The sequence below is a fragment of the Anopheles moucheti genome, chromosome 3 (genome assembly GCF_943734755.1).
Source record: "Anopheles moucheti chromosome 3, idAnoMoucSN_F20_07, whole genome shotgun sequence".
Taxonomy (NCBI): domain Eukaryota; kingdom Metazoa; phylum Arthropoda; class Insecta; order Diptera; family Culicidae; genus Anopheles; species Anopheles moucheti.
Genome location: NC_069141.1, coordinates 57,585,506 through 57,708,889, shown reverse-complemented (window position 1 = coordinate 57,708,889; position 123,384 = coordinate 57,585,506). Strand labels below are relative to the sequence as shown.

The 123,384-nt window shown below is 42.3% G+C and overlaps 3 protein-coding genes across 3 annotated transcripts; 1 reads left to right on the top strand and 2 right to left on the bottom strand.

The window, feature by feature from the left end:
* Positions 1 to 3,932: 3,932 nt before the first annotated feature.
* On the bottom strand, positions 3,933 to 80,403 carry LOC128300619 (tyrosine-protein kinase Src64B). Its single transcript, XM_053036744.1, has 5 exons — positions 80,235 to 80,403; positions 9,247 to 10,822; positions 7,759 to 7,972; positions 7,427 to 7,680; positions 3,933 to 7,353 (listed from the first exon to the last, which is right to left on the bottom strand). The coding sequence occupies exons 2-5, from the start codon at positions 9,467 to 9,469 to the stop codon at positions 6,431 to 6,433; spliced, it is 1,614 nt and encodes a 537-aa protein (XP_052892704.1). The 5' UTR covers positions 9,470 to 10,822; positions 80,235 to 80,403; the 3' UTR covers positions 3,933 to 6,430.
* Positions 80,404 to 94,383: 13,980 nt separating this feature from the next.
* Positions 94,384 to 98,632, top strand: LOC128305514 (histone deacetylase HDAC1). The gene is made up of 5 exons (XM_053042995.1): positions 94,384 to 94,511; positions 94,918 to 95,030; positions 95,094 to 95,211; positions 95,295 to 96,422; positions 96,690 to 98,632. Exons 1-5 carry the CDS (start codon positions 94,469 to 94,471, stop codon positions 96,764 to 96,766), a joined length of 1,479 nt encoding a protein of 492 aa, XP_052898955.1. The 5' UTR covers positions 94,384 to 94,468; the 3' UTR covers positions 96,767 to 98,632.
* A 143-nt stretch (positions 98,633 to 98,775) lies between these two features.
* LOC128301049 (axotactin) lies at positions 98,776 to 119,938 on the bottom strand. The gene is made up of 19 exons (XM_053037351.1): positions 119,803 to 119,938; positions 119,517 to 119,690; positions 119,048 to 119,291; positions 116,804 to 117,023; positions 113,661 to 113,796; positions 109,335 to 109,619; positions 108,543 to 109,267; positions 106,730 to 107,595; positions 106,439 to 106,653; positions 105,969 to 106,368; positions 105,650 to 105,897; positions 105,153 to 105,584; positions 104,886 to 105,086; positions 102,854 to 103,465; positions 102,549 to 102,733; positions 102,080 to 102,367; positions 101,874 to 102,012; positions 101,576 to 101,802; positions 98,776 to 99,283 (listed from the first exon to the last, which is right to left on the bottom strand). The coding sequence occupies exons 1-19, from the start codon at positions 119,936 to 119,938 to the stop codon at positions 98,852 to 98,854; spliced, it is 6,165 nt and encodes a 2,054-aa protein (XP_052893311.1). The 3' UTR covers positions 98,776 to 98,851.
* Positions 119,939 to 123,384: the final 3,446 nt, after the last annotated feature.

Below are 123,384 nucleotides of genomic sequence, written 5' to 3'. Positions count from 1 at the left end.
TCTTCGAGTAGTTGTACCAGGAACCAAAATGCAGTGTATGTTGCACCTTGATAGTCCGGTAGTTCCTTATGGCCTGATAGTCCGGTAGTCCCTTATGATTCTGACAGATCGATAGTCCCTTATATTTTTGATAATCCGTTAGTGCCTTATGGCGCTGATAGGCCGGTAGTCCCATTGGTCCTTATAACCAGGTAGTGCCTTATGTCCCTGATAGTTCGGTAGCCCCTTATGGTTCCGATAGTCCCTTTGGTCCTGATAATCAGGTAGTCCCATATGACCCTGATACTTCGGTAGCCCCTTATGGCTCCGATAGTCCGATAGTCCCTAATGCCCTTCATAAACGGGTAGTCCCTTATACCCCTGATAGTCCCGAAGTCCCTAATGACCCTGATAATACGGTAATGTCCTACGGGCCTGATAGTCCGGTAATCCATCATGGCTCCGATAGTCCTGTAGTATCTTATGGCTCCGATAGTCCAGAAGTCCCTTATGCCTCTGATAGTCCGGTAGCCCCTTATGGCCCTGATAGTCCGGTAGTCTCTTATGACCATGCAAGTCCGGTAGTCCCTTATGCCTCTGATAGTCCGGTAGCCCCTTATGGCCCTGATAGTCCCTTATGACCATGCAAGTCCGGTGGTCCCTTATGGGAAAACATACTAGGGAGAGCAGACATCCTGATAATAGTAATAGTAAATGAATTAAATGTAAGAAAGAACGATGGTAGCAAAAAAGTGCTTGTCAGCGACCCGCGGCGTAAAGAAGCATAGTCAATCTGTTGTCTGAATCAAGTGGAGCGTGACCTATCGGAGATTGGATGCAACCGGTTGTGGAGGAGAACCCAGGTTTCTGCTGGAAACGGATTAGTGAGTCGTTCATAAGACAATAGATATATTAACTTTTATCATGCCTATAGAGCAGTACAATGGCCGATATTGTCGATATTGTATTGATAGCTGTCTGACCAAAACGCATTCAAAATACTATTATTTTTTAGTCTTCAATTTTCACTTTAATTTCCATTTTTTATTTCATTTCCCACCACGGTTTTGTTTTTCTCCTTGTGTCGTCCTTCTATATGTACGAATTAATGCTGGCTATCTTGCGAGAGAAAAAAACAAAAATACACACACACATACCAACAACATCCTCTCGTTACTACGTTTGTTTTTGTGCAAGAGGCAGGCATGTTTTGTTGCTATGGGGTTCCCATATTTTTGCCGGGCGTTTTTGTAACCGATCGATCGTGCTCTGCTTTCTAGTACATAATCGGGTACAGGATAAGAAAACCACTAAAACATTGAATTTAAACACTCCGATACGCACGCTTGCATCCGATTTTTTTTTTTGCCGGCTGGCCTCTGTGCGTTTGGTTGGTTTTGGTTTGCTGTTTGCGGGAAAATTGGGAATCCACATTTTTACAAAGTCACCTAGGCGCCATCCTCTTCCCCATTTACTGCTGGGTGGTGGTGGTGGTGGTAGTGAGTGATCTTCAAAAAGACGCACAACTTTTTGTGCCCAGGCATTGTTACAAGCTTGTTTTCTTTTCCACAGACAGCGTTCACCTACTTTCCCTACTACACTTAGCTACTATTTCTTCGTCTGCTTCATCTTCCTACATGTGGTTCGGATCTGCGGATTTGCGCACCACGATTAATTGTGTAGAACCGAATAGGACAATGAACCTTCTGCTTCTGCTCTGCTTTACTCTCGGAACCACCATTCGTATATGTACTTAAAACAAAATCAAGAGAACATGCTAATTTATACTGCTGGCTGGCATGGCATGGCGGAAATAGATACTTGTAGGATTGACTGTAAAGTGTGGCATTTGCATTTGAATGTTGTGTGCGTATGGCTGTCAAGGAATCCTTCACCCTTTGTTTAGTTATAGTTGCGTGTTTTGGCTCCTCACTTTGCTTATGGTTTATGGGATGAGTTAATCCCGAGTTCGAGGATTTTTTGTTCGCATTTTGCTCTTGCAATTCTGTTAACCCATTTGAATGTTCTTTTTCTCTTTCTTTGCTGATTTACTTTTACTGATTTTTTTTGTTTGTATAAAATGCTCCACCCCTGCTGCACACAGCGTTCGTTTATAATATTTTGCTTCAGTAAAAAATCCTTCCTCTTTTTTCCGATTGTTCTATTATTAGTATATATATATATGCTACAAGTGTTGTTTTGTTTTCTTTCGATTTACTTTACGCTTATTGATTTGGGTTTGTTTGTTTTGTTGTTTTTTGGTAGTTTGATAACTGTGACGATCCACTTTTCTTTTTGTTCCTTCCCAAAGGAACTTCGATCCTTTAACTTCTTCGGTAAAACACGTTTCGTATTAGTAGTATTAACTGTAGTTTACTGGTTTTTGTTTCATTTTCTTGTTCTTTCTCTGTTTTATAGTATTCACTTATTTGTTTTTTTTTCTTGTTTTTCTCATGTTGTTGTATCTTTACCATTGCTTTCTGTGTGAAAATGAGTAAAAGTAGCTAAAGTTGTGGGTGTGTATTTTTCTTTTGTAGGTGTTTGTGATAAGGTAATGGGCTTTTTTATAGTTTAAATCTTTCAAACATTTTCTCCCGTTTGTTCTGCTTCATTCACTTTCTCGTTTTCTTTCTCTTTAGTGTAAAGGTAAGTGTCACATTAGTGCTGCTGCTTTTTAGCTGGTTTAGTGGCTGGTTTTGTTGATTGGAAACGTTTCATTATGAAATACCATTTTGTTCCTAAAAAAAACCCCGATTTCTTCACTGTACCTTTGGTCGGAATAGTTTTGCTCGCTAGAGTAAATGGTTTGGGTGCAGAGTTATTTGTGTGTGTGTGTGGGTGTTTATGCAAGGAGTTCCTTTGTTTTATAGTGGGGGTTATAGTGTTGAGGTTCCAAAAAAACGATACAAGACTTCGCGCGTACACACGTGTCCAGTTGGTGGCTGCACAACGAGCCAGGCATTGGGCATAAATGGCCTTCTTCTAATATCCTGTTTGTGTGTTTGCTATTTTTCCACTACATAAATGCAACAAAAATCCTTTATAGTTGATAGATTGTTTCTGTTAAACTGTGGGCCAGACGGATACTTGCTTTCGTACACATGTTCTTCGCAGCCCAAAAATGGATCAAAACCACACGCACATCAAGCAACGATCGTGGCAAGGAAGGACAGAAACACACGCGCACAGGAGGTACTTGTAAAAAGGTTATCCCCCCTGTCTTTCTTCCTACAAATCGTCATCATATCATACTAAAGATCGCGGAGCTATCAAATTTTCTCGATCGACCGAATTCCCCCGCCTTGCCGCACGATCGCGACAATCGATCATTGAAAAAAACGGCGTCCCGCGAGTAGTGAGACACACAGATGTGCGTATGGTCAATGTTGATGCTGTTCTTTTGGGGAAGGGGGGAAGGAGGTTTGGCGTTTCAAGTGTTTTTTTGTATTTATTTTCGTTTTCACCACTTTTTTACCTCACTGCATCTTAACACAATCATCTCGATACGATCCTAGTTCTGCTTTGATTAATGGTACTGTGTTCCTTCCACTCTTTTCGATCCATTTTCACTTACATATGCTCGAATATATCTAATTTAATTTAGAGTTTACTTTATGCTTTAGTTACGCGTACCATGTAATGTCTCTAGCTTCGTATATTGGATGTTTTTCTCTCTCTCTCGCTATTATATATAGCTGTAATAGTAGCAGCTGTGACGTTTTGGGTGGTGTGTGCGCGACGCTTCTTGATCCTGTTGTGTATGTTTTTATCTTCATTCCTAAGTTCATTTCGTTATTGATAAAATTGACATCCCGGCCTGGATGCCTTCTTGCGTGTATGTGTGTTGTGGATGGGTTGTGATCGAAACCTGTCGAAATGCACATGTTCATTATTGTATCCGGTTCGGTTTTATGCTCTTGTTGTGGTATATCATCGAGGAAATAACTACTACTTTTGTTTTTTGTTTTTTTTTCATGTATATAAGTTTCGACTTTGCGCTTTTTCCGTACTTCGCTAATTCGCACAACACTACAAAACAGACTTACAAAACACGTATCAAAAAACAACCGACTGAAGTAACAGGAAGAAGAAGTTTGGAGGAATTGTAAATTAGTAGCAGAGTTCACCAGAGTGCGCGTGTGTGTACCTTTTTCCCTCTCTATGGCAGTTTGAAGACACTTATGATTCTCAAAGGATTGTGGCGCCACTATTTCATAATGGGGAGCCGTTTGAATTCCTCCCATGTTCCCGCACCGAAAAGGCTCAATCTGCGTTTTGTCAACCCATAAAAGTATGTGTGTATAGCTAAAATAATAAAAAGGAGCAAAATGGAGCAAATACAAGCCACCATTGGCAGAGCTTTTTTTGGTAGGGAGGACAACAACCCCCAACCCCAGTGGCTTCATATCACGCACAGTAAAGGACTAGAGATTTGCCTTCGATTAGTTACAGTTTACTTACAGGAGAGAGAAAAAAACGTAGCGTAAAAATGTCTTTCTTTGTGCAGTTCAATTCTAAATAAATGAAACAACCGCTCAAAAACGGTGCCGATGCCGACAAATAGGAACTACAGCACACACACAAAAGAAAAACCAGTTCCTTAAGAAATGTTCCCCTAGCGGATGATTATCCAGTTGTTGTAAACCTTTTATGTTTAATCCATTCACTTGTTTGGCGTTTTCATTATGTTGTGAGAATGATTTAGTTCGTTTTCTTTGAACGCTGTCTAGTCCTACATATTCAAGAGTAATCGAGTTGACCACACATAGTATGAAAATGTGCAGTGCGCGCAGCTGAAAGGAAACGAAAGCTGTGTAGAAGAGACAGAACAAAACAAGCAAAAACCTATCCATATTAATTACATAAATAGCGCTCCTACACTGCACAATCATAACTAGCCCAACGCATACGGCCGATGTGCGGATGCTTGTAATACGCGCATATTACTTCCTTGGACTTTTCTTCCGTTTATAAAATAAATCTCAAAACCTACGTTTACACAAGTTTAGAATTAGAAGAATAACATTTTGAACTTTGGTTTTTTTTTTCTTTCATTTTTCTCTTTTCTCCCGCTTCTCTCTGTGTCTGCGCTTCTTTTGTCACTCTTATCTCACGAAAGTTCCGTGACGTCACACACACACACATACGTTGTGGGTTGGACGAGAAAGGGCGGGAAAGATGGACTACAGAGAGCGGGTGGGAGAAAGCGAGAGTTCCGACACGTGTGTATTTATGGATCTTCCCATTCACAAAAGCGATACCTATCGTCGATCCTTGGCTCTAGTTAACTGCTAATCGATCTTCGGATCAATTCGTCTCATATCTATCTGCAAATTTTCATCGTCTTTTACCATGCTCCTTCACCATTTCCCCCTTTATCTCTCGTCATCGATTAGCGTGTGGAGAAAAAGTTCCCGAATATTCTGTTTTCATTACTACTACTGTTCTTTTTTGTTTACCTTCTTAAGCAATACGATCATTTTAAAAACTAATAACGTTCAGGAAAAGCCTGTACCTCACTGTACTCCTGGATTCTTCTTTCTGCGCGACGCACGCGCGCTAGAGCTTTCTTAACGTTCCTTATTTATTTTCTTTTTACTTTTTCAATATTTCGCGCGGAAAGATAAATTTCACGTGCCATCTCATTTCCTGCCTTTCGCACTAGAAGCTACAAGGGATCGGTTCATTGTCATGCGGGCGCTGTTACGATTGATTGTGTTCGTGTGCCACACAGCAGCGGTCGTCTCTGGTGCTCTAAAAACACCTCCCCCCCGGTTGAATATGTTACTAAAATATTTGTCATACCTAAGAGTACTTGTAATTTCCCACATCGATAAATGCGCGCACACAGTTGTGAATAATAGAGACGTGGTGGTTTGTGCGGTCACACACAAGCACATCATCATCATCAGCGGCCATCCACACCACTGAGGGGGATGTTTCCCTTTAGTGTAGACAGCATTTCAATGTATTGGCAACTGGAGCTGAACGATATTGCAGCTACTAATTATGCTATTGGGAGTGTGTGTGTGTGTGGTGTGTGTTTGCCTCAATCGTTATCGCTAGTGGAAATGAGCAAATAGGATCTAAAAAAAAAACATAATATTGCAGCATCTAACTAATTAGATGAAATTGTGCGCACCCTTTTGCTTCGGTAACATTCTGCTGTTGTAGCAATTTGCAACAGCTGCATATCCTCTTCCTCCTGTACACACACACACCTCTATCTACCTTCGATCAGGAACTAGAAGCGAACTGGAGAGATGGTGGAGGGAGCAAGGCGAAAACAAAACATAAAAGCTCGATCGTGAAACTAGTGCGTGCGTGCTGGCGAAAGAAGAACACAGGAAAACGGTACGTATGTATGTTTCTGATGCCGCGGATGTGCACATAACGCGCGTCCATATGATTCTTAACCTAAAGCGACTCGTCTCTCACGCTGCTGCCCACTTTAATCTTGTACCTCTCGGTACGGCACCTCCGAGGTGATGGTAAAGTTCTGGAAATAGTGGTTCAAAAACTCGAACGTTGGCCGCTTGTCCGGTATCGCGTCCCAGCACTTCAACATTAAGCTGTAAATGTCGTCCGGCAGATGGTGCGCCGTCGGTTTCGGCATCCGGTAGCCGCGCTCGATCTGCTCGATCACCTCGCGACTGTGCATGCCCGGGTACGGCACCTGACCGTAGGTGAACAGCTCCATCAGCAGTATACCGTACGACCAAACATCCGATTTGATCGAGAACTTGCCGTACACGATCGCTTCCGGTGCGGTCCATTTGACCGGGAAACGGGAACCCTGCTTCGGGCAGTACTCATCGTCCGCTATCACGCGTGCCAGCCCGAAATCACAGATCTTTGCCACGTTGTTCTCACCGATCAGCACATTCCGTGCGGCAAGATCCCGATGGATCAGTTGCTTCAGCTCGAGATACTCCATGCCGGACGCTACCTGGGCGGCAATGTAGATCAGATCCTCAAACTGCAGGAACTGACCATCGCCGGTGCGCAGAAAGTCGAGCAAGCTACCCTTGGACATGTACTCCTGCACGATGTAGATCGGTTCCTCTTTGGAGCAAACGGCGTACAGCGCTACCAGCCGGCTGTGGCGGAACTTTTTCATGATGGCCGCTTCCTGCAGGAAGGCTTGCGTGGACATGGTACCTTCGCGTAGCGTCTTTACCGCCACCTCGATGTTGTTTCGCCATTTGCCGTAGTACACCTCGCCGAAATTGCCGTGACCGAGCTTGCGAATGAGCTGGATCTCATTGCGATTGATTTCCCACTTGTCGCGCAGTTCCGGCCCGAGGTCCCACACCTGGGGCTGTGGTTTTGGACAAGGACTAGACAGTACGTGACACAGTCCGAGGGCATTCTCTGCAAAGTTTGAAACATAAGGTGATAGATTAGCGTTGAGCAATCGGAAAGATGTATCGTGGTCACTACTCACTTGAATATGCCATCACCAGTGCCGGTAGCGATGGGAACGTTTGATTCGTTGCAATATAGTAGCCTCCATTGTCCAGTGGTTTGATCTTGTAGTGTTTCACGTGATAGCCCCGGCTTTCTTCCCAATCTTTGACCGAGAGTGAGAAACCGTTCGGATTGTGTTCGGACGGTCGCACCAGGAAGGTGCCGCGGGGATTCTCATTAGCCAGCAGCAATTTGTCCGCCTCTTTTCGTGACACATTCTCAAAGAACCAGCTGTAGGGAATGGGGATGATTTTGCATTAGTACAACATTTGGAACAGGACACCACATCTGAAGGGGATAGATACATACTCTTCACTGTTGACGCTGCGATCTTCAGCGACAAAATTCCATGGAATTAGCCCCTCCTGGCGGGTCTTTAGATGTACTACACGCCACCAGTCTGATTCCGTATCGTCCAGGACCTCCATGCGGTCCCCTTTAACGAAACTGACATCCGTTTCCTCGCGGGCATTGTAGTTGTACAGCGCGACCACTATCCTTCTCGTGTTATGACCGGGCAGAACTAGAGGGAAATTAAAAATTAAACAATTATTAATAGAAACAGGAAGCCATCGAGAATTTGATAATTAAAATTTATAAACACGTCCATCGCCAATATGAGACGCCGCACAATGTACTCCATATGATGCTGATAAGACTGATAATAGTGCTCTCAGTCTCATAAAAGCAAAACAATATTGCATCCCTAACCATATGCCAAGCATCTCATATTAGTTGACCCCCGAGGTGATGTATGGTATCAGGGAACATAAGTGCGCGATAAGAAGAAGACCCGTGGTGCTGGTGCTGATCCGAAACCGTAGCTAACGTAGCGATTTGGTTCGTAAGCACAGCTGATGTAATCAACATCATACACAAACCACAGTAGAGACTGTGTGCTGCGCTTCACAGCATGAGAAGTATAGACAGGTCCAACTAGACCACAATAGATAAGACCGTTCGACTTGATGCACAAACGGCACACGCATTGAACTAAGAAGAAAGCACAACGAGGAGGATTGGACGTTAAGGCTTTGGTAATTCCACTTAAAACAGTTAAACAAAAAAAAAGATCGTCTAACATCTAAAAAAATAGAGCTCTAAAGAGCTGTAACAGATCTAAAGAGCTGTAACAGATCTAAAGAGCTGTAACAAATCTAAAGAGCTGTAACAGATCTAAAGAGCTGAAACAGATCTATAGAGTTGAAACAGATCTAAAGAGCTGTAATAGATCTAAAGAGCTGTAACAGATCTAAAGAGCTGTAACAGATCTAAAGAGCTGTAACAAATCTAAAGAGCTATAACAGATCTAAAGAGCTGTAACAAATCTAAATAACTGTAACAGATCTAAAGAGCTGTAACAGATCTAAAGAGCTGTAACAGATCTAAATAGCTATAACAGATCTAAATAGCTATAACAGATCTAAAGAGCTGTAACAGATCTAAAGAGCTGTAACAAATCTAAAGAGCTGTAACAGATCTAAATAACTGTAACAGATCTAAAGAGCTGTAACAGATCTAAAGAGCTGTAACAGATCTAAAAAGCTGTAACAGATCTAAAGAGCTGTAACAGTCGTAGGTTTGCGTCCTATTGCAAACAAAACGTATAAAACAAGTGTTAGTCTTAAGCTTTGAGTCTCTAAAGCGAATCTTAAAGTTGAATTTGAAACTAATGAGTAACAAAAACTTGAACATTTTGTCACTCAAATTGTACTAAGTTTGGTTTGATTATAGTTCCTGTTTGAGATTATAATTTCATAATTTTCATGCCCGAATTTACGTGAAGAAACTACTCACGTGGTGTTGTCCGTGGTCGAATGATGTCTACACCACCTTTCGGGTGTTTTATAAGCTGGCCCCGGTTCGGATCGGGTGTGTACCGGGAATCGATCGAACCACCATTATTGTGCTTCGGTCCGGAGAGGTTTGAGTTGAAGCTGCTGTCACCCTTCTTGTAGCCGCCGGGATAGGTAAGCGCTAGTTCCTGATCCTGTCGCTTGCTGCAACATTTATTGCCCATCGTTGAGCACCAACAGGAACGGGAGACGGCAAAAGAGATGAAACGATACTAAGCAAAACGCGCCCGGCACTTCTGCTGGGGGAGGAATGTGTGTTGCTGCTGCTTCTGTGACCGGTGGGGGGAAATAAATCTTCACACCGCACACGCGTACCGGCTCTTTTTTTTTGTTGTTGCTATATATTCACGGAATAAAAAGCTATTTGGTGCTCCGCCTTGCTCTATCAGCTATCGATGCTGGTTGGTGGTGTTGCTGCTGATGTTGTGGCTGCTACTACTGCTTGCTTTCACGTCCGGCTATCGGATCGAGCCCACGGATAGCCCGGTATCGGTGCAAATAATGCTGCCGGACAGGATGAGGATGGTGGCGATGGTAGCGAACTAACCGAAAATGACGATGACAGCAACCGTGAACGACGTGTGATGCTCGTTGAAGGAATCCTCATTTGGGGAGATAATCAACCGGCACGTCGTCGTGTGTATCTGGGTGCTGGAGGTCAGTTGAAAGTGGACTTTGCGCTTTTCTTTTTCGTTACTCCTCGCGCTGCGAGCTAATGAATGGATTCTAATTGCTTCAAGACCCACAAGTACTTTGGCTAACCAGGTATGGGGACGCTGAAACGAGACTAGTTCTCGTAACGTCTCGCAAAACTATTAGCCGCTTCACATGGTACTACCAACAGTAGTGTGTATCGTTTTTGTGTGTATGTCCGCTCTGTCCTAAATTGTGTCCCGACTCCACTCCAGCTATATCACTGTCAGGCGTGCTGCTGCTGCTGCTGCAGGCAGTGGTAGTAGTAATCGTGGTTGGTAACTTTTTTCATTAGCCAACCCTGCTTCAAACGCTAAACTTTGCGCGAGTAACAACATTCGCTATCTTCCGTGGTGCGGTGTTGTGTGTGTGGCTGGTTCTTTGCTGTGGGCTGTGGGAATGTGTTTTGCTACACTTTGGTGCTGTTGTGTCGGCCGAACACGGAACAGAATGTCCTTCTCGTCATGCAGCGCGCGTAGTCTATCTTCGGTTCTGGGCTCGAGCAGTGTGTGCTTTCTACTGATTCGATGCGATGATGATGATGCCACCACCGATTCTCCCCCTGTATACGCGAGAACTGCACAGAATTCCTTTGGGAAACTTTGTGCTACAACTATGCAAATCGAACAACGACAAATTGCAATGATTCTTTGGACGTCGTTGCTGTCGCTGTTGCTCGTTTCGCTTCCACGACCGGTGCAATCATAGTGTTTGGGAAAGTTTTTTCGGCCCGGTTTGCTCTAGAACTTTCGGTGGAGTGTTGTATCCGGGGTCCTTGGGGATGGACATCCGTTTTTTTTTACCGCTAACGATGATGGAAAGATCTGTGCGGAAGGGAAAAGGAAGAAAGAACAAAAATCATTAATTTAGTACAACTTTCACTAGCTTGTAGATGTGAAAAGGAAGAATATTTAATTGTTTTGAAGGAAATTCGTTAGCAAACGTTATAATTTATTAATTTACAAGCTTCCTACAATGTTTTTCCACATCTTTTTTTTCGCATGACCCTATCATTCAAATGAGTAAGAAACGCGCTGCTGATGCTAAAGTTCAACCAACAGCAACACTAACGCGAACCATAGCAGAAATAAAAATTGTAATGCCGTCTGCTGCCAAAACGCCCCCTTAAAAATGAACTCACGTCTGGACGATGCCAGGGGGGAGCGCATCAGCAACAGTAGCAGCAGTAGTAGTAGCAGTACCGCCATATACACAGAGCACGGATATTTGCGATCGTAAGATGGTGACCCTGGGCGGTGTAACGAATAACAACAACTCTGCGTGTGTAACAAAAAGCACGGTGACGCGCGAAGCGAAGATATCACCGCACCACGAAATAATGCGTGGCAATTCTCGCGCCAATGTGTGGTCTATTACACCTCGCCGAAAACACAGCGCTACTACTACGCAACACCACAGTGTGAAGAACAACCGCAAAAGCAGACGGGAGCAACATTTTGTGGGGCATCATGTACGTAGTACTAAAGGAATTACCACCATCATCGGCGGGATAGACGACCGAACAAAACCAGAACATTTTCGGGGTTTAGAGCGTATGCAAACAAAACGACAACTGATGCTTTTGGCCCAAAACCACCAGACAACCACCTTTATGTGTGAAAAGGATTTAAACACACGCTTCTTTAACTTGGAAAATGGTTTGCTTCACTTTCTTTTACGTAAGGAGGTGAGTATTTTTTATTGTTAATAAACGAATGTTACATTGTTGTACATTAGGGACCTAAAATTCATTTAAAACAATATAAATAACGACCCGTACATCTTGTTTATATTCTAGCGTCAATTTACATTTAGAAATATCAGCTTAAAGTTGGAATCATAATAACTTATTTAAAAGTTACCAGTACTCACGAAATCTTTGAAGATCTCCAAAAAAAATCGTACCAAGATCGAGAAAAGATCAAGGAATCTTTTCAGCTACATCATTCTATTCAAGTATGCTAAATTCACACACTTGCAAAGCATTCCAACACGACAGATGTATATTCGATCGAGAAAACTATTTATCTAATGTGTAAGAATCTATATCTATCTCAATACATTCCAAATGAATGAGAATTTCAGTTAAATCGCCCCACGACAAGTATTAGCTAATTTTCCGAAGATTTAAATCTTTTCTATGGGTATAGTCAAGAGTCACTTAGTTTTGAGTAAGTAAGCTTGATTGGGATTAAATTCTTAAGTTAAGATTCCAGAAATGATTCTAAATTTACTACTTGCAGACGAAGCCTCCGTTTGATGTTAACTGAGTCAGAAATGAATCTCACTTAAACCTACTCACTCTGGACTGATTCAAAAGCTCTTCATGGAGGATTTATTTTACTTATTCACTAATTGGTTACTCACATCTTACACTCAGAGAAAGGATTTAAATCTATGAAACCTTAGCTGTCAAAGTTTTTGACACAACCTGCCAATTTAGAGGATCGGAGTTCAGAACGAATGACGAAAGAGGGCGCCACCGTCAGTGGGTATAAAAAGGGTTGCATTTCGAGGATCGATCCCTATTCTTGTTGCAGGCTTGTAATCGAGGCTGTTAAAGATTTTACTGGCCACATTAGCTAAGACTTGTCGGCGAGATTTAACTGAAATAACTCATTCAATCGGATTCAAATATGTTCGAACCAGTAGTTTGAATAATTCTGTTACATACTATATTATCCCTAAGATCACAAACTGTATGATCTTTTTTATCATTAAGAAAAACTATCTAAAGTAATTCATGATATTTGTAAATACGGCACTGCCGTCATACTATAAATTAAATAAATTCATGATATTTATTTTAAATTTATTTCACATGTTCCCGGCAACTATTTATACTTTCCACAGAATATCTCTTCGAAACGTTTCGAAAACAAATATCCTCCAGTGTGTTGCACCAACTGAGGACCGTGAATGGAGAAACCCAGGACATTAAAACGGCCACATAGCGCCACCCTTGAAACAAACGAGTGTGTGTTTGTGTGTTTACTTCCGATACATGCATGCCATATGGTTTTTAATGGGCTCACTACTCGGCTGAAGGGATTCCCCGTGTGCAGTGGGGCATGGTCACATAACGCACATCATCTTCCACAAACACATTTTGTGTCATTCGATTCTCCCGTTGTTCCAAAGACCATGGAAAGGGAACCCGAGCCCTCAAAAATGCCCGGGCGAGGCCAATGCATCCGCGGCCATATGTGTCGCGCGTGCATACGAGCGTTTATAAAATCTTTTCCCAACCGGCGGTACACGAGCGACAAAACCCACGGCGGCGGGGTGCCATTGCACCTCCTGGCTCTTCGGCGAGTGTAAAGCGAAGCCGGGAGAGCAATAATAATGTGCAGTGCAGAGTGCAACAACTGCAACTGCAGGGAAACAACACACAGATGCATTTTAATTATTGATAAATCCTACAAATGTTGCACGCTAGACGTGTTTCATGACCATCATGAAAAGCGTTAAATTCCTTTTCGTTTTGAGATCCACACAGCAGGATTAGGGCCGTGGGCCGGAGAAATTGTAATATAAATTTTTAAATTTGTGTTTACAAAATAATTGTAACGGGAGAAAATAATTGCCAAGCACCATTTTCCACCTTTCCGTGGGTATAAGCAGAAGGGAAAACGTGAATTTGATTTACCCAACCTAATCATAACCTTTAGCTATTTTGAATTGCAGGGTACCCACCACCAGCAGTGGAGTCCTTGAACAAGATCTTAATGATCATGAGGGGGGACCCTTGCGGGCTGGTGTATGCTCCAATTACAGAGCTCCTTAGGGTATTGACAAAGCCGACAGAGACCTCCCCGCTCTTCCTACTTCCCTGAAGAAAATGGAAAACGACCAATCCAATTCTCCTCCAACACGTGTCTCGCTTCCTCCTCACCACGAAGTTAGTGGAAAGAGGAAAAAAGTGATACCAAAAGCAGCTCCAGTTAGATCTACGAAATGACACGCTCCATTACTCGTCATAATTGAATGAGAGAAAATTTTGAAGTGCTGCAGTACCGATTCCTTCTGACAATCTTCTCCAAGTTGTCTTCGGGTGAGACGAGAGGATAGAGAAGTTGGCGGCATTTGGAAGGGCCAACCATTTCCCCCAGGGAAGGTTGTGCATAGAACATGTACACACAAACACACATATTTTACATTCGACCAGTAAAAGTTAATTATTAAATTACACTTTCGCGCCAGCGGTACAAAACTTTACTAACTGCTCGCGCGCTTCGCTTCTTCTTGCGCGAACTAATAATGTTGTTGCTGACGCGGGTGATTGTAGAGCTGCAACGTGGGCAAAAGAGCACTTAAATTGCAACTCCAGATTGCCTTTTGGCAATCATTGAGAAAAGGAAGAAGAAATATACACATAGTACACACACACACCGAAAGAAGCTGAACGCTTGTTAATTTTTGCTGATTCGTTACCTTTTTGGCTCCGCTTCCGCACAGCAAATCAAAATGGAAGAATATGCTAATGTAGCAATGGTGAATAAATGAGATAAATTACTTAACATCGCTGCTGGCGATACTAATAGACCTCATTATGTTCTATTAAAGGTCCGGCGGAGAGTGATGCAATAAGTGAAGTGAAGTGAATGAATAAAAGAGAGAGAGAGAGGAAAATGGCTTTTGTACGATCGAGCTATTTTGATCAAACGAGAATGCATCATTATCAGAAAAAAAAGCTTTCAGACACCATAGTGAGATATTATGATGCGTTCTTAAACGTTATTTTTCATGAATCAATTGGATTTGGAGGTGTTTTATTGCGAATTACTCTCTTTCATGTGAATACTGTATGTACACTTGTAATTGGATTTGCTATTTCGCATTTGATAAATTAATTAATTAATGATACTTTCTTGAAGACAAAACTACGGATTTATCCTTCAACTTAAGGTCTTGTTTTATACATTAAACACTACGAATAGCTAGTTTCCCAATAGACATAGCAAGTTCAGCAAGAATAAAAACTTGATTAAAAAAGAATCTTTACAATAAAAATGACAAGAAGAGGGCGACAGCCACATCGGAAGATGTTATAAACATAAAAAAAATAATCTGATGAATTCTGCTGAATTCACTGCTCAATGAATAAAACCAAAACAGTACACCAAACCAAAGGAAAAGCTTAATGAGCTTTTCCAACAGCCATAAAATACACATCAATCATGTCCGTTGGAAATTGACTTGAAAATGCACTATCATCAGGAAAATTCGCAATCGAACGTAAAAGCGATACACTTCGATGCGAAATAGAATGTTTTCCTTTTGAATGGTCCCGGGGTCCTTCCCACCCCCTCACCGGGATAAGAAATTCTACTAGTCAGAGAGACTCGGATATCCTTTTATGTTTATGCAACGAAATAAAAAAAATAAACAATAATAGCGCCTTACCACACGCCTCTGTCCTTCTTTTGCATGCTTCAAAGTGATAAAGAACACTCTCCGGTGCTCTACCGGATATCAACAAACTGTGTAAACGGAAACGGTTCAAGCGCGCCGCCGGGGAGTGTAAAACCGGAACAACACACCGATGTTTGGGGGAGGTATAAATGTACGACTGTCTAAATATTCTTGGCAACGGCAATAACAACACACAATTCTTCCTTATGGCAACAGGTTCTACGACGACAAAACCACTGTGTCCTGGGTCCCCACACAGTTGAACTCTCGATACCTATGCGACACAATGAAAACACCAGCGGGTGGAATCAACAGACGACAATCTTCCAATTAGAAGCGAAAAATCGAAAAGTGTGAGGAATGACAAGGTGATTATAAATATTTTTGCTCATTAAGTTCTACAGCCCGTCAGGTCATAAACACACACACACATACACCCACCTAAAGGAAAATATCCTTTCCCCGGTGTCGTTTGTTTTCCGGAAGTAGAACCAAAACCACCCACCCACACACACACACTAATATACAGAAACACAGCTTGAAACTTCTTCCATTCGCCACTAATTATCGGTGTGTCAATATAAAATTCCGTGGGGTAAGCTATCCGGACATGAAACTGGGATCGCGACGAGAGAGGGGTTGTCGACAACTGCGGATCTTGACAAACACTGACGCAACAGATGGCGGAAATTGCACACCGGACGTAATCATCTTTCTCCCACACACATACTCACCCACCCGTCCTTCTCGTCTTATCAACGGAACGCCTTTCCTCGGCAGCTAGACGTTTACCCCAAAAGCGTCAGTATTTACAAGGATATTGGACAGGACAACAGATACGATAACCACGATAACAAGGTCGTGATGCCGGGACGCTCCACCACAACACGCAACAACGATGGAAGGTTCTGGGGGGTTTTGGTGTGTGTGTGTGTGTGCGTTTTGTAAACTCGAATGAATGATTGAATATTTTAAGCGGATTAGCGGATGAAGCTGAAGAAGGACGATCAAGAAACAGATTATCCTAGCCTGGTGTCTTCCTTTGCACCGTTGGGCGTTGTGATAGTATGTTGCGCCACCGTGCGTTATTATTTTTTGCGGGCCTCTCCCCGGAAGCGGATTACACGTTTCCTGTTAGTTTGTTTTTGTCGAATCGTGATTCTATTCTTGAGCGATCATCATCACTAGGAATTTCATCGACTAGGAACAGTCATCATTAGGAATGCTAAAGGGAAGTTATGATGCTTCTCTCTAGTAGTGGATTTATATCATAGATTTATACAACAGTTCTTTTTGATACAAAGTCATCATACGATCCCTATTGTATATCAAAGGTAGCTTAAAGGATTTATTTTTACCACCAAATTTAATAAAACAGACGAGAATTATACCACATTTTGAGGCACTACTGCCATACAGGGGTTTTGGGATGACAGAACAACGCAAGCGCCTATCAGTACTAGCGGAGCACATGACATTTCAACAGCCTTTACTAGACACCACAATCGCAGTAGGCATAGTATAATGGAAGCACATGATATCATCACAATCGTGAAGTGGAGTACGATCCGTGGAGTATAAACGAGTCGCAGGATGGATTTTCACAGCCAGACGATGATTGTTAGTGAAGTTTAATGTACTTTTTCATGAAATAAAACATATTTAATTCGATAAATGCAGTAAAAATTTCTTCGGAACAAAACAAACATCGTTTGTTTGTCAAAAACCTTCCCAGAGAGTGTTTATACTGCTCCGATCGTACTTTACTTTTACCGTCCTAAAAGTTTTGTGGTAAGCGGTGCTGCGATTGTGATATCATGTGCTTTCATTGAACTATGCCTGCTAGGGTTGTGGTGTCATCTTTTCAAAAACCTTGTAACACCGGTCTCAAACGGTCGCGACTATTACTAGGGTTAGATCTCATTAAACTCGAAAAAAGTTTATCGAAGAGGTACGGATGTAACGTAAACCAGGAAGTTTTGATTGCTGCGAATTCTAAGTGGAGACATTGAATTCATGGAGACACTTAAATTTAAATTTGCAACACTCTCACTGTAAGAAGATACCATCTCTTCGTTGTGTGTGTTCTTTTTTTTTTGCTTCACCAATATCATATACACCATCGTCTACGGTTCTTCTCCATCGTTTATCAATATCGATCGTAGCCCCTCTCTTATGGAAGGGCCATTAAAAGTATCGCTCGTCTAAATGAGACATCCGAGATGGAAGGTAATTGTGCTGCCAGCCAGAGCGAGCGCAACACCAGAAATCTGGCGAACGACGCAAATTTATGACAGCGTGCAAGAAAAATGATCATCTGCTAAGAATCCCGCACCATCATCATCATCAAGGTGTACGTGTGCACGTATGTCTGGAATACTGATTCTTGAATTTTTGTTTTTTCGTTTTTTTTTTGGAGGTTCGTTTGATACTCATTGCCATTTTTAATGGTCCTTTCGCCAGACATGATGGTAATTTGTCAAACGTATCCCTCCTCTTTGTCCGCCCACCACCTTACCATCGGGGTTTTAAGCGTTTGGGGAATGTATCGATATCTGTCAGACACCGGCAGCAGTTGTATCCGAAGGGGGCAGCGATAGGGAAGTCAGTAATCGTCGCCAGCGTGATTGTTACTCGCCCTGCGACATTCCACCTCCCAAAAAAACGATGGCAAATAAATAAACATATTCCCACCGTTCGTTATCGATCGATCGAAATATGGAGAGGACACCACCGTCGTAACGGCACTAGGGTATCGTCCCCCAACGCCAACCCCAAACTAGTAACGCGTCTATACACACACACGCGGAACAGCAAACGCGCGGTGACAAATGGTAATATTTCATTTCCCAACTGCGCCGCCATCCATCCATCCATCTCTATTCATCTATCCCTCACACATTCGTTCCGTCCGTTTTTTCGTTGTACATGTACACTACCTTCACTTCTAATCGTCGTTTTTACTACGACTCTACCGGAACGGAACTAACCGATCATTAGGCACCGAACCTAACCATTGTAAGGGGAAGCGTGTCCGATTGCATTACACAACGGTCAATGGGACGTTAGAACACTGTGTTTTGTTACCAAAACACAGTGGTAAATGCAGCGAAAATGTTCCAAATCCATCACACGCAAGATGTACCCTGATGCGATAAAGCCAACTCAGTGTTAAAGCAGTGTGTTGCATGTGAGGTAATGAAGTAGGTTACATGGCCGGTTGGCAGATAGAAAATAGAGATATAAAATTATACACAAAAAACCCGGCACTTGATTACACCTGACAGAGGCCCCCCATCAGTGGGGTCCACACCAAACAGACGCTCTCCCTGGATGGAGAACACCCAACAGAAGTGGAAGTTTTTTCCAGCTTTTGTAATGTCACGTTCACACTTTCACATCCTGCGGACAACAGCAGCGCAATAAAAGCCGGATGGGTCGAAACCTTCAACTCGCGCGAGTATTTGTCGTCCATGTCTGGGGCTTGATGATGACAATGGGAGGGCGAAGCATAAAGTTCAAGGTTGCAGTTATCCACCGAGACTGACTCCGTAGTACTTAGTGACGCGTTAAGGCGCGTTACACATTGACACAATTTAACGGCAAGCAAAGGAAGAAGTAGTGATGGGAAAGTTTCACTTTTTTCGGAACGGAACGGAACAAAGTTCTTTATTTTTTAAGGAACGAAATGAACTTAATAGGTTCGTTGAACCTACTACCACGAATTGCCAAATTTAAATAATCCTGTATTATATGATTCTTATATATTCGTCGCCATTATTAAACAATTTAGTTTAATTGATTTACAGTAGACTGACCGAGACTGACTCCGTAGTACTTAGTGACGCGTTAAGGCGCGTTACACAATGACACAATTTAACGGCAAGCAAAGGAAGAAGTAGTGATGGGAAAGTTTCATTTTTTTTCGGAACGGAACGGAACGGAACGGAACAAAACAAGATTCTTTTTTTAAATGGGAACTAAATGATCCGGATCGGTTCGATGAATCTACTGCCACGATAGAATTTAAGTAATACTGTATGATACGATTTTTACATATTTTTACATACATAAGTTTAATACTAAGAATTCTTTGAAAATTTCAATGACAATTTTTTATCAGAGCTCTGAAAACATCATTAAACAGCGGAAACAATTTTTAACAAACTATCTTAAGAAATAAGGAAATGATTGTCAGGATGGTATGTCAGGATTGTTAAAAATGTAAAAAATACGACGTACATTAAACGATGTAATGTTCGAACCGATCGCAACTACAACCATTAACGACCATGAAATTTCTTATGAACGTATTTTTTAAAAGTTTCTTAAACAATGATCTACTCCGTCGTTCAATCGGCATTTGATCTGCTTTAGAGAAAAATCGTCCTAACCTTCTTAGCCTACCTAACAGTATTATGGCACTTGGACCGTTGTCACCCATGAGAATGGAATACAACATTGACCGAAAAACTAATCTAGTTTTTTGTATGCGTATTGACGTTTCCAGGTTTATATGCTTACAGCTCCCCATACGAATGACAAACCAAGTTAAGCCTAGGAAAAAAGGAATAGATTGATTTCCTAATGAAAGTTTCGGTCAGCTGTTCGACAAATGTCAAAACAAACCATTTTGCTTGCCGGTCTGAACCAGGATAGGTCATGTTTCCCGTGTGCTAAAAATGTAAACAAACATTTTATAATGAAAACAACAAAATACGGATTATTATAATCACCAGAATTATTCATTAATTAAAATGAAGTAAAATTAAAGTTCTATTTCTAAACTATTATTAATTTTTCTCTCACTGTGGTTCCCCAAAGCTGATCCCTTATGTCATTCTTTATGTCAAAATACTAATACTATGTACTTTACGAAGCTTTAGTTTTAGTATTTTAGCAAGCTTTACAACTTGCAGCTTATTACAGCTTTTAGCAAGAGTAACAGAAGGAAACTAGTGATGGGAATTGATCTCAAAGTTGGGTCGGATCGTGCACATTTACAACATTGATCCCGAATCATTTGATCCCATATCATAGGATTGGATCAGATTTTTCAAGCTGGGATCGAAGGAACGGAACGAACCTAGTACGTTCGGAACAGAAATGTCCATCACTAGGAACTAGGAGATGAAGTTCCATGAGCATGCGAATTATATCCTAAACGGTGTTCGCTATGTTAACTATTTACGATTAATTACATATCATACCACCGGAATTGACTTCATTTTAAATAGTTTCTGTATCACATTTCTTATGAAACGTTGGCTTATTAAACACACGAATGAAATTCTTTAATGAACTTCATGCATCTGAAACAACACAACATCCAAAGCTGAAGCGATATAGTGGATCGAAACAAGTGGGGAAAAATAGGTATGATAATTGTGATGGCCATTACTGTTGGCTTAATAATTCAACAAACAATTGCCCAAGTACACACCACATGGCGAGGCACTTCACACAATCACAATATAAACACCTCTCTCTCTCCACTCCACGGTCAATCATAATCGACTCACGGTGCTTTTATGTGCTTTGCTTTAAACTTACCGCACTGCTTGCTGGGAAGGTAGAGGAACAGCTGTCCGGGGTCCATCCACCAAAAGGACCGTGCGCACCAACGATAATCGGCATGGGGGTGGCAATTCATCCACCATTCCCCGGGAGGATCATATGGTACACGTCCGTCCCACCGTTAAGATTGTTCACCCGGGTGGATGTTTGAACACTGACACGCAACAAAACAAAGGTGAGAGTCTCGTACGCATGGCAATCGCAGGCGGCTGGCGCAATCTCCGAATCAACAGTCAAAAACCGGCTGCACCTGTCTGTGCGTGGCCAGATCAATTTAAACGGGCACTAACCGGGGCGCCTCGGGAAGGAATAAGCATGATATAAGTCGGTACCGCAGGGAAAGTGCCAAGATGCCTTCTTGCCGGGTGTGTGCATGCGAGTAGGAGGATCGAAAGGAAAAATAGGTTTCTTATCTTATGAGATGTCTGCTTTTTTCTCTCTCTCGATCCATTCCTCTTTAAGAGCACTTCAAGATGCAAGAAGCGTGTTTTTACTTTGTTTTATTTTCACCTTCTGTGTGTGCTGGTCAAACAGGACGCAACAGTAGCAGGGGGAATGTAGATTGTGGATTAAGAATAACGATGCAAGCATACGCGGGATCGGCGGCTGTAGGCGTGTGTTGGACACCAGGCTGGCGGCGGCTGCTAGTTGCAAGACCAATTCCATTAATGCAAATACACACACACACACACGCAGATGGATAGGAAGATGCCCTACAGGGCGGGGCCCCCAGCTGATAGGAGGATGCGTGTGTGCCTTCCTCGGTGCTATTTCGGGTGGCGTCTTCCAAAAGGCAGAAGCCACAAACCGCAGTGGCGAGAAGTTGCATTGAGAAGTCGAGTGGGAATTTATTGCTCATACCCCCCAGGGTGGGTCTGACTGATTTCATGGAGATGGAGAACTCAAGAACTCCAGAGGGCAATAGACTTTTAAAACCCGTTGCACCTGTGTATGCATTGTGGAAATTAGGATTTAATAAAATATTACCAACTCTTCGTCATTTGAACATGATTTAACTACAAAAATTTTCATTTTAATTATGTCTAAACAGTTTAATTTTAGTGTATCTATTTCAATAAATGATTGAGGGTTTTTCAATAAACATTTTGAACTCTTAATTAGTATTAATCAACACTAATTGTTTGGCGGAACTATCTAGAAATCTTATACTACGAGATGAAGTTAATTACTGGTTCTATAATGACAAATAATTAAATGTCCTTTTGTTTCATTGTGTGTTGTACACCTTTCCGGAGAAATTCAACATCATCGAAAGGTCAATTGATTGTGTTACTCTAATTTTGCTCCAAATTAATCCTCGATTTAAAACAGAAACAAAAGAAAACTAAAAGCCGGCCAACCGTCGTGTGCACCTTTTAAGCTCGCTCTTTCCTGGTGCTTCGTTGTCATTCCTGTTCAAACAACAACTTTCTTAAAACATGGCACCGGCTGAACGTTAATCACCTTAATGAACGGACAATATCGCACCGACATTCTCGATGGCATCAAGCAATCGGCAGTAGGAAAAATCACTATTGGAAACGCGGGACCATCCTCTCAACCTCCCGCAGAGGAACGAACGAACGCGGTTCTTCCTTAATCCAATTTCGTAAAGACACCACACGCGGAACACAAACGACGCGACGATCATTGCAGTCGAGAACATCAGAGCTGATGTCTAGAAACCATACGATGTCGCCGCCGATGTGTCTTAAACCATGACCGGCCGTCTCTCTCACACGAGTTTAATGAAAGTGAGACGAATTTGAAACACAAAACAAAAGCATTTCGGGATTTGAAAGAATCGTCTGTACCAGAAATCATTAGCGCCTCAGTCGAAGATTGCAGAGCCTGGATTATCGCATGCCTCGACTCCACCACAGCCGTGTGATCTTTTGGAGATTAATATAGCGACAAAGCGTCAACGGTGGAAGGAATTCAGTTTTTAAGATAACTTTGGAAAACATTCGCCATTTAAGAGTTTTTGTTGAACAATTCAGGATTGACATCCACCACTACAACCATCCAGAACAGATCAGAAAACCACACAAAAATACTCTCAGCTTGAAAACAGCTGTTAAAGCTTAGGTTATTTTATGTTTCTAAAGAGACGATCATGGCTTTTGCTTTCTATTGCGGTTGAGTTGAGTGGAGGAGCAAGCATCTCTTCAATAATCATACCGTATGCGAGGACCCCATCGTGTCGTTAATCGACCCAAACAGCCGACCGGCCATACTACTAGCACTTTGCTGTGTTTGGCTCATTTTCGGTTGACACATTTAACCCTCGCCCTTGTCGCTGGCAACGCCATAATGCTGCTCCGCGTATTATCTTGTCGGCGGATTAACCATAAGGGGTTGGTGGTACACATTCCGCTCCAGAGTCCAGGCTGTATATGTCTTTATATCAATACCATTAAGAGGGGCCAGCCATGATGTCGTGTGCAGGAAATAGTATTGCATCAAAAGCTCACATTTCCCCACTTGACCCGAGCGCGCATCATCATTTTCGTCGCACACACACACGATGGAGGAAAAACCTCGACTTTTTCCCCCGGGTGGGGCATTTAGATAGCGAAGCGCAAATAAAAACACGCACGTTCCACGCGAATCCCACCAAACTTCCCCTCACCCGAACACGCTTATGTTTTAACAGTTGGCCAATGGGTTTCGTGTCTACTGGCAACAAGAACAACAAAACTGTGTCTACCCGTGTCCTGCACAGTCGACCCGGAATCGATAAAAGACAAACAGGGGGCACGACGTGGTGGTGGTTTTTCTTCCTGACTCGCTCTGCTGATCGGTGGTGTTACGAATTTTTCCGAAACATAAAACCCGTCTGTCGCTGATTATAACGATGGTACATTCATTCGACACCCACGCAGCGGAACGCAATGAAGGTTCCCTCGAACAGATCGCGCGAAACGCATTGTGCGTGGTGGTGGTTTGTGCCTATTTGGATTGATAATGACTAACGCAGACAGGCGGGGCATATCGAACATTTTTTTGGCAAATTCTGGCGAAAAAACAACAAAAATCACGTCACGCTTTCTTTGAGAGCGACAGACAGTGAGTCTCCGTCTTCTGTTCGAGCATTCTTTAGGTCACGATGTTCTATGCTGATTGATTTATTCTTCGATTGTTCGAATTCGAATTAGAATGGTTAGATCAGATTGGTCGCTTTTTAAATTGAAGCTAATTTTCGATTTATCGTTTAATACCTCTTGCCGTAGTGTGATATAGCCATTAATGATTCGTGTATGTATTACAGGGTTTCGCATCATATAAGGAAACATTTTCAACCGTTAGGGGGTAAATTTGCAATTCATTGGGAGATATTTTTTTCAGTCAATGAAGAGAAATGTGCAAACATACATGGGGAAATATTGCCAAAAACCAGTTTGTTTAAATTTCGGCAATGTTTTATTATATAAATTAGTTTGGTTAAATAGTTAAACGACAGCACTTCATTACCATCTAATTGTTGATGAGTTGAGTTGATAGTGATTTTTTATGTTTTATAAGCGGAATAAACAACATCGATTGCCTCGTTGGTGTAAAACCCATACCAACAGCTCATTATACACAACTTCTAGCTGGTCCCACCAAGCATCTAAACGTCAAAGTGTTTCGATAAACATATCCTTTTCGATGTTCTCTAATTTATTCATTAAATCTAATAGAATATAGTTGTTCCTGCTACATCATTTGTTAACTTCACTTAACGAGTATCTATTGGCAAATATCCGTTTAGAACGAACATAATGCAAGATCGATACCTTAATTAGACAACAAAAATCAACTCTACAAAGCGGGACATTCGTACTTCACAAATACTTTCTAAAACTTCTTTACCATCCTTTAACGCATTTCAATTCATTCTATGTAGCTACATACTAGCTACATAGTTTTAGTTTTCATCAGCAAAAAAAAAGCATATCCACATCAAAGGCTTCTACTAAAATGATCTTGTCCCTAGATATACGTTTTATCCGCCCGTAAAACAACCACTAATCGAACACATACTTTCTACCGAAACGTTTTTTTCTCAAAGCTGCCCCTCTGAGGCAAGTTTTAAACGATTAAACGATTAAATCTTCATCCATAGGCAGCAAAAGAGAGGGACCAAATTCTAACCACGCTCGGAATGGACCCCTTGTGGTGCGCGCGCCACAGCTGCAGCAACTCGTCGCCATTACCCGAACAGGGTTTTCCGAACCACATTCCAGCCGTAGCAACATTTGGCAGCTGACCGTCCGCGTACGACCACAGCTGGCACGTGTGTGCTGTGTACCAAAAGCGCACATGGAGAGCTCGGGGACCGCTCGATGATAACAGTTATTTGCATTTCGGCCAGAGCTCCGTGTCCGAACAGCTACAGTTAGGCGCACAGGACGGACCCCTCTTAGATGTCTACCCGGCGGGTTTGGAAGTTAAAATTAACAGAGTGAAACAATCATGATAATAAATACATTCCGACCAGTTTGGGTGGTCAAACTATTGCACTATGCGCAGCGGTTGATGTCGATTCTTCGAAGCAAGCGAAGATCCATGTTAAAACAAAAAAAACTTCATCTCACGACCACTTCTCCCCGGGTAGGTGATTAGTACAGCCGATAAGAATACACTTTCGTAGTCGAAATACTGTCGATGATAGCTTCAACCATACGCCCCATCGATTTGTTTGGACTTGAGATAATCTGCTTCGTGACCGTCATCTTACTTCTTCTCGATTGGTGAAACGCATCCTCCTGGGAGATCCGATCGACAACTGCGCCAGCAGCTGGGAGATGCAGTATATATACGGGGGTGATGTAGTAAAGATATCACCACTTCAAGATCTGGTGGTGAAACAGAGAGTTCCTGAAATTTACCTCAAACATCCATCTACTGACCTACATCTTCCACACGGAGGGCGTGATCGCTAACGCGTGTCGAAAGCGCAACATACATCAGGGCGCATATACATATGCATGCGCTCACGAAAGGGCAGCCCGAGATATCAATCAGAGATATATGCTTCAAAACATTTACGAGACACCCGGGCACCTCCGTGGTCCACATGTGGGTCTCAGTGATGCGCAAGCACGCGAAAAAAAAATCATTCCTGCGAAAGTATACGCGCGCGGGATGCCACGACGGATTGAGCCTGAGCGTGAACGCTTGGTGGTCAGCGTTTCCGTTCGAGTGCGTTTTGGTTTTCAATTATAGTGCGGATCTTCACTGATGGGAATGGGGATTCCATCCAGCCCTGCAAACATTACTCGCGCATCGAACAGCGGCATTAGGGGGTGCACTTTCGTGTAGGAGGATCGCATGATGTGCTCATCATTTTTTCCACCAAATCGTTACGGACCACTTCCTTTGCGAATCTCCCGAAAGGGGTCTCTCTCTCTCTCCCTGGTTGATGGTGGTGGTCATTGTTTACTGGTTTACCTACTTCGACACACACACACTTCTCCTTTCGCCGGGTATCTGTTCGTGCCGGATGAGATCGAATAAGTGTAGTTCGCAAAAGCGGACGAAGAACCTGAGCAAAGGCGAGCTGGACGGGAGGAGACCCGGTTTCCGGTTGAGGAGGTAAGCGCCGTAACTTAACCTACTAACCAACGGCCTTTTGCAAGGTCTACAACCATCGTCGTGTCCGCCCGGTTGGAAGAGAAATGTGCAACATGATAAGCGATGGATTAAGAAAGCGAACAACCTTGAAGTGTTGTTGTCCATTAGGAATCTCCATATGGATATCTCGTTTTCGGTAGCTTCCACGCACCGAAAGAACGTGGAAGAGCATTGGGACATTGGAAGATAAACCATTCCCCCCCGTCTATTGGGAAAATGTTGAGTGCCTCTACGTACGTGGACATCGAAAGTTTCGAAATTGAATAAACAAACACATATTCGATCACGTGATATATGGGGAGGAGGAACAAATGAGAATTATTCACTTGGTACTATTCCGCCTACTTAAACAACACCTCTCACACCACCCAATACACGATCGTCTGACCCTTTTTTTGGTGAAGATCAACCAATATCACCGATCCCTCGCTGCAAGATGCGAGCGGAGTAAAAGTAGCTCAAATAGCAGAACATAGCTGCTGCTGACCGGTTTCAACCGAACCAGGTTTTGCGGGACCGTTCCACACAACTGTGCGCAATTGCTGCTCCGTTACATTACACTCCCGTTCCGACAGCCCGTTCGGGCACATTTTCGAAACAGGGTAACCTCTATTTGGTACAACAATTTAAATATTACCTCACGGGACACACGCCGATGCTTCGCATGCTTGAGAGAGGAGCGTGCGCGCGCGGCCACAGACCGAAACGATCGTTAGACCGGAGGACACATTGATGTCGATGACGATCATGACCCCGTTTTTTTTATGGGGATAGTACCTTCTCCACCAAGCTTGGATCATTTCCGATCCGTTTCTTATGGTAATGGGATATTGGACATCGGCAAAAGGAAAAGATAAGTGGCATAAAGATATGAGATTCTTGAGAAGCTATTTCCTGAAGTATTGAAGTCGTTCGATCGGCGGTTTAGTCTACATTAGACATGCTTGATCATGTTTGAGTTTAAATTTGTTAATTTATTTATTCAATGAGCGTCACATGGCCCCTTTGAAGCTCGGGTTTAATAGTACATTTAACACGTAGTTGGTCGCACAGAACGAATACAATTTAAGAATAATAAACGCGACATGTCAGGTTTAAAACGATCACAAACAGCGTTAAACTCTCGGCACATGGACAATAACGGATCAGAGGAACCAAAACGACTATGACGTTCCTCCACGTCAAGTAATAGTCTGGCACGGAGCGAGATTTTGAATAATGTCCGGGAACTCCAAACCTTCTTCGCCAATTATTTGAATCTCCCTCAGTTAACGCTGCTAATAAAAAGAAAGTCATTTACCAATCTCTCTTCCAATTCCTTAATAGATCTCGATCTCGTAATCCAAACATTGCGCTTTACCTGAAACAGAGATAAAAAGGAAATGATTAGTATAAAAAAAAACTCCGCAGCATAAAATTAATTAGGAAATGCCTAATCAGTTGATCTTTCTTTTATCTTTTTTCTTCAAAAATTGTGGCAATTAGATTGCATCATTTCAGTCTTCTGATGAGTTCATTATTATGTGAGTAATTAACGCTTTAACGACGAAATAAATTATTGATACTAAACAGCACACTACTGCAAGCAATTGCTTTCTTCCGACGGTGCTGTTATTTTCCGACATACTGTAGCGATCGTTCGTAGCGATCTCCAATGGCAGCGACACAAGCAACATAATTTAATGTTTAACCAAACCACACCCGAAACTCGCACCTTTGATGACGATCCGGCGGGATCCCGCCCTCTTCTTTAATGTCTTCGTGTGACATACGATTGACAAAAGTCGCCGAACATAGCCGAACACCTCCAAACCGACCTCCCCCCCCCCCCGCCCCTTAATGAATGTCATTATGCAATTTGAATTCAAAATCTACCATCGGGAAAGTGTTCCAAACGCGTCGTGTGACGATAATCATGTTGTTGTTGATGATGGCAATAGGAAGTCGGGGGCCTCTCAAGTGTACTACAGGGGAGGGGTGTCGAATGCGGGCCATTTCAATGGCAGAAAATTTATGCTGTTAAACCACACACGTGTGTAGGTGGGTGTGTGCGTCCGGGGGTTTTGTTCGTGTGTAGGTGTACGTGACCTCTGGTGGAACCCTTTTAGGGCGGAGGAACGGCATGCATCATTTTGTGCCGACCGAAAAGGTGTCAAACCGTTCAACGCACGCTCGGCGGCCACACTACAATTTATGCGCCTTATACACCTCTCTCCCGTCACAACATTATGGGGAGCTCGGGAGCACTAGGCAAGATGCATCATGAAACATCATATCGTCCGCTATGCAGTGCAACTTCAATAAACATAAAAACAGCAAGCTACAATATCAAAACACACACACACATGCTGTGAGCCGCGGCATAACATAACAAAAACGATGCAAGCGTGATAAATGCAACTGCAATTGCAGGGTTTAAAATCGTGATTTTTACAGCTGTCCCATTTCCGTTTCCGGAGAGAGGTTTCGAGATGCAAAAACGTTGGGGAGAAGTTGCCGGATAAAATACGATCAGTTGCCGGTCACGCGCACCTGTAATGTTTGTCTACCGTTCATCTGGCGGCGTCTGGTGGTAATGCTTTATGCCGGAAATATGCATAAATGTGTGCGTGCAATAACACACAACGAAGTTATGTACGTTTGAGTGCAAATTATACGAAAAATGAAAAAGAATAATGATTCTGTTTCACATTTTCCATTTTGCGCTAATTCTATGGGTGTGCGCTGTCCAGCAGGGATGTCAAACACATAAGAATATTCTTATTTTTTTGCATGAAATCATCAAAATTCTAAACAAATAGTTACAAATGGAAATATGGAAAGAAAAAAATAAAAAAGTAAAAGTAAAGTAGAAAAAAAATTTTTGAAGCACAAATTTCTAACAATTTCTAATTTGCACATATATTATAAATTTGATGTGTCAAATGGAATGTCAAAACGATGGAACGTGAATTAATTCTTCATTTCTACCCAATACTTTTGAACAGATTTCGCACTTAAAAACTGTGTGAGAACAATGTATTGAAGAACTTTTATGAAAATATTCAAATACAGTATTACTTTTAAGCACTCAGTTATTAATTAATTCTATCAACAAAAAATAATTAATCTTTAGAAGAAAAAAAAATTGTAAAATTTAATATAACCTAAAAACTAAAAATTATTTTAAAATATTAATAGAAATTATAAAAAATTGTAATATAAAGCAACATAATCAGTTCAATAATTAAAATAACAACCACAACAATTTTCCTCTTAAATGGTATTCTTTACAGCACACGTTTGACACTACTGTCTTACGTATTTATTACCAACTGATACATAAGCCCCAGAACGAGTCAAGAAAAAACTATGCAATGACCACAGGGTTCCAAATAAAACATATGTTCTGTTTCGCATCAGAGTTTGAACCCAAATGGAAATAATCGCCCATATGGTAGACTGCAAAATGATTAACAGCAGCCGAATGAAGGTTGAAAGTAGATTACATATTTGCATAAAATTGTTCCAAAAAAAGACTACACCACTTTAAGGCCTAAGGAATTCGTTCAGTGTTATGCTGGCCTGTCAAAACATAGCGCACCCCCATTGACCCAGTGGTTAAGTGGAAAGGTCTTGATAAGATGTTTGCCGTTAAAGCGCTTTAAAGTTTCTTCACCTTGTCAAAGACAGTTTCCATCCATTCCACACTGATTGTTTGGGGAAGTGCAACTTAAGGGGAGTCATATTTCTTCGCTTGCATACGCCAAACCCATTCGGGATGTCTAGAAGCATAGTGACGCATCACGCCTACATCCTTTTTACCACCTCCACACGCGTTCCATTTACTTCTTCTACGGCGGAACCACAACCAGTGATATCATTGACACGCGGGAAACAGTCGACGGAAGGGGTATCTCTAATTTACTTAAAAAAGCAAAAGGGTCCGGTGTTGTGGTGCCCTACATTCAAAACCATTGTACAGAGTAATTGGCTCAATACACAAAGGGAAGCAGTATCAACACAACTTTGTGCCTCTCTCTCCGGTGTGCTCCAAAACTCTACACTTTGTCAGTGAGGAACTTTTGACACGAAGCTCTTATCAGTGCTAACAACGTTTTGCATTCACTGACTAGCCTCCTGGCCCTCTTCCTATGCTTGTCTATGCAGCAAAGAAGACCTACCATACGACACAACACCAGGGCAGGTAAGACCCACATACACACACACGTGTGATACCTTGCGGGAGGCAGTGAAAAGACTGCTGCTAATAGCATAGACCGGCCCATTCAACACCTATCTGCCTGTCTTCATTCAATAGTGCACACACGAACGATCCATGATATGTCATCATCATCATCATTTACACAGAAGGTGCATCAAGCCGAGGCAGATGAAGTTCTGTATCGCTCACAAAGCAGCACAAAGACTTCCTTTATCCAAAAACGGTGCTGCGCTAAGCTAAGCAGCTTTACAACGGGGGCGAAAGCCCTTTTTGTGAGGAAGTTGTTAAAGAAATCGCCTATTAGCTTTCTTCGTGAGCACGATGACGATGTTCTATAAATTGCATCTTGTTTTTAGTTGATACTGTACATAATTCGGCTTTGTAAGGTATAGACAGATTAAAGAATATTACTACTTTGTCCAAGTTCATTCGATACTATGTGGGGAGTTGGCACTTTTGTAATCAATCGCTCAAAAGTCTAAACATGAGCATCAAAGTTACGATCCGTCGTCACATTAAAAGGAAAGGCGTGACACGACTTCAAGCATCCAAATCGTTTGCCATACTTCTTCCCCCGGACACGTATTAACTCTCTGAAACGAGAGGAGTCACTGTAACTACATTTACTACACCGTTGTAAAATGATGCCGTTCTGACGGGCGTCAAAATGGTTGATGAAAGTTTAATTAAATTCCCATTGTTATCGGTAATGACACCTGCGGCTTGATGACAAGACAGAAAAGTTTCGGAAAAGCAACCAAGACACAGGAGACCGTCGGAGACCGTTTCAGTGGCTCAAGTGAAAACGTTAAGATTTAACCCGCTCCCCATCGCAAAGATCATGTTCTTAGTCGGATTTACTAAGCGCCACCACCATCACTGGGTTCTATATAGCTGTCACGCTTTGTACGCTGCTCTCTGGGAGGTTAAAACACGTCCTCCGTGCTGTTAGTATCCTGCGTTCAGTAGACGTTGCTGACAGGCAGAAATCGGGTCGCAAAAATTGGATTAAAATTATACAAATCTCGCTAGTGCCGCCGCCCGTACGAACCTACCACAGCCCCCCACGGGAACGATGAAAAGTGTCAAAGGAAGCAAAACTATTTTGCTGTAATGGCACGTGTTTGCAGAGACCTTAAATAACGTAGACAGACAGCGGTAAGCGTCACCACCACCATTTGATGAACCGCACATTTCACTGAATTGAAGTTATTTAGGACGTGATAAGAGAGCAGAGCAAAACCACATGTCCTCTCACTCAACTTGCATATAAAATTATGCTTGATTTGCTCAAAATTTGCGGTGCACAGAAAAAGAAGCGCTCAAAAAAAAGAATATCACACAATGAGACACAATGAGTTAAAAAGAATCATTTCAAATTAACAAACGTCACCCATTCTCTCGAAGTTCCCCATTCAGCTTTAGTCTACCATTTTTTCAATTTTTCTAAAGTTTTCACAAAAAAAAGAATTCTTACAACACTCGAAAAGCAACACCTTTATTCACACTACTCTCGGTTCGTTCGTTCGCGCATAGTGCATAACGTGAATGGATATATGAAAACATTAGGAAAAAAAACCCATCAACCATTACCAAAATATGCATCTATTGCAGCATAATGGTAGAGAGCGCTCCCCGGTAGGCGCAGCAGCTGCACCGCTAACAGCCGGTTTCAACGACACGACACACACGGCGAAACGGCTGAGATTGCCGAAAGAACAAACAAAAAAAACACATACACAAAACACGCGAAAGATATTTATGGCAGCGAAGAAAAGAGTCATGTTGAAATTTAAAGTAGAACAAATCGGTAGGTCAAAAACCGAGCATCGGTGCAATGGGCGCCAACAACGAGAGAAAAAGGGCGGTAGCAGCATCGCGAACGAGGGAATGGAAGTTAAAACCAGAAAATAGCATACAATTTGTATGTCTCGTCCGGAAGTCAGGCTTTTTCTGGCTTGGCTTGGTTGAATCGTTTTCAGACGGCAGAAGGGAGTCACTTTATCATTACTGGGCTACACGTACCTACCCCTTCCCGGGCCGTCACGCGAATGATGGCAAAAAGTGCACCATTGCCAGGTGAATAAATATTACCATCAATATTTTACTGTGCTTTGTTCGGGTCTTGATGAGGATAAAGTACATTCTACAACACACAATAAATCAGACCGAAATGCAGCGGCCAGCGGCTATTTTAGGTGTTTTGTAGGGCGTCGCGTACACAACAAACGAGAGAAAGTGTTGAAAGTGTAAGCAAGCAGAAGGTAAGTTTTTTTGCGAACATTAAAAATACTTCTGATGGGAGATAATAATACAAGTAGTACTAATAAAAGTTAAAAAATATGCTCCATGCATAAAAAAAAAAAAACAAATATAACAATAATAGTATAACAAGCAAATATTCCAACACATATCGAAGTAAGGATGATCTATATAAAAGAGGAAATAAATAATTAAACTATTGAAAATGGATTGAAATTTAAAGAAATATGTAAAGAAGCTAGAAAATTGACAAATTGAAACAAGTGATGTTGAAATGTTGAAGTCAAGTTAAGTTCAAGCTAACAACTCAAAATAAAATAATTAATACAGGGTTTCTGAGATGACAACACATAAATCACACTTCTGGCTGTGAAAATCCATCCTGGGACTCGTTTATACTCCACGGATCGTACTTCACTTCACGATTGTGATATCATGTGCTTGCATTGAACTATGCCTGCTGCGATTGTGGTGTCTCTAGTAAGGCTGTTGAAATGTCATGTGCTGCGCTAGTACTGACAGGTGCTTGCGTTGTTTTACATCATCATCTCAGAATTTTTGTATTAATTATTTTATTATTATGTTCTAACTTCTCAAAAAACCCTGTGAAGAAAAATATTAAATCATTTTCGACAAACAAATTGGGGGTATAAGATTGTGGAATAATAATCGAAAGTGTCCTCCCATCTTGCTAGTTTCATTAACATCCTCCGGATGTAATTGTTACATGGGAAGTGGTTATCTCATATATAAAAATGTCAAAGAACAGTGAATATGTTTTGATGCATTATACAAACATTCATAAAATACTCAAAGGACGAATTCATTAGATTTGACTTTCGGGCAAAAAACCCTCCCCACAGTATATAATCCATGTGCTTCAAATTCCACAAACGCATTTTCGCATCTCTTCCCCAATAAAAATACGAAAACTGTCATAAAAATACAATGCAGTCACATGGGGATGTCACTCAAATAATCCGTCGACACAACAATCAGGCACCGTGACACTTTACAGCGTTTCCCCAAAAAGCAGGGGAAGGACACATTGAGTAACACCACAGCCAGGGGGGAATTGAACAAATCCCGAACGGAGGACAACAATCAAAAGTCACTTCCGAGAGCGATTAAAGCAATTGACACACCACCCTGTGTGTGTGTGAGTCAGTTCCGTTTTCTTAGCCCTTTGCAATGGGAAGAAGGGTTCTCTTCCCTCTTTTCTAGGCGAAGATAATGAAAAGATGACAAGAGTGGGGATGTGGCGGAGGACGTGCCTCATTGCCGATTGACGATGAAGACACGCGTCACAAGACGCGAGCGAGGACGACGTCGAATGGGCTGTCGACCTCCGTCAGGAAAAGGAAGTCGAATAAATTTATTTGGAATACTAAAAACCCCCCAGTCCCCCCTCCTGTCGGGGATCTAACCACCCCCTCCAATGCCGAAAGGGTGCGTAAGGGGTAGCAATACTGGCAGAGGATGCGCGTTCTTGTCGCCCGATCGTGAGTTGAGACCGCTTCGGATGAGTATTCTGATCGTGTATTTATCTTCCGTGCCATTCCGTGTGCCGTTTGATGAAGGCAAGAACAAGCCGGTCGGTGTTTCAAGGGGGGGGGGGGGGGGGGGTTCTCGCATTTCTCGATTTCCATCCGTAAATAAGACAAGATGCAAAATGCCACATTGCGTACAAATACTCCCCGGCGGGGTGATGTATGCGCATTCGGTGGGAAGGCGCAAGTGTATAAGTATCGTACACGCATGGAATACGCAACGACGTACGTCATGTCGTACGCAAGCGGAACACAGAAACAACAAACACACACACACACACACACACACACACACACACACACACACACAGAGAGGGCAATTGGTGCTCTGCTTTATAGCTTTGCCGACGTCGAAAAAGACTATTCCCGGTCAGTTCGCATATAGGAAAAGATCGATTCGTTAGGAATACTTATTGGCGCGCACATAAAAAAGGGTATCGGCAGCAGCGACACACATTTCCTGTACGATTTTACAAACAAATATCAATGGCACGGCTTCGGAAATGCGTGAAAAAACGGAAATCGTAAGCAATGGGGAGGTGGTTGGGTGCTATTAAACTGAACAACAAAGCGCCATATCTCGCTGTTACTAAACTTCAACCCTATGCCCTCCCCACCATGGCGTAATCATACACCCCACTTGAGACGACATCAACTCACTCTCTTTTCAATAATCCATTTCTAAGCTGTTTAAATGAGCCGTCTTCCCGTTCCCCATAGCCACTCGGGGAAGAAAGAAAGAACGCCGTTCTTTCCTTGGTTCCTTCTGCGTATACGCACAAGGAACCAGTACGGCACACATCGCGCGATCATGCCCCTGAGGGAGCTACTGTTGGGGATAGGGTGGTGTAGATTTCGTAGTAATTGCACATCTCATTACTTAAGATTTAATGCCTCTTTAAATTGCATCAACAGTGCGAAACACTTGAAGGAACACTGCGGTCAAGAGGGGGCTAGGCTAGAGAATGCGGGAGTCAAACTGGATTGAGATGGATTGTTCAGCTTTTCCATGAACGAACGCACGCGGGGTTCGGGCTTTATTTAGACTACTCATTCAGAATCTCACTCAGAAGACTCAGAATCTATCTTTAAAGCCGGAGTTTTTATTGTGAAGACAAAAAGAACTCTGAAGATTGCAAATGAATTTCCAAAGTTGTAGTAGAAGTAGTCGAATTAAGTTTAAATTTATTTTTCAATAACACGAATTTTATACTGAAACAGTTGTTGTTCTAGAATGTTCCAAATTTCTGGAGCAATCATTGAAATGTATTGGAATCTTCAGAAATGCATTAATCTTTAATGATTCATGAACCTTCGGATAATCTTTTGAAGAGTCACCTTGGGAGAACTCTTCACAGAAGACGCTAATGGATGGTTCTTCTCAAAATATTTATCAAGCCGCAACAACACAAATGTGCAGTACATTTAATTTCCCTTCAATTGGTTTTGTAATACGCAAAAGGGGAAAAGAATACTTCACTTTGCCTGATCGTGTGCGCTTTATAGATAATATTGTTAAACCCTACTCAGATAACAAATTAACCAATAGCCCCTATTATATTGAGTTCTCTTAATCAGTTTTTTTTTAATTTTGCCTTTTTGTGCTCCGTCTCTTTATCTATCCCTCGGGGTTTGTCTTCGCTCCTTGCATTCCGGAGGTAGTATCCCAAGCTCAACCCCCTCGAGGAGCGATAATTATTACCACGATGTGCGCGTTTTAATCAAGCCACACACTATCCAAACACGTTTCATGCACCATTTGTTGTCTTCGGTTTCTCTTTTGTGGGCAAAAAAAAAGAAACAAACTGTAACATCATTTCTTCCTGAAAGCATGGAAACCCCCTCATGGAATGTGAAATCGGTGAAGAGGGTGTGTGCGCGCTGGTTGCAATCTCGCTTGTAGCATTAAATTTATAGCGAATGATTAATATAAATGCGAACGATTAATCTTCCCTCAAACCATAGAACACGGGCCCTCAAGATGGTGCCTTCTCGCTTGGATCGTGTCGTCCCTTCTTTTCGGTAGTGAGAGATGTCGAAAGCTACGTCGCCTTTAATTTTGGAATTTCATCTACTTTTTCGCTTAATCTTTCCAATGAAACACATTCCAGCAGTACGCAATTGTTTTGTTTCGCATATTTTTCTACTCGCTATGCACTGCACTAGCAGCAGTATGCAATTAACTTCTAATCTTAAATACACTTAATATTTCTCGTCTGACAGCAATCAATTTGTTTCCATCAAATAACCGTCGAGTAATGCGTGCATTACTCCATGCTGCAAAAGCATTGCTCCACAATATCTTAATGGTTTTAAAAAATTAAGAACTAAAAATAAAACCAAACGGCAAAACGCGAATTACAACAGCGGAAGCGCATCGTAATGCACTGTTTTGTTTCCACTTCTACACACTCACACGGTATAAGAGTGTCGATGATGAAGAAGATTCCATTTTAAGCCTTCTCACATGGGCCAATGGCAGCTTCCTCTGAGGGCAAAAGGAAGGAATCAAAACCAAAAGGAGCCGCCGCCGCCGCTCGGTGGAAAAACTGACTGGGATGAATCATGCCATCAGTAAAAATAGTAAATGCACGCTTTTCCCCTCCGCTTTTCAGGCGGACATTGACACTTGAAACACGTTCGAAAGGGATGATTCATCGATCGAAGAGATGGCTGGAGAGGCTGGCGGTAGAAAATTAACTTACTCATCATACACGGGGCCGCGGCGGCTCCTGATTCCAAAAGAAAAGCGGAAACAAAAAAAGGAATAAAATGTAATGATAAACGGACAAGAAAAATGTTTAATTTTTTGTTTTGCCTCGCCAGTCAAGTTGGAGTTGGATATAATGCCGGTGGAAAATTGTATTACCGAACGTAGAACGAACAGCTGGATGGTGGTGGTGGAAAAATGGTGGCAAAAAGAAGCGAATAAAGGTACGACGAGATACAAATTAAAAACAAAAAAGCGCAACAACAATCACTACTACCCCAAAAGCAGAAATGTTGCATATTTCTTCACCTTTCTTCGCTAGTGAAAGGTGAAACGAAACAACAACAAGCGCCGCAATGCAGAAAACGAATAAAGAGAGCACACAAATTTTGTACCACCACCACCACAGTGGATAATTGGTTTCCCGTCTGTTTAATATACCGGAAAATTCAATTATAACGGGGCTACACACCACACCGATGAGCTAAACGGTTTTTATTTTCGGTTTGTGGCACACCTCTCATTCTGCTGCCGCTCTGAGCCGGTGAGAAACGGTGTTTTGTTTCCATGACCATAGTTTTTGGCAAAGTGCGAATAAAATAAAGCTAAATATTGCCAATCAACGTTTCCCACAAATAATTCATTTCCAGTGCTTTGACGGGACCCACGGGGAATTGAGAGGGTTCCTAACCACCGAAAGGTGGTGTGGCAACGGAACAAAATCCATCCGTTCCTTGGTGAAGGATAAAGCTTTTTAAAGCTTTTCCCCCATTTTATTCTACGGGTGTACAACCACCCCCATGGCGGTCAGGTCTCGCGTTGTTAATTATCCAACCCGAACAACTCCCTGAAAGTCCCTGTTACGCGCTTGCTTAAGGTCACGTCCTATTGACCCATTTTGTCCGTCAACAACGCAAACCCCCTTTGGTCCCGCAGGGCTAGAGCTTTTCCGACACGAGGTCATCACGAGGGAGGGCGAGAAAAAAACACATCCTTTTCCTATCAGCAAAAGAAAGTGTAAAGGAAACAACTGTTACTTTCATTCTCACACGTGCTGCCAACAAACACGAAGCGCCACTCGAAACTGTTGGCGCGGCCCCTTTTACACTGGGCTGTGAGTTAAGGGAATACCGTTTTGTTTTTCCTTCCCATTCCTCTTTCCACGGCGAAGTGGCCGAAGGGCCAAACACAACGGGGTAAGAAAAGGCAAAGCCATGACCTGGCCGAGATGTCTTTCGCCATGTTTCAAGAATCGCATACATCTTGAAGAGGCGCACTGCACAGTTTCCAGCATATGTTGCAACAAAGCGGGCACACCACCACCGGAGAGAGTAGGGTTTTTTCGCTGGCCTACAAAACATTCTTCAGTGTGACACACTCGTCTAACTTACACACACGGCCCGCCGTTTTGCATCCTTAACCCCCCTCTAAAATGGAATCCCCCAAATGGATGGTTTCTGTTGTTAGACATACACAACAGCCACAGAGAAAGGTGTAATATCAACCGCTGCTTGAGGTTATGTTTTTCGAGCAGCACTTACCTTACACCCTGGGTGAATGAAGCCGAGAGCTCTGGTAAACCTTAGGTTTATTCTAAGTAATTAATATTCATTCGCTGAAATCAGCAGCAGAAGAAGAAGGCTGGAACCACGCTGGAAAGGTTGCAAAAATCTTTGCTTCACATAATGTCAGTGACATACATTTGTTCTGCTTACGTTACATGGTTTGTAATTGAACTAATTCACCAGACAAAAGGACATAATATTTGGGGGAGGCCCGGATGGGTGAAAGCGTCGTAGAATCGCGGACAAAGACACAAAGACAAGGACCCATGTTGGTTATGCCGATTTACAGGTGCAAGGAACATGAATACAGCTGTTGATAACATTCCAGTATACAGAACACATAGGTCATGACCTTTGTTTAAACTTATCATCAACTACATAAACACAATATGAAGGAAGTTATACTCAAATACAGGCAGTACCCGCGATACGCTATTATAGCGAACCGCTTGAACCTGGGAAAAATCCTCGTAAGTCTAATCCTGGTTCAAATTCGTTTATACTCCAAAGTCACAGAGTCGACTTCCTTCTCTGGACTTAATTTATTCTACAAATTAGGAGACATTTTGATAGAATACATTAAAATCAAATAAAAACAAACGTTTTATATGACAACGGAAGGTATTTTCGACCAACTTTTCACCTTTTTGCTTAGATTTTGTGCTATAAACTAACTCTGCTGTTAAATTTCCAAAATATCGCGTATCTCGAGAACTGCCTGTACATTGTATTGTATTGTATCTGTCAATTTTGTACTATTCCACTGATCTGTCACCGGGATTTCGGTTTAATGATGTGCGTACTAAGCACGTACGATCTTCACAAAAAGTTGTTATTGTTCTTGTATTTATTTAAGTAAATTTTCTAGCTAACCTTATACTACTACATTAACAAAAATTTCGAACTTCAAATATTATTATCGCAAATTAAAACATCGAAAAACGAATACAATTCTCATTAAACTAAGTCTTCTTTAGCTCATTCAATAGTGTTATAACTCCCTTTTTTGATCGAATTGATATTCGTCGCAAGGAATCAGGACAAGTGACAAACCTTTAACTTTGCTATCAATGAATAAACTCTTCAGAGATCTGATTCAATTGACTTCAATGAATTGATATTATCATTTCCAACAAAACAAGACTGAAATTGATGACTATTTTCCTCAACATGTCAGATATGTAGTGAAAAGAGAGAAAATATATATAAAACTGCAGTAATAAGTTTACGCGATAGTCAACAATAATTTAATGTTTATACCAGAAACGATACAAATCAGTTAATAATGTTACTTTTCGCTTGTATTCGGTTTGTGCTCGCTTGAATTAAAATGTTGACTAGTGAAGATCAAAATTCACACTAACGGATAGGTGATCGAGTATTGTTGCAAATTCGGATTTTATAAGTAGATTTTTACCAGCCTCGTTATAATTAGAGACGCTCAAAATTTATTACTCTTCTTTATGGATTGCAACAGGAATAGGGCGCGATCCTCGGAATGCAGCCCTTTTTACTGCCTTGCTGGTGGCGCCCTCTCCCGTCATTTGTTTCAAGCTCCGATCCTCCAGATGAGCAGGTTATGTCAAAAACTTTGACAAGTATAAATCTGAAGACATAATTATGTTACCAAAGCCCTGAGTACCTTATTTGTAGTGCGAGTCACTGAAATTTTTAAACAGTTTATGGAGTCCACCGTTATGCTTATTATCCTACAAAAAATACTAGTACACTTCAATACTAATGTTAGCACCGATTAGCACTGACAAGTGTTTTTTTCTCCCCTGAACGAAATTATGCCCCAACCACCAAGAATATGACCACATCATAAACGAACAGAATTTATTTCCTTACAATTACGAACGTTTTCACACTCTTTAATGGTCAACACACTCAGTAAAGCAGGTCAACTACACCACATAAACGTCACGATAATACGAGACTCTCCAAAAGGAACCTCACATATATCCCAGACAGACCTCTTCCCAAAGAAAGGTCTATTTCTCCGTCAAAAACATGTACACTCTAACAACAACGCTTTACCATCGCCGGTGCCGATGTGATTTTTGTAGAATTTTCCTGCTCCTGCACACCCTTAACCGAACATGACGCTTTGGGCCATCTTTCGCACACACATGCTTTTCCTGTGGTGTCTTGACGAAAAAATCCCTTCCAAATCCCATTAACTTCTGCCCGAATTCTGGGGGTTCCACTCCCACTGTGTGTGTCGTCTGTTCAATGACCCAACGGGGGTGATCATTCCACAACTGTGATTCTCGTGGCTCTCTCATGCCACTCTATGCTACCGGAAGCAATTTTACCTTACCTAGAGGAGCTCCGTTACAAGTCAACGATAATGTTGTAGGGGCAGGAGAGGCACAAAAAAACACAGCCACGTAACTCGAGCAGCTAGAAATAAAGATGCCGCGCGGCAACTTCATTAGAAACGGTCCGATGCATTTACCGAGTGCCGGCGGTCACTGGAGGTCGCAGTTGAAACCGGATCCGAAAACTGGAGACCCACGACGCGCTTTCGGCAACACTACACACCGGGGACACGTCGTTGACCTCTTCTCCCCGTCGTGGTGGTGGTGGTGGTGGGGTCGTTCTCCATCGAAAAAAAAAAAGGGCAGAATTAAAGCTGAGCCAATTTGATGGAGAAAAGGCCACACACACCCAAACCGCCTGTGGGAAGACGACACTTGGGAGCACCTTTTTTTCGAATGCATTTTAAATGTTTCTTTTGGGCTGTGGTTGAGGTGGTGTTGGAGTGGCCCTAGCGTCTTGCTTACCCGGTGCCTAGTAGCCCTAATAGCCCTTTCGGTGTCTGATTTCACAGGTAAGTTGTAACCCTAGAATTGACTCCACTACAATTATATTGCCTAATTGCTCTCAATCCTCCCTTCGGATGACTTTCTTTAGCTTAGTTTTTTTTGTATTCAAGTAGAGACATTAAGACTAAAACCAGGTCTGACATTAAACCATTCTGAAAGGGAATCTATTGATCGACCTATGAGTCTACCTACAGAATTCAGGCGTGGATTGATCGAAATAAAAACAAAAAAAAACCTGCTCCAAATCGTTTGCCTTCAAAACCGTCTCGAATCAAATCGAACGAACGAACGGCGGTACGACTTCTGTGTGACCTTTTTCTTGCTCCACAACCGAGAGTCCGGTTTTTGAGCGCGTGCGGGGAGCAAAGAAGACGACTCTCGGGCCCCATCATCTCGAACGGTGGGCCGAACACCTCCGGACCGGTTTTTTAGTTTTCGATGTCAAGTGTACGGGAAGGATGGCCGCAAGTCTACCTACACGTCACGCCCTTCCCCCGCTCGCCTTCCTAAGAGACATCATCGACCGGTACACTATGACGGTCAATTAGACTAGTAATAGACCGCCCGGCACAGCAAATAGCGGACAGATAACGGGAAAACATGCCAAGGAAACTTACCATACCAGAGCCATCGATTGGAAAAATGGAGTGCCCGACCACACACACGGTACAACACGGGCAAGAAGAATGCAAACGGATTGAGAACAACAAGCCGTAATAAATAAATCCCCCAAAACAAAAGCTCCTTTTTCCCGAATACCGAATCGATTTTTCATCGCATCATTTTCTAACGATTTTTCATGGGAGAGAGACAACAAAAAAAAACCCTCAACCGGCTTCGGTTTGGAGAGCACCGGTGGTAACGGTGCAACAACATCCCGGTAGTGTTCCGATTTTCCAAATCTCCCGCACCGAAAGCACAGCCCCCTCCTCTGGTCTGAGAGCCTGAGATTCGATAAGAAAGCTGCAAAGAAAATCGGACAAGATGGTCGGATTTATACGTCACGAGGTGATGATACCACCCACCCGGTTGGGAAAGATCAGCGGGAAAAAGGAAAAACAACACTAAAAAAAGGGGCCAAAATAATTAAATTATGCATGCCGGGAGTGCGCTTATCGGTCTTTTTGCTTTCTTCTACGCGCCGAACGCGCATCCCGAACGGAAAAAGCTCTGACGTGGTTTAACACCGCCCGCAAAAGGAAAGAAAAAAACAGTCACAAACCGAAGAAAATCGTGTTATTGAATTTTTGCTACTGATTTTATCATTTTGATTCCTGGTGAGGAGGAGCATTGTCTCGCCAAACCGGGGGGGGAGGAGAAAGGGCTGAACGGGGGGGAGTGGTGGGGGATAGAAAAGTTGAAGAAGCGAAAATAACATTACGTTTACAGAACCCATTGCACATATTAATTTGTGTGTGCCGGGCATTCCTGGCTGGTTGGCTGGCTGGGGGGTTGGTGCAAATTAAATTCTTTGCAAATTGTTGATGTTTGTGCCAACGACGTTTGACTGGATTGAATGTTACACGCAAATAATGTTACTTTGCAAAAAGGGATCAATATTCAATTATTTAAGAGCGATATATTAACTTTTAGCTTGTATTAATTAATATTTGTAGATTAATTTACACAAACTTATAAATTTTTAAGAAATTTTAGTATGTCAGTGAGGCTAGATCTTATGATATTTTTAAAACCAACAGCCATAGATCATGCACAATAATGAGCACAATAAATGTTTGAGTTTAGTACATAAAGTATAACGGACTAAAAAAGGACTGATTTTGGTGATATTTCAAAAAAGTTTTACTGCACCTAGTGGTGGTTTCAGAACTCTTTTATCTTTGGTAGTTAGTTATGGGACAACTCTTAAATCATTGATCGAAGTACAAGAGCCACATTGGAAGGAAAAAGTTTTACAAGGTGAGGTACTTTAAATCTACCAGCCATCACTTTAAAATGCAGAGAAAATTTAAGATGAAGTTCGATGGCCAAATCATCGTTTTGTTCCCCTTGGAGGTTTAATAAGCAATCGTACAAATAGTGAGTAGTAGTAGTAGTTTTCTTTATTGAATAGAGATATCAGTATACATTGAAATTAGTTGATAAGTTTACAATGGGTTCGCCAACGCTTTCCTCATTATATTGGAATTTTGTATTCTACTAAGCTTTGCTGAACAGATTTTATGTTTTCCTTTAGAGGAGACTGGAATTCGGGTGGGAAAATATTGCAAAACCCACCTCAGGACAAGAAAAAAAAAATATATATATTATTATTTTTAGAAAGACAATAGCTTACAAAGAAAGAAGAGAAATAAAAAAGATTGAAACCTAGACCTAATCTTAATAATCTATACAGTGATAAAGGTGGGCTTTGGGATATGATAGAAGTTTGTGGGTAGGGTGGGAGAATGTTGGAGAATTAGTAATATCAGAAGAACATATGGGTTGAGGATGTCAAAAATGTGGTTTTTGGGTTGTTATTGGTTTTTGAAATGTATTTGGAGTTCAATTTCAATATAAATGTTTCAAGGACTTCAATATTACAAATTTTATGTATCTGAGTAGTTCTACTCCAGGGTGGTTGGTTTAAAAATGCTTTTAAGAATTTATTTTGGATTCTTTGCACTTTTATTTTGTGAGATTTAGCACACGAGCTCCAAACTGGTGATCCATAGGTTATTACGGGTCGGATTAGGGAAGTATATAAAAGAAGTTTATTTTTTAGGTTTAATTTTGAATTTCTATTTAAAAAACAGTAGAGGCTTCGGTATAGTTTTTCGCATCTTATTATAAGGTTTTCAATATGTGGCTTGAAGGTGAGTCTTTTGTCTATGGTCATACCTAAGTACTTGACTTCGGTGCGCCAGGGTATGTTTATTCCATTTAATTGAAGATTTTTATTGGGTAATTTACGATTACTAGTACAACGAGTGAAAAATATTGCTTCAGACTTGTTTGGGTTGATTTTTAATTTCCATTTGTTGCAATATTTCTGGTAGATAAGTAAGGAATTATTTAATGAGTTAACTATTGTTTTCGATATTTTGCTACAAGTGCCGATTGCTAAGTCATCTGCATACTGATATTGTGTACATTTTGTCATTTTGGGTATGTCAGATGTGAAAATGTTGAATAGTAAGGGAGAAAGTACACTCCCCTGTGGTACACCAGCCATAGGTGTGTAATTATTGGATATGGAGTTAGTGATGTGTACGGCATTAGTTCTATTTGTTAGGAAACTTTTAATTAAATGGACTATATAGTTTGGATATCCGTGTTTAATTAATTTGTAGGTTAAAGCGTCGTGCCAAATGGTGTCAAAGGCTTTTTCCATGTCTAGTAGTATTAACCCAGTTGATTTTTTGGAATCTCGATTGTGTATTATATCGTTTTTGAGTCGGTGTAGTTGGTGTGTTGTGGAGAGACCGGGTTGGAAACCAAACTGTGAATTTGGAATGATTTTATGCATTTCTGAGTGTGTTCTTAGTCTCAACGCAATTATTTTTTCAAATATTTTGCTGAGGCAATTTAGCAGGCTAATAGGTCTATAGTTGCAAGCTTGACTCAAATCTTTACCAGATTTTGGAATGGGTACAACCTTAGCGTGTTTCCAGTTTTTTGGAAAATATCCTAGTTTCAAACATGCGTTGAAAATTATGGAGATGTAGACAATAACGGTTCGTGGAAGCTGCTTTATGGTTCTGTAATTTATATTATCTGGTCCTGAAGAGGATTTGTTTTTAGTTGACTTTATAATTTTAATTATGTCTTTAGGTTTAATTAAATCGGTGGGAATTATTCTCGGAGTGGGGTTAGATTGGAAAAACTTTAAAACAGTTGAGTTTATTTTATTTTCTATAGGACTTGTACTATTTGATGTGGTGTTGTGCGCTTCTTGAAAATGTGTTTTAATTGCTTCGCTTTTTTCTTTAGGGGTCAAAAGCGTGTTGTTATTATGTTTCAGAACTGGAATACTTTTGGGTTGTTTTTTTATTATTTTCACGAACTTCCATAACTTACTGTTGTTGTTGTGTTGAGGGTTAATAGACTCAAGATTTTTAGACCATGCGGAATTTCTCAGTAAACACAGTCTGGCTTCAATTTCTCGCTTCAGGGAATAGTAGGTGTTTTTATAATTGTTATTTAGTCTGTGTCTTTGCCATTTTTTCCTGTATATATTTCTTTGTTTAATTAAGGAAATAATTGATTGCGGTATGAAAATATTATAATCACCCGGAGTGGAACGAGGAACGGCTATATCATGAGCTTGTGTTAAATTAGCTGTTAGTGTGTTTATCATGGTATCAATTGTAGATGGATGTGTGATCAGATTAAAGTCAATTCCATTGTGATTTATACTGTTTTTAAGTTGAGATCTGAACAGAGGCCAGTTTGCATTTTTGTAGTCAAAGATTTGTTTTTTCGGAATTTTAGTCAAGTGCGTGTCGTTGATGGTAAACAAGACTGGTAGATGATCTGAGGTTAGATCGGTCTTAGTCTTTGGTTGGGAGAAGTCTTGGTTATTTGTAAGGATCAGATCTAATGTGGAGGGATTATTGTTGGGATTAGATGGAATATAGGTTGGTGAATCAGGATGGTTTATAGAAAATTGACCTATTTGCAATAGATCAAATAGGATTTTTCCTGCTTGGTTATTAGAAGCGCAATTCCACAGTCTATGACGAGCATTAAAGTCTCCACATATGAAGAATTTGTGCTTAAGGTTGGTTAAGGTTTTTATATCGGCTCTGAATTTAGACATATTTTTATTTGCACCTGGATGATAAGCTGCCACAAATGAAATTGGGGACCGACTGGTGTGAATTTTGATTCCAATAGCCTCTACGGTTTTGAGGTTAAATGATGGTAGTAATGAATGTTTGAGATTTTTTTTAATTAGTATTAAAATACCACCTTTCGGACCAGATGTTCTGTCAAGACGGTATGAGAAATAGTTTGCAATATTGAAGCTTTGATCACTTTTGAGGAAAGTTTCTGTCACTGCGGCAACGTCAATAGAATGAAGGTTTAGAAATCTGGCTAATTCTATTTTTTTATTGGTAATGCTATTTGCATTCCAGTAGGCGACTTTGATATTATTTAATTGCACCATTTACGTGTAGCAATATTTTTGAACAATTGTAAAGACTACCTTGATTTGGTCCTCTTTACTTTTACATCCACGAAGACTGTGGAATGTGTCAGATATGATTTGCACTAGTTCTTCCGTGTTAAAAAGTTCATTAGTATTAGTAACGTCTGCAAATGATCGGTTTGACTGACCGTTCACTCGGGATGGAATAGTGGGCGCATTTGGGAAGGAGTTTTGGTAACGGGGGGGAAGTGGGGGGAAATCACTGCTAGATAAATGTACCTGGCTTTGCTGTGCTGAGAACATTTGTCCGTTTTGGCTTTTTGGTTTTGTCTTCACTAATCGTTTAGGACAACCGCTATAGTTGGCCGTATGATTTCCGTCACAGTTTGCACATTTCAATTTGTGCGTCGGGATCTTTTCCTCACCTGCCGATGCAGTTAATGGGCACGCTGAAGACTTGTGCCCCAAGGAACATTTTATACAAACTGGTGCTCTAAAACAATTTTCTGCACCGTGTCCAAACCGTTGGCAATTTTTGCATTGCATTGGGCCAGGCTGCCCGGAGAAATAGCGCCATGTGACCATTTGATGGTTAAGGTCTTTGATTGATTTTAGTACATTTATGTCGATTGTACCTTTGGTGAAGTGTAGTAGGTACACCGCCTGCTGATCAAACCGTTTCTGTTTGATAGGCAATTTTTTTATTGCCACTGGATTGATTTTCTCCTGTTGTAGAAGTTCTTGTAGTTCAGCCGTGGGCATATCGGTTAATCCATTTAAAACGATTTTGGTCGTTTTATCCTCGTGCAATTGGTAGGAGTGGAACTCTGTGTTCGTAGATTTCAGCTGCTGACAAACAGCCTTAAAATCTGCTGTGGTTGTAGTGCGGACTACAATGCCTTTGAACGTAGCTGCTGTCGTGTAACGCATGACTCCAGATGCCATAACCTTTTTGTGGATGTCCAGAACGTTAGAACTGGCGACCGTTATTGGTGGTGGTGCGTGCTCCGGCTTAACATTGCCGGACGGTTTGGGAGCTGTATGCGTGATATCGATCTCGTTGTCCGCTATCGATAGCAAAGGTGCGAATGGGTTAGCTGCACACGCTTGCACTAGGTTAGGCACAATTCTGCGTTTTGGTTTGCTTCCCGTTGCCATGGGGAACGGCCGCTTCGTGGTCTTTTTGGAGCGTTGACCCATCTTGGGTACGCTCGATGTTGTATGTATTCACTATCTGTGTACGCACTTACTAAGCTTCGATTTTTACGTCTGTACTCTACGGAGGTCAGATAGTGACTGGTACAAATAGTGAAGAAACCGTTGATCGATGAGCCAAAAATCAACATTTATGTGTCAGTCGAAGTCATAAGGAACTTTCGGTTACTATCAGTAATATCCAAAAAACGGGTACTGATATTATATTTCTTTTTGTGATTAGTAAAAGACAACGTTATACCGAAAGCTGGAATCACTTTCGACAGCTCTCCGCGATGCGATGAATAGTACTTTATAGTGCTAACCTCAAGCGGAGGATCTTCCAAAAAATCCAATAGTCTAAAATGATTAATATTAGAAAATTTTAACGTAAATTTATTATTAAATTTAAACTCAAAATGGCGGAGCAATCGCACAGTATTGTTGTGCCTCTACGATCGGTCTTGTTCCCGATGCTCAAGGATCGAATCTTATACGAGTCGACTTTTTGTAGCTACTTGATATTATTCGTACACGTGAAGGAGACAAGTAGTAAGTTATTATTTGGCAGACACGCCAAATGAGGTAACAATCCTAATACTCAAAATGTTTAATACTGTGGAGCGCCGATTATCCGGGTGTCTTATTATCCGTACAGCTTGGAAATGACAGTTCCAAAGGAAATTTGACATATTCCGGCAACACCGTTGTCGGAAGAATTGCATATGATCAAATGAGCTCAAATTCTTAAAGCAAACAATTACAATTTCTTTTGCAACAATAAAGCACACAGAGAAAATAAATGATACCCAAAAAAAAGCTGTGCACATGATTTAATATATGCGTATTTTGATCAAAAAAAGAAATGTGAGTATTATCCGTGTTATCTCGATTATCCGGCAAACGTCGAGCCCCGATCAGCACGAATAATCGGCGCTCCACTGTACTTGAAACATAGTGTATATAAATAATAAATAGACAAATTAATTAATGAATGATTAATGTAAATAAAATTTAAATACGGAAAAATTGTATTCCGAAGGTATGAATTTTAGTAATTGAGAAGCCTATTTTGCCACGATCGTCAACGATAGATGAAATTACACAATAAATATCTTGCGAAATTTAACCCCAGACTTAATAAGGCCAGCCCTTATGCTCTGTCTCCAACGAAGCTTAGACAACCTTCAGTTTCTGGTTCCTATAAACATCGGGGCACCAGCTTCCCATCGTTATAAACAATCTTACGAATCTAATTCCCAATACTTAAAACCCATACGGATTAATTTCCATTTCACCATCATGAACCGGTGCGGATGTTTCCATCTGGTGTCGTCGGCCAGCCGCAGTGAGAGAGACTAAACATCCAAAAATACGATTCTCACGAAACATTGTGATTAACCGTACAAACTGATGGATGATGATGGCATCCCGCCGTTCAACGGTATTATTAAAATGCTAAATATCACAATCGCACCTCCCTCCACCCTGGTCGGTCGCCGCCATTCGAGATGGAGGGAAGGAATCCTTTTACTCATCCATATTTATTTTCCATTTTCACCCATCGGCCAATCTCTGTCCCTCTGTTCGTTCGTTTGGTGATTCTCCCATTGCATCGGCGGTTGATTGCAACTTCACTATTCGGGGTGCGCACTCACTGTGCGGAATATAAAGTCTGGGCCACGAATCAAAACGCAACTGCACAGACCCACACACACATAAAGGTGTACGCAACATTACCTTCCCTTTTGAAAAACAAAATAAAGCATGCGTTCAAACAGACTGCCGATTCTTTTGCCGGTTGTTGCCACCAACAGTGCAACCCCCCCGCCCCGGGATCGATCAGAGAGAGAGAGAGAGAGAAGCGGAAAGCAAACCAAAACCAAATCGCGCAGAAAACGCGCGACACATCGACGCACGCAATAATACGCCGCGGCGCGGTGCCATTTCCAAGTGCACTCAACGGGAAAGGAAGCCGAAAATGAATAATGCATGTTTTATGCTGCACAAGCCACACACCAGACACACACACACACACACACACAGCAAACAAAAATACTGCAACGAAGTGCAACGCGCGGTGGGAGTTTTGCTTTTTGGGCTTCCGATAGATTTCCCCCAACTGATTTCGACTGGGAACTGGTGAATTGAACGATGGCCACCCTCCCAGCTCCGAACAGATTCCCATATTTGGAAGGACCGGATTTTTGTGCATTAAATACCCAATGTGACAGGGCTAGCATAAAACACACACACAGAGAGAGAGTGAGACTTGCATTAATTTTCGATCATGTGGCCGGCGGTTAGATCCAGACGGCACTCAAACGGGGTTGGAAGAGGAGAGTGTGTCGTTGGAAATAAAATCCAGACAATGGTTACTTACCGATCCTCACACCACAGGGCAGAGGAAGCAAAGAAAAAAAACCTTGAAGGCGATGAAGTTTTACTACGCGTAGAGGAGTTCATGCACACCGCACTACGCACACAAACCGTTGTTGCACAAAACATTTGCCTTTTGATAACCGTGAAAGTGATAATTTTAGCATCAATTAGCAGCCAACACGACGCGTTGGTAGAGGAGGATGTCCCCTTTTGTGCGACATAATGTTTGAGGAAACGTTTAGCACAACACACATTGCGCCGCTTCCGTTGTTGTGTCTGGGGGCTCTCCGGGAGACCAGACCGGGTTTAATGTCTATATTCAACAAAAATGTGCAGCAAAACGTGTAACTGTATTAACAAACAAGCTTCACAAACTGTAAATGAAGTAGGAAATTAATTCATTCCACAAGCCGAATGTAGGAGAAGAAGACTAAATTAAGTTACATTTTGGTCCCTGCCTCTGCCTAACTAACGATTGAATTATCTCATCAAACTCACGATGCTACGATAAACATAGAAATTGAATTGGCGCTGCTACTATTGGGGAGGGTGTAGATTAAATTCACCATCCCCACGCGCGTCCTAACCGAACGGATTTAATCCGTTCCGACACTCCAACACCGCTTCAAAGCACATCCAAAAAACAACGAGGACGAGTATTCGTCCGCGGCGCGCGTTGGCGTTTGGTTGAAAGGAATTTTGTGCAACAAAGTGGCTAACGAACCGTGTCACTCCCCTCCCTTGTGGTAAAAAGAGAGCTGATATATCACGGTGAAATGCAGCACACACACACCCGCGTCACTTCCATTTAATCGATGCGTAAATTGAATCAAAAGCTGCCGTACTTCTAACTCCCTCGAGTGGAGTCTTTCACCTTCGGAAATGGACGGACATTCATCTCACCAAAGGTACATTCCGGTTGCAACGATGCAGGGCAAGAGACAGGCAGTTCAAGTTTAGAGGACCCTGGCGACATTCCTCCCCGCCATAAGGAAATTTCTCTCCCGGGGCCTACGCACGTACGCTCAGTGCCCTTTTATGTTGTGACCCGCAGCAGCAGCATCCCGGTTTGGCTGTCAAAAGTTCGGGACACATTCGGGAAGGGAACACGCACCCCACCTTCAACCTGTCAAAAGTGAAGATTTATTTATAGGTCTCCGTTCGGAATCGGAATCGTGGCAGGGAACTTCGTTTGGGGAGACAGAGATGCCTTTCGGGGGTTGAAGAAAAAAAACTGACACGCAGGATGGAACTGAGTGAAAGGTGCGTCGTTGAGGTTCCTTCTCTCTGTTTTATTACCTACAGGCCTCCACCAGCCCACCTACACTATATCCACAGCGACATTAACGAAATTGAAGCTAGCCAACGAGACTCGCTTTGATGATAGTAAATGCAAACATAATCAGCGCGAAACGGAACACGGCAGTGCCGCTACTGAAGGATTTAATGAACCGCAACCACAGCAAAGAACAAGAAACACCTCTTAAAAAAAAGGCAACATACCCATGGAAAAGAGAGAGAAAGAGGCATGAGAGGCAAAAAAACACACATTTTCGTTGCTACTGCCGTGCAGATAACCGAGAACACAAAATAGCGTGACGTAAGTATGCTTTCATGAATGAATCATTGCAATAGTGTACACACACACTATTGTTCCCTTTTTTTATGCGCAACAAACCCCTTCTCGCCCCCCCATGTGGAAACCCAATTCGCCGAAAGGTTCGTTCATAATTGAGAAGCCTTGTTTGTCCTTGATAACGACGGTGGCAAGTAGCAAGTGATCGTCAGCCGAAGATTGCGAGTGACAGCATCGCTTTCTTTCGGTACTAGAGACGGGCGCGTTTGCGTGCGAGTGATTCGAGGGGGGGAAAAAGTTTGGAAAACCCAAGACAACAATGCGGAAGTCACATATCTGTATGGTTAACATGAGCAAAAAATATATTTCAATTAAAGTAGTAAAAGTATACAAAAGAAAAAACGTAAGTAAATAGAGAAAAGGGACAAAAAAGAAGGAAAAGGAGGAAACAAATAAACAAATATATAAATAAATAAATAAATAAATAAACAAACAAAAAAATAAATAAATATAAAATTAATAAACAAAAAAATAAATAAAGAAATAAATTAATAAAAATTCCCAAAAAACAATAATTAAACCAAATTACTAATAACAAAAGCAAATTAATCAATAATTAAAAAACACTAATTAAACAAAAAACTTTCTGAGTCGTCCAATACGTCAAAGAGTACAAAAAGACGTCCAAAGAGTACAAAAATATATATTTCTTACGAAGTAAAATGTTTATCTATAAAAGTATAAAATTTTCTGTCTTCATACTACTACTTAATGCTACTTTACACAAAAGAGCTTCTTCTATTAATTCCGTAACAAAAATGAAAACTAATTTGTTATTTTAACAGCACAACAACAGTGTGTAAACCAAATTAGGATGACACGAAGGATGGAACGTGAAAAGTATAATTGAAATTTAGAACTCTTCTTCTCCTTCCTCTTCTTCTGTTTATTTTCTGCTTTCTTTATGCTCTTTATTTTATTCTGTTTTTTTTTATCTTTTTCTGTGATTCTCTAGAGTTTTGACACAGCTGGCTTTGATTTCCTTCGTGAGTAAAAGTTCTTTCCAGTCGGAGATTTGAACCCAGATCGAGGCGTGTTGTTGAGCAGCACTACACCACCAGCCACTATAAGACCAACCTGCAATACCACGCGAAAAAAGATAAACAAAAGCGATCCCTAAACGATACAAACCAACGAAAACAGAAAGTACAAACCAGCTTTCATGCGAGCACGTGAGTAATCTGTTACCAAATTCGTTTTTCCGCTTGCACAAACCAAACGAAAACGTTTTGCTGATGGTGCTTGCTGAAGAGTTGTAGACCAAAAAAAAAAACGTTGTAAAGAAAAGCCCTCTCGACCGGCAATTAATCTCTTCTCCTTTGTGTACACTGGCGCTCGCTCGCTAGTAGTTCGTGCTACTCGTGGTACCGCCCGTATGTGGTTAGAAGATTCGGCACCCAACACTGCCCAACATATAAAGTTGGGGAGTTGCAACTACCTTCCGAGTGGCGCATTTTGACTAGCCAACCTTACCCCTTCTTTCCCCCCCGTTCGGATCGCACACAATCTTCCCTCAAACTAAAAAGGGAGAAGAAGGAGAATTTTCAACACGGTAGCATGCACAACGCTACGGAGTGTTGGGAAAGCGTGCCGCTAGGAAAAAGGGCCACCCATCATAGCCAGCCAAAACAACAGTGAGAGGTAGAGTTTGTGCCTCTCCACCGTCCAAGATGAACGCGGGTATAAACACGGAATCTAAAGCATCACGACTTATTGGCGCCACCATTGCCTGCAACACTGCCACACTTCACCCAATTGCCCGGTGGAGGTGAAAAGCGGGTTTTACACATTCCATATAGCCCCCCCCCCCCCCCCAACGAAGTACTTCACGATGAACTTCTGCTCGGTCCACTTCACTTTCCACAGAAGTGTACATATCGCACCACCACTCGCGGGAAAAACGGGCGCGTTTGATCGTCCTCCTTCTCTTCTTTTGCCGGGGTTTAGAGAATGAACTTTTCCACCGACCACCGCCGTGGGGAATGTGCCACACACACACACCGTGGAGGTCCAATTTTGTTGGCGGCCGTCTGGCGTCCACACACACAACACAGTGTGTGCCCCGGCCCCGACCGAAGGAGGATGAGTTTGCCTCGCGAAAATCTCCCTTCATTTAACTTTAAAAGCTCTTCTCTCATCATTTCGGTCCGGCTACAACCGGCTATAGTCCCGGTGGCATGAGGAGACACATTGTGAAGCCGTGTTTCTGCATCGTTTGCAGCAGCAGCTTGCGGCCGGTGCCGGGGAGGACACGATTCGCTGATTATAATTCCATTATCTCGGAATTGTGCTTTCCGCTTCGTGTTCAACCGATGAGCTTTTCGCCGGCTCACTGACTTCTATTTTCACCATTTGCCAAAGTATGAAGGAATTTTGTTCCACTTCTTGTGCTGCTAGTCGTCGAGAGACACCCCGACAGGACAAGATGGGAATAAAAGGCCGCCGGTGAAGTTTTATTTTATTGATGCTACACATTGACAGGGAGGAGTGGTGGGACATCCGTAGTTATTGGAAGACGGAGTCCTTCGAGAGGTCAACCAAAGGACCGTGGGGAGGGGTTCGGTTATGCTTGATGTGGGGTGGTCCCGGGGGAGAGGGCTGCCAGTTGTGTTCGCGCTGTTGGCGACAGGATGCCGTGTCTCGCCATTATTGCACCACCACCTCTGCTAGTGGCCGGTAAGCATAAAATGGCTTGGGGACTTTCACTTTTTTGTCTCACATTCTTGATCCTGTTATTTTTTGTCTCAAACAACAACATGATGCTAGAGAAAGAGAGAGAGAGAAAGAGAGACATACGAAAAGGCATATAGCACAACCCATTCGCCGTCCCAGTTTGTATCCTCCAAGGAATCGTGATGGCGTTAGCGGCCGCGGTACAACACGCTTAGTAGTGGGTACATTGTCCTACTAACCGAAAAGGACACGGCCACCAGAGTTCGGAGGAGACACCACACGTTTTCCGCTCCCACAAGAAAGAATTGCACATGATGGTGCACAAATCATATTAATTAAATTTCTGCGCTTCGTCGATGATGACCGTGGACATTCGAGGGCGGGGAGGGGGGAGGTGTGTGTCTGACGCCGGCAAGAGTTGAGAACAACTTTACTTAACGTAATTGGTTTCATTTATATTTTGCTTCTTTTTTTTGTTTTGTTTTGTTTCAACGCAATCATTAGTTCTGGTGATCGGGACAAATAAGTTCGTTAGTTAGTTTGGTGTGATGTTGTGTAAATAATAGTTAGCTCAGTTCCGGTCAAGAGTTGAAAATTGAACTGCAAAACAACAGAAAGCAAGTATAAATGAGTTTTAAAATTTAAATTAATTCCCAGTTAATTTATAATTTACACTAATTTACGCTAATTTCTTTGGTCTCCGGACCAATGCGTCAACAATGCAAACTAATATTTTATTGGAAGAGTACCAACAAGTTCAATAAAAGAAGAACAGCAAATGAATAACCAAATAAGTTTATAAAATATGAAAAAAAAATAAAAGTAGAAAAAATAAAAGAAAATAAAAGTAAAAATTGTTGAATAAAAAGGAAAAAAATAAACAAACCACTTAAACTACTTTTAGAACTAAAAATATTCCTATCAAACGATAACATACTCCACAACCACTATGGAGAGAACTATGCGCTCAATATATGCAATCGACAGCTCCAATCAAATTAAGCTTCGGTTTCTATTTTAAGTGTCCACTTTCAATTTTTCCACTTTCCAACCCCAAATTCACCACCCACATGACACTCCCTCCCATCGCGGAATGGTTATCCGTCCTGTTGGCTTTAAAAACGGTTCGCGATCATACGAACGTGCAGCAATTGAAAGGGCTAATCGTTGGCGGAAGTGTTAGCAGTTTTGAGCAGCTTATTGAATGAAGTGTTGTGGAAAGTGAATTATTGTTGCCTGGCGGGAATGGTTGGTTATTCTTTTGCCGCACCTTAACCAAAACGAAGTTGGCCACAAGCCAACAACCAAAGAGGAAACTCTCTCGTTAAAACTCGTACTAACACCTGCTTTTAAAAAAGGGTTTTTCCTTTCAGTGCCAGCTCTCATCACAGCCTTCGATGTTAACACTTCCTTAAAAACATTTAACTCGCACATTACACCCACAACCACGGAGGGAAGAAAACCCGTGTCCAAATGACCATCGAATGTACGCAGAAACATTCTGCAATGAGGCGAAAGGTTATGAACAAACGGGAAAATTTACCATTCTCGGGAAGATGTTTTTTTTTCGCCCCCAATACAAGATTATGATTTTTCTCTCCCGTTCGTTTGTCCAATTTCAAACACCCACGATTTGCACAGTTGCACTGCAACAAAAAGGGAAAGGAGGAGGTATACACACGTGCCACAAATAATGCATCATTTGCGTACATTCTCACTCAACCGTGTAACAAAAAAAAACATTACAAAACCGAAAGGAAAATTGTTTTGATGACGCTTTTTTGCTTCACGTGTGTTGGAAGGTGCAGGACGCCTGCGGGGAGTTGTTGAGGAACAACAACAAATTGCATCTAACTGGGGGGGGGGGGGGGGGGTCTAAGTGCCGCAAGGCAACACGGTGATAATAATAAAAAATAAACTAATCATAAATATTGTTTCCATTTTACTGCTGCCAGATTTATGGCTTCCAATCTTTACTGCCAGTGTGCGCGCACCGCCTTTGCTCGAAGAAGTGATATTATTGCCGTTGGGTTTGGCCGTGGTGGTGGTGGTACAAATTTATTCAAAACGTTCATCCTCCTATTGGCAATCTTTCTTTTTTTTTTTGCAAAACCTTTCAGGGTAAAAAGGTCAAAGCTGCTGCTGCAGGAAGCGAAAAGATGCATTTATGTTGGGTCGTTTTCTGCATCTGCAACCATCATCACAACATCCTTCCAATCTCGGAGGTAGGACAGAAGTGAATTGAACGTCCAAGAGTGGTCAGCTACTGTGTGTCAGAGCTAGGTGTCAAGCGATGCCTCCAACGGGTCGGCGTTATGCTTGGGCAGGCAGGCAGCCTAGGCGGCTGCAGAGTAGTGTCTATGAATATATTTGCACATGCAATCAGAATGTATCGCAAACCCCCGTTCGTAGAAGGCCTCTATCGAGAGCTAACCGAGAGTGGACAGTTGTAAGACCATCAAATTACTGCTGCTGCAACGTCATACTTGTGTGGTCAAATTATAGGGACACTGGCATTGATCGACAAAGTCAGGGGTTGGCAATCAATTAAAGTTCTCGGAAATCTCGTTGATCACAGAATATTCTAAAGTTTTGTTTAACTAATAGCACAATTTTATGTGGAAATTTTAATGCTGATCATAAATATTTTAAAAATATTGGAGATTCGGAGATTCGGTTTAAAAAAAACTTGTAACAATGTTGAGATGCCAGAGTTCATGTGGTGTGTAACCACTTTAAAACTGATTCTAACCTTCAATTAGAATTTCCGAGCTATAAATTGGGGTTTATGATGTTTTAAAATAGAAAGGTAAAGCTTTAAAATGCTTTTAATAAAAGTACAGTTTTTTTTTTACTTAAAAATTTTAATTTCAACATTCAATCAACCAAATACAGACAGTTGAAACGAAATCAGGCTTATTTTAAGTATTTTTGCGAAGAATTTCCATTAGTATATCTAGTGTGATATTTCTGTATTTGTATAAATTATGTTGAAAATATAAAATGAACAAAAATCCAATTAAATGAAATTGAATGTAACAGTAGAATATAAATTGATATACCAGTTTGTTCAGAATACAAGAAGCGATTTAAGCCTCCAAATGGAAACTTTCATATAAAATCTATTGCAGGTATATTAGACCCCATATGAATAAACTATCAAAACTGGAACCATTTCAGACAGATTAACAAATATTTTGAGCATAACAAGTAATTCCATTTGTTCTTCTACTATTGAATGTCGTTCGCTTAGTAAAGGAGTGGCTTTATTATGTGCATTTAAATTTTGTTATCCTTTTTATCTGTGACAAGCAGCCGCATTGTTAAAAGTTTTTTATTTTAAGAAATATAAACTTTTAATAATCTTAAAAGGTACCCTTTGCTTGTAATGTTTTGACTTTTTTATTTTAGTTTATAATTAATTTTGTTATTTATTATTATTTAAAAAAAAGGAATATCAAATTTTAGATTACAGTAGCCAGTATATCGCCAAATTGCTCATCCCTGCCAAAATCTCCCTTTCTAGAAGATCCAATAGAACGGGGCCGCTAAAATTGCTGTCGAAATGCGTACGAAATGCAACTTGATTTGCAACGCATTTACGCAACATTCGTGTACCGCCTCGGGGGGCGAGGGCGTGAAAACGGCACGTTGCAACCTACAAATATGCATGCTTGCACGTTTCAAACGAGCCATCCCGCTTTTGTGCAACCCCGCCCGCTTTCATACCCCACATCAACATCTTCACACGCGCTCTGCGAAAGGATGTTTATCCTCATTCATCTCTCCATCTCTCACAACCACTTTGCAAATTATTCCCAGTTCGCAACGACCATCCGCCGCGTACGTGAATGTGTGTGCCGATGCATCATCCCAACGATGACGATGACGAACGTGATCATGAGGTGTTGGAAAGCATTGGCGTCATCTGTGATGTGGAACATATTCTCGAACGATACACGTCGTCTTGCGAGGGGCTGAATTGGGGGACGGCGCAAGCAAAGAATGAGGTATTAATCCAAGGATGTTTGGATAATTGTTCCGAGGCCATCTTCTATAAGCGAAGCTCGGCTGCATGCTGCGCGCAAACGAGAGCGAGCAATCGCGTTTAAATGGCGTATCCCGGATGGGATTCCACACGCTCCCTTTGGAGATATCCTTGTGGCGAACGGTGGAAGAAGATTAAATGGAGGACATTTTTTCCTATTATTTGCTGGCACACCGCACCACTGTGGCTGTACAATGGGAAAGGATGAAATAGATTAAACCCAGAACTCGACTACAGGATAATTATCGTGGCGGTCTAAGGATTATTTTTCTTTTTTTTGTGTTATCCTTACAAGCTTCCGGTGCGAGCATGATTGTAACCCTTTGCAGTTGTATCGAGGCTGGCAAGTTGTTACAAGGCGTGAAGACGTTTTAAAGCTAAGCACCGGCTAAGTGCAGCGCTCAAGAAGGTATGAAGTAGCACGGATATATTAAATGCATTCTTAGCGTGATGCGTTGTTAATGGAACACCTTAAAAGGATATAATATGTATGAAAGAATATAACAAGGCATGTGGTTTGTTTTACAATATTTTCTCGTAGTATAATTCGAAGCGCTACAAGAAATCTATAAAATTTTATATTCAAAATTCAAAATGGACGCATTGAATATGATTTGAACTTAACAAATTTTACAAATTTCATCCAATTCGATGAAACTACGTGTCATTTTTTTTGGGTGACGCTGAAGTTTCCAAGAGCCTTTGTCACCCACATATGAGAGACACTGTTGTGTCTCTTACAATTAAATATTTGTTTGCATAAGCGAATGAATGAACAAAATAAAGGAATATTAAACTTATATAATAATTTAAGTAATATAGCAATCAGTACTGCATTTCGTAATATAAGATGATAATTTGTCAAACAATGTTAAAATAATCGCTCCATGGCTCATGAGGGTGGTTTGTATAACTAATGTTTGTTAAACGTTTTTCACTGTTTATTTGCAAATTTCGACTGTAAGTAATGTAGTGCTTTATTTTTCTTTTATATCTATTGATGTTGTTAGTTCCCGAGATTTGGATTCTTTACCGTATCTTTGATTAAAGAATCATGTCATTGAGTTTTTTTTAATTTTCTCTACATTACTGAACATTTACATTTTGTGTTTCTGAACATTTGTATAACTATCGTTTAGGATCCGTAGGAAACTTCGCTAATTCGCACTGGGAATGAGGGGTATCGAATGAATTAAAGGAACTTCAGACGTTTTTAACAAAAATCATTAATGCATTCGCGTGCTTGGAATAATAAAAAAGTACTAATGTATTACTAGGTAATAAGTACTTGAATAATAACTACAAGTTGTCCAAAAATTGTTTGTTTCAATATTATAACTTCAACAAAACATAACATTGAAAAGTAAATAAATAAAAAGCTTAGCTTAAAACTTATTACAACTTCTCTTCAATTATAAGGTTAATTCTATTTAAAAAAAAACAATAACAATTCAAATTTGCTACGCATTAAGCTAAGAATTCATCAAAGAAAGCAAGAGAGAACATAACAAAAATTTTAAAACAAGTCAAAAGTCTTCATCCAAATGTATCCTCTCTCTTTTCGCAGAGCTTTCCACAATGTTTTGTGGCAAGAAAAACAATTTATAATACAATCAGAATAAATTTTCTGTCACCCCTCACAAATCATCCGCCCGCTACTAATTCACTCCATTACTTTCACTTTCCATTTCGACCAAAAAGTAAAACATTACTCCCCCGTGCCAGCCAACTTGTCAACTCAATTCCGACCGAGCAACACCGACTTATGGGGGAAAAAGCTTCCCCGGTTTTATAACGCAGCTGAGATTAAATCCAAAAATATGATTCACACACCTGTCGCTATCAACCCGGGGGAGGACACGAACACCACTGGTTAGAAAGCGCCAAATCCCAAAATAGCATCAGCAAAGCATCCGCTATCTAACGCGTTAAAGTAAGGTACCGTGTAAAAATACAAAAGTTACTTAAAAATACAGCTGGAAGAAAGTGCAAACTCTCGCTTTTCATTTGCGATGTTTTGGTCAAAGTGTTTCACGACGGAGGTGGAAAGCTCGACTAAAGCTAAAGAAGTATGGTAATGCACAACTTTAACGACAAAGAAATTTATGTCTCACGGGTTCAACGCTACCCGAGTCCTTCCCATGTACAAGTTATGACTGTTGCCATGTACAAGACTGTTGCCATTAGAGTGGCTTTTTGTCAAGAATTCATCCCAAGCCTTTCCTCTATCATTTCTTCTGAATCGCACCGAAAAATCGATCATAATTTGACCACTTTAAGCACATTAGCTGCAATACCTTTCACCTTAGCCGTGTTGCAACAAATTGCACTACCAAACAGCAATTGATTTATGGGCCCCCCAACTCATCTCATCATGTCGTTCCCCCAAAACAAAAAAAAACCCGAACGCTGATGTTCCCCCTTGACAGGGATGTGGTGTAGAAGAGTAGCCAGCAGCAGCACTGGAGACTCTCACAACATCATCATGCACGGTAGAATGTTATTTATTACACTATCCCTCCCGAGGTTGCCGACGATCGCTCCGCGCTGATTGTGGTGATGCGCGCTGTTGTTAAACTGTCAATCAACGGTCATGTTTTCAGTAGCGCCGATGCATCAGCATGACGACCGACGGCGCAGAAAAAGCGGAACCCATCATTATTGAAAGCAAAGATTGTGCGTTACACGGAAGCGACGTACAACAAACAGCAATCGCCATCATCTGCGAAAAATGGAGAAACAAATGCAAGATGTTTGGAAGTTATTCGACATGCTTGATTTAAAAAACGGTACCACCAGTTGGCAGGTGCGCTTTGATCTTGAAGCAAAACAATGCCGGAACCACCAGTGAGCTCATATATAATGCTTGAAAATATAACCTTAATTCTCAACCCTCATTTACTGTTTTGCAGTGTTCCTGTGCGCTTCTCACAACCCCCCAACCCACCACAATCACTCACAAGAAGGTAAAACATTGGCGATAACTGCGACCGATCAGCGATCGGTGTTTTGATGTTGATGATTGCACTTTCGTTTTGTCGCGATAAGATAAAATGGTTCGCTCCACTTGATGTTTTCGAATGGTGGAAACCGCTTTGTGCGCGAGAGATAAAGTGGCGGAACTCTCCGGCATTGGCATATGGGAATCGTTCCACAACACAACAACCTCCAACCACAACTGCAACCATCAGAGTTGAGCAACTTTTTTTTCACGGCTCGGTGTGTAACCGGCGGCGTTCATTCTTCCCGCGGGTGACAAGCACAGCAATCCACTAAAACGCTCTCTAAACGCAGCCAAAAAGAGTGACGAATAGCAAATCGACACGAACACCATAAAAAAAAACCTGAGGAAAGTTTTACCAGAAAGGCATCTGACAGACCGGACGAAAACATGAGGTCGTCGTCCACCACTCTCTAACCGTCCCACCGTCGTCGATCGGTCTCTCTCGAACTCATTTTCATTCAAAATTATTCAAACCAGACGGGCACACACATGGCGCACCAGCAAAAGAAATGTCCGGCCTCTTTCCGGTGGGAGGACAGGGATGGGGAACCCGATGTACGAGGAAGGTTAATTTGGGTCGTTGAAAGAAAAATGATGGATTGCTGGGGACTGACTGAAAGCATCCGCCATCACCACATTGGCCACGGAGAGAAGTTCGTGCTGACGGACAACAAACACACCATCATTCCGATATATCCACCGGAGCCACAACAGCTTTGGACGATGTGTTGCAGTGTCTGTTGTTATGGCAAATGAGGTTCCACACACCTCGTTATCCTCTTCACACGGTGGCCTCCCCTCCCCACCAGGATTCGTGATTTGTGGAGCGAGTTATAACTAAACGTGCAACACTGAGATATGTAGCCGATCCTGAACGACAAACTTTTGCAGTCATGGGTTGACTGGTAGCGTCCCGAACGAAAACCACAGAGCTAAACCACTTCATGCCGTTTAAAGGTATAAACAGTGGAGGAGTATTAATACTGGATCATAAATTTTCATTTTAAAACTGTCCTTAATATACCAAATGAGATGGAAAGACACTCACCCACCCAACGCGGGGTAAAATCGGTATTTACTTCGGCTACTTGCGGGCGATAAAAATGAAATCATCGATAAGCGAAATGTTGCTGGGGAGGACAAAAAAAAATAGGGATAGCGTTCGTAGGTATACACACAGAACAATCAGGATGTTTGCTTGATGAAATGGACGATGGTGCCGTATATATCCTTTTTACTCAATGCTAGGAAGCGTACATTCATGCGTCAGGGGTGCGCAACCATGAATTAACGTCGTGAATGATGACAATTACTATGATTTTTACAGGGATTTAATTCTTCTTCAGTTAATTTGCTGCACAGCCGATGTTGAGTTTAATCTTCCTTTGCGTTGAGCTTAAACTGATCACAGCTAAGTAGTCGATCATTTGCGTGGAATACAGCACAGGCCGTTCTATATTATCTGATATATTACTACTTAAAATCTCAATTCTGTCGGCGCGGTCCGGTGGTGTATTGGTAGCAGCGCCGATCTTCTTCACACGACAGGACGGAGGAATAATCCTATACGGACCAATCTCCCGTAGTGAAAGGACTGACTCCGTCAGGGTTTTGGTCATCCAAATCAACTAGACCAACGGGATTTAATTGATTTTTTTTTATGAAGCAATGGTCATTATTCCGCCCTCATCGGAACACAATCCTAGCCGCATAAATGGGCAACACACTTATGCTGTCTGTTACCGAAATCTTTATTTTTGATATAAAAAATCCCTTAGTCCCCTGATATAATGATAAACTTAGTTAAAACTAAAACTAAAACTTATTCAACTAAAACATTAGATGTTTTATTATAACATCTATTTATTACTTCTTTGCACGTTGTATTCACTGTTTTCCATCATGGATTTTGAAATTAATACAAATACCTTTAGAGTGCTTGACATTTTTGACCATCACGTGTATCCAACCACCATTATCTATCTTTATATTATTTAAGGTCCTTATGTTATTTTTTATTTATCTGCAATAGCCATTTCTTCCTTCCTTCCTTATCGGCACAACTACGTCAAGAGATCTAGGCTTACCATTTCTGGCTTTTTTGATTTTATTTACTCGTAGCCGGATAGTCGTCCTGCCCCTACGTTGAGTTTGATAAGTTATATACCAAATAAAACCTTTCAAACTTTCTGACTTAATGCTGTTAATTCCGTCGACACGTTACAAGCTTTCCTATGAACACTTCATTTGTATTTTAAAACAACACAACACAACAAGATATATAAACACAATAAATCATAAATTGAGCACCCCTGATGAGGATATTGTTATGAACAGCGTTCGTTCAACTATATCCGGCGGCCCAAGCCCAGGCCCAGGCCATGCTGAAAACTCCCGTGAGGAGTTATCCGGGCGACAAAATAAATGGGCAACCATCCAAGTGGCAAAGACCCGAACCGCTCGCTTTAAAATCGAACCTAAAGCTACACTCTCATAATTTACGATTTAATCCATTTCCCACGTACAGTGCAAACGCTCGTTCGTAGGCTCGTGTTGCAAAACACGCTACAACATACTACTATTTGGATAAGGCCGCACACAATACAACAGCCGTTCGCATGGCTTCTGCTCTCTTGGCTGTTGCAGTACTAGGCCCACAACACAAGCTGTACATTAAAAATCGCTTATTAATCCTTTCGGTCAGGGACACAAACACACACACACACACGCACGAAACAATGTCTAGGTTTGGGGTGCCGTTAGGCGCACTTGAGAAAAAGGATTTGCAAATAATGTTTCCCTCAATGCATTACCGCAACGAAAGGAATCCTTTCAAACCGAGCCCCGCAATTGCGAACCACTGTGTGAAGGGAAAATGTTTGCTATAAGTTCTGCCAATAAAACATACCCGAACAATTCGATAGGGTAGATGGAAAAGCGTCCCCTTTTTTTAAAAAAGCTACCCACAAATTAACATCCTTCAAATATCAGTTAAGCCCATCGGTATGATTTTCTCGGCTTCATAATCGGGTCGAAGGCAAAACCAACCACAACGGACCAAAAACCGAAAGGATTGGAAAACCAATACCAGGCGTTGCTGGAAAATACTGCATGGTGGCCACAATGGGGGAAACAGTGAAGGAACATGATCGAAATCCCGTGGTGTTTCCTCGTTCCGAAACGGATACACTTTCGGTCAGGAAACGGAAAAAACGGTTGCACACACCAAACCGAACGGCCGGAACCAAAAAAAATGGGAAGGAAGGAACTGATGGGACAACACGCATGCGCCTTCGAGGCAATGATTTTCCAATAGCTTTTCTCCAACACCGATGGAGTTCCAGGCTTCGTATGGCAATAAGGAAGCAGAAAAAAAGCATCATATATATATAAAGCGACAGACAAAACCCGTCTAAAATCCGGAACCGGTCAAAAACGATGTGATTGTTCTTTCCTCGATCCTTGTTCGGCGATGTTTCGAGTGCAAACAAAACACACAAGCTAGGAAACTATCAATATTTTCCAACCAGCACACTTCGGGGGGAGTGAAAGCAAATACAGCGCAACACCACCCACGTTCGGTTTGATTTGGTTCATCCCCAGCAACCCGAATCCCGAATCCCGTCGCAATAGAAGGAAACATTTCAATTTGAATAGCGGAGTCGAAGAATAACTGAAATGGCAGCGAAAATAAAATAAAAGTTGTCAGTAATCGATACGGTGATGTGGTCTAACTTCTCCCGGCGGTCTACAGTAATGAATAAAAAATGTGTTCGCTTCACACACGCTCAGCCACCGCCACGTCGTGTGCAATAACCAATATTAATGTTATATGTATGCCCCCAAGGCTATGTATCATATAGACTTTGGGAAAAAAGGCTTATCGCATGCATATATCGCGATGATTATACACGATTGATTGATTGATAGTTCGGGCGTTTCGGGATGGAACCGCTTTTGGTGCGAGGAGGTGGTGATGGTGCGTGCGTTCCGGTGTCTGTAGAATGTCTGCACGGAACACGGGGACATATTGTGGTGGTGTTGTTTACTCGCACTAGAGAAATTGGTTAGTATCAGGGACACCCCGTTACTGATAGTAATCGCATTTTTGTTCCTATTTTAATCTAGTTTTATAGACGCTAACCTGTTCGCGCGATCTACGTCGCAACGAATTGCTTTTCATTCTTATTTTTCACTATGCTCTATGACCGTTGTTGCCTTTGCATGCGCCTACACCTATAACTAAATAGATTTATATATGAAAGGAACGATCCAATTGAGATTTGAACCCAGATCGGGAATAGCGCATTATCATCTGTGCTAGTGTTATATTTAGTGAATCTTTTGAGAAGAGTCATTCATATGAATCTTTTGAGAAGTGTCATTAGTATGAATCTTTTGAGAAGCGTCATTTGTATGAATCTTTTAGAAGAGTCGTTCATATGAATCTTTTGATAAGAGTCGTTCACATCAATAATTCACATATGAGAAGAATCATTCATATGAATCTTTTGAGAAAAGTCAATCGAATCAATTTTTTGATAAGAGTCATTCATATGAATCTTTTTGAAAAGCCATTCATATGAATCTGTCGAGAAGAGTCATTCATATGAATATTTTGAGAAGAGTTATTCGTATTAATAGTTTTAAGAAGAGTTTATTATATGAATTTAAAATCAAATCAAACTCCTTGGATTTCATAAATCTCGGATGATTCATGAAGCTTTGAGGAGCCATGAACCTTTGAAATAGAGATCCAGATTTATTCAATTAGTTTAAAGATCCATTCCGCTTCATGAATCTGAATTAGATTCACCAAACATTTATCTATACTTTTAAACTGATCAACGAACCGATCGTAAACAATCAGCAACATCATATCACCTTCAACTCAAACATCGCAAAGACAGAACTTAAATGCCTACGTTGAGATTAATTATGTCAGAATCACTAAAACAATATATTAAATGATAATGACAACATCACCTTTCTAGTGGCTTTTCTACAATTTTTCACACTTTTCAACCATCCTTCTTACAGGGACTGGACATTCATTTCTCGCCACAAATACCGTTCAAATATGAATGAGGTGAAGCAACCTCTAGCTCATCGACACCTCCAAAGCCCAAAAGGAAGGAGAGGGGACCTATTCCCAAGTCAATCGTTATTATGTCACCGGCATGATGTCTCATTACTTTCGGCCAAACAGTTATTGGGAGAAAGTAAACCCACCTTCGGTCACGCACGGAAGGAGAAGCTTTGCAAAATATTGCGTTGCACGAAACCGAACCCCCACACACACATAGTTTACAATAAATGTTTAAAACACACTTCCTCCTCCCGTGCCTTGGGCGGTTCCTCTCGTATCCTCTCCTCCGCGCAGCTAAAGGCTCGCACCAAAGCAACGATAAAAAGGAACCCATTTCGCAACACCATAATTGGTTTTGTGTGGTCACAGCGAACGGGGGGCGGTTTTGTTTCGCGGTTGATGGCGGTTTATGACTCTTACGCATTCGCAAACACACCAAAACCACATTTGCCGTTTCCAAAAATTCCACACCATATGATCCGGATGGTTGGTTCCTTTTTTTTGCATGATGTTGTTGTTGTTGTTCTTGCTTTTCTTCGCGGTTCAGTACACACGGTAATGCAAATAGCTGACCACCAGCACACGGGTCCATCTCCTCTACCCGGACCCGACACGGCACGACAAAAGGTTCGCTTCTGCAAGTGTGACACCGTGTCACCCATCTCCTAGGTGGACCCATCCCTTTTACGCGTGTCATCGTCGTTAGCGTGCATTGTTACGGTACGGGGTGTCCCATTGTTTTCGGGAATGGGGTAGTGTTTCACCGCAACATACCATCATAAATACATCATGCTTGGGCGGTGCGCTACTCCTTGGTCTCGGGGGCTACGGATGATCAAATCGCATGCCGCCGGCGTAGCTGCTTCCGCTTGTCAAATAGTTTATGAAGTGATACACCGTGTGTCCACCATCGTTTTGGGGGTTATACTTTCATTCCATTCCTTTGGGGAGGACCCATATGCTTTTTTGTTAATGTTGTAGTAGAGAAACCATCTTCAATCGTACGACAATTGCTTACCTGTAACGAGACATAATGGAAATGGAATTAGACACGTGTAAGAATTAATAATAAAAGTGATAATATGAAGGAACGTTTGAGTTTTTTTTCCGAAATAATTGAGACTTTCTAGAAGAAGTCAAGAAATAAAGTTGTCTACATATAAACTTCACCCAAAATATTTGTTTTTTAGGCCGATTGTGGTCACGAATTGGCAATTGTAAAATATAATTAGAACAATTTATCGAAAATGAATAAAAATAAATGTTATGAAAAAGGCCATGTGTCTACTTTGCAAAAGGAACATTAATTGTTGCAGGACATTCATTCATTCATTTAGTTGATTTATTTCTTAATGGAACATTAGTGTATATTTACATGTAATATATGCAATTTATATATAAGTGAATCGGTGCCGGATTTTTCCTTAACGCGATAGTTGAAAGTTTCAGTCCATGGCATTTTTAGAAAATAATTAAATGGATAAGAAGGAAAAATAACAAAAAAACCCAATGGAGTATACAAATTTTTCAACAATATATAAAAATCGTAACTAAACTTAATCTATTCTCTTGAAATATTTAACCTAAAAAAGTGCAGGAGAAGAGAAGGACTATATGCTAAATGAATACACAACACGTTAGAATTTTTTACAAGTTGTTTTAGGGTTTAGATATTATTATTTGAACATTATTTACGACAAAACAAAAGCAAACAAAGTAACAACAAAAATGGTTTCTCGATATCGGGATTGTTTCATCATAAAATTCTCATTATTGCAATAATGTCCTTTTGCTCCACCCTTAAATAAAGGATTACTCAAGTTTAACCAACTAACTAAATCCACCAACTGGAGGAAAAGGAAAAACCTAGCGTTTAAAATTTATAAGAACCAAAATAACTACCGCCGTGCAATAGGAGACTTCTATGCCACATAACAAATTCAATTTCTTCTACACCATAAAGATAACCTTCCATCCATTTCACATCCATTCCCACAGCTCCAGCTGCTAGCCACACAACACCATTCCACACACACGGTCTCGCTAACGAATCGTTCACTTTGAAAGCGCCGAAAACTCCATCCGCATCCTTTAAATAGTCCTCGCACGCACTCGCGTGTACACACCACCGGAATCCGCGTGTGGCCGTTGGACGACCTTTTTTCCAAAAATAAAAACCCCGAACACCGACAACATAGGGCGCCCCCTCTCGCTCTCTCTCTGTGTTGTTGTAAAAACTCTGATGGCCCATCGGCATTATCCTTGCCAGTTTGAATGGCTCAACGGTCGGGGCGAAAAAGCAGCAGCAACACATCTGCGCGCTGATGGTATCTTTCCCGATGGTGTTCTGTGTCACAATTTCCTTTCCGGTTTTGGGTGAAACGAGTCGTAACAAACGGACAACAGTAGTTGTGGGTAGAGCATACGCATTTCTACGGAAACTACCAACCACTCACTCGGAACTCGCGAGCAGTTTCGTTCCCTTGGTCGAGGGCGTAAAGGTTCAAGTCCGAAAGGGCAAACCATTTCCACAGGAGAGCTATAATAATGTACCGTACAAACGATCCTTTTCTAGCGAGAACACCAGTAGATTCTTCTTGCTGATCGGTTAATGACTCTTCGGGGGATTAAACATTCTGAAATGGGTGTGTGCTTTTACTGATACTGATGACCTCTCGAAGGCCTCTATTATTTCAATCAATCAAAATCGTTTCGAAGGCACTGAATTTACTCGTTGAGTGAAAATTTAACCAAAAACACACACCATTAATACACTAAACGAATTGCACACCCCCAACAACTACTGACCGACCTTCAGTGTCCCTGAGCCTTCGTCGTACGCAGTCCTTTTCCCGTGAAGGTCGTTGTTCATGTGAGTTTATTTTACGATGACTTACAGGATAAGAAACAACGCATTTATGAACCCCGCGTATACATAGTTCCACCTTTGCATGAGAGATGGCATTATTTTTAGTCGTTTGATATTTCGCCTTTAACGGTAACCTTCTTCTGCGTGCGGGAAGACGAGGTTCACGGTCAGTGCCGCGAACCCGCGTGGACACCTACACAAACACACCAAAAAGCACAAATTAACACACTGCTGCAGTGAATTGAAGGAACCCCGACTAAGGAAAGTCCTGCATACATTTGCTAGACCGGTGGCCACCGGCCCACAACAAACGCCATCTGTTTCGCCGTTCGTCACACCCGCGTAGTGGCAAATAGCGGAGCTTAATATATTCTCGCATTGCTCGCACAAAAAGGCAAAACAAAAATGCGCCCTTTTTCATGAAGAAGACGCACCACCACCCAGCAGTGTGCGCGGAGTGTGTGCAATAAAACATGAAAAGTGAAAATCGTAGCATGAAGGAGGATCCTTTTGCCCCCCGCAGGTTCCTACCCGCTTTCCTAGGATGGGTTCCGTTTAACAGCGACGAAGATGGTGGCACCATGTTGTTGGGTTGGCGTTTGGCTTTGCAATGCAGATTTTTGCCGCACACATACGATACCGATGTACATGAATGATGTCGTAGAGAAGGAAGAGATTTTTACCGCATTATCAACACGATCGTGGTTTTCCTTTTTTCCATTTTTAACATAAAACGGGTGTGCTTATCTGACAGCGGCAGTTAGCGCAAGGTGATATTGTTGATTTAAATTTTGATAATTCAAAAGTGTTTCATGCGTGAAGATGTTTAAATTTAGAGACATTTTAAGGGTATGACTTGATACTTCATGAAATGCGCTTTTACTAGTTATAAATCTTTTGTAAAGAGCTATTTGCATGAATCTTCAGTGAAAAGTGATTCGAATTAGCTCTTTAGCTCTAAAAAGGTCAAAGATTAATGAATCCTCGAGATTCATGAATCAAAAAAAGGTTTTGAGGATTGATAGAATAAAGATTTAGAATCAACCATTCAACTCAAAGATTCATTCAGATTCATTAATCTTAATCTGATTTATCTAGCACTTGATCCGAAGATCCTCGAATCTCCGAAGATCCAGGATCGAGGACGATGAGCTGGAAAATTACTTCATAGTTTATACAATTCCAAACAGTTGTATAACTGTTGAAATCTAAAATATTTAGAATCTTTTTATTTATTTTGAGCTTTAATTAGTTATAAATCTTTGATAAAGAGTTATTAGTATGAGTCTTGAGCGAAGAGTGATTCGAATCATACCTTATAGCTCTAAACAGATCATTGTTACCGATCAAAGATCTAAAACGATATCTGTATAGTTTTGTGTACTTAATGAAGTTTTTGCGAAGAGTCAATCATATGAATCTTTAACGACGAGTCATGTTCGAGATACATGATTCCTCAAAGATTCGGAAAGAATCATAAAATAAATATTCAGAATCATTCATTCCATTCAATGATTCATTCAGATTCATAAATCTGAACCTGATTTACCAAGCACTACATCTGAAGATCCTCGAATCTTCGATGATCCAGGATCGTGGAGATCCGAGATGGAGAATTACTTCATAGTTTATATAGTTACAAACAGTTTTATAGCCTTTGAAATCTATAAAATTTTGAGTCTTTAGATTTATAAGATCTTGAATCTTTAGAAATTCATGAGCCTTCGACTAATCGTGAATCTTTTTAGCACAATTTCAGAATCATAATTACGTATTACTATTCATGCAGATTCATAAATCCGAGAGTAAGATTCTCTTTAACACTGGTGGAAATTTAAACCTACTTGAAAGCTCTCTAACCGCAATCAAGATTTAAACTTATCCACATAAAGCATCCTTTCAATAAAACAAGATACAATTTTGTGTTGTGACTTTCAACAAACACATTCTCCAGATAGTCATTTACATTAGGAGACGAAAAAAGCGTAGTTTTCTTTCACACTCATTTATTATTTTTTTTATAGCGGTTCACTTTTCAAGTGTTTCACTAAAAGATGCACAACACCACGGAACGGAGCCGGTAACAAAGAAGCCGGAAGTTTCATTGCTCTTGTGGTCTACAACAACTGCTACTACTACTCTAGCTGTATATCTCTGTCCGTACATCGGTTTTTGTAGATTGCTTTCTTTCCACCTTCAAAAGCGCCTTGCACTGCTCCAAAAAGGATGCGAGAACACACAATCGGTGAACGTACGAAATAAATGATGCTAATAATCAAATACATTGCGCTTTGTGTGCTCGTGGAAAAGTGCAAGAGCGCATTGATACTTCCTCCTCTTTTGCCAACGGAACAAACCAATGAGCAACCTCAGTTCAGCACTGAAACACCACGATGGAAAATGGAGCGGCCCCATAATGAGCAATGATTTTGGTTGGGCTCCTTTCGTTTGGGTCTTCCGGAAAATCAGGGCATGGGGCGGTCATGGCCCGCAGCTGTTGGCCCGTTTCGTCTTCATATAGGGTACTGCTGTGGGCAAGGAGGAGCGCGAAACCTTGCAAAACAGATGCAAACAAATCACGAATGTCAACCCCGCGTGTGCTGCTGATGTTGCGCATTATTGTTTTGTTTATGGATAGAATGCGATTGGGGGGAGGCAGCGGAATATGAAAGGAGTGCGAAACATATTGGAACAGTTGCAGCAGCAGTTGAGAAGAGAGACCGATGGCGTTTTTACGTTCCAATGGTGGCAGCAATTGGTAACTTTGTAAAAACCGTTTTCCCGGCGCCATCTGTTAAAAGGCGCATTGTTTAAATGAAGTTGGCTTGTGTTATATTATTTCTGAATGATACACAAAAGATAAAGACGAAAATATTTAAATATTTATTTATTTAATATTAAATTGGAATCTGGAATCGCTTTTGATAATTATTTAAAATATTCATTGACATTTGGAGATCGAATTCGTTAGTTCTGATAACAAATTGGCCAGGACAACTAGAGGGTTTAGTGATAGCTTCCATCCAAAAAATGGATGTTAGTAACTGCTCCTCAAGACCTAAATACATTGTTTATTTGAGTGTTTAATTTTAACGATATTGCTCTAAATTAATAAATGAGTAAAAAATAAAAGATCCTTCGTTAATTCCCTCAGGTTGAGCGATCTGTTAGTCGCTCGAAAGTTTCGAATTTTCAATTTCACATCAATTTAGCTCAATTTCATTCAATACAACTATACAAAGTACATTTATCGGCCAGCCAGCGAGTAGGACACAACAGCATCACCGTCATATATCGTTCAACGTAGCTTGCATTTCGGGAACTTCTCGGTTTATGCATTCCACCCACTGCTTGGTCCAGACGACAGACCGACCCGGGGCAAATACTTCGTCTACCAGCCACAGCCAGACTTGGGCTCGCCCGGCACGGGTATAAATTGTGGCGTTGGTGCACTTTCCGTCCGGAACAATGCTGCCCCGACCGACCGATCCGACCGACGTCGTGTGCCATCGCTCATGCTGTCGTTGCACTTTTTTGATGAAGTCGAGCGCGATCCGGATTTTCCTACCGGGATGATGATGATGATGATGATGGTAGTTCGTTCGTTTCGAGCAAATGTGGCACATTTGTTGCTACACACGGCCACCAAGCCACAGCCAGCCAGCCAGCCGTGGCAAACAACGAAACGAAAATGCTCGATGGAGCGCATTGTGTGGGTTTATGCGAACGAACATTTTGGTTTTTATTCCTTCTCTCTCCCCGACAGGACACAACACAAGCCCTACCGCAAGGACAAACACACACACAGACGGTAATAGTGTAGGCACTCGCAAAGGTGTGACGGAGTTCAGTAAACTTGTCTGCCATTGTGTATTCCCGTATGGACGAGGAACTTAGGCAGCCTCTTTTCTGATTTTCCGACAGATCGAGCTGCTCTTATTTCGTTCATCTCCCCTTTTTCCTTCGTGTTGATCACCAATTTCCTTTATTCCAACATTTTTAGCCTTTTATTAGTCCAGTGACCGGTCCCGCCAGCGTGTGAAGTGAAAGTGCGTTTTGGCAGCCCACACAACGACGCTGTGGTGTCTTGTTGTGTTATCGGGTTGTAATCAATTTAATTTTATTTTGGCAACGGACAACAAACACTGGACGCCCTATTTTAACTTCCCATCCATTTCGTAACGGAAGACATGGACCACATAAAAGCGATTAATAACAGCGAGCAAACGGTGGTTGCAAATACAATAAAACAGCCTCGGAGGAGAGCTGTCAACGGAATAAAATAAAGATACATCTGTAACAAGAGCAAGGCGCACCGCCGTGTACCCGGGGCACACGGGGTGGTGTGGGCCAAGCAAATGCAAAAATGCATTGCTCTCACCAAAGCCAAGCACATAAATCCAAGTCATTTATCAACCACCCACCTGGAAGAAAAGGGGAATTCGTTTCGTTTCGTACGGGGCGCGTTTTTTTTTTGTACGAGATATCCAATTGGCGGCAAGTAACTGGCTCTTAGACTTTATGTGAAGTTTGGCAGCCTGGCATCTTACGGGAACCCACGGGGAAAGTTAATCCAGGAGGTTCTTCAATGACGTTTATGCTTTCAGTAATGGAATACAGATCTTTGACAAGATCATCCAGGAGGTTCTTTAATGACGTTTATACTTTCAGTAATGGAATACAGATCTTCATTCGGCAGGATCGATACTAAAACTCAATGAGATCATTCCCTCATACGTAAAATTCTGTTCGTAAAATTCGTTAAATTCGTAATGACTATTCTGTTTAGGATATCCCTCTGAGGCTGACTTCTCCGTTCCTTGGACAAGATCATCCAGGAGGATCTTTAATGACGTTTATGCTTTCAGTATCGGAATACAGCTCTTCATTCGGCAAAGTCGGTACCAAACCTCAAGGAGATCATTCCCCCAAAAGCGAGACTGACCATTCTGTTTAGGACTTTCTTTAAGAAGTTCCTGTTTAGGATCCTGGTTTAGGATTCTCTGTTCCTTTGTAAAGCTGGATTAACTATCCAGGTGGTTCTTTAATGACGTTTTGCTTTCAGTATTGCAGTACAGGACTTCATTCGGCAGAGTCGTTACCAAATCGCAAAGGAGATCTCTCCCTCATACGGAAGACTATTCTGTTTAGGATTTCTCTCTGAGGCTGACTTCTGTGTTTCTTTGACAAGTTCATCCAGGAGGTTCTTTAATGACGTTTATGCTTTCAATAATGGAGTACAGGTCTTCGCTCGGTAGATTTGGTACCAAACTTCAAGGAGATCATTCCCCCATATGCAAAACAGTTTATTCTGTTTAGGATTTCTCTCTGAGGCTGACTTCTCTGTTCCTTTGACAAGATCATCGGAGTATCGGAGTACAGCTCTTTATTCGGCAGAGTCCGAATCACGAACTAAATCACAAGGAGATCATACGCAAGACTGACTATTCTGTTCAGGATTTCTCTCAGAGGCTGACTTCTGTGTCCCTTTGACAAGATCATCCAGAAGGTTCTTTAATGATGTTTATGCTTTCAGTATCGGAGTACAGCTCTTTATTCGGCAGAGTCGGTACCATTTCTCAAGGAGATCATTCCCCCATATGCAAGGCTGACTATTCTGTTTAGGATTTTGCGTTGTGGCTGACTGCTCTATTCCTTTGAAATGTTCATCCAGGAGGACCTTTAATGACGTTTATGCTTTCAGTTATGGAATAATGGTCTTCATTCGGCAGTGTTGGTACCAAATCTCAAGGATATCATTCCCACAAATGCGAGACTAACTATTCTGTTTAGGACTTCCTTTGTTAAGGATCCTCGTTTAGGATTCTCTGTTCCTTTGTAAAGCTGAATGAACTACCCAGGAGGTCCTTTAATGACGTTTACTCTTTCAGTATTTCAGAGCCGGTCTTCATTCGGCAGGATCGATACTAAAACTCAAGGAGATCATTCCTCCATATGCAAGACTGATTAAACTGTCAGGATTCCTCTTTTTTTTTAACTTTCTTAGATAATTTTTTTTATTTACTGACTGTGTGTATGTTACCATCATGCTAAAGAATGAGAAACACGCATTGTGCTCGCATTGTTAAGTTTTGTTTTACAAAAAACACTAATATCTCAAACAGATGCTCAGATGGAGCTTGAATTTAAACTTCACCATCGTGTAACAAAAAAAAACCTTAACTCGCCAGGTTCACCACACATCATCCCAGCCTATAAATTATCGTTTGATCATCCACACGCGTAGGAGCCTGCGTATTCCGTGTGTCTGAGGAATTCTTTGGTGAATGGAATCACAGAAGCAATCGATTTGCTATTTTGCTATAAGCAAAACATAAAGCAACGCATGAAATTAACACTCTCATTTCACACATTTCACAAAACAGCCTCCAAAACACCGGCAGCCAACCGCAACACACCGTGCCACTGTCATATATATGCTTAGTTTCGGTAGCGGGTTAAACATTGATTATTCGACAAATTGATTTCGAAGAACCAAACGACCGTGCCCGCCGCCCTCTAAAACTTATAACCAAAACAGCAAAAGCACACCTAACCACGCCGACCACAACAACCACATACAGCAAAGCCATCAAACAAACAGAACAAAAACGCTTCAAAAAACACTGAAATCTGAATATGTCATCGAGTCGCTTTAGAGTCAAACAAAACCAAAAAAAAAAAATACACACCATGGCCATGATCAGAGAGACGGTGAAATTGGATACCCCTTTTATCGTTTGGATTGAAAATCCGTTTCAAAGCTGAATTTGGAATCGAAATCGTGCCCCGACACACGTACCCCGCCGCTTATTGGTTAGGTGGGACTTTTTTGTTGATCGGCCGCTTAACCTTTGTGTGTTAAGAAAGAGGGTGATTTGAGAGGGTAGACGACCAAGAGACGAAGGCCCGAACTCGCATCCGTCGCTACGGTACGAGGATACGCAGAAACAAAACAAACGCGAAAAGATCTAAAAACCGGTCAGTGATCAGCTGCTGGTACGGAGCGCGCGTGATGATCATGCCCCATCGAGGACGTTAAGGCCCCCGGGGTCGATCGATCAGCGGATGACGCGCGAACGAACGAGTTTGTTTTTAGTTTGACTGCACACCACGACGAAAAAACCACAACGCCATGGCCCCCTACAAAGAGATTCGGGGCTAAACACATGGACGGGATACACGTTTCGATCGGGAACGCAACAAAATTAAAGGCACCGTTACGGGTTGAAACGCTACTTTGAAGTGTCATTCTACTGGGGTATATCTCGACGTGGATGTTTTGTAAAACGCGGAGAAGCAAAACAATAACATACACGATAAGAGAGACGCGGCGATGCCGCAACACGGTCGGAGTACGACCACGAAAAACATTCCAAACACCACACACACAGAGGGACAACCCGTTACAGCGACCGAGTCAAGAAGATGTGGAAAAGCTTAAAGAAACGATGACGATCCAACCGAACACACAACATGAAACATACCTTTACCGAATGGGAACTCCATTGGCTCCGCAAGCAGGCACAGCAGCGCAGCGAAGACGCAGTGTAGCATAGCGCAATTCTAGCCAGTCCGTACGCTTATAGGTGAGGTGTCTCTCCCGGGAGCCAAATAGCGGAAAGAATGAAGCCAGCTGCTGCGACTGCTGCTGCTTTCCTCCACCATCACAAGCATTTTGGGTCGATCGTTACCCCCGGGGTGTCTCTCCTTCCTTCCGTATTGGGGTTGGTTTGACAAAACCGAACCGAACCGAAACCGAAAAACTTCACTTTCATCTTCAACCACCAATTTTTGAACGGTTCTTAACACCCTTTTGCTTCCCAATTCGGGGAAATATATGCTGGCGAACCAGAAGAGAGACACCCAGTAGTACCAAAACAGGGATGAGGCAGAATTCGTTTCGTTTTTCTTCTTCTCCCATTTGAGATATATCAAACAACATAATCTTTTCACGGGTTTTTTTTGCTTCTCCTCTGCTTTTGTTCCTTTTTTTTGTGCTCGCTAGCTTTTCATAACCAAACGTCAGTTTAACGTGACGATGAAATTACGGCGAGCACAATCTGTACCGTGTCATGATACAATCTTTGTTAAAGGCGATGAGTGAATGCTTCCATCATTTCGCCGTTTTGTTATTGTTGTCTTCAAGTGATGAAGGACACAAACAAATCTTAAGTGCTTTTAGTTAGAGTCTCTATAAACATTACAACAATTACACATTCTATTTAGAAGACAAAATATGTAAGGTTTAATACAATGGTATTACATAATATTCGTTAAATTCTAAATTGAAGTTTAGAGGAAAGCGAGTCCCTGTTTTAATTGGATGATACGACGAAACCCTCCTACTTCTGATTACTTCTTCTGAAACATTGAAGCACAAAAAAAGAACATTAAATTTTAGAAAATTATAATCTTAACAGTGGTGATCAACGCTTTATGCTTAATAGGAAAATAGGCATATTTTGTATACATACTGAAGCAGAAACTCCAGAAACTTTTCTGAAGAGTATAGCTATAATTTTATAAAAACTTCTTAAGACATTCGATAAAGATATGTTAATGTCCAAGACAAAATATATTTTACTCAATAAAGACTATTCTTTCATAGGATGTTTAAGATCGTGTTAAACCCATCTAGCCAACTATTAGATAATTTAGATAACGTTTTGGTCCCGACAATGGAAAAACCGTTACAATGACAGGCTGTGTGAGCTGTACGGCGAACTTAATGTCGTACAACAGATTAGAGACTCACCAGACGCTGGTGGGCTGGTCACGTCATGAGAATGACACCGGACAATCCAGCCCATAAAGTCCTTTTAGGTCGTTCGCATGGACAGTGGAGGCGTGGTAGGCACAAATTAAAATGGAGTAATGGCGTTGATGAGTCCACCAGAAAGTATTGGCTAATGACGGCGCTCGACCTTGTGCGGTTTAGAGAACTCCTGCAGCAGGCTAAAGGACCTTTTTTAGGACTATAATCATCACTAACGAGATATCCAACATATGTTGTAAAACTCAACAAATAAAGCGAAAATAGAACATTAAATCATTATTTTATCTCCGTAACTATTTGCCCATACTAAAATGACCACCACTGTGTGTCGCAGAAGACCCCAGGAATATACGTAGTGGAAAAGATAGAAATTCGAACAAAACACAACAATCGTAAGGTACAGAGAGCAAGATCCGTAATATTGTTGCTACCTTCGTCAATTATTCTGTCCCATATGCTCTATGGGGACCATCATACGGGGGGGGGTTGTGTGTGCGCCTGTGTTTGTTGGTCAATTGTCTGTGACAGACAAAATGACATCATCTGCTGCAGCAACATACTTCAACTGGCGCGGGAACGCCCGCTGATAATGTTTGCTGAGGCTGTTTACCGGCTCGATCTTCTTTGCCGTTGTTGTCCCCCCTCAAGATGAGCTGATACTTGTGTCTCGGGGGTTGTCAAACACACCTTTAGGGTGGGATCGTATGAAGCATTTCGGTCCATGCACGGGGCTGTTTCAAAAACCATCGAAAGACAATAATTTTGCCAACAAATCGTTGCGACTCGTAAGGAAAGGATGATATTGAATGTTGGGTATGTTTCGAAAGAATTCTAGATATGGTATATATGGTACATTTGGGCCCTTGATGCTAGAGAATATTTATTGAAAATGGGTAAAAATACAGTTCGGACAATGTTTACACCACACAGGAATTTTCCTTTCCCTTTGTTTAATTTAATTCTTATAAGTAACTTCTACGTTCGCTAGGAAATATTCAGAGTCCAGCTTATTGCTACCTTCAACATTGTGCCATTTTTAGCATATATTCCTATCACGTTACTGCACAGGGAAATCGCCTGGTAAGTGTACCAGAAAGTCAAATGATTCAGGCAAAATTTCCACAGTTCCCACGTAGGGGAAAACTCGGTACACGAAAACGCATGCGTGTGGGGTATGGAAAAGACGTAGTAGTAAAGGGGGATGGTTAGAGCGAGTTTCCTCATAGGCATTCCCATTTGCTCAGGGGATTGTAGTGATACTTTATTTCGTAAAAAAGACTTATAAAAAAAAAAGACGGAGTGGAATAATGATGCAAATCAACAAATAACCAAGTGGAACAATGTTAAAAATCAATTTGATTGTGCATCGAAGATAAAAAGGAAGGATAACAAAATATTTCTATTCCAGCCAAGATCAATACATTTATTTGCAAAACATAACAACGACACTGTACGCCCGAAATTCCCCTAGCATTAAAATTAGTCCAATTAATATTAAAAGTTTGACTCTTTCAATCGACCAAATTTAGTTCTTTAGGTTCGATTCAAAGAATTTGATTACGACCCACAGACAAAATATAGAAACGTATTTACTCAATAAAAACTCTTATCTTATTGAACGAATTCTTATCACTAATGTTTAGAGAAGGTGAAATAAGCTTTTTCTAGGCAATCACTAACCGAATATAGCATTCAGTGATTCAATCAATATTGATATACCATATGTTTGCTTACCTTTATATCAGAAGTAGAGTCCGAAAAGAGATACAGTAATCCAATGCGCGTCTGGCAACAACTCCACCACAGAGAGTTTGATATGCAGATTTCGACCCTTTCAGAACACAGAACGGACACACATTCGATTTTGCTTCTTTCCACAACCGTTCTACACAAACACGCAACTTAAACGAAACACAAACACACAATTCACACCGACGTCTGGTAAACCCTTTTTTTCCTGCTTACAAAAAATGCAATTTCTTTTGCTATTTTATTTTTATATCATCATTATCACTGCCGCGATGGAATACCAATTTCATACTTCTTTTTTAATATAATCACCAACACTGCACTAGAAGAGAGAGACAAACATTGAGAACAAATAATTAAACAACTGTAATAAATCAATAAAACATGAAAAAATCGCTTCAGTACTTCAAGCAATCAACAAATAGAATGGAAAAGGACTCAAAAATACAAAAAGGGAAGAACGAAACATTTTTTCTGACAGTTTTCAAATTTTACTTCCTCAACACCTTCGTTTCAGGGGGCAAAACTTTATGTTGTATGAAAATTCTTGTTGATCTTTGTTTTTCCTCATAGAAAACGGAAGATTTATTTGTTTTTATTTTGTAGCCGAGACGAGGAAATTGAATTCTTGGAAGTCGAATTCTTCAATTTCTTCTAGGGTATAATAGGCTCCCGGAGAAAACATCATGTACGAGGTAAACAACAAATTATTTTTCAACCAATTTCTGTCCCCCAACGGTTTGTTCGTCCAAGTGATCCTTGGAAACGGTATGTTTCCCCAGCAAAACTGCAGTATGTGATAGACATGGAATTCCAATACTCATCCGTTCTCTACAAAAAATACAAACGACAACAATACTCCTCCGTTGCATGTTAGTTTCCTAGGCGACAGTCTAGCAATAGTCTTGAGAGTTTCAAATAGTACTCTAACTCTCTATTCAATGTGTTAATTGATTTAATCACTCTTTTAATGTTATTAGTAAAAGATTTGTTAATCTTAGGATCTATTCTGTAATAAGATTTCCCTAATAAGGACGTACCAGGACATCTTAAGAGACCCTTTTGCGATCAATCAAACGACTAACTAGATCAACGCCTCAGGAAAAAAAAGCCAACACAACAGTAAAATTTACTAACTGCAGAACGCTATTAGTGTGTGTATGTGGCTAGCTTTAGTGTTGCTTTGTTTCCTGTTATTTATTCCGGCAAACGATAGGACGATTTTACCATCCTTGTACATGCAATGCACCAACACATCCTTGATGCTGTTAGCGGTTTCGTGTAGTAGTAGAAATCCCATACACAAAGCAGGCCTGGATGTACCTTGTATGTGTGTTGTTCAAAGGTTAAAGGCTCCCAATTTTACTAGCTTACTCCTCAACAAACCTGCCCCTTCTCTTCCCCTCATTTCCGCCCTTTCGTCCTTTTCCTGTAGTATGAAACAACAACTACACGCGTCCGGTTACAGCCGCACACTACCGTTGTGTGGTAAAATTCTGAAACCCACGTGACGATGTGTGCGTTGTAGGTATGAAACGCCAACGAAGCGAACCGAGTGCGTACCGATTATTGATGTGTTTGAAACACGCACACCCTTTCTATTAGAAAGTTTACGAATCATTATTTATGCTTCGTTTTATAATATTAATTACACGAAGAATAGAATCGTACTTGAATAATTTGTCTTATAGTTTATTGGGAAATTTTTAAACGCAATGCCCTCTCTAGACAGCGGGTAGGGGGATGGTGTTCTTGAAAGTCCCCTTTTAACAAATTTTCTTGTTCTGCATATAGCATGAAAACTGAGGGGGCCCGACCTGCTTCGATTTACCAACACACACACCCAAGAGCCGGGTACTGTTCTGTTCTGTTCCCCCCACAGTTTCTATTTGTGTGCTTACTTGCCTCATCCATACTTATGCACGCGCAACATAACAACATCACGGACACAGTCACGCAACGCAAGCAAGCACGCACGCACGCACGCACGTACGTATGCACCCAGATTGGTGGTAAATACCGGTGCAATTGAATTTGCATAGGAAAAAGTATCTAATTTTCATCGAAAACAACACCAACATGGGGATGTATAAAAATAGTAATTGTCTGAATTGGATTGCACAAAAGAAAAGAGATTTATTAACGTTCAAAGTGATCGTTGTTCATATTTATGCCACTTTACTTATGATCTTCTTTAGAAGAATATTTTTGAAACAATTATTGCACCATGTAAACTAAAAATACATTTCTTTCCTTTACTTCCTCACGAAACACTTCTTCAACTTCTTTTTTTTTGGCAGCTGTTCACAACAATTGTTGTTAACTTTCTTCGCTTGCCAGCAGCTTCCTCGCCAGGAATTCCCGGGATTCCCTCCCACCAAAACCCTTCAAAGGCGAACAGCCCGCAGCTTGTCTCTCTCTATCTCTCTGTCGCCCCGTGTCCTTCCGCATTTGTTTTGCTTTAACGCCCAGTACCGATACAGCACACACCTATCCAACATCACCCATACATACATGCGTGTACGATACACGCCATTGCCTGCTTTGTGGGTTTTGGCTTTCAGTCGATTACCGGAAAAACTTTCGTTTTTGTTAAAGGATACGAGTGTGTGTGTATTGGTGTTTTGTTTTTACATTAGGTTTAAGTTTTGTGTATTGTTCTCGTTACAGAGAAATAAAGCAATATAATTCGCTTTTATTCCATCGTGTGTCGTTAATCGATTCCTTTTTGAACTGCACACACCTCCAAAAATTTATTACGCACACGCTTCGCCCACACACAATGTACACACACACGTACACACTTTCATAAGTTTTACGCATTCGAAAAAGGATACCGCCGCTGTGGTCCTTCGCGCACGCACGCACACTTACACACACTCAAACCCTCATTGCCTTTTTTCGCGTTTGCTGTCGGTTGCTGCAGCAACGGACACAGCCATCCACAACCATAGACACACACACACACACGCGCATGCAGAGAGAAAGATTGGACAGAGCAAATTAAACTATCAAATTAGAATCCTAATTTAGGTTCTTCCTTTCTTGATACATGTTGATTAGAAACTACAAAAATGGAGGCGATTGATCGCTAACAAAAATGTACCACGAACTATTACTTTTTACATCACTTACACTGAACCGGAACGACAAGAAGGTTTTCCTGAAACTTTTCTTCACCTCGTAGCACTAAACAAAAACCACTCTCTTTTGCATCAACAAACTTTACACACCACCAACAACGATTGCACTGCCGCTGATGCTGTGGAAATGCTAGCTGCTGTACTGGAAAACAGTGAGCACGAATACCGGTATACCTTCCAATTGATTTTCACTCCGTTATTCACCTTCGTTCACCATATTTCACTGCGTTTTTCACAGGATTTTCTAACAAAACACATCAAACCGCAAGAGCGCACGACGCTGCAGGTACGCACGCTTCGAGAGTTAGGCACGAACAACAATGAATGAATTCAAAAGTCAAACGCGTACACGGCCCGGATGATAATTCACCACACGGATTCACCACCGGCGAGATTACAGTGTAGGCCAAACGAAGCGCAGATACAGCAAAGCCAAACGCTTCGGGTCGCTGTCAAACTATGAAACGCTTGGAGTGTCATTGTTGTTCATCCCGTGAAACGTATTTTTTAAATGTGCAATTGCGAAATTTGGTTGCTAATCGATTTATTAGCACGTTCATTGTCATGCTTACTTGAGAGTCATTTCCCAGCAGGCCACGCTGCGTGTGCTATCATGAAGGTAAAGCGTACATGAGGTGAGTTAGAACTTTTTTTCAAGATTGTATAATCTTCAATTTGTTAATTTAGCATTACCTATGCATACATTAATACTTAAAAGCTGAAGAACTCCTGCACTGCATATCTATCCATCGCAAGCCAAGTGCAAGATCATGTAAATGGAAAGAAAACTGTCTCACTCACCCAATATATTGGCTCAGACACACGCTGAGAGCTCGAGCAAGGCGAGAGATCGCTCAGCCTAGGAATTTGACAGCTACACGCTTCAAACGCCAAACAAAACGCTTAAACAAAATGGTGGTCGGTTGTTTGTTTATATTTAGAACACTGTAGGTTTTGGCTTTATTTGTAGCGCACAAGCAAATATATTACACGTACAGACGAAGACGACCGCACAACAACGTGTTGCTGCTCCCAGAACCAGTTCTCCCATCTTGCATATCTATTCTGCCGAATACAGGTGCAAGCAGTGCAAGCTGATGATGACAGTTCAAGCGTTGAAAATTTAGTTGTCAAATCTCTCACCTCGCTCGAGTTTTCATGGCTCAGACACACTCTGGGCCCCGAAAAGACCGCGGAAAGACGTCTTAATAACACCTCATAGGACCAACTGTCATGGCGGCACAAAACATCAACCGCCGTACAAAAAGTTGTGCCGCAGCAAAAATTATTTTTTGTGCCGCTTTTTCTGAGCTGTTTTTGCGACGCTTTTTTCCTTCGGTCATCATTCCCCAGTTAAACCCTACAACAATTAGGACTGATGCAAGCTGCTAGCTAATTATAGAAATAAACTTGTGTATGGCTGAATGTGCAAATGTTTCTTGCGCTTTATTGAATTGTCATATGCGTCTGTGTTGTTTGGAAGACGACTGTAGAGCAAGAAAAGCAACAATGGTGTAATGAAGTGGAAAACGTATTGCTGTTGTATTTCTTCATCAACAAATCGCGTAAAATGCGCAAAATTGATGGTGTACAACCCGGTAATCGTTTTGATGTCGAAAATACCTTCTATGTCACATAAAACATTTGTTTTTAACTTATTTTAATGTAATGTTTCTAAAAATCGCCTGATTCGCTGCATAAATTAAATGCAGAGAAGGAAGTCGACTCGGTGACTTTGAGCTATAAACGAAATCGCACCAGGATTCGACTTACGCGTAAATTTGAGTTACGCGGTTTTTCCCGGGTTATAGCGGTCCGTTATAATAGCGTATCTCGGGGAGTGCCTGTATTTATAACCTTTGACCTCGGCCACGGAAAAAGTGTTTTCTTTATATTGTTTGAGATAAACACAGTGCGATATTTGTGAATCGTTTCAGATACGGTAAACGCTTCCGATGATGCCATTTTACCATCTGACTTTCTCCTTCGAACCTTTCTGGAAAACCTTTCTCCTTCGAAAAACTGCATCGAATCGGCAATAGGTTACAAACAATACCATGATGTGTTATCAACTAACCGAGGATTAGAAAATGTTTAATGTTTTGCAGACCGAAGTAACACAGGTGTGTCATCGTTCCCGTATTACACAAAAAGTCATTTCGTCAAGAATAAGACCAATAGGGACAAATGGAATGATATTATAAAAGAATGTTTGCAATCCTGCATACCCGGTGGAAGAGATACAGCATCATGAGTATACCTGCCTGTGTAATAGGGCAGTGCACTCCTTTCTTTCAAATAAAAGCTTACCTCGTGCAACCGCAGTGCTAAAACACGCTACCTGCAAAACGTACATGTATTTTTCATTCATTCTATTTCATTTCATTACTGTTTTAAGTCAACTGTGTGCATTGATATAGCTTATGTTGGTAACTTGTGCGTTGTTTTGGCTGTCATGCCATATGAATATATTACACAAATAGTCATTTCGTCAAGAATAAGCGTGCTATCCTGCAAAACGTATATGTATTTTTCATTCACGGCCTTTAGTGCCACAAAAACTACACAAACAGTACCATTAGCTACACAAATTCAACATGTAAAAACAGATTCGGACTCCGAGGGTTTATGGCGTTTAGAGAAACTATTTCGACAAAAAAGCATTGCGATGTGGTGCTGGAACTATCGCTGGGTGTCTACACAGGAATAAGGCAACACAGTTGTAGTTCGGGATCCTTTCCTCGTTCTTGTTCATACCAGCTATCCTGTTCAAAAACACAATCATTCTGTAGAAGGATCTTTCAATCCGTCTGCTACACTGCTTGCGATCCTATTTAGAATCGGTATCAGCTCATGAAGCTGATGCAGCTACTCAATATATTTGGATAGTTTCGGGAAAGTCTTCTGAATGATATTTCAATCAAGAAAACAACCGTATTGTAAAATAATATCGACAAAAACACGTTTATTTAACTGTTTATCTTTCCCTTGGTGTTGTTTACACGAGCTTGATGGTCTTCTCTTTGTCTTCTTGTCTTTGTCTCGAGAAAACAACGCAACAGGTACCAAAATCAGCAATAGCAATGCACACAGGTGTTGGATTAAAATAGAAATGAAATGAAATACATGTACGTTTTGCAGGTAGCGTGTTTTAGCGCTGCGGTTGCACGAGGCAAGCTTTTATTTGAAAGAAAGGAGTGCACTGCCCTATTACACAGGCAGGTATACTCATGATGCTGTCTCTTCCAATGGGTCTGCAGGATTGCAAACATTCTTTGATAATATCATTCCATTTGGCCCTATTGGTCTTATTCTCGACGAAATGACTTTTTGTGTACTACAGGAACGATGACACACCAGTTGTTGACGCTGCTAGCCATAAATGAAACATTTCAAAATGACAGTTGTCAAGTTCCAACAGACAGTATAAACGGAGGGGAGAGCTAGGGCCACGGCTGAACATGGAGACTGCAGGGGGAGTAGCGTAAAGAAAGCTAAAAAGGAAAGACGCGTTCGACTACTATTTTGAGTTGTCTATTTATATTTGTTTCTTACTTGCTATCCGGTTGGAGAAATAAATCAGTGAAAACTTCAAAATGGGTCTTTCGTTTGTTACAAAAGTAACAAATTTCTCAAAATAACGAAATGCAGTTTTCGAAAGAGCTTTCTAAAACGGTGTGGTGATCCACAGACGCTACCAATACAACGATAGACGCAAAACTACTTCACGCTCAGAACGCGTCCTTTGTGCGGCAAAAAGATACGGTGCGACGTATAGAAGAGTGCTTGTGCAAATTACGGCGTGGTTCGATTTGCAGGAAAGTGAATTGAATAGATAGTGAGTGTTGAAGAGAGACTAAAGTGTACGGTAACGTGAATTGAACATTAAAAAACAAAATGGACGATCAGCCGACAAAAAGCGGCCATGATGCCGAGGATAATGGTGTTGGTGAAGTGACGCCAGAGAATAAAGGTGCGATTCCAAAGCTTTCCAAGAAGAAGCTGTTATTCCAGGACGAAAGCGACTATAGTGATGGTAATAGTCGACGTGTAACGCGAAGCATGCACAAGCAGCAAGCGGAAAGTGGAATAAGGGGAAAGCTGAAACCCGCACCAATTTCTTCGAAAAGTGTTGAAAGTTCTTCTAGTGAAGAAGAAGTAGAAGAACAGTCAAATAAAGAACATCGACGTGTTAAGTACGAAAGTGACGGTAGTGTTGGTAAAAACCGACGCGTAATGCGCAACACGCGCAAGCAACACGCGAAAAGTGGAAAAAAGAAAATGGTGAAACCTATACCAAGTTCTTCGGAAGGGAGTGAAAGTTTTTCTAGTGAAGAAGAAGAAGAAAAACAGCCGACCAAAGAACAGCGACGAGCTCGGCGTGGAATTTCTCAGAAATTGCCTGTGTTCGATGGAAAGCCTGAAGACTGGCCGAGGTTTTACGGTGCATTTAATGCATCAAACAAAGCATGCGGTTATACGACAAGTGAAAACCTCGTGCGGTTGCAAGATTGTCTTAAAGGTCCGGCACTGGAACTAGTTCGAGGAAAGCTAATTCGACCGGAATCAGTACCACTGGCTATTGACAAGTTAAGACAAGTATACGGAAGAACTGAGCTTATTTTGCGCAATTTGCTAACGAAGGTGCGCGAAACAAAAGCTCCTAAAGCCAATGAAATGACAAGCTTCTTGCCGTTCTCCAACGCGGTTGAAATACTTTGTGAACATCTAGAAGCTTCGCAACTTGAATACCATCTCCACAATCCGCTGTTGATACAGGAATTAGTGGAAAAGCTTCCAGACGCGGACAAGCGAGCTTGGGCGCGCTTTAAACGAGGTCATCACTCTACATCGCTGAGAACCTTCACGGATTTCCTGAACGAAGTGGTGTCTGAAGTCCTCGAAACCACCTTAGAGATCAGTGAATATATGCCTCAATCTTCGAAAAAAGATGCACGTAAGAAGGAAACGGTGATACATCATCAGACGGCGCAACCAGAGAGAAAACCTTGCCTTGCGTGTGACAAAACGGATCATCGCCTGCGTAACTGTTCTGTTTTTAAGGAATCAACACTAAAGCAGAGGCAAGAGCTCGTAACGCAACACAAACTATGCAAGCTGTGTCTTAACGGGCATAAAGGAAAGTGCATGGTGCCATCGAGATGTAATATAGGGGATTGTAACCAAATGCATCACCCTCTTCTGCATGAACAGGTAGGATCTATAAAAATTGACGGTACTAGTGCGCATGTGGATGCAAATGGAAGTATGTTATTTCGCGTGGTTCCGGTAGATGTTTATCATAATGGCATAAAAATAACTGTTCTTGCTTTTCTTGATGAAGGGGCATCTGTAACATTGATAGAACGTCGTTTAGTGGAGCGTCTTGGGGCGGACGGTGTCCCAGAAGACCTGACTATGCGGTGGACGGCTGGCATTGAACGAGTGGAGAAGGGGTCACAGAAACTAAGCTTATCAGTATCATCCGTAGGTTCAACAGAGCTACAGCTATTGAGGGATGCGCGCACAGTCGAAAGCTTAGATCTTCCACTTCAACGATTAGATCCGAACAAATTGAAAGAACGCTACACACATCTTCAAAAAATTCCTGTGCCATCGTATACGGGTAGGCCAGAGATCATGATAGGACTTAACAACATTGATATGTTCACACCCTTAGAAGTTGTTTCCGGAGAAGAAAATGACCCTATTGCAGTGAAAACGAAGCTGGGTTGGGCTGTTTATGGCTACACAAAGTCTGGTGCAACAAATAACAACATCGGGTATCATAATTGCATAACCAATGAAGACCTGTATGAGCTCATAAAAGAACAATATAAATTGGAAGAATCCGTCACCACAACTGCCAGTGAATCCATTGAAGACAAAAGAGCGAAGGAGATTTTAGAACGCACAACCAGACGAGTGGGAGAGCGATTTGAGACGGGACTGTTATGGAAAGAAAAAGAACGAAATTTTCCAGAAAGCTATTCCATGGCGATAAAACGCTTTAAGCAACTCGAAACGAAACTGATGAAAACTCCTGAACTACACAACAACTTATGCCAGCAAATAGAAGAGTATCAACGAAAAGGTTATGCCCATCTCATTACATCGGAGGAGTTACATAACACACCATCCAACAATGTCTGGTATTTGCCGATTAATGTAGTATTGAATCCCAAGAAACCTGGCAAGGTAAGAGTCGTATGGGATGCAGCTGCAACCGTGAAAGGAGTGTCACTCAACACCGAGTTACTTAAAGGCCCGGATCTGCTTGTTCCCCTCATGCAAGTGATCATTGGTTTTCGAGAAAAGAGAATCGCTTTTGGTGGAGACTTGCGTGAAATGTTCCACCAGATCCAGATACGGGCAGAGGACAAACAGTCTCAAAGATTTGTCTTCAGAAAATCTACAAATGAGCCGATGGGAACCTATGTGATGGACGTGGTAACATTTGGAGCGGCATGCTCACCTTGCTCAGCGCAACACATTAAGAATAAAAATGCAAGCGACTTCAAAGATCAATTTCCTGAAGCAACCGAAGCAATCATAAAGCGACACTATGTAGACGACTATTTTGATAGTACCGATACGGTAGAACAGGCCATACAACTGGCGAAAGAGGTCACTCTAGTGCATCGTAAAGGAGGATTTGAAATTCGCAATTGGGTTTCGAACTCAATAGAATTCCTCGAAAGCTTTGGAGAAACAAAGGAATTAGTCCCAATACACTTCAATAAAGATAAAGAGACCTCCAACGAAAGGGTATTAGGCGTGATATGGGATCCAAGAGAGGATATGTTATCTTTCTCAACTTTGATGCGAGACAATTTGAAGCCGTACATCGAAGAGATGGTTGTGCCTACGAAGAGAATTGTAACCAGCTGTGTTATGGGTCTTTACGACCCTCTGGGCTTAATTTCGCTTTTCACCATTCATGGCAAGATCCTCATTCAACAGCTTTGGAGGTCAAAATGTGATTGGGATGACGAAATAAATGAAGACGCTATAGCTCTATGGCACAGATGGATAGAGCTTCTAGAGAAGATCAAAGCCATAAAAATACCTCGATGTTACTTAGACGCAACACATTCGAATGCCATAGAATCGATCGAGCTACATATATTTACAGATGCCAGTGAACACGCATACGGATGTGTAGCATATCTCCGTATTCTGGCTGAAGGTAAAATTCGCTGTAAACTCGCCATGTCCCGTAGCAAAGTTTCACCATTGAAACGACAAACAATTCCTCGCCTGGAATTGATGGCAGCGGTTTTAGGGGCTCGAATCAGTCGCACCATCATTGATACTCATTCATTAAAGATAAAAAAATGCACATTTTGGACAGACTCCAAAACTGTTCTCAGTTGGATCAATTCTGAACAACATAAATTCGTGCAATTTGTAGCTTTTCGCATAGGCGAAATATGGGAGCTTACCAACAAAACAGACTGGAGATGGGTGCCAACTCAACTGAACGTCGCCGATATTATGACCAAATGGGGTAAAGGTCCTCCACTAGATATGAATGGAGAATGGTTCAAAGGTCCAGCCTTTCTTTACGAGCCTGAAGAAAATTGGCCTGCTCAAGATGAAGTTATAGAAAGCACTGAAGAAGACACCCGGAAGATAGTGCTATTTCACTCCGTAATTTCATCACCACAACTCCCAACCTGGCAACGATTAGTTCGTGTTATGGCATACGTAAATCGATTCATCGACAACTGTGTAAGAAAGAGGCAAAAACAAGCAATCCACACAATAGAAGCAACTGAAAGGCTCTCAAAATCACTAAGAGGTAATGTGATCGCTCAAAAGATACCATTACAAAAAGAAGAGTTGGAAAGAGCAGAGACCAATTTGGTAAGACAATCACAGTGGGAATCATTCCCAGAAGAAATGAGTATCCTTAACGCGAATCTTGACAGCTCAGACGAAAGGGCTAAAAGAAAGATAAAGAAAAAGAGCCCAGTATACAAGTATTCTCCAGTGTTAGACGAAAATAGAATAATGCGGATGGATACCAGACTGACTAACAACCCCGATCTTCCATTCGACCAACGTTATCCGAAAATACTGGCAAGACAGAACAATATCACAAAAAGGATCGTTCAGCACTATCACGAGTCCTACGGACATGCCAATAGTGAAACGGTCTTAAACGAGATGCGGCAACATTTTAAAATCCCGAAACTTCGAGCAGCGATCAAAGAGATACGTCGTCAATGCACTTGGTGTAAAGTCTACAAGTGCAAACCTTTTACACCAAGAATGGCGCCGCTACCTATTGAGAGAACAACACCAAACCTTCGTCCATTCAGCGCAGTCGGGGTCGATTATCTCGGTCCATTAGAGGTCACCGTTGGGCGGCGCAAGGAGAAGCGATGGGTAGCTGTGTTCACTTGTTTGACCGTAAGGGCGGTACACCTGGAAGTCGTCCACAGTCTATCAACCCAATCCTGCATGATGGCGATTAGACGGTTCGAAAGTAAGTTCGGGAAGGCAGACGACATCTATTCCGACAACGCGACGTGTTTTCGAGGTGCTGACAGCGAGCTACAACGTATTAAACGGATCTTCTACGAGTGTGCAGAGAAGGTCATCTCGGCGTCAACATCATGGCACTTCACCCCACCTGGAACTCCACACATGGGCGGCGTGTGGGAGAGGATGGTTCGGTCGGTGAAAGAAGCGATGCGGGTGCTGGATGGCAACCGGCCACTGACAGACGAAATCCTTGTTACAACGTTGGCTGAAGCGTGTGAAATGATTAACTCTCGACCGTTAACCTATCTGGCAGAAGATTCATTAGAACCAAAAGCGCTTACTCCTAACCAATTCTTGAGGGCACCTGGGTCGTGTACTGCGGTTTGCGAAAGTTATAATCTAGCTGAAGGATTGAGGAACCAGTTCAAACGCTCGCAGCATTTAGCTGATAGGATGTGGGAGCGATGGACAAAAGAGTACTTGTCGTCCATAAACCAGAGGAGTAAATGGTATGAGGATAAGAAAGAGTTGAAGGTTGGTGATTTAGTGTTCGTTGTCGAGGGTAGGAATCGAAATGAATGGTTGAGAGGTAGAGTTGAAAAAAGAATACGGGGAAAAGACAATCGAGTAAGACAGGTGGATGTGAGACTAGCGAATGGAAAAATCTTGAGGCGAGCAGTTATACACTTAGCAGCTATGGAAATACTGTAAGTCCATCGTTGCGAACGAGGGACGTTACGGGTGGGGGTGTTGACGCTGCTAGCCATAAATGAAACATTTCAAAATGACAGTTGTCAAGTTCCAACAGACAGTATAAACGGAGGGGAGAGCTAGGGCCACGGCTGAACATGGAGACTGCAGGGGGAGTAGCGTAAAGAAAGCTAAAAAGGAAAGACGCGTTCGACTACTATTTTGAGTTGTCTATTTATATTTGTTTCTTACTTGCTATCCGGTTGGAGAAATAAATCAGTGAAAACTTCAAAATGGGTCTTTCGTTTGTTACAAAAGTAACACCAGTGTTACTTCGGTCTGCAAAACATTATACATTTTCTAATCCTCGGTTAGTTGATAACACATCATGGTTATGTTTGTAACCTATTGCCGATTCGATGCAGTTTTTCGAAGGAGAAAGGTTTTCCAGAAAGGTTCGAAGGAGAAAGTCAGATGGTAAAATGGAATCATCGGAAACGTTTACCGTATCTGAAACGATTCACAAATATCGCACTGTGTTTATCTTAAACCATATAAACCATATAAAGAAAACACTTTTTCCCCCGTGGCCGAGGTCAAAGGTGATAAATACAGGCACTCCCCGAGATACGCTATTATAACGGACCGCTATAACCCGGGAAAAACCGCGTAACTCGAATTTACGCGTAAGTCGAATCCTGGTGCGATTTCGTTTATAGCTCAAAGTCACCGAGTCGATTTTCTTCTCTGCATTTAATTTATGCAGCGAATCAGGCGATTTTTAGAAACATTACATTAAAATAAGTTAAAAACAAATGTTTTATGTGACATAGAAGGTATTTTCGACATCAAAACGATTACCGGGTTGTACACCATCAATTTTGCGCATTTTACGCGATTTGTTGATGAAGAAATACAACAGCAATACGTTTTCCACTTCATTACACCATTGTTGCTTTTCTTGCTCTACAGTCGTCTTCCAAACAACACAGACGCATAGGACAATTCAATAAAGCGCTAGAAACATTTGCGCATTCAGCCATACACAAGTTCAATTCTATAAATAGCTAGCAGCTTTGCATATTAGGACTGTTGTAGGGTTTAACTGGGGAATAATGACCGAAGGAAGAAAAAAGCGTCGCAAAAACAGCTCAGAAAAAGCGGCACAAAAAATAATTTTTGCTGCGGCACAACTTTTTGTACAGCGGTTGATGTTTTGTGCCGCCATGACAGTTGGTCCTATGAGGTGTTATTAAGACGTCTTTCCGCGGTCTTTTCGTCCCCGAAAAGACCGCGGAAAGACGTCTTTTCATGTGCCGTTTTGGAGCTTTGGAGCGAGCCCGAGTAACCGACATTCTTCTGTATATTATTCTATTAATGGTATAAAGCTTTGAAAAAAAAATACATGCTTCTTACTCTGAGCCTTTAATACAAGATCTCTATAAATTTCCATTTGAGTAATATCATTTTAATGGAAATAAAGCATTCTTTCTCACCATCAATGCGAGATTTTTGACAGGTGTCTCGACTCACGCATCAATTCATGTGTAGAGGCCGCTTCATGAGTGTGGTGAATTTCTTGTTAGTGGTGAGTTGTACACGCTGGGATCAGATGCCCATTCGACACCACAGTTCGAAGTGTGCGTACGTGCGTTGTGGAGCGGTGTCGTGTTTATTGGCTTAAATTCTTTTGCACTCGGATAAAAAAGCTATCCAAACAATAGCCAATAGAACTGAATAATCGGTTTAGTATAAAAGTGGCGTCACGCTGAACGTCGCTGTGATTTAATAACAAATAATCTACCTAGTTTGTGGTTAAGTCCTGTCCGCAAAGCATCACTTCGACTGGACGCCTTAAAACGCGCGAGTTTTCTTGAGCAGAAGCAGTAAATAATGCAGTCACACAGCAAGAAACGTGTTTGCTACTACTACGACAGTGAGTAAAGTGATTTTACGTCAATTATTCACACTTCACACGCTGCGAACGCGAGAGCGGCCGGTCAATCATTTTCAAAATTTACGACCCCAGATACCTAGCGTGCACTTTTAGCACGCGCGACCGTACTATAAACAGTCGGATGCTTTATCTCGGTGCGCGAGTGTGTGAGTGGTGGGCCGTGAAAAGCGCACACTTGTTTGCGTGTGTGTTGGTGCCATCGTACTACGGTCGACAAGATGGAGTGTCAGCTAGGTTACGGTGGCGATAAATTTTTGAAACTGAAAACCCAAACACATCTCGCGGGGAGGGAAACAATTTATGAACTTTTGCGTCCTTAAAGGCTCATGGGATCCTTTTTTTCCTTCAATTATTTATCGACCATAATGGTTTCTTTTTCGTGTAGGTGATATTGGAAACTATTACTATGGCCAGGGACATCCGATGAAACCGCACCGCATACGCATGACGCACAACCTGCTGCTCAATTATGGCTTGTACCGGAAGATGGAAATTTATGTAAGAAAGCAAGTAACAATTTAACGAACAATCGTAAAAAGGACCTTCTCTGTTATTCTGCAGCGACCACACAAAGCTACGGCGGACGAGATGACAAAGTTCCACTCGGACGACTACATCCGGTTCCTACGATCGATCCGTCCGGATAATATGTCCGAGTACAACAAGCACATGCAGCGATGTAGGTTTCTTAACGCAAGAATTCATTTCTTGGAGAACATTGATTGAGCCGTTATAGTACAACTACTGCTATTCTTTCTCCAGTTAACGTCGGTGAAGATTGTCCCGTGTTTGATGGATTGTACGAGTTTTGTCAGCTGTCGGCAGGCGGTTCCGTAGCCGCCGCAGTTAAGCTGAACAAACAGGCGTCAGAAATTTGCATCAACTGGGGCGGTGGGTTGCACCACGCGAAGAAGTCGGAAGCGTCCGGCTTTTGCTACGTAAACGACATCGTGCTCGGTATTCTGGAGCTACTGAAGTACCACCAACGGGTGCTGTACATCGACATTGACGTACACCATGGGGACGGCGTGGAGGAAGCATTCTACACGACCGATCGCGTCATGACGGTGAGTTTCCACAAATACGGTGAATACTTCCCCGGTACGGGCGATCTGCGGGACATTGGAGCCGGACGGGGCAAATACTACGCGGTGAACATACCGCTCCGGGACGGAATGGACGATGAGTCGTACGATTCGATCTTTGTACCGATCATCTCGAAGGTGATGGAAACGTTCCAACCGTCAGCGGTGGTACTCCAGTGCGGTGCAGATTCCCTAACCGGCGATCGGCTCGGTTGCTTCAATCTCACCGTGAAGGGACACGGCAAGTGCGTAGAGTTTGTGAAAAAGTACAACCTACCGTTCCTGATGGTCGGCGGTGGAGGGTACACGATCCGTAACGTGTCCCGCTGCTGGACGTACGAAACGTCGGTTGCGCTAGGGGTGGAGATTGCCAACGAACTGCCGTACAACGATTATTTCGAGTACTTTGGGCCAGACTTTAAGTTGCACATCAGCCCAAGCAACATGTCCAACCAGAACACGACCGAATACCTCGAGAAGATAAAGAACCGGTTGTTTGAGAATTTGCGCATGTTGCCGCATGCACCGGGTGTGCAGGTGCAACCGATCCCGGAGGATGCGATCAACGATGAGTCGGAGGACGAGGATAAGGTAGATAAGGACGAACGGCTGCCGCAACAGGACAAGGACAAGCGGATAGTACCGGATAATGAGTTTTCTGACTCGGAAGATGAAGGTGAAGGCGGCCGGAGGGATAATCGATCGTTCAAGGGACAACAGGGTGCACAACAGCAGTCCCGCAAGAGGCCACGCATCGAAAAGGATGGCAAGACGGAGGACGTGAAGGATGAAAAGGAAGCGAAAAGTAAGTTGAAACTTTACAAAGCTTGATCTTGCCTGTACTTTAAACAAATGACTGAATTTATCTATTCTTCATACGAGTTCCCTGATACTAAGTGATGAATCCAGCATTGTTCCGTGTTTTGTAGCTATCCTATTGCGCACAAAATTCAAATTTGTGAATGTTAATGCGTAGACGCTCCAATAACTCCATTTGTTGCGATGTACACGTTATATCATTGAACCTAGTGTGAATGTATATATATTAATATCTGATTCTCCATTTTCCCAGTGGACACTAGTGGCGACAAGGAGGAAACCAAAGCGGCTGAAGAACCGGCCAAGAAGGAAACGACGGGCGTTGCATGATCCACGCTGTCATCGTTTCGCAAACAGCAGCAGCAGCAACCTCCACAATCGTAACTAAATCCGTACAGGCCGTCTCGTTTTTTTCTCGCGCATCGGAGCTAAATGTCCTTAACACATTAATGTGTGCGCCCCCAAAAAGTGAACTACCTTTCGCGCAGTTGTCCATGCGGGACCGATAGATAGAGTGCTAAATCCGGCGGAAAAAGCACATCGTAAGGAAAAGGCGTATTTTATTCGCTTCACCAAACTCCGGAATAGGTTTTAATGGTTTGGGTGACACGAACACACCTACACAGAGAGATGTCGGTAAAATGTGTTATCCTAGAGTATGCTGCAAGAGACGCAGAGGTGTAAAGATGCCGTACACAATTGTATTCTACTGATCTCAGGAAGGATTATAAAGAAAATAGCCACATACACAATAGCCACCAGGAAAAGATTAGTGTTTCCCATAACTGAACAAGAAAGCAAAACAACAAACCCGTAACAAACTAACTCATTTTAGATGCTGAAGAAAGTACCAACCTGGTGTTATACGACCCAAACAGGGGGAGAATAAAATTGACATAGAATAGAACGAGTTTAGGGACGGCTCGGTGGTGTATTGGTAGCGGCACCGGCTCTTCACACGACTGACTAGTCCAAATTCCCATTCAGACCACAGATCCTCCGTACGCAGGACTGACTATCCGGATACGTACTCAAAATAAGTCTAGTAAACCAGAAATGGCGGGCATGACCACGCCCTAGTAGGTCGTTACGCCAAGAAGAAGAACAACGAGAGTTACAATACCACGTACAATACCAAATCCACTTTCCGACATCAAATTCGTGGATGTAAAAGGTGGTGTTAAACACACACAAAAACAGTAAATAAGAAGCAAATTTATGTTTGATAAACAGTCAGGAACAAGGTAAAAGCTGTTCCTGTGGGAAAAAATTGTTAGCAGTCAAAGAGAACCGCTTAAAATAAGGACCGTTACAATATACCCCAGTTCAATTCATCATAATATTCATAATCTACCGTTTCTTTGAATACGCCTTCCAAAGGAACCTTCTGATTACGATCAAAAGATTTCCCAATATCCCGTAGTGATATTGATTTTCATCTGAAAAGTGGTTGGTAGGACACATCAAAACCGAAACGTACAATTTTCAGTTGCATTATTGCATTTTGCCGCTCGCGTACTACTCACAAAAGGCATTAAGAATTAATATACACGGGACGAATAAAATCAATCGGGGTTTCGGTCTTCTTTTCCTGCTGGAGCCAATAATTCGCTGTTCAGAATTCTGTGCTAAAAGTAGTAAACAAACAAAACAGGAAGACAGGAAACAAAAATCGCGCATTGCGTGTTGCTACGTATCATATGAATAAGCGCAACGAGGAGGAGGTGGCCGTGTGACAGTGACGTGTCACAAATAACTAATGGAATTAAACGTTTTAAAAGCACAGGCGGAGGAATCCCACAAACCGTGTTAAAGAAGTTAATCCTGCTCCGGACAATCGGCTAACAGGGTGTAGCCGAAAAAGTTATTAAAATTTTACTTAAACGACCTACCAGTGTCAGGTAATGTCTGCTTGAACAGACTTATCCATAGTATTTTTTTTTTAAATAAATGTTCAATCTCAAACTTTGCCGATTGTCAAGAGTACGGATAAGGTTCATGGTTTGTTAGGAATCTATGAAAAAATAAACTATCAGATTAGGATATAAAGATAATAAAATATCAAATTCGAGTAATGGCGCGTGCAGATGATGTTGCAACCTGTTGTAACACCGTGAAAGACACGAGATTGTCCTATGGTTGGATGGGTGCAAGAGAGATAATTAAGTATTACCAAGTAAATACAACAAGGAAAACATTTTTCAAACTCAATCACATCGAATGTCATCATTTAATTACACATTTCAATGATTTCATGAAAGAAGAATAAATACGGATATTTTAGGCAGCAAGAGAAGGTAGTGTAATGCGAGACGGAGTTGTTAAGTATTAATCTGCTTTATTTGCTCTTTCCTTTTTCGGCGACTAGTTCGCCTTGATGAACGCAAAGGAACCCACCTGCTGTCATGAGCGCTGCTAATCTAAGGACATGATCGAATTGAGGCTAGTGACGCTATCACCCTGACTAGAAGCGACCGAACCGCGCTTGGTAAGCTCATACCGCGGTCCACCGAGATAGCTGATCGGATTGGCAAACTGGCGCCGATCGGGTCCGAGATAGATCGGTGCCTGCTTCCGGTACTTGTAACGGAAGGATGGTTTCGGCTTTAGTGGGGCTTCCCGTCGGCCGTCGCTGTCGTCTGCACCTGCAATATCGAGCTGACAAGCATGAGTACACGCTGGGGTAACCACTCTACCAGCGGCGGCACCTTCATCATAATCATCATCAGCGGAAGCATTACACGCAAGCACTACGTCCTCCGAAGTGGTGGGTATGGCAGAAGCGAAGGAAACGTTGTGATCCGGACGGACCGTGTGCGGTGCCAGCTGTGAGCGTACTACTCCATCCTAGACAAGGTGTGGTGAGCACATGAGCGGGATGAGAAATGCGTATCGTACTCTAGTCGCGGCTGATAGGGCTTCGATATTTGAACGATTACATGAGTGATGGTGATGTTTGAGGTCTAATTGAAGAGTGAAGGATCTATTTCGTGAACCAATGTCTAAATTCCTTGGATGTAAAACACGACTAGATATTGTGCGATAGCGCGTGTTGACGTCCTTTCGTTTTAGTTACACCGAACCCTTAGAGCCAAATGTAAGGGAAGCGATAACAATTGTACACGACACTGAAGGCAACGAGCTATTTTGGCTTACACGATGGAAGGTATCATTTATTTGTTAACGCAGTCAGAAAGTCACTTCAGTATTAAACTAACAGCACAGAAATAGATAAATAATTTTGCAAAAGGACAAATAACCAAAAACAAAACTAATTGTAAGTTGACATTCGTACCTCGTTGTGATCGAAAGTAGTCGAACACTAACGATCAAAGGAGTCGACGAACCTGGTGCTGAGGAGAGATGCTAAAAGATGGCTACTTAACCTAGCTCGTTGCCCATAGCTACCACCATTTTGTATACACAACACACTTTCGGCAAGCACACAACAGCTTTTTTCGTGAGATACAGTAAAATAGAGAGAGCCCAACCGTACATACAAACAACATACATACAAACCGTATCACATACACACACACGGAAACACGCGCGCTTACAGAAACATACACACAACGGATAGCACAGATATCCTATTCTTTGTCCCCAGAAGTCAACGTTCAAGGCGTCTACGCCGGCGATTCCGGAGTTTCATCGATTTTAAACGGTAAGGGATTCGCGCTAATCAGTGCCGGTGGTGGTGGTGGACCCCAGGACACTTGCCGTGGACCACGCGACCGCAGCCCGTTGGTGAGCGGTGTCGATGTCATCATGGTGACCGGCAGCGGTCCAATCGGGGTCGCCGGTCCATCGCCCGGTTCCGTTGGGTGGGCCAGTATCAGCTTCGGCGGTGGTTTCCGTGTGCCGGGTGAGTGAGAATTGACTATGGTGGTGGTTTTAGCAAAGCTAACTTTCACCTGTTGAAGACATTTGGGGGAGAGAAGAAACGAGGCGGGGACGGTTTGCAGAGAACCATGGGCAGCCAGGGTCCCCCAACGCGGGTAATTAGTTCCTTCATAGCTCGGTACTGGCAGGGGCATTCTCGTTGTTTGATGCGGGGAAGAAACAGAAGACGGGTAGCAAATGAAATAGATAATAAGAGTCGGATTGCTTCGTCGGCAGGAGCACACACGCGTCACAGTAGACACGATGTAGCTCCGGTAATTGGGTGTGATTAGACTAGATATAGAGCGTGGTTACCATCTGATCTACCTCCCAGGAGGGTGTTAAGCTATATCAGGTTTGCACTCCGATTAACCTTGTTAAACTATTTCATTTGCTAAACTTACTTTGCTAAACTGGAACATTCTTCGCTCATGCACATCACCAGAACATTCGATGGACTGACAGGAAGGAGCACAACATCAAAGCATGCGAACATAACGAATCAGTGCGAGTTACGCGTATGTTATCCATTTCGTCCTACCGGAAAGAAACACGCAGTAGCCACGCATGCAACACGCGTACAACAAACAACAGACAAAATCACGCTTGTTTTCATAGACTTCTAGACAACTTTTTCCCCAAGGTTTTATTTCACTGTGCCGGCACTTCGGACTAGAATAACACGTATGGAAAAAACACTCAGCAGCGCGGGAGGCCTTTGTGCGCTGGGGCCTTTGGTAACATGAATAAATAAGTACACTACAAGCACCTGGGTACGTGCACACGGAGTTGCTATCGAGAGATGCAATGCCTACTTGAGAGGGGTTACTTTTGGAAGGTTTGTTAGTTTTGTGTGTTTTAATGTAGAGGGCGTGCATATTGTTGGGTTAGTGTATGCTTCTGTCCGTTTCAAATTGTACCAACAGGGACACTAAAGGTTAAAGAAAGGGATGGTAAATTAATGGGTGAGCCAAAAAGAGGGTGGAGGTTCTTCCTAATCGGTGCGACAAGGATCGTAATCTGGATGTGTCTGGATGGATGCAAAAATTTTGTTGATGGAAAGGGATGATCAAAGGAATCCGCTACAAACAGGTTCTACAAACAACAGCAGCATTGTGCAGATAGTGTGCAGATAGTGTGCAGAGTGGTTTAGACACTAAACTCATCGCTAGGATGCAGCTGTAAGTCGCCAAGATCGAGCTTGTTAAGGGTGACCTCGCTGATCGAGCTGAGCGGTGCCAACGCCTGTATGCTTACCGGGTTATCGGTTAGCTCGCTGTCCTCGTTCTCATCCGGTGCGGACGGGTCGTGATCGAGATCGGTCACGCGGTGATTACCGTTGGCGATACGATTCCGTGGACCGTCCCCATTGCTCGCACCGTTCGCCACGCGCGACTCTTTGGTGGGATCCTGTTTCAGCAGTGATTCGTGCTCTTCCGCCACCAAGGATTCCCACTGCAGCTCGTGATCCAGCAGTTGACTGTCTGTGAGGGCGCAAATCAAGATAAGTATTAACGAATGATGGAATTTATTCATTGCTCCAACAAGAACCTACCACGAATACCACCAGTTTCCGTATTGCTGGCCGGTGTTGCTTCCACCGGGGGCTTTTCCGACGGTGCCATCACATTGCCATTCTTCAGTATGCCCACCAATGGTTTCGTGCCGTTATCCTTCTTCTCGTCGCCCGGGATCTAAAATGGTAAGCTTCAAAGTTAATTAAACACAGCCTCGCTAGCGACAAAGCAACACTGCTCTAACCGATTTGTACGCGAATCCTTTGACATTCGTCGTTGATTCGTTTTGCATTTTAGCTGCCTGCTCCTTTGACCAGATAATGTCCTCGTCCGTCTGACGTTCGATTCGCTTGCGGTACTCCCGGTCGGTACGGTACACCTCAATCAAACAGCACACGACGATGATAACAAAGATGGCCGTTAGCGTTATGAACACAACTTGCGTTTTTTCCTCCTTGGTGGACGGGTCAAAGTAGACCGCTTTGTACGGTACGCGTGTTGGTGCATCGACGACCCAGTTCTTATCGATAATCTGCTCCCCACACACGCGAGAGTTCCCAAAGTGAGGTAGGGGATAGCATATATCAGAGAAAGAGAAAAAAAATTGTAATCATACAGAGGATATTGAGTGGATGTCCGGATGGCGAAAAACCCTCAGTCCCTCAGCGTAGGAGAACGTGACTCGATACGGGCAAAACCCAGACGAAACCTACCGAAGTCATGTTGAGTGCCGGTTCGTTGAAAGGCGTCAGCTTCTGGATGACATCGAACTGCTTGCACTGTGCGGACCGTACGCCCTGCGAGTTGATGACGGTAATGGTTTCCGCTTCGCTCTTGGTGAACAGCATGTACTCCTCCAGCGGTTTCATCGTTTCATTATTGACCTGGATGAAGATATCTACAAAAGGCCCGAAATGGATACGCCAGATTAGTGTGCCGCTCCCTGCCATTGCTTGCCCCCCCCGGTTTATGGCATTTGCAATTTGTGTGCAGCCTCCCTCCCCCCGCCTTTACTCACTCGACAGACAGCCATCGTAGCTTTTGTACACCGCGAACCGTGGATCGGTCGTATTAACGCCACCGATCTGAACGTGATTGGCACCGGGATCCGACACCGGCACGAGCGGCTTATTCGGTACGGTCTTGATCGGAATCAGTACCCGGTCGACCAGCAACGATGCAGCGTCACCGTGCCGCGTGTAGTACACCGAATGGCGCGCATCATCCATAAAGTTGCCCTCGATGCGTGCCGCGTACGTCGCACCCTCCCGGTCCTCCTCGATGTACAGATGGTTCTCGGCGGTAATGGCCACCATCAGATAGTAGCTACGGTCGTTGCGTGACTGAAGCAGCAGCATTACCCGGTTCGCCCGGCGCATATCGTGGCTGGAGAAGGCAAGCTGTAACCGCACGGCCCCGACACTCTCGGCCAGCGCCAGCCGACGCAGCAACGTGGCCTCACCGCTAAAGCTGGCACCCTTTTCCTCCGAGCAGAACTCACCGAGGAAGCTCGTATGCTCACAGTTGCAGGTACTTTCCTGCCGCACGAAGTTCTCCGTGCAGATGCCACCGTTTTTGCACGGCTCAGCGTCACACTTCATCTGGCAACCGTTCAGCACGCCCTCGGTAACTGCAAAAGGAAATGAAGCAACGGTACAAAAAGCGTAAGCGAATGTGGATTGACTTGTTAGATGCATTTCACGTGCTACTGGACAGGGACATTGAAACGCGCCACAGTACGTCCAGCGTTTTGCAACAGCCCACGTTCTGTGTAAATTGGTATTTTGGGTTAAAATGGTATTGGGGTCACGGTGGCGGATGAGTTTCGTAACATATGAGCCATCTTTTTTATGAAAACATGCATAACTTTACAAAGTATATGTATACGCACCGGCTTTTCAACCCATTCGTCAAATATAAATCTTGAAACATTTTTAGCTCACAGTGGCAAAGTGAGTTAATTTAATTCGTATTCGTATTATACTCAATACTTCAAAATATTTAAACTCTTTGATATTTTCTATAACAATAATAACAAGTGATAATGGTAACAAGCTTTGAATTTATCGTCGAATCAGAATGAAAATAATGTAGAAAACCCAAAAGAGAATCCCAAGGTTCTTGAAATTGTACAAATGAGTCCAAATGAGTAGTAACGTTAACTCGTTTAGTTCGCTCACTCATTTCAATTCGACGATTTAATTCTTACGATTGGAGGATAAGAAGATAATTATGTATATTATTGAGGTTCTGCACAAATGCCTTAACGAATTCCCCTACTATTCCCACACTAATTCTCTAATTAACATGATTTTAAGTATTATTAGTCCTATATGAGGAGTCTATCCTCATCACTGGTCAAAGATATACGGAATATTGTTCGGTGATCTTATCTCCCCCGTCTATGATCCACATTAATCGTGTCGCTAGGGTGCAGAGATCTCTTAAAAAGTTGACCACTCGCTAAATTTGTTGGTAATAGGTCCTTTGCATTGCCTTGCTACGATAGTTATTAGACTTAAGGTCGCTCCATGCAGACCTTTCATTGAATGAATAATGAAATGAAGATCTAATCATTATCATATATGACCCTCGCTACTGATCATCCTCAGATGAGTCTCTGCTCTATGGCGTAGAGACCCTAATTTTTAAGCCCTTTTAAGTCTTTCATTAATTGCCGAACCCTGTCAACGCCGTGTCAAAATTGTTTAAAACGATTCTCAAAGAGTGCTAAACGACGCTAAACACCCTCAACTGCGGTGGTCTGGTGGTGTATTTGTCAGCGTCTATGGTCTTCACACAATCTGAATCTGAAGAATTGATTATCTAACTACGGGTAAATAAGGCCAACGAATGTCAGGAATGGCAAGGTCACTTGAGGTTGTTGTATCGATAAAGACAAGGAAACATCAGCTTTAGACATCAGACCAGTTTAGATCAATTTTCCAGGAATTCCGAAACAGATCCCGGAATTTAGCATTGGTGTCCCTCTTTAACTCTATCGAAATGAAATATATTTTAAATCCATTTATTCATCCCAACCTACTCACCATGGGCATTGTTCTGGGTGGCCATTTCACGCAAGGAGATCAGATTCTCCCCTATCTTGAGCCCCCTGATACATCCAATGTAACCCTCCAGCTCTGCCGTGTCCTGATTTGGGCGCAGTAAGTTCGCCGGATCGTACCCACCGATGTTAAACTGGAAGTATTCCGTCGGAGGTGCCGGTGGTCGATGTGGAGACAGAACCTCTAATATAAAAGAAAACAAATTGGTACATTATTATTGTTCACGCAATCAACTCCGATTGGTCCTACCGAGTTCCGGGTTCGTCCAGGGTTTGTTGGAATACTCATCGAGCAGCAGGAATCCACGCTCCACCGTGACGTTCTTTTCATTAACGTACAGCGTCGTGTTGGAATCGGTACGTATCACTGCCACCTGAATGCTTCGTGCATTGTGCAGTTCGCTGTGCTCGATAGTGAGATTGACAATGTCACTGCCATAGTTGTACAGATAAACGACCTCACTCCGGTTGGTCAGATACAGATGAATGAAATTATTGTAGTGATCGTTTGCGTACAGCACGAACGCATGTCTGTCATAGGTGCGGAGGTTTACCAGCAGCGAGGAGTTCAGTATCGCTCGTAGTTTCTCCCGTTCGTCGCGCATGTCCTCGGGATCGGATAGATAGTTACGCTTCAGGTACGACTCTCGGCTGATGAACGTTAGTGCATCTTCGTTGATGTCTGTAAAGTGGAGTGTATGCTATTAGTACCAAACTACGCAACAACGCATCATTAGTGATACTTACTCGTCTCACAGTGCTGTCCTAGGTGTGCCCAACGGTTCTGGCACACACACTCAAACGTGCTCCAGAGTTCCCTACAGTAAGCACCATTCTTGCACGGATTCGGAACACAGGACGGTTTGCAGTCTTTAATGATCTCGGACAGGTGCACGGACATAAAGCTGTAGATGTCAAGAATTTCCCCGTTCACGACGAGCCCACGGAAACAACCGATCAGTCCCTGCTTCACGGTGTACTTCTTGGAGATTTCTCTACAAAACCAGACCAGTAATGTAGAGAGTTATTCATGACGTATAAACTTCTTACAGCTAAAAGTACTTACGTGGGAGCACCTCCAATGAACATGCTGCCCTCGAAAGGACCAAACTCTTCCTCGGGCTGCAGATCGACCATGCGTGTATCGGTGTTGATCATAAACCGTACGTGATGTTCATTGTAATCGATCCAAATCTTGTGCCATTCGCCACCATTCAGCTTCCGGTTCGTGTCGATCACGAGCGTCTTCGGTGTGCCAGTGTTCAGTGTGAAGTTAAACGTCAACTGATAGTCCCCGGTCAGTGCCACCATGAACGAGGGATAGTTGGACCGTATCGGTGGTTGGAAGAGCAGAATCGCCTTTTCACCGGTCGTACGGAACGAGAACGCAATGTCACCTTTGCGCCAGCCAGGAACCTCAATGTATGACTGGGACGTGGTGAATGTCACGACATACTTTTGGGTATCTGTGTGGGGTGGGAAAAAAGGGATGGGAATAAAGTCCGAAAATGGATTCCTTTCACCGTTGTAACTCACTTGTTTCGACACATTCTAGCGGACCGAGTGTGACCCGTCCCTGGGACTCCTCGTCTAGATTCTTCTGCTGCAGGAAGTACATCTGCGTTATGCCAAGATTCGGTGGCTCCTTGTAGTATCCTTCGTCCGAGAGCCATCGATTAAGGTTCGCGTCGCAGTTACAGGAATGGTTGTCATCTTCGCAGTTCTTACTGATCGTACAAGGACACGTACCTCTGTTTGACATTGGAATATTAGAACAAGCGGTAATGTTAGTACAGTTCTTACAACAAAACCCCCTCTTTATGTTACCTTTTAACTTCCCCGAGGGAATCGACCGTGTTGTTATTGCTGGACGATTTAAACCAAGTTGAAGAATGCAACTCTAGCGGCGCCTTAATGCAATCGTACTTGATGTACTGCGTGCAGTAAAGCGAGTGCGATATGAGCTCCTGCAGCATCTCCGCACTAAACTCCCGGTACTGAATGTTGAAGCTGAAATCCTCATCCGATGCCGAGCGGACATCAACCTGGGACGGTAGGTTATGTTCGACAATCGTTTTGGTTGCGTTCGCCAAACTCTGGAAGTCACACTTGACCCTCGCCGGTGGGAACACCCCATTGCCGTCAATGTCGATCGAGTAGACGTCCGATTTGGAGTAACCGAGCAGTGCCAACTCTTCGCACGTTTTGCGGAACTTTGTAAAGTGGCAGTTCTTCCCGATGTATCCCGTGTCCTTGCAATCGCAGATGATACCATCATCCTTTACCGCACATTTGCCACCATGCTCGCAGGTGTTCGGTTTCTTGCACGGATCGACGTATTTGCAGTTGTCCAGCGAAACGTCACCGACCACACGTTCGCTTTTCACGAGATATCGCGGTTCGATTTCTAGCCCGTTGATTTTAAGATCGCGCAAACACCCGACCAGACCGGATGCGGCCGCCTTCAGGCTGCTACCGATGATGAGCTTATCGCCGATGTTGAAGGAGAGTCCGTACATTTGCGTTACCGAGTGCCGATAGTCGACGACGAACTTGATGTCGTTGCGCTCGTACGTGAGCTGGATCGAATGCCACGAGGTTGGATTTTCAATGCGAATGTACGTGGTGTGCGTGACGTTGCTCTTCACGTCCGGACAGAGGTCAAAGCTTAGCCGATCGGTTGCCAAACGTAGCTGTAAAATTATAGGAAAAGTACGACAATTAATGGTCAATTAAATACAGAGCTTGCCTTGAAGAGATTTCAAGTTAAACCCAACAACTCCAACATCTTACGCTTCTTCGGTTACATATTAAAATGATTTTCAACCCTTAAATGAATTCTTGAAACAAAATCCCCCCGGTCACCGCATGAAAACACTCAAAAATTTCTAATTTTCACCCCAACAAGGCTTGTAAAGGCTTCACACCCTCCGCAGTGCGCAGTACTTGAAGAAATACATGCTCGGATATTAAAAAACTTCTGCCCAAAACTCGAAACAACTTATTGCCCGTAAAAAGGGTTTCGATTACCACCTACGGTGCGAGCAAAAAGGAACATGACACGCTTACCGAGGCTCTCGGGTGGTATATATGCAATATCCATCCGTCGGTTAAACCGTACCCCAGACTTTCGATTCTTGGTAGTGTCGGTGTCGGTAGACAGCAGAAAGAGCAGCAGGTCGGTCACCCGTGGTAGGCCCATCCATAGGCCCTTCGTTTGGTATGCGAACATTATCACATGCAATCACGCATGAGTGTGACGTGATCATCTTACCGCAGTACCACAAGCGTGTGCTCCTTTCGGGAGGGGGATTTCTGTCTGGGCTGTCCTGGTTTTTCTTTTTCCCCACCCCACCCGGCCCAGTGGGTGGACAGCTTTTGCCAATCTTCCGCCATTTGCAAGCTGAGATTTTTGGGTGAGATAGCAGGGCAGACCCTAAATTCCTGGTTGCTATTGGATCCATTCCGGGGTGGGGTGTGAAACCCCGTCAGAGGGAGTACATGGCTGTGGTTTTAACGGAGATGCCCAAACATGTGTTGCGTGTGGGTGTGGAATTTTCATTCCCTACATTCTTGTGGTCTTTTTTTTCATTTTAATTTCCTGCAAAACAATAAAACCGCTCTCTTTCTTCACACTCACCTCCCAGAATCCGTGGCCCTCGCTGGTTTTCACCTCACTGTACGCCAGCACCGCCGTTGCCTTGCTGCTCTTGAAGTCAAACTTAAGCGACAGCGTGTCGGGATTGTTCATCGGCCACCAGATGTGTGATTTCGCGTACGAGAAGGTGATCGGAATCACCTCGACGTTCGCCTCGAAGAACTCTTCCTCCAGCACGCCAATGTAGTGGACCTTCGGGTTGCCCTTCTTCAGCTCGAACAGCACCGAAACGTCGTTGTAGAAGACGTACTTGAGCGAACCGACAAAGTTGTTGCTCGATGCCAAACCCTTCCGCTTGCTTAGGTTCGGACCACCGCAGAAGTAGATTTCCGGATCGAACAGCAGGTTGTGGATTGGGCCCAACAGGTCCAGAACGCGTACGTGATCGTCCAGGATGGCGATGACCTTATCGTGCTCGTGGAGAATAGTGAGATTATGCCAGTAGTGGCGTGTAAGGTCTTGGCCCAATGTAGCGCTCATCACACCATCGCCAAAGTCGAGCTCAATGTACGCCGAATGGTTCTTGATGGAGGCCGCAATGTACTGCGGTTTCAGTGATTCACCACTCGCGTAGAACAGAGCCGAATCGTCGTAGTTCGTCTTGAACATCATGCTGATCCGGGTCAGTGGGGAGTGGACTCGATCCTTCCAGTCGTAGATCCTGTACGACACGTAGCTCGATCCTCGCAGCGTTAATACTGTCGCAGCTGAAAGTGTCCGAGTGTCGAGAGTGTTAGAGGAGTGACAGGGGAGAAACGCTCGCTAGATACTTACTGTAGATGTCACAGTGTTCGCCCTCGTATCGGGTACCGAAGCAATCGCACGATATGTCATAGTAGTGATTAATGCATCGCGAACCGGTGAAGCAGAGATTCTGCCGCGAGTGACATTTGTTCCGGCAGCCTTCCTTCACGTTTTCGTGCTTGGTCGCGATGAGTGGCGTTATTGGGAGCAGGTCCGAGGCTGCCTTGCCCGAGCTCAGCACCACATTCCGTATGCAGCCGACAAATGACTCAATGATGTACTTTACACCATGCAGTTTTTCTTCCGAGCTGAGCCCTGAGAATGGCAAGGGAATGATGGGAAAAGATGGGAAAAGATGGGTCACTTGTCATAGGCGTGTGATGTCGCTCTTATCTTGACATTCGCGAGTTAATTAAGCATTAGTTTCTGTCCGCAATGTCAAAGGGAGGAAATGGAAATTCTTTAAGAACTTGACACTTCTTCATCTGTTTGATTAAACATGAGGATGCTATATATATTTGTTTATTATTTCTTGTTGAAGCGATCTTCAATTGTGAACTTTTTATCGACATTACCATTTTTGGTTTAAAATGGCAACATTTGCTTTCGTGCGTGTCTTACGGAATATGCCTGGTGTTCCTTGCCTGCGTAGCAAACCCAGCCACGCATTAAGATCGAAACACCGATTGACAAATCGGTTGCTCACCGAGCGTACCGGAAAACGCCGAAAGAAATAAGCCAATTTCTCTCTCTGCAATACGAGCAGTACTTTCAACCATTCACACACGAGCGCACATACTAAACACATCATTACGCAAGCCACAAATCATTTGTACTGGCCCCGGCATTGCCCATTTCGTGGGTTCGGGGCAGAAGTGCCGGAAAAACCCGGCAGCCACACTTGCTGCGCCCTTCCCTAATCACACTCATTTATCGTTTGGCGCGTGAAAATCGTATCAGTGTTTTGTCGGTCGACATTGGTCGACAAAGTTTTTGGCCTCGAAACCTACGCACGCGGTGCCCTTTCACCGATTGCGCCGTAACACAACACATAACCGTCACCATCAATCTTATCGAAGATTAAGGACGCTTTTCTCCCTGGAAACTCTTTCCATTTCGGCGGCCTTTCCTGCCCCATTTTCGTATGGTGGGATGGTGTGAGGGAGGTGTTTTTTGTTGTTGCTTGTTTGTCTGGTACTGGTTGCAAGCGGTGCGAGACAGACGAGGTTCAATCCCGCGTGTTGGCCTTTTGCCCAAACGAAACCCGGGGGAAACCCGTGTTTGGGATAGGATTATCCGGTTGGGGTTGCGGGGGACAACATTGGGGACAAGCGGAAGCTTTCCTGCCGAGATGGATGAGCCGTTGAAGGTTGTCGAGCATGCTAAAGGCTTTTCGGAACTGGAACCGGGCGTTTCGAGAATGGGGGGGGAGTTTACGCGATGTCAGGCTTGCTTCTGCTCTCTGGAGCATGGAACAGGAAATGGATACATTGGCTCTGCTTTAAGGCCGAAGCTATATTGGTTGTCTTAAATTAATGCCTTGATAGCGGTGATTTCCGTTTTGATTGCAACATGTGTATCGAATATGCATTCGAATTTAATTACCAGATTTGTTATAATAAAAGTACCGCGAGAGGATTTCATTACTACAGAAAGTTGATTTTGACTAGCAAATTGCATAACTTTAGGAGTTTTATTCTCACAAATATGTCTTGAAGCAAATGTCTTCTTCGAACGTTGCAGCATAGGTTTTCTTTAGTGCATCGAAAACATTCGAATTTAATTAATAAATTTAATAAAAAAAATTTAAATTTATAAATTTAATATAATAAAAGTAGCGAGAGAGGATTTTATAACCTCTATAGAACCTCTATTTATAGAAAGTTGATTTTGACTAGCAAATTGCATAACTTTAGGGGTTTTATTTTCAAAAAATATGTCTAGAAGCATATTTCTTTTTCGAACGTTGCAGCATAGGTTTTCTTTAATGCATCGAATGCATTCGAATTTAATTTACAGATTTGATATAATAAAAGTAGCGAGAAAGGATTTTATCACTACAGAAAGTTGATTTTGACTTGAAAATTGCATAACTTTAGGGGTTTTATTTTCACAAATACGCCTAAAAGTATGTATTGCGCGTTCTTCGTAAGGTTATCTACATGTTTACTCATTTTGAACGTTATATAAGTCACTAATTAGACTTCGAGGAATTCTACTTCCTGGAACGCTTCCCAACGGCTATAAGAATTGAATACAAAAAAGCGGGTTGCTGCATTGCTGGCAATTAGGCAAGTACTCTGCCATTCACGGTACAACGTAAAGTTTTGGCTACCCTGAAAGAACTCAACAGCATTTAACCCAGCACGGAAGTTTTCCCCAGAGGTAACTGCTAGCATGCTACTAAACTAATGCCGTCCGTCGTGCCCGTGTACACAGCGTGGCCAAAGTGATGATTTGAATTAATCGTTGCCAAACACAATATTGAACAATGGTTTGTGTGTATGGGCATGTGTGTGTGTGTGAGATTGTTCGCACGTGCTCGGTACGTTTGCGTCCGGTGAGGTCAACTTCGTTATTGGGAATGCCAGGGAATGAGGAAGTGGAAGTGGAAACCATGTTAGCAGGTATGTGACCAGCGCGATAGCGTTGCTACGGCGTACGAAACCTAGGTCTGGTGACGTTTTTATTGGAACGACGGAAGTTTATTCTAATCTCTCTTGAGAAACTTTCCTCCAGTGAGTCCAGTATGAGGGGGACGGGTAGATATGGTTGAGAGAAAATTAATTTTAATGGACACATGTGGGGTCCAGATCGAAAAGTTAGTCCAACGGTCCAGTTATGCTTACTGTTTGGCGTACGGTGAGAACGTAGCAGGACGACATGCGATGGCTGGCTGCGGTGAGGTGAGAAGTCGGAAGCCATAAACAATAAGTAACAGTTTCGGTCATTCTGAGCTCCGCCATGCAGTGCGCCAAACGGTTCATTGAAAAGGCGATTGTCGATGGGTTCAATTGGTATTGTTTTGAGGGGAGTTGCCACATAAATCTTTACTCACCGGGTTGATGAGTGGTGTTCTCGAAAGGAGAGCAAGGAGCAAGTTTTTGCCCAACCGAACTAGTGGCTAGCGGTGGTTAGTTCATTTGCATTGTATCAATTGTTGTTGGGAAAGTTTGTGTAAGTATTCTTTTGAAAGTTTCCGGTAAGATGGAGTAAGGGTGGGAACCGGATGTTTTGGTTTCGGTTCATTGAATAAAATAAAGTTCACCGGCGCGAGGGGTAGTGTGTGCTTAAAGCGGCGCAAAACTTAGGCTGCAGGTCCAGCTAATGGTTTTACAGAAATTCGATTTATCTATTCAGTCCTTCTGCAGCTCCATTATTTCAGTCTTCCAAATGCTCTAAGAGTATATTTATTCAGTAGAATTTAAACTTTAAAGCTTCGTCGCTTTGTGGTGGATTATCAAGTGTCAGTCTCTGGTCAGTTGAGATCTCGACACGCTCGTGATCTGATCCGAGCTCTGATGTGGATCAGAGGAAGTACTGTATTTTTAAGCATGTCAGTCTTCTTGGAAGCTGATAATCTCTGATTGACAGCAATTCCATACAAAAAAATATTTGCTATGCAAAATGCATAACTTCGGGCGATTTGTCAAGCAAATAGCATACTATGTGAAGCAAGTTCAAAACGCCTAGATTCACGCAATCTGGATGAAAAATTAACATTTTTATGTATCCATCATCACTCAAGAGTAAATTCTTGTATTTATTTCTCCGAATTGAACTGTATCGGAAAATATACCAAATTTAAAAATGTTTTTCTCCTGTATAAAACCTTATCACTCGTTTCGTAAGTCTTTCCACGCATTCCACTGGAATTGACACACTCGACATGCATTAGCGTTAGTGAAAAACGGTTTTACCTTCGCATGAAATAATTATGCTACCCACATCCAGTCAGTTCATTTAACCGTCAGTGATGTGCGGTTTCCTTCGTGAAAAAAAATAATACATCCATGTGTGTGTGTGGAGGAAAATAAGCTACTTTAACGAACGTTTCATTCAGCAGGCAAATAATCCTCGACTCATGTGTCGGTTACTACGTCCGTCCGTCAACGTTCCCTGTCGGCCTGTCATGCAGCATGTGGCGAAGCAACCGAAACTTCCAGCTTAACGATTTTCCTTAACGATCGGTTTCGCGGTTTGGAAATCTGTCAGAATCAACCAAAATCCCGGCCCCCAACCACATCCCTCTCGTCCCGGGCGCGTTGTTCCGGCCAGGGAAGACAGTTCTGATGTGACGCCAGAGTTCTTTCGCGTGACTTTGAAGGCGCGGCAATCATAACGTGCACTACTCACCACCAACCAGCACAACCGACATCAGATTGATGGATACGCCGTAATTGGTTTCGTGATTTAATCCCTTTAGGTACACCTCCTCCTTGTTGTTGTCGACACGGGCTATCAGCCGGGCACCGTGCACATCGATCCGTACCTGCGTTAAAGGGAAAAGAGAGGCGAGAGTGTGAGAGTCTTAAAAAGAAAACAACTTTCAGCAAGATGGCGAATGTGCGCGGCTAATTACGAGTGCCCTTCACCACTGCTGGATGCGGAACCGGGATGTTGTGATGATGCGGATTTGATTGAGGTGTTTTTCGGGAGAGATCCAACGGGTACCGGTTTCGTCATCATTATGGTGCCATTAGCGATCGAGCGCAGACGGATCACTTTCCTTTCCATGAAGTTTGTTTAGATTGGGGAAAGAAGTAAGAAATCGTTCCATTTGCTAACAAGCTAGGAACATTTTGTATGACGTATTGCATACTTTGAGGCGAGTTTTTTTTTGACAAAACATAAACAAAACGTATGCAGAAATTGTTTCACAAATTGCCCCTTGCCGTGTAATTTTAATGATGAAATTACCTCTTTACAACCATCATGAATAGCTCATCATTATGCTTTACCGTGCGTTTGCTTATCACACGCATTACGGTACCGTAAGACTTAGATAAATAGAGAGTTGCTGGACAAGAAAACTCTTTTCACACAGTGTGTTTCAAAGTGCACACATCCTTCAAATTGTGTTATTTTTACCGCTATAACTTTTGTCCATCCTTCCACTTGTATATGTAGCGACATGCTCGACGCTGCTCGCTATACCCATTCAATGTCTGTGCCTTTCAATATTTCACATAACAAACCAGCGCGCTCATACGTGAAGCGTCTGTCTCAAGTGAGACTGAAAGGATGCGAATTCCGCGTACAGTTAAATCCTTCGCAGAACGTGTTCGCCTGCACGCTCGCTATAGGTAGGTGTATCAGAGGCACAGCAGCATAATAGGCTGGTCTGGTAAACAGCAAAACAACTTTCGTCCGCCTTTCGTGATGGATGAATGATAAGGGATGCCTTTTTGGATTGAAGCAAAAAGCAACACGGCCAACAAGACATGGCACGCAAACGTATCCACACGACAACGAGTTCGGTGTGTCTGGGGAGATGTATTTTTCCTCTCACCTTCAAAGCTTTGCGGGTGAGGAAACAAACGAAAAAAAAATCCGCACACAAACCCCCGAGCCCGATCCCACGGTGGATGCTGCTATTGCTTGGGAGTGCTTGAGAAACTGTGGTTTCGTCCCATGTACGGTCACACAAAACCCACAGGAAGCCGCTTCAGGCTGGATGGATGACAGGTTGCCACTACTGGAGCCGGAATTTCATTATCACCTTTCAGTGTCAGTGCGGTTTTGGAGGAAGTTCGACCCTTGCCCTTGGTTGGGAGCTTCCGTGGGAGCTTTAGTAGATGTAGTCGGTGTATCAACTATTTTGCAGGTGGCTTCAGTTTTAAATCGCATAGTTAGAAACCTACAGACAGGTACAGGCAGTCCCCGAGATACGCTATTATAGCTATTATTAATTTATTCACTGAATCAGGCGATTTTTAGATCCTTAGGCCTTAGTTTAGATCAACGATTTCGCGGTGAGGATCTCCAACCGTATGGATTTTAGAACAATTGATTTTGTTACTGTTAAATTTCAGAACTGTTAAATTTCCAAACATCGCACGATCGGCACAAATTTTTTGGGGCCCTCAACAAGGCGAGGCCCTAGGCGACCGCCTGATCGTTGAATTGTGAATGATTTTCAACGTTGTGTTCATTAATCAATGAGATCCTATTATTTAGTGCACTCAGAATACTAAAGTTTGTTAGGTGCGACGAGAGATGGTTGCTTAGGTTTTTTTTTTGCAAAATTTTGTATATAATCCAATTACTTTATGGATGATGATAAAAATTGAATAATAGACCGACTGTAAATAACCAGACATCAGTCATCTCAGATTTGTCGCTTGTTAACAGACCACCTCCAGTGATGGAACCGGAGAGTAATCCTTTCTAGACGAATGAATCCGGTCCTACAACAGGCACTCTCGCCATGTGGCGTCCGGTGTCATTTTCATGACGTGACCAGTCCACCAGAGCGTGGCGAAAGATTACATTAAAATAAGTTAGAAGAAATGTTTTATACGACAAAAAAAAGGATTTTACACCAATTTTGCACCTTTTTGATTAGATTTTGTGCTATAAACTGGCTCATCTGTCAAATTTCCAAAAACCGCGTATGCGCGCCGAATCTGCTTATAAGAGGATCCGCGTATCTCGGGGACTGCCTGTACAGGTTTCATTTGCTACAAAACTAACAAACTTTTTAAAACCGAGAAAGGTGTAGCAGGGTTTTAACAAATCATTCAAAATAGTTGTGCTTCAAATCCAATCAAAAACACATTTCCCTTCCAATGTGGCTGTACTCTTACTTCAGTGGAAAATTATTATTCTCCTACTTCTTGCAGCTCGATTCCGCCTCGTTAGTGATCTGATACCGGTTGATGATGATGATGATGAAGAGGATGGTGTGTGGCTGTGCTAGTGGTATAAATTACATATGTTTCTCTCACACGGTATGATCCCACTGAATCCTACATGATGGATCCTCTATAGTTTTGTTGCCTGACAAGACGAATAGTTGCTAACGCAAAAAAAATAAAGAAAACAGGATAATACCGAGGTTCTCATTCTGTTTGGCAATGGGGCACATCGAATTCACTTCCGATGCTTCCTCTATCGTTCGGACTGGATGATGTTGTTGGCTAAATTTTTGACGTACCTAAAGATTTAACCAGCAAAACAGGTGAAAGCGAGTCTTTTGTAGAGATTAGGCAGCACAACATCCTTACGGATCAGACTAGAATCTATTTATGGTTCTTTCACTTCTATACTGGTTCGTGGAGGTGGATGGATCGAATCAAATCAGGCTATTGTGTCTCAAATTTGCTTCACTGAGCTTCTATTGGGCAGTGAAGTCAGATGTATGCTGAAGACTGCCACCAAAATGATGATGATGATGATGATGATGATGATGATGATGAAGCAGTTGTATGACAGGTTGGTACTTATATATATTTTTTTCGATATATGTTGCAACTTTCTTCCACCCAATTGCTTACCATAACGCTGTGCCACTCGTCCCGGTTAAGACCCTCGCCGACGGTGACACTGGTCGAATGGTTGCCGAACACGTGCACCACCTTGAGCTGGCCCTTCTCCACGATAACGTACAGCGCGTACGGATCGAGCTTCACACCGGTGGGCGTCTTGACGTTGTGATACACAAGCAGCCCATGCGGCAATCGCGTCCGAAACTGGAACGATATCTCACGGCAGAGTCTGGAAGTCGGGCGCGAAGGAAGGGAAAAAAATTAATTAAGCACAATAAGTGTGCAGGATGGGTGTGGGAATGCAAAAGGAGGATGGGAAAGCTGGTAAGAATTTCCTTGTTGGGCTCTTTGTTTTCCTATGTCGTATGATCGTTTGTTTTCCTATTTTTTTTTGTGATAATCCGATGGCGGAAGATTGAATGGAAAGGCAAGTAACGTCAAGTACACAGGCCCAAGTAGGGATGATGTTTTCCCGCCAAACAGGATGTGACGGTTTGTGCTGCCGGCATCCAGTGGATGAAGCAAGCCATCTGAAGGATGTAATAGTTCTTTTTTGTATCTTCCATTAGAAGCAAGCTAGATAAACGTGAGGAAGAAATTTGCATACACGTAACAGGTGCTACATTGGATGGTTTATAATTTAGGGATTGGATGCATTGGCAAGGTTCGAATTAAAAAAATCTAAATAAATAATTACATAAAATATTAAAAGAAATATTTTCAAATATTTTTAATCTAATAATGTCATATGCTGGATATCCACACGAATGATTTCAAAGAATTACTGTGAACTCCTGGAAGCTTCTCCTCCTGGATTTGGCTATTTTCTAGGAGAATAACGCCAAAATTCATGCATCGCGTCAACCAAAAGCATGGGCATGCAGTCAAAAGAAATCACCGTTCATGAATGGTCAGCTAGTTATTTGGATTGTGACAATAGCGAGAATCTTTGAAGAATAATGACAACAAAGTTTTTCGTAATGGGACCTCACTCAACATCCTACAGGACCTCAAAGTGGGCGTAACGGGGATGCTGAGAGAAAATTGGCTCACAAACAATCAAAACCCTTGTTACTTCAAAACAAACCTTTGAAGTCATTAAAACCAAAAAAGAGGCTGCCAAATATTACAAACAATAATATCAAGACTTTGACTTTTGCTTGACTTATTCCTTTGACTATTTGGTGGAACGACTAAACAAATGCAGCACATTTTTTTGTGATTTTTTAGAAATTTGTTTTTGCTAAAGCGAACTATTGTCCATGGATGTTTTTTTTTTGTAATATGAGTTTTAAAAAATGAAAAACTTTAAGAAAAGTTAAATTGAATGAGATTTCTTTTGACTGAGAAACATGCCAATTTGCTGGTGCAGCAAAGGTCGACTGTAGATAGTCGCCGATGTACACGGTACCTTTTATTTAAACCTAACAGTTAGAGATCAAAATTTATAAGTTTTTAAGGCCTTCTAATGCGTTGCTAAAAATTTATTTGATGTTTCTTCAATGTTTCATATAAAAAGTCATCAAAATTGCTAGACAAACAGAGCAGAAACTCTACTTTAAAGCTATCAAGTATAAAATATAGTGTACCCGTATGTAAGATACGTAGATTATAGCGGTCTGCTATAATAGTGTATCTCGGGTACTACCTATATTCGCCTTTTACATTGTGGGTCACTAACGCAGCTCAAGTTGCTAGGAACAGGATCTTTTTTTATTTGCCCGCAACAGGATTAAGAACAAATTAGTTAAATAGACTCTATATCATCATCGTATAAACATAATTGCACTCGAATCCCCGTGGGGTAGCACGCTGCAATAGAGTTGAGGACTACTAATACACTCTATCAATTGATGCCATAATATGCCATAAAATTTACAAACTCTGTCCTTATAGCACAGTAGCAAATAACAAGCCTTCGCAATGTAAGAGTTTTTTCTACTCCTAAAAGTATGCAATGCTCACAACAAATCGTTCCATATAAAGGCAATTCTCAATTCAATTCATTAGCAGCTTATTTAATACCTTCTACAGCAAAACTGTGGTGTGTAGATTAATTTCCAAGCCCTGGCATCCTTGCCAACATATTCCACCATTATTGCACAAAATACTTCGAGCCAGCGGATCAATAATGAAATAGCACCGCTTTCATCTCACACAATTCCAAACACTCAATAAAGTAATCCTGCCTTTGCTGGGCGAGCTTCCTGCCTGAGCAGATCAACATTCCGCCACCCGGCGATGCCGCCTTACCTGAGCTGAAACGTCTGTATGGTTTCGCCGTCCATCTGTATGAAGGTGTTGTTTTTGGCAAACATGAACGTTTTCTCGTAGCCCGTCTCCTTGAACGTTAGCTCGGAGCCACGCATTTCGTCCGGCACCGGGGCCAGCGTACTGCTGGACGAATGCAGCGACCATGCCTCCTGTGTTTGGGTGCGTACGCTCGATGAGTACGGATCGACGGTGGTCGTCAGCGGTACCGGTGGTTGGGGCGTCTCTGTTGGACAGGAGGTGCAAGAAAGGAACGTTCGATTAGAATCGCCTCACAGAATCGATCAAATGATGCGAGCGTTCTTGCACTATCTCGTCCGCCCCGTTTTGTACATTTCGTTTCGGCTTGCTTCGATTGTGGTTAAAGCGAGCTTTTGAAGTAAGCCGAATACTTTCTCTACGGGATGCCGCCCGGCATGGCGTCTAATCCATGGCCCATCGTTTGACTCACGTGTTTCATTAGCACACTGCTGCATGCACTGTTCGTACGTTTCGAAATTGTTCTGCAGATTGCCACCGCATCCGCCCCAGATGAACTGCGTACAGTTGTTGATCGTCTGCTCGAAGCGATACCGATAGTCGAACGTTTGGCACTGACCCGGTTCACCCGGTCCGGTACATTTGGCTGGGGGAAGGCAAGGGCAGAAGAAAGAAAATATATCATCTTCAGGCTTCCGGAGCTGAAGCACCAAAACCACACTCGCCACCGAACACCCAGCACACGCTCGCATACTTACGGTAGACTATTTCCTTCGGCGGTTCGGCATTGGTCGGTATGGCAAGGACGCACGGTCCGATCCCAAACCGGTCGTACGGGCAGGCGGCGAAGGTGAGGTAAATTGTAAGCAATACTGATGCGGCATGATAGGTCATTATTTTACCCGTGCAAGCTGTTGATGCTTTCTGCGGAGAGGAAATAGAAATGGCAAAGTTATAAATGGGACTGAGGGAGAAACAAAAAACGTGAAGCAATGAAGTAGAAAATTTCCCGGTACAAATTACGGTTATGGCTGATGGAATAATACCAGCTTCGGGGAAGGTCTTTTTTTGGGAGGTAAAAATAATGGTATCGAAGGTACGTCGGGACTTTCGACGCTGTGAGCTGCAGACGGTAGTATATTTATAGCGCGTCTGGATGGAAATGTAATGTTGGAAAGATTTGGAACTCCCACACGCATTCTATGCGTGATGTGGTGGGAAAACGTTGGAAAAGGAAGGGTTCCAGAGGGTTTTCAAACTTTGGGTGATGTGGATCAGGTTGGAGTAGTTTTTGGGTTAACGAACAAATCATCTCATTTAAGTTTTAATAAACTTAATTTAAAATTAAATTTTTGATTGATTGTTTATGCCTGATTCGTTTATGAGATATGTTGAGGGATTGAATTGAATTTTAATTTAATTGAAATCCTCTATAGCTGGTGTTGCAATCTAACTGCAGTCTAGAGCCAAAATATTGCAGAATGAGATTCAAAATATAAAATATAAACTACAATGATATGCAACTATACAAACAAAAGAAACGTTTTGATTGATTTGCTCGTATATTTACGTAAACTAATGATCGTTAAAATCCATGTTAAGGACGAAACTCCAACTAAGGACGAAAATATTTGGATGTTCAAACAAAGGGTGTCCAGCATCACTTTGCATCATGGAGAAAACGTTGGATAAAATTACCTAATTTTTCGATCCTTTCCAAATTTTAAGATAATAAAATATACTCTTTTAGTAAGGTTTTGGCATATTCGTTTTGATTAACTTCATTACCATAACCATTCTATCGCACCTTACGATTAGGGCACCACTTATTAGGTTCTGTACATCATCTGGCTTCAGTTTCTTCTGTATTTAAACTAACTTTTTCTTCATGTCCGCTTAAGATTTGACCTGTTTGGACTACTTCCGTAGTGTCTGTTTCATACTAGCCTATTATTATTTATTGAACTGATTACATAGGATGGTTTTTGGGAGTTCCATGTCCTTCAAACCGAAAGCTCAAGCAACTTGGCTTCGTATCACTGAAGGAAAAAAAATCAATAGTGGCACAAAACTCGATCGTATAAGAAGATCGTAGGGCACTCGTGTTGTTTTTGAAGTTTCAGAAAACTTTCATCAATAGAAAAATGTAAACAAAACACTTTTAACTATTTTCATTTAAAATTTCAAGGGGAATCCCCTAATGCATAATTTTCTAGGGCGTTTTTTGTGTGATGCAATTTGCTGTGGAATGCCCTTTAACGTTAGTATATTTTTGTACAATTTTGAAAAATGTTTGATGATGGCTCCCACGACTTTCTCAATGTCCCATTCGAAAAAAGATTATTTTATATTATGTTATTTTAATTCATATAGTTCGCCTCCATGTTTGATTATCATAATGCTTTGTCTTTAAAAAAACCCTTGTCTAGGTAGGTGATCGCTGAGGAACTAAATAATCCACTTTATTAATTTATTGCCTAGATAAGTTTCAGCAAATATTTCTATTGATGTACTTCAAACACATTAATTTCAGGTGGAAATAATAAAATAAAAATGGGGCTCTTCTTGCTATTGTTCGTCCTTCGTCCAGCCATTCGACTGTGTGGCATACGACGGTTGGTGAGAATGTGATTACCATGGCAAATTACCTAATTTACTATCATCTTATGACGGAGGTACGAAACGTACAAAACACGAACAAAACACGCGTGGTTCAAAATTATCCCCAATAAGGATGATTTGTCCTGCAAGGAAGGAACCGAATTGTGGATGTTTTTGGTGGAGACGCCCAGTACCTGACGCCAAGAAGGAAGCTCATGCCGATGTAGCCTCTCGAAAGACGAAAGCGAGAGAAAGCGATTTAATATAAAAAACGTGCGCATACACACATCCACACTCAGAGATCATCGTGTACGCTTCGATCGTGTAGAACGCGTCATTTCATACCGACCGATGTGGACGCACGGTGTGAGTGAAAAATCTCATAAATCTTCCCATTCCCGCACCGGTTTTGCAAGGACGACAGGGTGGGTGCGTGCAAGCGTACAGCCGGGGCCGCAGTTCAGTTATTAGGAAAGCTCATTACTCTCGAGTGGGTGTGAGTAAGTGTGTGGGAACCTAGATTAAACAGGATCAGGACGATGACGTACCGAACGAGCACGCGGTGGTGATGATTTACACGCCGTGTAAGAAGAAAATGGAAAACCTAAATAATGATGAACCGCGTAGCATAAAATGGAACGTGCGTGGCATCGTTTCAATTGTTCCTATTTTCTATTCTCCCAAGAATCGCACCCGGAATCGAATTTTGCGTAGCAGAATATGGCTGAATCGGACCTTTTGTCTGAGATTGCCTATCCCTCTCTCCCTCTCTCTATCTTTCTGTTAAGTGGCAAAGCAGCATCAGTATGTAACGAATAATTTGCGCCTTTAGTCTGCGTCTAATCTAATATTTACCATCAAATCGCCAAGCAGCGGAATGACGATTGTTTGCGGCATAAAGCCACGGGTAAATAAATTAGCACACCCTGGTTGGGTAGAATGGTTCGTGAGGGTGACGAAATGTGCAAAATTATGACGATGGTAATGAAATTGATTGTACAGAAAATAATATGCTTCTTTGTAGCAAGAGAAATCCCACTGTAAGTGATGTTTAGGTACTTCGGAAATAATATAAGTACAGGTTGTTCTCTTAAAATTAGCGACCTTGCTGTTTATCCTTCCCTGACACGGTTGCTAATCGCTCAGCGCATCTCCAAACAAACAAAGGAAAACTGGCAGAGAAATTGCCAGCTTTACAAACAGAACTGTTTTTGGACAACTTGTCAGCGGGCCCACGGTTTGCAGTTCCCGGTTTCTAGGATTATAAAACTACCAGCACTCAGCTCCACCCCACAACGTAATGCGCGTAAAACGAAGCCCGATGAGCAGTGCGCTGAAAGGGCAAAAAGTTGTGCTGGAAAAGTTTGTCCCTGCACCAACCTGTTAGAATCGCTTGGTAATTAGCGTGCGGCGGTCATTGGGACGGCTCTCGGTTCACAGTTTTGTTTGTTTATGCACAAACAAATGCCACGAGCAGCAGCATCACCACGCTGCTGAAGGTGGTGGCATTAATGAGCAGCTTTTACGATGCTGTAATACCGCAGCCGGCAGCTTTGCCCGTGATTGCACACCGGCCCAGGAGTGAGAACGTGTTTTGTAGCGATAAGATAAGCAGGAACGGGGTCAGTTTGTACTTTAGTTTTGCGTGCGAATGTAAAACTTCTCATTTCGTGCTCAGCTGATTGTTTTTTTTTATATACGTTTTTGGTGTACTGAAATAAAAATGTTAAAGGTACGTT

Excerpts from the sequence above, each read along its gene's own strand:
- LOC128301049 (XM_053037351.1), bottom strand. The coding sequence starts at position 119,938 with ATGACCTATCATGCCGCATCAGTATTGCTTACAATTTACCTCACCTTC. Across the intron at positions 109,268-109,334 it reads CGAACACTGTGACATCTACA|CTGCGACAGTATTAACGCTG; the intron begins GTAAGTATCTAG and ends GGACACTTTCAG. Across the intron at positions 102,368-102,548 it reads CGGCACTCAACATGACTTCG|ATTATCGATAAGAACTGGGT; the intron begins GTAGGTTTCGTC and ends TGTGGGGAGCAG.
- LOC128300619 (XM_053036744.1), bottom strand. The coding sequence starts at position 9,469 with ATGGGCAATAAATGTTGCAGCAAGCGACAGGATCAGGAACTAGCGCTT. Across the intron at positions 7,973-9,246 it reads TCGACCACGGACAACACCAC|TTCTGCCCGGTCATAACACG; the intron begins GTGAGTAGTTTC and ends ATTTCCCTCTAG. Across the intron at positions 7,681-7,758 it reads CGCAGCGTCAACAGTGAAGA|CTGGTTCTTTGAGAATGTGT; the intron begins GTATGTATCTAT and ends CATTCCCTACAG.
- LOC128305514 (XM_053042995.1), top strand. The coding sequence starts at position 94,469 with ATGCAGTCACACAGCAAGAAACGTGTTTGCTACTACTACGACA. Across the intron at positions 95,031-95,093 it reads ACCGGAAGATGGAAATTTAT|CGACCACACAAAGCTACGGC; the intron begins GTAAGAAAGCAA and ends GTTATTCTGCAG. Across the intron at positions 95,212-95,294 it reads CAACAAGCACATGCAGCGAT|TTAACGTCGGTGAAGATTGT; the intron begins GTAGGTTTCTTA and ends TTCTTTCTCCAG.